The sequence below is a fragment of the Salmo salar genome, chromosome 10, assembly GCF_965601325.2.
Source record: "Salmo salar chromosome 10, fSalSal1, whole genome shotgun sequence".
In the NCBI taxonomy this organism is placed as follows: Eukaryota; Metazoa; Chordata; class Actinopteri; order Salmoniformes; family Salmonidae; genus Salmo; species Salmo salar.
Window position 1 is genome coordinate 34944428 of NC_138300.1, and position 133073 is coordinate 35077500.

The 133073-nt window shown below is 41.7% G+C and overlaps 4 protein-coding genes and 2 long non-coding RNA genes across 6 annotated transcripts; all 6 read right to left on the minus strand.

Annotated features, from left to right (window-relative positions):
• Positions 1 to 5302: 5302 nt before the first annotated feature.
• LOC106560357 (uncharacterized) lies at positions 5303 to 11904 on the minus strand. Its single transcript, XR_001318580.3, has 3 exons — positions 11661 to 11904; positions 9227 to 9436; positions 5303 to 7702 (listed from the first exon to the last, which is right to left on the minus strand). It is a non-coding gene; the product is annotated as an uncharacterized LOC106560357 (long non-coding RNA).
• Positions 11905 to 14497: 2593 nt separating this feature from the next.
• rgs16 (regulator of G-protein signaling 16) lies at positions 14498 to 16612 on the minus strand. The gene is made up of 4 exons (NM_001141431.1): positions 16507 to 16612; positions 16085 to 16230; positions 15510 to 15676; positions 14498 to 15353 (listed from the first exon to the last, which is right to left on the minus strand). The coding sequence occupies exons 1-4, from the start codon at positions 16548 to 16550 to the stop codon at positions 15153 to 15155; spliced, it is 558 nt and encodes a 185-aa protein (NP_001134903.1). The 5' UTR covers positions 16551 to 16612; the 3' UTR covers positions 14498 to 15152.
• Positions 16613 to 28677: 12065 nt separating this feature from the next.
• Positions 28678 to 54443, minus strand: rgs8 (regulator of G protein signaling 8). The gene is made up of 6 exons (XM_014123050.3): positions 54193 to 54443; positions 37811 to 37902; positions 36601 to 36705; positions 36303 to 36364; positions 33258 to 33424; positions 28678 to 30776 (listed from the first exon to the last, which is right to left on the minus strand). The coding sequence occupies exons 3-6, from the start codon at positions 36699 to 36701 to the stop codon at positions 30582 to 30584; spliced, it is 525 nt and encodes a 174-aa protein (XP_013978525.1). The 5' UTR covers positions 36702 to 36705; positions 37811 to 37902; positions 54193 to 54443; the 3' UTR covers positions 28678 to 30581.
• A 1219-nt stretch (positions 54444 to 55662) lies between these two features.
• On the minus strand, positions 55663 to 58428 carry LOC145858583 (uncharacterized). The gene is made up of 2 exons (XR_014379024.1): positions 57014 to 58428; positions 55663 to 56916 (listed from the first exon to the last, which is right to left on the minus strand). It is a non-coding gene; the product is annotated as an uncharacterized LOC145858583 (long non-coding RNA).
• Positions 58429 to 94514: 36086 nt separating this feature from the next.
• On the minus strand, positions 94515 to 102497 carry LOC106560225 (multifunctional protein ADE2-like). Its single transcript, XM_014122855.3, has 4 exons — positions 102449 to 102497; positions 95104 to 95282; positions 94689 to 94868; positions 94515 to 94583 (listed from the first exon to the last, which is right to left on the minus strand). Exons 1-4 carry the CDS (start codon positions 102495 to 102497, stop codon positions 94515 to 94517), a joined length of 477 nt encoding a protein of 158 aa, XP_013978330.2.
• On the minus strand, positions 101632 to 108730 carry LOC106560358 (thiamine transporter 2-like). The gene is made up of 5 exons (XM_014123198.3): positions 108535 to 108730; positions 107629 to 108388; positions 103380 to 103572; positions 103094 to 103235; positions 101632 to 102817 (listed from the first exon to the last, which is right to left on the minus strand). Exons 1-5 carry the CDS (start codon positions 108703 to 108705, stop codon positions 102689 to 102691), a joined length of 1395 nt encoding a protein of 464 aa, XP_013978673.2. The 5' UTR covers positions 108706 to 108730; the 3' UTR covers positions 101632 to 102688.
• Positions 108731 to 133073: the final 24343 nt, after the last annotated feature.

The window sequence follows — 133073 nt, forward strand, 5'->3', positions numbered from 1 at the left end:
AATAAATCATTCTCTCTGCTATTATTCTGACATTTCACATTCTTAAAATAAAGTGGTCATCCTAACTGACTTAAGACAGGGAATTTTTACTAGGATTAAATATCAGGAATGGTGAAAAAAATTGTTTAAATGTATTTGGCTAAGGTGTATGTGAACTTCCGACTTCAACTGTAATTACTGTATATTTGGTAGGCACTGATGCTGTTTATTGCAGTAGCAATCATGAGCAAGAACCAAAAACCAAGCATACAGGGTAAGAAACAGGAATCGCACCACCTGTATTAATTAAGGAACCTCAACTTATTTTCCATGTGTTGTTATCAAGGACAAAATGCACTAATGATAATCAGAAGACCTCCACTTCAGTGTCTGATGAACCCGATGTCTCTCCACATAATAATGAGGATGATTATGGCAAAACATTCAATCTGGGCCTGAAGTCTTCATGTGTTTGGTTTAGCAGAAGAAGCAGGCAGATCAGACTGCTTGCCCTTAAAGAGGCGAGTTAGAAAACAGCCAAACCAAACTAAAGTTATAATGGAAAATGGCTGCAGTCTGAGGTGACCACTTGTGTGATCTTGGAGATGGCGAGGGGAACGGAAGGCTGAGTTGTGCTTTTGTAACATCCCCTTTGTGGAATGTTAAATACCCTGTAGCCTACGGAGCTCACTGTAATCTATAGTGTTTGGCTGGCTGACAGGGAGAGAGAGGAGGGGGTTCACACAGAGGAACATATCTAACAGAGATTTGACTAAATTGACTGTGTGGGCCAGAACTGCATACTTTTTGGACTATGGTAGGTCAGATAAGATCTCAGGTATTGAGCAAACTCATATTTTCACAGGAGAGATTTCACCCTTCGTTTGGCCTGCAAGACTTGAACACACTTCATGTAGTCTCTCGTTATTCTCCCTATTATAGAGATGTACAGTACTATAGCTATCAAAGCTAGAAAGCCAGATTCTCCTCTCAATATATTGTCTTGATTACCAGGACCTCTTGTGTAGAAATATGTCAAGCATTCCCTGGTATCAGAATTTAGCAGATTAGGCCTGATCGTTCATTTTCTCAGTCCTATGTGAGTTAAATTCAAACATGGAGCAACATGCAAAGAACGCTGAGATTAATTTCGGAGAGCTAAACAACAACAAATAACCTGCTGCTTGTTTTGTGCAATCGCCCAGAAAGCATCAGTCTGTTTCTTACTTCATATTTATCACTATGTTCCTCATCAAGGGTGCCTCGATTCAGAGGGAACAGAATGTTCTCAGGGGAGCGCAGAATGGATTTCTCACGCAGGTACAGAGTGCAGAGGGGATTAAAAGCAGAGAACGTGAAAGTGGAGGCTCAATCAGAGTGTTAGTTGATCTTAGAGAGAGGCCAAGTCAAAGCTTTGCTGAGGTCACAGCAGTCCAGTCTCCTTCCACTCTTCATCTAACACTGAGCCCGTGGATTGAGATAAGGTTAGCCAACACGTTCAGGTTAACAAAAATTAAATACACATTTTCTTGAATAGACAATTTTTATAGAAGGTTTTTGCATTTCTGATGTTGTGAGTGGGCTTATATGGAACATATCTGTGATGAACAGGCACTCAGTAGGGAGTCATACATATTTGAGGATATTTGAGTATTTTCTTTGTCTTATGTTGAGTTGAATGAAATAACAGAGAAATGGCCTATGAGATGGACTCTCTGTGATCCACAGAGGATAGACCATCTAAACCCCATGGAGACCAAGGTCAGGGGATAGCACAGTTTTCCCTTTCCGTTAGGGACACGCAACAAAACATTTCCCACGCTTCGAGTGTAACATGCAGTTGCGTCTCTCTCTTTTTCTCTTGCTCCTTCTCTCACACCCTCTCTTGCTCTCCTTCCTAGTTGAGGTTAGATGTAACCAAATTGGATCTACATTTAACCTCAGAAGTATTTAAACTCAAGGGACATCAACGGACCCCCTCCAAAAATCCCTCCCTAGCAGTTATTGGAAAATATGGACCCCCTCTCTCTCCCTCCCCCTCTCTCTCCATCTCCCCCAACATCTCTTTCTCATAACTTATGATAACATACTGTGTCACCCTGCCAAAATATTATGGAAAGTACAGTATTTGTTGGGGGTTAGAGAGAGTGGTGGGAGGACGACAGCCTCAGAGCTTGGGATGTGAAAAGGCAGACGTTTCAAACATGACCACAGGTGGAAGAGGACAAAATCTGATTTTATTGGTCACATATACATATTTAGCAGATGCTATTGCGGGTGTAGCGAAATGCTCGTAAACAACTATAGCTTAGTCTGATAACAAGTTCCTAGCCCAGGTGTATTTATTTACTAGCCCTTAAGCTGAAGTATTGCTGGTTTTCCTTCATACCTGGTACTGTAGTTCTAAAGAAACCATATACTTAAGTAATTTTCTGCTGTGAAATAAATTGTCAGAGGTCCAGATCAGTTCGGTTTCTTCCTCTTCTCTCTGAAGTATACAATACTTCAACAGGTGTAGACTAACAGTGAAATACTTACATGTTTTCCAACAATGCAGGGTTAAAGATAATGCTAAAGCATTTAAATGCTGGCTGGAAAGCATTATTTTTTATACATTTTCCCCCCAGTCTATTAGGGGGGAGGAGAAGGGGAGGGGGGGGGGGGGGGGGGGGGGACAGAACAAGGCTCAATGCTTCTGTTTTATTTAGAAGCCTAGTACCCCCACTGGTGGTTCCCTCATAGAACTACCGCCTAAGTGGAGAAGGACTGCCCCCTATCATTGAAGCCATAGAAGTTCAAGACCAACCGCGTACTGCAGGCGTTGTTTTCAGAAAACAGGATTCCCCCCACTATAGTGAATGAAAAAATGGCAATCTTTGTGTAAATAAAAACATGTGTCCAAGACAATCATGGTACCAATAATTGCTTCTACTACACCAGATGTATGTCCTTGAACCGATTATCTAAAAATCACACTTGCCAATTGCCAATTGATAATTGACTTGCCAATGGCAGCCTGCAGTACCCCGGTTGGCCTTCAAATGGAGTTATTCAATAAGAGGAGCAGCACTGAGCTAGCCTGGAATGTCACTTCCTGGAGTAGCACAAACTGCATTTTATGTCTCCATGAGAAGCCATCTAAACCAACTTCCTTTGGCTTCAATGCACTAGTGAGTCTTCACATAGGAATGAATGGTGTCACGTGATTGATGGCGTTGCCCATTCATATATACAGACTACAAGTTATTTCTCCCTCACCCATTGAAATAAACATCAATTTATTTTACTAGTTTTACACCCATCTGCAGAAGAATGGTTGGCGTCTCCTGCTACCTGACCACTGTGAGTGACCAAAAATTAAGGAAAGCTTTGACTATGTACAGACTCTGCGAGCATAGCCTTGCTATTGAGAGAGGCCGCTGTAGGCAGACCTGGCTCTCAAGAGAAGACAGGCAATGTGCACACTGCCCACAAAATGAGGTGGAAACTGAGCTGCACTTCCTAACCTTCTGCCAAATGTATGACCATATTAGAGACACATATTTCCCCCAGATTACACAGACCCACAAAGAATCCGAAAACAAATACAATTTTGATAAACTACCATATCTATTGGGTCGGCTATTCCCAAACTGGGGAACGCGCAATGCCATCGGGGTACGCCAAATACAAATGTGATTCACATTTGAAAACTGTCCATTTAGATTTTCCAACAGGGCTATACATTTGGGTGATGTTTTTTTCTCACCTGAGTAGCCTCGTTTCACTGCCAAAAATAAAATTAAACCATCTAGTGTTCAGCGAAATAACAACACAATGTCAAATACAGGTAGCCTAGTCAAATAATTAATTAATAAGACATAGTGGAGTGGTACCGCATGTGCAAGCAGTTGCTCCTGATGCCAGTTGGGTACACTGCAGCATCCACCGAGAGGCTCTTGCTGCCAAGGGAATGCCTGACAGCTTGAAACACGTTTTGGACACTACAGTAAAAATGGTTAACTTTGTTAAAGCAAGGCCCCTGAACTCTCGTGTATTTTCTGCAATATACAATGATATGGGCAGCAACCATGTAACACTTTTACAACATACAAAAGTGCGCTGGTTATCAACGGGCAAAGTTTTGACTCGTATTTTTGAATTGAGAGACGAGCTTAAAGTTTTCTTTACTGACCAAAATGTTCACTTGTCTGACTGCTTGCATGATGACGAGTTTCTCACACGACTGGCTTATCTGGGTGATGTTTTTTCTCTCCTGAATGATCTGAATCTAGGATTACAGGGACTCTCTGCAACTATACTCACTGTGTGGGACAAAATTGAGGCTATGATTAAGAAGTTGGAGCTATTCTCTGTCTGCATTAACAAGGACAACACACAGGTCTTCCCATCATTGTATATATTTTGTGTGCAAATGAACTCAAGCTTACGGACAATGTCAAATGTGATATAGCGAAGCACCTGAGTGAGATGGGTGCGCAATTACGCAGGTACTTTCGAAATGGGCGACCCAAACAACTGGATTCGTTATCCCTTTAATGCCCTGCCTCTAGTCCACTTACCAATATCTGAACAAGAGAGCCTCATCTAAATTGCAACAAGCGGTTCTGTGAAAATTGAATTTAATCAGAAGCCGCTGCCAGATTTCTGGATAGGGCTGTGCTCAGAGTATCCTGCCTTGGCAAATTGTGCTGTTAAGACACTGATGCCCTTTGCAACCACTTACCTATGTGAAAGTGGATTCCCGGCCCTCACTAGCATGAAAACTAAATACAGGCATAGACTGTGTGTAGAACATCATTTAAAACTGAGACTCTCTCCAATAACACCCAACATTGCAGAGGTATGTGCATCCTTTCAAGCACACCCTTCTCATTAACCTGTGGTGAGTTATTCACAATTTTTGATGAAAAAATATTGTTTTATATGTAAGATGGTTAAATAAAGAGCAAAATGATGGATTACAATTATATTATTATTTGTGCCCTGGTCCTATAAGAGCTCTTTGTCACTTTCCACGAGCCAGGTTGTGACAAAAACTCACACTCATTCTTATGTTTAATACATGTATTGTATAGTGCGTGTGTGGCAGGCTTACAATGATGTCAAAAAACAACATTTGAGAGTGCTCTGAACCTGGTGCTAGAGGGTGTACGCAGCTGGAGGTTGAATGTTTGAAGGGGTACGGGACTATAAAATGTTTGGGAACCACTGTATTGGGTGAAATACTACAGTGTGCGATCACTGCAGCAAGATTTGTGATCTGTTGCCCCTAGAAAAGAGCAACTGGTGAAGAACAAACACCACTGTAAATACAACCCGTATTTATGTTTATTAATTTGCACATCGTTACAACACTGTACATAGCCATAATGACATTTTAAATGTCTCTTTTCTTTTGAAACTTGTGTGTAATGTTTACTGTTCCTTTTTGATTGTTTTATTACTGTAAGTCGCTCTGGATAAGAGCGTCTGCTAAATGACTAAAATGTAAATATGTTATTTCACTTTTGTTTATTATCTGTTTTACTTGCTTTGGCAATGTAAACACGTTTCCCATGCCAATAAAGCCCTTTGAATTGAATTGAAAGGATGTTGTGCTGTATCAGTTTATCCCCACATGGTGGCAGTACTCTCCTGTGAATGTTATCCCAGTGGTCGACCTCATGCAGGGGGCTCTTGGTTACATACACTACACAATCAAAAGTATGTGGACACCTGCTTGTCAGACATCTCATTCCAAATCATGGGCATTAATATGTAGTTGGTCACCCCCCTTTGCTGCTATAACAGCCTCCACTTTTCTGGGAAGGAATTCCACTAGATGTTGGAACATTGCTGCGGAGACTTGCTTCAATTCAGCCACGAGCATTAATGAGGTTGGGCATTGATGTTCGGCGATTAGGCCTGGCTCGCAGTCGGCGTTCAAATTCATCCCAAAGGTGTTTGATGGGGTTAAGGTCAGGGCTCTGTACAGACCCGTCAAGCAAGTTCTTTCACACCGATCTCGACAAACCATTTCTGTATGAACCTCACTTTGTACACAGGGGCATTACACGGGGCATTGTCATGCTGAAACAGGAAAGGGCCTTCCCCAAACTGTTGCCACCAAGTTGGGAGCACAGAATCGTCTAGAATGTCATTGTATACTGTAGCGTTAAGATTTCACTTCACTGGAACTAAGGGGCCTATCCCGAACCATGAAAAAAAGCCCTAGACCATTATTCCTCCTCCACCAAACTTTACAGTTGGCACTATACATTGGGGCAGGTAGCGTTCTCCTGGCATCCGCCAAACCCAGATTTGTCAGTCGAACTTCCAGATGGTGAAGCGTGATTCATCTCTCCAGAGTATGAGTATACTCTCCAGAGTATGCGTGTCCACTGCTCCAAAGTCCAATGGTGGCGAGCTTTACACCACTCCAGCCGACTATTGGCATTGCGCATGGTGATCTTAGGATGGTTTGCGGCCAATTGCAATTTTCCTAAGTTATTTTTTGTGGCACCTGACCACACGACAGTAGTCAACGTGCGACAAAACTAGGGCCTGTAGGACCTGCCGTGTTGATAGTGTTGTTAAGAAGGCAGAGCATAGCTTTATTATAGACAGACTTCTCCCCATTTTAGCTACTACTGCATCAATGTTTTGACCATGACAGTTTACAATCTAGTGTTACTCCAAGCAGTTTAGACATCTCAACTTGCTCAATTTCCACATTATTTATTACAAGATTTAGTTGAGGCTTAGGGTTTCGTGAGTGTTTTGTTCCAAATACAATGCTTTTAGTTTTAGAAATATTTAGGGCTAACTTATTCCTTGCCACCCACTCTGAAACTAACTGCAGCTCTTTGTTGAGTGTTGCAGTCATTTCAGTCGCTGTAGTAGCTGACGTGTATAGTGTTGTCATCCGCATACATAGAAAGTGAGTGTTGTAACCAAGGACAGACGATTTTTAGCACTCTACGGTCCTTTTCTGTGAGTTTGTGTGGCCTACCACTGAGCTCCTAGATGTTTCCACTTCATAACAGCACTTACAGTTGACCGGGGCAGATCTAGCAGTGCAGAAATTTGATGAGCAGACTTTTTGGAAAGGTGGCATCCTATGACAATGCCACATTGAAAGTCACTGAGCGCTTCAGTAAGGCCATTCTACTGCCAATGTTAGTCTATATAGATTGCATGGCTGTGTGCTCGGGTGTGCCTGCAATAGCCAAATCCACTAATTTGAAGGGGTGTCCACATACTTTTGTATATACAGTGTAGCTTAGCTTCTGACAAGCGTTAGCAATAAGAGGTTTGGCATTGAGAAATCATGTATAGAAGGTAGCCTATGATCTACATTGCCTTGAAGTATATTTATGCCATGACATTTCTTGATAACAATGAAGCTATAGAAGATTACAATGGTGAAAGGTAAAATGCATTTAAACCACACACTGCAACACGAACTCTTGATATCTGTAAATGTTATGTATTGTACCTTTATGTTTTTGTTTATACCATCTAGACTTTATAAAGACATCAGTGGATGAATTTCAGGGTAGTTTCTACAGGTTGTTTTGATGAAATTAATGGCTTCCTAGAAGGTCAGGCAGTTATGTCAGGAAGTTGATGACACATACTGAAGTCTGCATCACTCTCTCTCCACTATCATGCAGATGATTTAACAGACAGATGATGAAGTGGCCTTTGCGTAACAGTCCACCTCCTCCTCCACAGCTTACTGTAGGGGATGATAGACAGGGTGAGGTAATACAAAAGCGAAAGAAAAGCAATTTTTCAGGGTTGTTTGACGTGAGAAAAATATCATAATCATGTTGTATTCTCTCCAAACATAATAGCATTGCAAGGTATCTAAAACTATGTAATATGATTGGAAATGTTCATTACCAGACAAACAAAATCAGAGTCAACACATTTAGCCAATAAATATGTTTTCCCTTAAAATAAGCTAGAACCCAACCAACATTTCCATGTTGGGCCCATGAGGGAAACCCAACAGAGACCCAGAAAGTTTTGTCCTCAGTATCCACATGTGGTTGCCATGTTGGACTATGTGGGTTCATTTTGGGCTTCTTGAGGGCCTCCAGTGGACAAATGTGCTTTTACCCACAGGGGCCCCAAGTTAAGCCTACATGGGTTGAAGAAGGGTTTTAACATGTGGCCCCCAAATAGGATAACCACTTAGGACCCAAAAAGTTGTCCTCAGTATCCATGTTGGCCCCACATGTGGTTGCCATGAGCTTTATGTGGGTTAATGTTGAGCTTCATAAGTTGCCCAAGTGGTTTATCCAATGGGTTACTTTTTACTTAACTAGGCAAGTCAGTTAAAAACAAATTCTTATTCACAATGACAGCCAAACCCAGACAATGCTGGGCCAATTGTGTGCCGCCCTATGGGACTCCCAATCACGGCCGGTTGTGATACAGCCTGGAATTGAACCAGGGTCTGTAGTGACGGCTCTAGCACTGAGATGCAGTGCCTTAGACCACTGCGCCACTCGGGAGCCCCAATGGGTGTGTAGTGAGACCTACAGTATATGGGCAATAGGTAGGCTGTGAATGTGATTTTCAATTGGGCTGCCCACCTGGGACCAACCTGGGTTTGTTCTCAGTCTCCATGTAGGCCCCAGATGCTGCTACCCATGCAAGCTTTCTTAAGAGATGACTAAAGCAGTTCTTTGTAAAATACATCAATGTTTATTTATAGCACATGCTCAGATCAAATGCAATGCAGGAACTCTGAGTAAAGCGATAGTTCAATCAAAATTACAAAATGTACACATTGGTTTCCTCACCCTGTATACAATCCCAAAAATGTGCATGTCAGTATGTGAAGTTCTCAAGCTAGAGGACTTTTAGTACACCAGTGTTCCTCAATCCTGGTCCCAAGGGGTGCACATTTTAGTTTTTGCCCTTGCATTCACATGCCTTATTCAATTCAAAGGCTTGATGATGAGTTGCTTAGTGAAATGAAGTGTGTGAGTGTTAGGGCAAAAAACTAAAATGTACACCACTTTGGGTCCCTAGGACCAGGATTGGGAAACACTGCAGTACAAAGCAAGAAGTGTGATGATGCAAATCATATAGAACAATCATTTTGGTAATTTGCATAATCACACTTTTTGCACTGTACTTAAAGTACTCTATCGTGATTGCTAACATGCAACATTTTTGGTATTGTATTAACAGTGGACTAATAAAATATTACAATAGTTTTGTAAAACATCCCTTTCATAGCACCTACCACTCCATTCAGGAAAGCTGTCAAGTAACTTTTGCTCCATCGCCTCCACATTTATGATAGTATTCATAGGGAAATCAGCCCCTCGAGCAGTGCTGCTGTTGCTGTTTTACCACAGTTAGGTCCTGACTCTTCTTCATTTATGTCTGAGTGTCTGCAGATCAGAATTCTCCTCTGCCCTTTTAAGTTTTATCCAGGCCTGTTCATAGGTAGCTGTGAAAAGAAAACATGACCTACTTAAGGTTACTGATTTAGTGCAACATTTCAGTCTTTATCTAAGGGCTCTAAATGGTAATCTTAGCTGGTACTGTAGCTAGTTGGGTTAACGTTTTGGCCAGACATGGATAAACCCATGTGGGCTACATGAGCCCCTTTGGCTGCATTTACACAGGCAGCCCAATTCAGTTTCTTCTTTCCACTAATTGGTCTTTTGGCCAGTCAGATCGTCTCTTTGGCCAATCAATAATTGGGCAAAAGATCTGAATTGGGCTGCCTGTGTAAATGCAGCCAAAAGAACCCTTTACCACTTATTTGCTTATGATTATATAATTGTAATATTTTTGACCATTGAGATTTGAGAATCAATTCCAAAATCATATCTAATTTCAACTTTTCTGATCAGAGTTTAGCCAGCTCAATAATTTAACATGATATTTATTTTAGTTAGTGTTTCTAATTTCAGTTTTGTTTTGGGTTCCTTTATAAAACCTTTATAAAATAAAAAATCCACAAAAAAATACTTAACTCTTTAAATCGATTCCACAAAAAAAGGACTTGATTCCTTAAAAATAATAAATTCCCAGCACATTATTGCATGTGAACCGTGATCAATTCATCAGCATTCTGCAACCAAAATGGCAGCTGCCATTTAATACAGTCCTGTCAAATTGTATTTGCCTGGGTACAAACATGGCTTGGACCGAGTCGCCAACAGTAGATTAATACAGCGAGGGCCGTATAATTAGCTACTAAGAAATGTTCACTCACAAAGAACGACAAAATCAACTCAGAGTGGTTCAAACACGAGTTTTTCGTTTACTACTAATGCAAGCTTGTTCAGCAAGCAAACCATGTTAAAGTTAGGTCCAATGCAAAACAAGCTAGCTAACCAATGTTAACTGGATAATTCAACAAAGCCGGCTATAGCACAGATAGATGAGACAGATATTTCACTGGATGTACAAATGTGAGACATCCGGTTGGCGTTTCCTCTCACTACCAAATATGGAAGCCTGGTCAGTGGGAGAAGATTGAGCTAGATGGATTTTGGCAACACATTCTGCACATCTTCTCATAAATGAAACATTTGATCTACATACAGTTTTCTGTTTCCAAAAATAGAATCTATAAGAAACAGAGTGCACTAAGTTTGGTAGACTTGACTTACCTAATTGTTTATAGAGATTACTTTGTTAATAAGGACGAGTGCACTAGATAGTGGGCGTTTTCCTAATGAACGTCATGCATATTCAGTAAGGCACAAATGGTCTTCATCCTCTTGGCGGTAGCTAGCTAGCTAGCTTGTCCCAAGTAGATATCTGGCTAGCTAATTCACAATTATTATTTTTTTTAATACGTACATTTATTTGCAAGTTTTCCCACTAATAGTAAGTTACTCCTGTGAATCAGCTTTTTTTCACGATAGAAACATATCTCATCAACAAAAACATTGTTTACTGTAAAATGATAGGGTGTTACATCCCTTTTCCAGTTTCCAACAAACGTTGAAATGTATGTAATAGTAATAAACAATGAGAAGATGCATTTGGAGTAATTATTGCATGGTGAGTCACACGTCCTTGGCTGTGTAATCTGTAATGTGCTGTATCCATGACTACCCATCGAATCAATCGCCAAAGCAATGATCACTGATAGATAAAACATGCTAGCTACCAGTAATAAAACACATGTATAGCTGGGTTTAACACAACTAGCTTGAGGCAGCATGGCTAGCTAACGTTAGTTTACCAATGTGCCCAGCCATATTACTATGCTGTAATGAAACAGGGAGGAACCCATCTGACTGACTTCTGATAGACCAATAAACGCGACATTGAAAAACCCATCTCGACACTTGATCCCACCTACTCGGCTCATTTGCCTTCCATTGAAAACGACAGGATGTAGTCTATAGTTTGTGCGTGACTGACACGGCTATCTAGCTAACTCGACAACACAAGTCAATTCGCTCAACAACAAGGCTAACTAGCTAACTCAACAACAAGGTGACTCTTTGAGTGAAGTTGCTAGCTAGCCATTGTATTTCAGCCCGCTTTGAGTTAGCTAACGTTACCAAATAGCGTTAACTAGCAACCATGCCAAACATTAACTAGCTAATGTTAGCTATAACGAGTCTGCAGTCAGGCAGCAGCAGAAAATACAAAAAACGATTAGCTTACAACACAAGCAAATATTACATTTAGTCAGTTCCACTTACCGGTCGAATAACGCAAGATTTCCAGCTCCCGTTGTCTTGCCTGGACATCTCCAACGTTTAGCGCCTGAATGATACATTCTGTATTGTGCCCAATATTGAATGCGTATGCGCCCCAGGTGGTATACGCAACTGGGTTCCAGAGACAACCTCTGACCATATCCACGCCAGATAGCCCACTTATAACCCATTTACAAATGTTAAAGGACCATTTTGGGACCTATGTTGCCCACATGGGTTTGCCCGTGTGTGACCAAACTGGTTAACCCGACCAGGTTCCAATCATAATTCCTAAAAAAAATAACATCAGATGACTAAATTACAGCCCATTAAAAATATATTTTTGAGACCCATTTATGGCCCAAAATATTAACCCAACTGTGTACCAGCTAAGATCACCATTAAACCTTTTACTGCAGTGGGCTAAATCAGGGTCACACAGTGTTTATTTGTAGTCTTAAACAAATCTACTTTGAAACAAAAATATACACATCACACACATGGTTATGGGCTTAAAAAAAGAAGACACCTGCACCATGTCAGATTTAGAGCTCAGTTTTTATATTTGTTACTTTTACCTTCAAGGTCAAACAACCATTATCTCTGGTTTGGAATATTGCTTTACCAGTCAGAACATTGCCTGGTGCTCCACTAAAGGGAATTTACATCTGTGAGTCCATGCTGAAGAGGCTTCATCAAAATAGTCCCGAGTACCCCTCTTCAGCATTCCCAATGCATTGAACAGCTCTCAGCATTTGCCTACAAACTAGCTTTATTGATACTCCTCGGCTGGGACTGATTAACATTTTGTTCCAAATAAGATCAGATCTAACTTAAATAAAAATTCAGCAGCTCTGTGTTCCACCTGCACTAGGTCCACTCCTCACTGATGACATTTAAATAACCATGACTTGGACACTTGTCATTAAGACATTGGCTGATTAAAAGACATCTTCAGAATTACATTTTCTAAATCAGATAATTATTCTTATCACATTTGTAGTGGGTACTATGCAATATTGTGTAGTCTACCAACAAAGTCATTACTTGAATAGTTTCCATGTAGTTACATTGCCTATGTATTAGTGACAGTACTTGAAAAGTGTTACCTCAACATTATCTAAATGAAGTCATACAACTGGTTTTACATAATCTCAGCATGATTATGAACCATTGTGGATATATTAGATGGCTGATGTGGTTGTAGCAGCTGAGGAGTGTCAATAAAGCTAGTTCGGTAGGCATATGATATATGCTGAGAACTGTTCTGCCACAATACTAGTTTGATTTATATCATTGGTTGCAAATATAGATGACTTGATCAAACAATAATAACTAACAAGGCTTTATGACTCTATATTACGTAGATGCTCTCACACTATCTCTCTTTTATTTCCTGTTTCCAAGAACTAGCTTCCAGTTCATACCATATGAAACAAAAGCTCAGATAGTCTACACAATGCACATACAATGCACAGTTATTAGCTGGCAGGAACATTTGGTGTTCCTGGTGATTTGGAATACATCCCAAAACGGTTGCCTTGGTGACCCAATTAGTCTATAGTTAATATCACTGCTGATTGGGTTTAATGAAAATAATCACAGCCTCATAATAATCATAGTAATGATAGAGTATGAGTAAACATGTTCTATCATCATCCGGAGATGACCGTTGTATTGCATGTCTGATATCCTGTTACACTGAAATGGATGTTGTCTAGCTTCGTAAGGAGAGGCTCTGATCGGTATTATGAATAGTAAATATATAGAAAATGCATAGCTAAATTACATATTTTGTGCTACTTAGTTATTAACTACAGTATATAGTGAACATTTTATTAAATGGCACGTTGCCAGTGTTGTATTTCGCAGGCATAATCATTACATTTACATTTTACATTTTAGTCATTTAGCAGACGCTCTTATCCAGAGCGACTTACAGTAGTGAATGCATACATTTCATTTCATACATTTTAAAAAAAACAAAAAAAACGTATTATTATTATTATTTTTATTTAATTTTTCGTACTGGCCCCCCCATGGGAATCGAACCCACATGTACTGATCACCACGGTTGGGTAGGTTACTTTATAAATGTAATCCGTTATAGCTACTAATGTAGTTACCTGTCCAAAACTGTAATCAGTACCATAACTTTTGGATTAGCCAAATTTAGTAATGGAATCGGATTACTTTCAGTTCCTTTTGGATTACTTTCCGTCTAAGAAATATTAGAAGAAGACTAAAAGGATCCATCAAACACATTTGATGTGTCATCACAGTGGTCTGAATTGTGGTCAGACTCGCTGAGGTGGAGCAAACTTAAACTTGTGCCTTTGTAGGGTGGCAAGTAGCCTAGCGGTTAGAGCATTGGGCCAGTAACCAAAAAGTTGCTGGTTTGAATACCTGAGCCAACAATACTAAAAATCTGTTTATGTGCCCTTGAGCAAGGCACATAACCCTAATTTTCTCCAGGGGTGCAGTACAACTATGGCTGACCCTGTAAAACAACAACCTATGTGGTGTATGTGACAATAAAGCACAATTTATTTTCAATGCTGAATTGAATGTCATTGAGAAAACATAAAGTTGTTAATGTATTTTTTTCTGCATACGTTACCAGCAAAAGTATCTGTAATATGATTACCATAATTTTGCTGGTAACGTAACTGTAATACAGTTACAGTTTTTTTGTAATCAGATTACTCCCCAACCCTGCTGATCACAACCTACTATTCAGTTAGATCATCAATATAGTGAACTGACTCAAAAGTGATATTGGAAGTGATATTAGAATAAAATCTAAAAGAGAAATATGACAGAGACACTGTTTTAATATTGTGGTTTTGTTTTTTATTCAAATAACTTATGTTTTACAGTAAAAAACATCACAAATCAGATAACAGTAGAAATATATTGCACAGTTTTTCATCATTTGTTGGTCTTGTGAAACAGAATATTTAACACAGAGACAACAGACAGAGTAGAAACAAATCAATAGAATAAATACTCAGGTCCCATAAGCATTAAAAAGACATGTAGAAAACATGCCTAGTCATGAACACAGTGTTAGACATAGATGCAGTTGACTGGGACACTATAACAGTGTGTCTTTGATTGTAAATGTCCAACTTGTCAATGCAAATTGTCAATGCATCCTTTATCACCCTTCCTTCAGCCCACTCTGTGTCTCTGTACATTCACTGATGATAGTCAACATCATGTGGTGATATTGCCATCACAGTTCTTGTTCAAGTCTCAACTTCCGTCCTCATGGGGTATCACTTTTCTCTTTCTCTCCTTCAGAGCTTTATGGTGATTGACTCTCATCATCTTTCAGAGTAGCTGGCACCAGAACCTCTGGTTCATGACGAGACATTCGTCCATCTGTACAATTCCTGTCTTGAGGCTTCACGCACGGTCAATGCTCAAGGGCAATGCATTCCTTTTCTATTTCAAATTTTAGATGACCACAATAGGTCCCCTATTACTAATTCACGCCTTCTTGGAGATGGATGTGCACTTGGCACGGAGCTGGCTGATCAGGTCTTTGTAAGCCGGGGAACGAAGGAAGCGAGGGTAGCAGTCCTTAGCCATGAGAAGGTAGATCCTATGCTGGGCCATGTCGAAACAGGATGTAGATGGATCTTTCAGGTTGGCCCTGGTGATGTCACGAGTCTCGTGGTCAATGTTCACCTGGAGAGAGAGAATGGAGAGAGGGAGGTTAGTCATCTGCTGCAGTCTGAATTAAGGTTTTTTTATTTTTCACTTTTGAGTTATAATTAAGAACGTGGGATGCTATGAAAATTCCATAGGGGAGGGAGACTAAAGCAAGCTGTTGGCAATGCATACCTCCCGGGGTGCGTCGGTGCAGATGAACTCATCATAGATTCTTTGGGCTTTCGCCGACAGCTTGGCAGCAGACTTAGTGCTCCTGAAGTCCTCACAGGCAACGTAGAATGCAATGTTCTCCTCACTGAACTCTGACACCAGGAAAGCTGTAAAGGCCATCAGTCCATCTGATGAAGAGAGAGAGAGAGAGAGAGAGAGAGAGAGAGATTCATATTGGTACAGTGCAATAACAATGATGCTGTGCAGTGGGTTATCCTAGCATCTGTGTCCTTGCATTATCTGCTGTGTGTGTCTGTACACGTGTATGCATGTGTCTATATCTTGTGGTATAGCCACCAGCACAGTGCCAGCACGTGTGTTCTAATCTACAGTAGCGGCTGTGTGATGTGGTGAGGATCAAGTCTTCTCTTATCTTCGTAATTAGCGAGCTTCCAGTAATACTGGGGCTAAAATCTGGGACTAAAATTGGATAAAATGTCCCACTCTAATCTTAAAGGATTATTTATGTCGGAACTAGACTAATCGTGTATGTTTGCATGTGTTTTTGCAGTGTCTTCAGAGTAAGGTTTACTTACGTTTATTGGACAACAGCTTTTCGAAAGACTCTTTCCACCTCATGCATTGTTCCAGAGTAGGTCTAGTTTTGCCTATTTTGCAGCTTGCTAGACTCCAGTCGGGTTTTTGCAGAAAGCTGCCCAGCTTTGCTTTTAGTTCCTTGGCCCTAGAGAGAGAGAATAACACCATAGGTTAGATAAATACTCCACAAGTCCTTGAATTATGTCCTTGTTCAGCACAATATTTTGCTACAAACTAGTCACAAAAAAATCTAGACATGTCTCTGCGCTGCAAGGTCTAAATTTAGAATCTACCAAAACCGCCTTCACTTTCACATTACAGAAGCTACAACACCCAATAATTATCCCCTTTAATCCTCTAATCCAAATGCCAGAGACGGCAACAGTAAACCTGTGGATGGTAAAAAAATTGTTCTATATACCTTTCCAGGCAGGTGGTAGGTAGTAATGCTAGTCCTTTGCACATAGTTGCTGTGGATGGTAGAGAGCGATAGCAAGATAGGTAGATGTGTAGCAGCTGAACTGATATCAACAGAGTGTGTCTGCAGTGAGGGAGCAGAGAGCTTTTATCCTCCAGCCTGCGACTCATCATCAGCCTGCTCAGCCAATGACACGGCCTGAGGACTCTGCGTGTGTGTGTGTGTGTGAGAGAGAGAGACATAGGGAGAGAGAGATAGGGAAGGAGGAAAAGGAATAGGAAGGGAGGGAAGGTGGAAAGGAAGGAAGGAGAGAGAGAACGAGAGAGGGATAGAAAGGAGAGAGGGGGCGAGAGATGGAGGGAGGGTAAAGCTGGGATATGACTGTGTGACCTAATGATAAAAGCTTCTGATATTATTATTTTTTTTTTTTCTCGACATCCCTGAAATCACACGTCCTTCATGTTGTTTGTTTTCTTTCTGCTAGCTGAAAACATATTATTGTCTAATTGGACAAAATTAATCTCCCACTTACATGGGCCAGCGGGTATTTGTGTGTGTGTGTGTCCATTTCAGGGTGTGTGTGCATCCATTCACGTGTGTGCGTGCATGTGTTCAGTTCATGTGTGTATGTGTGGCAGTGCTTACTAACCATAAGGAAGAGGTGCCAACATGTGCACTGTTATATCCGCCACCTGTTGGATGTCAGCACAATTATTATGCTCTTCCTTTGTCTGCTGTATTTTTGTTAACCTTTATTTGACTAGGCAAAGTCTGGGGCTGCTGTTTTGTCTGCTGTTAATGATCACTGCTTGGACACAAACACACATGAGATAACAGGGGAGATAAGATGAGAATACAGTAATAATACTACATCTTACAACTGTAGGAATTACCCCTCAACAAAGATGATCTCATAGATATAAAAAGTCCAGGGCCTGTTTCAGGGAAGGAAATGTGGTTTGATTATTTTGTAAAGTTTAATTATCATTACAACATTTGATTGGATAAACAATACCAGTAAAAAGTTTGGACACACCTACTCATTCCAGGGTTTTCTTAATTTCCACTATTTTCTACATTGTAGAATAATAGTGAAGACATCTAAACTATGAAATAACACACATGGAATCATGTAGTGACCACAAAAGTGTTAAACAAATCAAAATATATTTTATATTTGAGATTCTTGAAAGTAGTCACCCTTTGCCTTGATGACAGCTTAGCACACTTTTGGAGTCAACATGGGCCAGCATCCCTGTGGAATGCTTTCAATACCTCATAGAGTCCATGCTCTGATGAATTGAGGCTGTTCTGAGGGCAAAAGGGAGTTCAACTCAATATTAGGAAGGTGCTCTTGATGTTTTGTAAACTGAGCGTACAGTATATACAAACAGTAATAATGCAAACACATACTACAATGAAACAGACATACCTTGTTTTGAGCCCTTTTTCAATCAACTCAGGTGAAAAGAGTCCAGAAACATTCAAACCAAACAACATCTCTACAAAGCATCTCTGCCTTCATAGTTGCTTGTATATACGCTTAGACAAAAAGGTGCTAAGTAGAACCATATAAGGTTCTTCTGTTTGTTCCCATAGTAGAAGCCTTTTTGGTGCTAGGTAGAACCCTTTCAGGAGGAATTTCAGGAGGGATTTCAGGAGGGGGTACATCACTAGGGCCAAGCTTCCTGCCATCCAGTATCTTTATATCAGGTGGTGTCAGAGGAAGGCCCTAAAAATTGTCAAAGACTCCAGCTACCCTAGTCATAGACTGTTCTCTCTGCTACCGCACGGCAAGCGGTACCGGAGCGCCAAGTCAAGGTCCAAAAAGCTTCTTAACAGCTTCTATCCCCAAGCCATAAGACTCCTGAACAGCTAATCAAAGGGCTACCCAGACCCCTCTTTTACGCTGCTGCTACTCTCTGTTTATAATCTATGCATAGTCACTTTAACTCTACTTACGTGTACTGTACATATTACCTCAATTACCTCAACTAACCGGTGCCCCAGCACATTGGCCCTGTACCGGTAACCCCTGTATATAGCCTCACTTGTTATTTTACTGCTGCTAATTATTTGTTGCTTTTATTTTCTATTTTCATTTTTTTTACTTAACACTTATTTTAAAAAAAAAATCTTCACTTCTTAAAGCATTGTTGGTTAAGGGCTTGTAAGTAAGCATTTCACTGTAAGGTCTACTATACCTGTTGTATTCGGTGCATGTGACAAATAAAATTTGATTTACAAACCTACAGCACTGGCATATACACAAGTAATTCAAGATTTATGCTAAGATGAGGGTTTCTTTATAGAGGTGAAGATCAGTTATTGGAAGGCAAACCATATAAGGGATGCTTTACCCCGGTCTAGTTGCAGTTCGTAGTAGCCTTTCAGTCTTTGGTTGGGATTCTGAAAATATACACAAGCAGCTGATACTCTGCCACAGTTAGATGCAAAATATAACACACTCACAAAGACCTGATTTGTGAGAAGATCCCCTGATAAGTGTCACGCCCTGACCTTTTAGATCCTTTTATGTCTCTATTTTGGTTGGTCAGGGCGTGAGTTGGGGTGGGCATACTATGTCCCTTTTTCTATGTTTGGTATTTCTTTGTTTCGGCCGGGTATGGCTCTCAATCAGGGACAGCTGTATATCGTTGTTGCTGATTGGGAGCCATACTTAGGCAGCCTGTTTTCCTTTGGGTTTTTGTGGGTGGTTATTTTCTGTTTAGTGTTTTGCACCTGACGGAACTGTTCGGTTGTTCTTTTTTTGTTTTGTCGCATTAGTGTTCAGTTTTAACATTAAAATGACGAACACCTACCACGCTGCATTTTGGTCTGATTTCTCTTCCCCTTCATCCGAGGACGACGAAGATCGTTACAGAACCACCCACCATAAGAAGACCAAGCAGCGTGGATTGGAGCATCGGGTTGACGGATGGACTTGGCAGAAGTAGCGAAGATTCTGGGAGGACAAGTTACGGGAGCTACGGGAGCCCGAGAGGCAGCCCCAAATATTTTTTTGGGGGGGCACTCGAGAAGTTGGCCTGAGTCAGGATGGAATACTGAGCCAACTTCCCGTGCTTACAGGAGGCATCTTAGTACTGGTCAGGCACCATGTTATGCGGTAGAGTGCACGGTGTCCCCAGTACACGTTGAGAGCCCGGTGCGCTACATCCCAGCTCCTAACATCTGCCGGGCGAGAGTGGGCATTGAGCCGGGGCGGAGTGTTCCAGCTCAGCGCATCTGGTCTCCGGTGCGCTGTCTCGGTCCAGGTTATCCTGCGCCGGCGCTGCGTACTGTGTCTCTGGAGCGCTGGGATGAATCAGTCCGTCCTGTGCCTGCGCTCCGCCTGCGCCGGGCTAGGTTGGGTATTCAGCCTGGAAGATGGGTAACAAGCCTACGCACCAGATCTCTAGTGCGACCCCCACAGTCCAGTACGCCCTGTTCCTGCTCCTCGCACTAGCCTTGAGGTGCGGGTCTCCAGTCTGGTACCTCCAGTACCAGCCCCACGCACCAGGCCTCCAGTGCGTCAGCCCAGTCCAGCTCGTCCTGCTCCTGCTCCTCGCACTAGCCCTGTGGTGCGTGTCCCTAGTCTGGCGCCTCCTAAGCCAGCCCCACGCATCAGGCCTTCAGTGCGCAGTCCCTGTCCAGAGCTTCTGGAAACAGTGCCCTTTCCAGAGTGTCCGGCAACAGTGCCCCGTCCAGAGTGTCCAGCAACAGTGCCCCGTCCAGAGTGTCCGGCAACAGTGCCCCGTCCAGAGTGTCCGGCGATAGTGCCCCGTCTAGAGATGGCCCACAGTCCGGAGCCAGCAGAGACGGCCCACAATCCGGAGCCAGCAGAGACGGCCCACAGTCCGGAGCCAGCAGAGACGGCCCACAGTCCGGAGCCAGCAGAGACCGCCCACAGTCCGGAACCGACAGAGACGGCCCACAGTCCGGAACCGACAGAGACGGCCCACAGTCTGGAACCGACAGAGACGGCCCACAGTCCGGAACCGACAGAGACGCCCTCCAGTCCGGAGCTCCCAGAGACGCCCTCCAGTCCAGAGCTCCCAGAGTCGCCCTCCAGTCCGGAGCTCCCAGAGTCGCCCTCCAGTCCGGAGCTCCCAGAGTCGCCCTCCAGTCCGGAGATCCCAGAGTCGCCCTCCAGTCCGGGGCCCGCTGCGAGGGTCCCCAGTCCGTGGTGGGCGGCAAGAGACCACGCTCTAGGGGAGCCATTAAAGTGGGGTGAGCCAGCGGTGGAGCGGGATCTGTGTCCTGCTCCTGAGCCGCCACCATGGGTAGATGCCCACCCGGACCCTCCCCTATACGTTTAGGTTTTGCGGCCGGAGTCCGCACCTTTGGGGAGGGGGGTACTGTCACGCCCTGACCTTGGAGATCCTTTTATGTCTCTATTTTGGTTGGTCAGGGCGTGAGTTGGGGTGGGCATTCTATGTCCCTTTTTCTATGTTTGGTATTTCTTTGTTTCGGCCGGGTATGGCTCTCAAATAGGGACAGCTGTATATTGTTGTTGCTGATTAGGAGCCATACTTAGGCAGCCTGTTTTCCTTTGGGTTTTTGTGGTTTGTTATTTTCTGTTTAGTGTTTTGCACCTGACGGAACTGTTCGGTTGTTCTTTTGTTTGCTTGTCGCATTAGTGTTCAGTTTTAACATTAAAATAACGAACACCGCAAAGCCGAACAACACTGCATAAAACCTGAATTGACATTTCAGTTCAGGGCGGAATACAGTATTACAAACGTTTTATCTGTGGTAATTATTCTTCTCTCCTTACAGTACCTCTCCGTACCTTCTTAGTCACATTTGGTCTCAGACCACCTGACTTCACCTCACTTAGGTGCTAGGTATCATCACTCTACATTATGCAGCCCATAGGTATTACAACATATTCTGCCTTACCTATCCCTGTGTATAATTACTCTACCTTATGTAGCCCTTAGGTATCATCAGTCTACCTTATGTAGCTCCTAGGTATCATTACTCTACATTATGTAGCCCAGTTGGGATAATCACTCTACCTTATGTAGCCACTAAGTATCATCACTCTGCCTTATGTAGCCTCTAGGTATCATCAGTCTACCTTATGTAGCCCCTTGGTATAATCTACCTCATGTAGCCCCTAGGTATCCTCACTCTACCTTATGTAGCCCCTTAGGTATCATCACTCTGCCTTATGTAGCCCCTAGGTATCGTCACTCTACCTTATGAAGCCCCAAGGTATAATCACTCTACCTTATGTAGCCTCTAGGTATTATACACCACATATTATTATTATTTTACACAGCCCCTACATAAAGTATCTCACTCTACCTTAACTAGCCCCTAGGTATAATAATTCTACCTTACCTAGCCCCTTGGTATCATAATTCACTCCAATGTAGCTCTTTGTATCTCATTCTATCATAGCCTTCCCCAGATCTCCCACTAAGCCTTATATGGCAGCTCCATTTGGATCCAGCTGGGAGGGATGCTTTAGTTATTAGGTATTGGTTGTTAGAGGCTCAGAGATTATGCATTCAGCTTTAAAGATGTCCTGCTTTCCACTGCTCTTTCAGGAAACAGGAGAGCAGTCTGGGACCAATTGGGCGGTCGAGACAAATTGTTTGGTCACTGCTAGCTCATTCTGGGTCGCAGCTGAAGACAAGGCTTGAACGTTAACCTGTTTGGGATAGGGGGCAGTATTTTCACGGCCGGATATAAAAACGTACCCGATTTAATCTGGTTACTACTCCTGCCCAGAAACTAGAATATGCATATAATTAGTAGATTTGGATAGAAAACACTCTAACGTTTCTAAAACTGTTTGAATGGTGTCTGTGAGTATAACAGAACTCATATGGCAGGCCAAAACCTAAGAAGATTCCATACAGGAAGTGCCCTGTCTGACAATTTATTGTCCTTCTGTAGCATCTCTATCGAAAATACAGCATCTGTGCTGTAACGTGACATTTTCTAATGATTCCATTGGCTCTCAGAAGGCGCCAGAAAGTGTAATGGGGTGTCTGCAGTCTCTGGGCGAAGAACAGCAGGATAATTTGTTAGTGGTCAGGCTGGGAACAGTGACACTGGAGATGCGCGTCCACGAGACTACTAAATTTTTTGCTTTCAGCCTTTGAATGAATACAACGTCGCCCGGTTGGAATATTATCGCTATTTTACGAGAAAAATAGCATAAAAATTGATTTTAAACAGCGTTTGACATGCTTCGAAGTATGATAATGGAATATTTTGAATTGTTTTGTCACGAAATGCGCTTGCGCGTCACCCTTCGGATAGTGACCTCAACGCACGAACAAAACGGCGGTATTTGGATATAACTATGGATCATTTGGAACCAAAACAACATTTGTTGTTGAAGTAGAAGTCCTGGGAGTGCATTCTGACGAAGAACAGCAAAGGTAATCCAATTTTTCTTATAGTAATTCTGAGTTTAGTGAGCACCAAACTTGGTGGGTGTCAAATTAGCTAGCCTGTGATGGCCGAGCTATCTACTCAGAATATTGCAAAATGTGCTTTCGCCGAAAAGCTATTTTAAAATCTGACACCGCGATTGCATAAAGGAGTTCTGTATCTATCATTCTTAAAATAATGTATGTTTTTTGTGAACGTTTATCATGAGTAATTTAGTAAATTCACTGGAAGTTTTCGGTGGGTATGCTAGTTCTGAACATCACATGCTAATGTAAAAAGCTGTTTTTTAATATAAATATGAACTTGATTGAACAAAACATGCATGTATTGTATAACATAATGTCCTAGGAGTGTCATCTGATGAAGATCATGAAAGGTTAGTGCTGCATTTAGCTGTGGTTTTGGTTTTTGTGACATATATGCTTGCTTTGAAAATGGCTGTGTGATTATTTTTGGCAGGGTACTCTCCTGACATAATCTAATGTTTTGCTTTCGCTGTAAAGCCTTTTTGAAACGGAAAATGTGGTTAGATTAACGAGAGTCTTGTCTTTAAAATGGTGTAAAATAGTCATATGTTTGAGAAATTGAAGTTATAGCATTTTAGAGGTATTTGTATTTCGCGCCACGCTCTACCATTGGATATTGGTGAGGCGTTCCGCTAGCGGAACGTCTGTCCCTATTTAAAGTCGAACCCCATTCAATATATATATTTTTCTTAAATTCAAAGTAAAGTTTTTGCTAGCAACATAGGAGAGTTTAGCACCCTCTCCCTTGGACAACATTTTTTTTCTATGTGGCTCCAAAGGGGCTTCCGCTACACAAACATCAATAATTGATTGCATTGATGTAACCAATCAGCATTGATCACAAAGAGTACTTTCTGTCTCTTCTCTATCAAGTGTACTTTCTGTCCTCGCATGGCCATTTAAAAAAAAAAACTGTTATTCACCTCAGCTAGCAACAGAAACAGTTCAGTGTTTCCATTTTAACACAAAATCCACAGGCATAATTTTATATAATAGTCTGTCTCTCTGTATCCTGCAAAACTATGGTTTCCCTAGCAACTTGTGTGAATTGCCCAGTGGTGTGGTGAGTGTTCTGAAGGCCAGCAGCAGGCACCATAATGCCTGTGAAATCCAGTAAATAAGAAGTGTGTGTGGGGATATGTGTGTGTGTGTCCTGGAATATGGTTCACTACAGTTCAATGCCACCGGAAAGGCCCACAATGGTTCCCGGCAGCACAGACAATTTTTTATGTTTGTTAGTTTTTGAGGCCTTCTAGTCAACAGCAAGCAAAGGGATGGCTTGGTTAATATCATTGATGCAGAATGATGATAGGAAAAAGACAAATTGCAATTCTCAAGGTAATTGATGAATGCAGCCAGTTGAAGGAATCATTGAGAACACAGAAGGCTGCTGAGGGAATGACGGCTCATAATAATGGTTGGAATGGAGTGAATGGAATGGTATCCAAAACATGGTAACCACGTGTTTGATTTGTTTGATACCATTCTATTTATCCTGTTCCTTACTATGAGGCTGTCCTCCCCAATTAAGGTGTGACCAGCCGCCAGGGCTTGAGACACATGGGAAGTTGCACCTCCATGAACCCAGAGTTGACGGAGTGTGTTCAGCTACTATTGCTATAGAAATCCCGGACATGCTCCATGGCTCTGGGGTCCATAATGTCAGTTCAAAACCTCTATAATTGCAACGTCCATGAGTAGACAAAGATTATCTATGCAGTTTTTTTAATGTAAACGTAATAAAGGCATCATTGGTATGCATATGCTTCTTGTATGCGACAAGTATTGGCGGCTCTAGTGTTAATAAAATCAAATATATGAATGCTGTGAAATCACATCAGACTGTAATTCCAAACTTCTACAGCTGCACCATTGAGAGGATCCTGACCGGTTGCATCACCACCTGGTATGGCAACTGCTCAGCATCTGACCGTAAAGCGCTACAGAGAGTAGTGCGTACGGCCCAGTACATCACTGGGTCCAAGCTTCCTGCCATCCAGGACCAACATACTAGAAGGTGTCAGAGGAAAGCCCAAAAAATTGTCAAAGACACCAGTCACCCAAGTTATAGACTGTTCTCTCTGCTACTCCAAGGCAAGAGGTACCGGAGCGTCAAGTCTAGGACCAAAAGGCTCCTTAACAGCTTCTACCCCCAAGCCATAAGACTGCTGAACAATTAATCAGATGGCCACCCAGACTATTTACATTGACCCCTATTTGTTTTTTACACTGCTGCTACTCGCTGTTTATTATCTATGCATAGTCACTTCACCCTACCTACATGTACAAATTACCTCAACTAACCTGTACCCCCGAACATTGACTCGGTACCGGTATCCCCTATACATAGCCTCGTTATTGTTATTTTATTGTGTTACTTTTTAAAATTATTTTTTACTTTAGTTTATTTGGTAAATATTTTCTTAACTCTTCCTTGAACTGCACTGTTGGTTAAAGGATAGGGGGCAGCATTCGGAATTTTGGATGAAAGCGTGCCCAAAGTAAACTGCCTGCTACTCAGGCCCAGAAGCTAGGATATGCATATAATTGGTAGATTTGGATAGAAACACTCTAAAGTTTCCAAAACTGTTAAAATAATGTCTGTGAGTACAACAGAACTGAAATGGCAGGTGAAAACCTGAGGGAAATCCATCCAGGAAGTGCTATTATTTTGAAATGGGTGTTTTTCCATTGAAAGCCTATCCACCATATAAATGGTTATGACCCAGATTGCATTCCCTATGGCTTTCACTAGCTGTGAACAGTCTTTAGACATTGTTTCAGGCCTTTATTCTGAAAAATGAGGGAGAATGAGCAGTTTCAATGAGAGGCCAGTGGAAAGTCCCCAACCTGTTTGGTGCGCAATCCCGAGAGCGTGCCTTTCGTTGTTTTCTTTTATATTGACGACGCTATTGTCCGGTTGAAATATTATCAATAATTTAGGCTAAAAACAACCTGAGGATTGATTATAAACATCGTTTGACATGTTTCTACGAACTTTACAGATAATATTTTGAATTTCCGTCTGCCTCTTGTGACCGCATTTGAGCCATTGGATTACTGAACAAAACGGGCCCAAAAAATTGAGGTTTTTGGATATAAAGAGGGACTTTATCGAACAAAACAAACATATATTGTGTAACTGGGAGTCTTGTGAGTGCAACCAAGGAAGATCATCAAAGATAAGTGATTCATTTTATTGCTATTTTTGACTTTCGTGACTAATCTACTTGGCTGCTGTTTGTAATGTTTTGTGTACTGAGCGCTGTCCTCAGATAATCGCATGGTCTGACACAGCGGCTGGATTAACAACAAGTTAAGCTTTATTTTGATGTATTGCACTTGTGATTTCATGAAAGTTAAATATTTATAGTAATTTAATTTGAATTTGGTGCTCTGCAATTTCACCGGAAGTCGTCGAGGTGGGACGTCCCACTGTTCCATAAGAAGTTAGTTAAGGGCTTGTAAGTAAGCATTTCACGGTAAGGTCTAAACCTGTTGTCGTCGGCGCATGTGACAAATAAAGTTTGAATTGATTTTGATTTGATTTGAAACTAGCTTTCAATCAAATGCCATGCGAATAGTATCGGTTGAAATTACAAGTTTTTAGTACCAGAATGTTCCCCTCCATCTGTGGTGGCAACATGGCTCCATGTTGTGAGTTTGGGAGCCTCAGGTTGCTCATCTGTCTGACAGTTACCGAAGTGAAGAGGGGAAGAGCGAAAGGGATGAGGTGGAGGAGGATTTAGCCCCGAGCTAACAGATGCTGCCCAGGCCTCGTTACACAATATTCACCGTACGACTCCACAGGGACAGGCAATCTAACCTCTCCCTATTGGCTCACCATGATTTGAGGGCCCGCTTCAATCAAACAGACTTTGTAGTGTACAGGAAGTGGCATGTGTAATACATGTTATGGGGTGCTGGTAAATCACCAGGTTGACACCCGTGTATGCTTCCGGTATTTAGAAGATGCATTGTGCGCAAAAAATGCATGTCCATATGAATGTATATAGACCTGCATTAAGCTGCATTCCCATCATACACACTGAAAAAGAACATATTTTATATGTTGACATCACATGAACACTACAGACTTTAATATTACAATCAATCAAAAACCACATGATTTCACATGTGGAAAGTCACATGATTTCACATGAAATTTCAGATGTAAAATCATGTGAAAACGTGTTTTTGGAATACTTCACACATTTTCAGATGTGTAGTTTCATGTTATCACATGTTGCTTTACATTTTGTCACAAGTGATCACATAAAGATAATGTGATCACATGAAAACATTTACTTTTGGAACACTTCCACGTGTTCACATGTGAAATTCATGTGTTTTTTCAATAAGGGAGTGGCCGTTAATTTTCCTCATGTTTTGCTTGTCTCCAACACCTCTTGTTGCTATGTACTTCCCTTGTGCTTGGCTGGTTCCTTCATAGCATATTGACTGGGCTGAGACAGTTGCTCAGTGACTGCATGTAATGTGATCACTGTTTTGTCTGTTTTATTGTCCTGTGATAAAACCATTTCACAGCTCCTCTGCCTCAGAGGAGGGATTGAGCGTGAATAATGTCCAGTTTATTGAACACTACACTAACAGAACCTTGAGCTGTTGACCACATGCTACCCATTGTTTGACTGGGTTTAACGACTGCATAGAGGTATCTCGCCTTTTGGCCATATGATCAACATAGACTGCTAACTGATTAACTCTAGCATGCAGAGATTTGGTGCTTATCTTTCACTACACAATGGAAGCCTGGGAAATAACATGTTGATCACAGGTGTCTTACTTCACTCACACCAATGTGCCATTTTAAGTGATTTTGGCAATAACAATCAATATGTAAAGTCACCATCTTTTGGATGGAGGCAGATGGGTTTCTACTCTCTGGGACTGTTGTTGTTGTTTCTCTGTAAATGTGATGAGTGAGGAGCAATCATAACAGCACCAGGCTCTGGGCAGGTGATTGCGTTTGCTATTGATTAGGAAGCTACAGAGAGAGGAGAGAGAGAGCGTGGCACGTTTGTTAGATTTCTCATTGGTGAAGTAGAACAAGTGTTGCCTTGCCAACAGTTTGCTTTGGAAATCTGTGCAGCTTGAGTGGGACATTTGTTTGTCTTTACTGCAAATAAATATAGAAAGATTTGTTATGTGGAAATAACATTCAAAAAAGGATCAGCCAAAAACATGATGTTGATGGCTTATTTTATGTAAGAAAGGAGTACCATTACTACTGCTATTAGCAACGTGCATGCCCATCATAATCATCACAATTACACAACCATCATCATCAACATCAATAATATCCAACATAGCTCAGTGGGTGTGTTGTTTGTCTATTGACCTACATCCGCCCATGTGCTGCCCGTGTGCTGCCCGTGTACTGCTCGTGTATCTATGAATGAGAACACTGGCCTACATTTCCCCTGGTCCTCTTCCCCACAGTGACTCAACAACTTACATATACACAGCAGGCGAAACTAAGTGGTGCAGTGGGCGAGACCACTGGGCACCTGGCCTACACATTCAAAGGGCACAGATCCCTTGTGGCTGGCATAGCAAACATACATTTTTGACACCTGCACCTGTTTTGAGTGTTTACTAAACCCCCTCCTGAATAACCAGATACTGTCCCTGTCTTCTTTATCTTTATCTTCCCTCTCGCTCTCGCCCTCTCTACGGAGGTGTTATGTGTTCATTGGTTTGGTCTGTATCTGTGTGCATTTTGTCTGTGTATGACAAAATCCAGCTTGACAACAGGTTATTTCATTTTTATAGAAAAAAAACTCAAGAGGACATTACATTCAAGGTATGCACCACTATGAACAAACCATTGCAAATATGTATATTTTATATTTTACTCACGCAGTTTCACTGATCCACAGTAAGTTTAAATCATATCTTTTAAAGTGTGTATATCGTAAGTAATTCAAATATACTCTTTATTCTATGTAATTTTTTAAGAATAATAATCGAAATATTCATAATCTGAAAAAATATTACAGTATATATAGAACATGACGTGCTGCAAAGTTGAGTAAAATTCCCAGAAACGTATCAACTTCAAAATAAGTATATAGTGAGAGGATAAATACACATGAACAAAAACAACACGCTGTCTAATAAGAGTAATACACGTATACACAGTACAAGGTCTTGTGGTATTTTGTTTTCTAAGTGCAAACTAGCTCGACACAGTTCTAAGATACAATATCACGATATGTCTAAATTCTATGAATCCCTTTGTTAGAATCCTAACTTGATACTTAAACTTAAACTTTTAGCTTAAACTTTCACATGATTCACTATGTCAATGGGAGACTGAAATTGAGTTACGCACATATATCTCAAGTTAGGACTTGAGGAATAATTGTTACTTGTGTTCTTCTAACTACTGAAGAAGTGGGTGTGTGTGTTTGTGTGTGTGCGTGTTTATACAACGGGTGGGTCTAATCCTGAATTCTGATTGGTTAAAACCGCATTCCAGCCGGTGTCTATTCCACAAGTTAGCTGGCTAAATCTATGAACTTAAAATGCCTATTTACTTTGTTCCATCTGACTGCGCAATCCACTGTCTCATCAGCCTAGCCAAGCAATTTATAAACTTGATCTCCACTATAAAAAGGATCTATACGTTATCTCACATTTATTTTAGACTAACATTTAGTTTTCAACAGAGGAGATTTGTATAAACCTTGCAGTATGTCTCTCCGACATTTACAACATTGTTTCAATATTCAATTTCGATCTCCAGCTGTACCATAGTAGTTGGGAGTAGGAACGAGACCGACAGGCAAGCAGCGTTTCTCAGCCAGTCGAAATCATGAATCAGCTGGCATAATTTTTATGGATATATACAAGAAATATCAATTGAAACAAGGTAAAACGAAATGAGGTACAGCTAGTTTGCAGTGTTTCCAGCTTCAGTTTGAAGTGATTGCGTTAGCTGTGTTGTTGGCTAGCTCCTCTCAACAACTGTATCCTGACGAGTGAGCAAATGTTATATGCCAGGCGAAATTGCGCCTCACTAGCTCATTGTTATGTCCAAATAAATGTCACTAGAAAACAGCTTAAACAAATGCAAATGCAGCTACTTGCTGTTATTCTGGCTTTTTGACGTGACTGTAAGTTAGTTTGCTAGCTAGCCGTAGTTTGCTAGCTAGCAAGCAAGGGATAAGAACGTTGCTAGCCAGTATGGCAATGTAATATTTAGAAAGAACGACTGTGTCGCGTCCATAGATGCAGAACAAAAAGTCTGAACGACTGAGTCGCGTCTCTAGCAACCGAACCGATAGAACGAACGACCAGCCAGCTTGGGTAGCAACCCTAGATTTGGGACAATATCTTGTGGAACGATGAAATAGTATGAATACATTTATCAAAATAATGTTTTTAATGAAAATAGGTCAATCATTATTTGAATATGTTGCTAACCCGTTGTATAAAAGTGATAATGCCCGAGAAGCTGGTGTTAGGGGATATATTGGCACGGTTTGCCGAGCCTCGACTTTGTCTCTGGCCTAGCAACACCCGTGCCAATATATCCTCCAAACACTGGCTTCACGGCATTATCACTTAAGTGTGCGTATATGTATCTGCGGCTGCACATGTGTGTGTTCTTCAGACAGAGTTCCGTTGGCAGTGTGTGTACTGCGTTTTGAGTAAGTCCTGGTAGATCTTGGAGCGGAGGAAGCGTGGGTAAGAGTCTTTCTCCATGAGGCTGTGGACCCTGGCCTGGACCTCGTTCAGACTGGAAGGAGTGGGCTCCTCAAGGCTCTGTCTCGTCACCTCCCGTGTACGGAAGTCTATGTTTACCTACAGGGACCAAGGGAGTGCAAAATAAACATTAGATATCTGAATCATCTAAGTGTGTCAATGTTCAATGAAAAACAGTATCAAATTTGAAGACAGTATCAAAATTACTTTTATTCCATATAATCAAAGTATGTGTAATATTGCAGAGTTGTGGATTGCATTTTTTATCTGACACGAAGTAACTCGAGATTAAAAACAAACACAACCCTTAGCTTTGATATTTAAATTAACTGTCGAGGGAAAACTATCTTTTAAAAGTTCATATTCTGTTAACTAAGACCCAAATGATGTTGATGACTCATCCTATACTCGTTTTTATGGCCAAAGCGTAAATTGGAGAGAAAAAAACTGTTTAAAACAATGCTTGCTATTTCCTGATAGAACATGATGTCATGTTGGCTCATTGGCTGAGCTGGCCAATCAGCGGTCTACTCGCATGAATATGTTAAATGACCGGTATAACCATTCTGTTGTTGGATTACATCTACACCGTTCCAACACAGAAAAGCTGCTTTATAACGTACTTTATGGTGACACGTTATTTGGATAGTCCCATATAGATGATTTACAGATAGTTTGTTGATAGTATGACTATGTGTTAATAAGCAATTGCCTGCTAAAGTTACAGTTAGGGTTATGTTTAGAATAAGGGATAGTTAGTTCAAATGTTGCTGACAGTTATTGAACATTTACATTTGAGTCATTTAGTAGATGCTCTTATCCTGTTGTGGTATAGGGGGCAGTATTTTCACGCCGGATAAAAAACGTACCCGATTTAATCTGGTTACTACTCCTGCCCAGAAACTAGAATATGCATATAATTAGTAGATTTGGATAGAAAACACTCTAAAGTTTCTAAAACTGTTTGAATGGTGTCTGTGAGTATAACAGAACTCAGATGGCAGGCCAAAATCTGAGAAGATTCCATGCAGGAAGTGCCCTGTCTGACAATTTGTTGTCCTTCTGTTGCATCTCTATCGACATTACAGCATCTGTGCTGTAACGTGACACTTTCCAAGGCTTCCATTGGCTCTCTAAAGCCGCCAGAAAGTGGAATGGGGTGTCTGCTGTCTCTGGGCAAAGTACAGCAGCAGAGTTTGTAAGTGGTCAGCCTGGGGACAGTGAGACTGGAGTTGCGCTTTCACGAGACTTCTCAATTTTTTTCTTTCAGTCTTTGAATGAATACAATGTTGCCCGGTTGGAATATTATCGCTATTTTACGAGAAAAGTAGCATAAAAATTGATTTTAAACAGTGTTTGACATGCTTCGAAGTACACTAATGGAATATTTTGAAATGTTTTGTCACGAAATGCGCTCGCGCGTTACCCTTCGGATAGTGACCTGAACGCACGAACAAAACGGAGGTATTTGGATATAACTATGAATTATTTTGAACCAAAACAACATTTGTTGTTGAAGTAGAAGTCCTGGGAGTGCATTCTGACGAAGAACAGCAAAGGTAATCCAATTTTTCTAATAGTAATTCTGAGTTTAGGTGACCCCGAAGTTGGCGGATGTCAAAATAGCTAGCCGTGATGGCCGAGCTATGTACTCAGAATATTGCAAAATGTGCTTTCGCCAAAAAACTATTTTAAAATCGGACATAGCGATTGCATAAAGGAGTTCTGTATCTATAATTCTTAAAATAATTGTTATGTATTTTGTCAACGTTTATCATGAGTAATTTAGTAAATTCACTGGAAGTTTTCGGTGGGTATGCTAGTTCTGAACATCACATGCTAATGTAAAAAGCTGGTTTTTTATATAAATATGAACTTGATTGAACAAAACATGCATGTATTGTATAACATAATGTCCTAGGAGTGTCATCTGATGAAGATCATCAAAGGTTAGTGCTGCATTTAGCTGTGGTTTTGGTTTATGTGACATATATGCTTGCTTGGAAAATGGCTGCGTGATTATTTGTGTCTATGTACTCTCCTAACATAATCTAATGTTTTGCTTTCGCTGTAAAGCCTTTTGGAAATCGGACAACGTGGTTCGTTTCAGGAGAAGTGTATCTATAAAATGGTCTAAAATAGTCCTATGTTTGAGAACTTTGAATTGTGACATTTTGTGTTTTTAAATTTGGCGCTCTGATTTTCACTGGCTGTTGAATAGTGTGGGATGATTTGGTCCCACCTCCCCTAGAGAGGTTATCCAGAGCAACTGCGTATATTTTCATCATGGGAATTGAACCCACAATCGTGGTGTTACAAGTGCCATGGTCTACCAACTGAGCCATCTACTGAACATCTACAACAGCTGAACATCTACAAATCATCTACAAGCCATCTACTTGGGACTATTCCAATAAAGTGTTATCTACTTTATTACCATGTTTTGGAAGGAAAACTATTTTACTGATATTGTAATTAATTATAGGTCATATTTCATAGAAATCTGGAAACACTCCACAGTCACATTAAAACAGACAAAATGCATATTTTGCATCATTAGCTGGTTGATCCAACACAAACCTCTCTGGGAGCCTTGACATCGATAAACTCATTGTAGATCTTGTTGGCTTTGGTCACCAGTTTAGCAGGAGTCTTGATTTTTTTATATTCCTCGCAGGCCATCCAGAACTCAATGTTCTCGTCGCTGAACTCCGTCTTGAGAAAAGCCCGAAATGCAGCCAGGCCATCTACGACGCAAAACATCCATCAGCCAGTTAGAGGAGCTAATGGACAGTGTGTGTGTGTCTGTGTGAGAGCGAGAGTGTGTGTGTCTTTACAAAGATCTATATCGTATCCCAGCACCTATTTCTGAACATGGGCCAGTTTTTTTTGGAACTGATGTGTTTTTTTCTACAGAGAGCACATGTAGTTCCCTTGATACATATAATAACAGGGTTGATTATCATGTGTTGATATTGTCTGAGATGAGGAGTGTGTTTTCATTCTCAGCACATTAAACAGCCCTGCGACTAGAACACAAAAATGTGTCCCACAACCTTCCAATGAACTTTTTGTATTCATCAATCAAAGATGAGAGCAATTTGTCTGACATCAATGATAACATGGAGGGAGGTCTTGTTTTACAGTCGGCCGTGTCATATTGACATGTTTTCTCCATCCTCCCTCCCTCACTCGCTATTTTCTCTTGTCTGTATTTGCTTAACATTTGCCCAGCAGGAGCAGCAGGAGAGTAGTCCATCAGGCCCAATCACCAACATTAGCCACACACTCTTACTAAACAATGGATTTAGGAAGATCACCAGAAGGACATTGTGACTGCATGTAGCATTGTCAACAAACATAGTTAAAAATAAAAATAGATCCCTGAGGCATTGAACCGTTCTTGGAGGAAGATTTTCTCTCGCTGCTTTATTTTTAATCAGCCTCTTTAGGAATAGTCTATGATGTGTTAATGAAGCCAAGGCCTTCTAATGTGTGAATGTAGGTCAGTGTAAATTTCGAACTCTGAAAGGATTTTCGATTTTCTTTAAATAATGCTTACATACACATAAATGTTATAATTTAATATTGAAAAACATATACATGAATGTTGAATGGAGACTTATTTAGTTCAGCATAAAATGGACTCCCATAGAAATGAGAAGCAGTCACAAACCACATCATCACAGATAGGTAGCCTAAGGTACCCAGCCAGAAGCAAAGGGCAACCAGATAAATAGGATTAGCTGTGATACAAATGGGCTGTGGTTATATGATCAGCCGGGTGAATGTGATAACTATGTTCTCCTGTTAGATCCAATAAGTGCTAAATCAGGAGGTGAGGACAGAGCCAATGTGGCCAAGGCATGGGAACAAATAGTACTGCTTCTGTTCCTCTTATGCGAATATAAAGCTGTGTGTGTGCGTGCGTCTTGATTCAGTGAAGCCCGATACTAAAGTCTGTCTCTTTGTCCCCTTGTGTCTGAAGATAATATTTGTCATTTGATGATAATATTTGCACATGTACACACTGTACACAGCCCATCTGTAAATAGCCCACCCAACTACCTCATCCCCATATTGTTATTTATTTTTTGCTCCTTTGCACCCCAGTATCTCTACTTGCACATTCATCTTCTGCACATCTATCACTCCAGTGTTTAATTGCTAAATTGTAATTATTTCGCCACTATGGCTTATTTATTGCCTTACCTCCCTAATCTTACTACATTTGCACACAGTGTATATAGACTTTTCTATTGTGTTATTGACAGTACATTTGTTTATCCCATGTGTAACTCTTTGTTGTTTGTGTCGCACTGCTTTGCTTTATCTTGGCCAGGTCACAGTTGTAAATGAGAACTTGTGCTCAACTGGCCTACCTGGTTAAATAAAGGTGAAATAAAATAAAAATATATATATTTTTAGGAACAAGTAGAACCAGAACCTAGAGTTTCACGCAGCTAGATTCATAAGAAGTTACTTTGTGGATGTGACTTCAAAACGTGATTCAAGTTCACACCAATTTGTCTATGTTATACAAACTACACCACCTGTTAAACAGTTGACAGTGGGGTCTACAGTATACTGTATACTATGCTTGATTAACTCATTACTGACAAATACTAACCTGAGACATGCACACATGCAATGTTTATGCAAATGTCCATTAACATTTAACAGTACAATATGACTTGATTGTGTGTACATGTTTCTATCTCTAGTTTGGACAACATATTATATAATTACTTTATTGACCTATTAGGCATCCTAACAAAGCAACAGCACAATAAGACAACAGAAAATGTAAGCCATTTAGTTTGCTTTTCAGGACCACTGGAGGAACAAAGCCTGATATAATGATTATGAAGCCAGAATCAGTCAGAGGTTTAGAGGTCAACTTTTTCTAGTGCAAAACCTGCCCTGTGCATTGCACAGCACAACATCCAGGTTCTGGTTTTGGCAGGAACAACTAGTAATATTCAAAAGCAGCTAGGCGGTGTTCATTGTTGCACTACAAAATCAAAACAAATATAATACAACTAAAGTCTTCTGTGCAATGTAATTTCCCACTCCCTGTGGAGAGCCTGAGTTATCACAGCTATTTCTGCGTGAACATGTGTGTGTGTGCACGTGAACATCTGCATGTGTTTGCATGTGTGTATTTGCACATGAACATGTGTTTGTATGTGTGTTATTGTGTAATCCACAGAGAAGGTCACAACCAAGAGTGTGTCTCATTGTGTGTTGTGGAGTCCTACACAACAATAACCAGACAGACAGGGGATGTTAAATAAGAAGGGTTTAGGGGGAGAGAAATGGGCTGATGTGGGAAGACATCCTCAGATAAGGAACAGATAAACAATCCTCTTGTCAAAGGAAATACATAGGCAAGCATGTTGTCAAAGGGACAAACAGAAAGAGTACAGAATGGGTCGGAGGAGAAAATGTAATCAGTAAAGTTGCCTGGTTTGCTTCGAACAGTTCGCTAACAATGACATGGACTCCCAGTTGTTTTTTGCGGGGTTGGTTGATAAAAGGTGAAATATTTATATCTAACTCTAAAGAGAAGGATTGACTGTTACTTTTTAATATAAAAGGGAGTATCATTTAAATTTTACTTACACTTGTGCAATAGAAGAACATCGAAGGAATCTGCCCATCGAATGACCTCGTCTTGTGTCAGCCTGAAGGAAAGACAGAGATATTGAGACACATGTTTTTAAATGTGTATGCAAATATGCAGTTGAAGGTTTTCAACACACAGATATTCACAGTTTCAAAGGTTTGTTTTAAAAGACCCTACACCATCTATTGTGTAGTAGTCCTATTACATATCCCTAGTTTTGGGAGAAATAATATCTAAATACTATATGAATGGGAGAGACTGGCACCATGCAATCGGATATAAAGGTCTACTTACTTTAGGCATCTAGTGGTCCTGTCCTGGGCAGGGGGCAGGAACTCAGTGAAGTCGGTGTAGGAGTCAGACTTATTGGACAGGCAGGCTAGTCTGGTCTTCATTGTTCTGCTCAAATGATGGGAAGAATAGAATACAAGCATGTAAGAAAGTACAGTAAATTTCTGAATATTGATCACATAACATCAAAACACATGATATCAGATTCAGATCACATTGATTGTCTTCTGATGTATACATTTCTCTTCACAGCTTCTTTCTACAGTAGCTAACTAAAGACTGGGCTATTTCCATGTACACCTACAGCTTGCAGCTCTGAGCATAGTCTTCTCAGAAAGTGCTCGGATCCAACTGAGCCACACGGTTGTCCTGTGTGGCTCAGTTGGTAGAGCATGGTGCTTGCAATGCCAGGGTTGTGGGTGCAATTCACATGGGGGACCAGTAGGAAAATATATGCGCTCACTGCAGTAAATAGCTCTGGAGAAAAGTGTCTGCTAATGGATTAAAAGGTAACAATGTTAACCTCCTGCCTATAGGCAGTATGGTAATGCATCAGTCATGAGCAAGGCCATGATCTTCAAGTAGTGTATTGACCCTTCGAATGACTGCATAACAAAATGGATTCAGATGTTGGAGGAGGTGGAGAGCAGGTTCAGGATGTGCCTGATGAAGTTTGCTAAACATCACTTCACATTTGTTTAGTCTGCACCGACCTGATGACGCATGGTCATTTGCTTTCAACATTTTTCTGCTTACTCTCTCACACTACAGTACATACATATCTGATCAATGTTTTGTCTATGGTGTTTCATGCACTCCAGTTGTAGATATAATCAAAAAGTGATGTTTAATATCATGACCTATTGGCCAGCTGCTGTAGGATTAGACAGATCAGACATACTGATGGGTCTGATAAGAGTCATTGCTCTAAATGCCCAGATAGACATTTACAGCAGGTGTAGCTCCATATGGAGCAGGCAACATACCCATCAGCTAGCCACCAGAGAACATCCAATCTGGATAGTGAGCCACGAGCTTCTCTACCATGCATCTAGTCCCCCTGATAACACACAGACCAAACACACTGCAAGTACTGCAGTGAGTGCCTAATATGCTGGAATGGAATGAGTGGAATGAGTACTCCCATCTGTAGTTAGTTACATAAGGGACACAATCTCCATCCCGCTGGTGGGTAGGCTGTTAGAGTACTCACTGTTGCTTTGCCTCTTGGTTTTGTTAGAATGGTCAGTCAAGCTTCAGTAATCCAAGGACTCCTCTAAGATCACTGGTGGTTGCTGGAGTTCTCTGTTGGAGAGAAATAAAGTCATGCATTTTTATAGTGAACAACAGCAAGGTAGTTAGTGTAATTATTACTCCCATTGGTGCTCATTGTCCTAATGCCAGATGCCACCTGAAGTCCCACAACAATATCAACAAACTGATTGGGTCCCTAAAGCTTATCTTATTCAATAAGCTTGATCCCTAAAGGCCACTTTTTTCCAGAACAATTTGTGGTTAAGATGGTTCAGTTGGATGGAGCATGGTGCTGCTAGCAACACTGGGGTTGTTGGTTTGATTCCTGCATGTGCCACACATACTGAATACATGATGTGTAAACTCTAGGTCAATTTGGATGAAAGTGTCTGCAAAAATGTACTATACTACTGTATTTTAGAATCTATCTGAACAAACACTTCCTCTAAAAACATTGATGGCTATTGAAGGAGGTGGTGGATTGCTTTGCCGTCTGCTGTATGGTGTATGGTGGATTGCTTTGCCGTCTGCTGTAATTGGGAACATTGCATGAAACGTACCACTCATGTTTCTAGAGAAAAGCACTTTACTGGAATTAATGGGCTTTCTTATCATGTACTCTTAAGATTCCACTCATAGATTCCATCTAGGCAGAGCGGATTTGTTATGATGCTCGGTGTGTGTTTATGTGTGTGGTGTGTTTGTCTGTGTGTCTGTTTGTCCTTGTGTTTGTGTGTGTGTGTGGTAACTTGACAAAATAGAAAAAGACTGGGTATACAGTACTTCCATGAGTCTCTTGAGAAAAATACTTATTTGCCATCAAAATCAACAACAGGGAGATGTGGAATTGATTTCTAAGCTTTTTAAACATTTCATTTTTTCATTTTTCTGAAGATGTTCTGATGACACTGATATATCTAGAATGTTTTGTTGTATTAGTCAGCCTAACACTGCAAATATTAATGTATGGGCATATATAGTTTTAGGCATCAGTGATAAGATTTCATTGAAGTATGGAGGTCACATGATGAAACTACAGTATATAAAACCAAATGATGTCACAAAGTGTGCATTTTGAACCCTTTTGAGACTAATGCCATTAATAGTTGCTAGTATTATGAGAAACGAATGATGTTACACCGATTACTGTGTCAGATTTGTGAAGATAACTGCATACTAATTACCACAGATCTATCACAAATATTAACGCATTTCAAGATGCATATCTTTTCCAGGTATCAATCTTTTTGGAATATACGTCTGCTGATTGCAGGTTTCAAACCAGTCTGCAGTCTCTCTGCAGTAGAAAGCAGATCTGTGTTTTCCTGTTCTCTCTCAACTCTGCTCTGCAGCGAGCGGAATCTTTTTTCGCTTACATGGGGTGGGTACACGTGCCTTCCTGCCTGCCTGCAGAGCTATTTATAAAGTTCCCTGACAAATCCATGCAGTCAGGGGGAAGCCACTTTGTGTTTTATTCAGCCATGCAGCAAGCACAGAATCCTTGAGGGGCAGCTATAAAAAGGAGTCTGAATTTTAATGTGTCAGAAAAAACGGGGATGTCATGTTGCATCATGAATTTTGAACATGCCAACATTACCAATTCCGCTTCAAAGATGCCTGGTTGCTTTAAAGGGACCCTGAAAGTACTGAGTCTTAAAATGCCCTTTAATGTCGTTTTGATGCATTGCGTTTTTTCGACTTTTCCTTTGCCCTGGTTTTCTTGTTCTTAGTGTGGAGAATGTAGTTAGAGAGCAGATCCTGGTATGTCCATCTGTCAAGCAAACATCACTCTCAGCAGCCATTTGGCAATGAACATGTATCACTTCAAATCAATCTATTACTTGTTGAAAAAAATAACCCTGCACAGTATAAAACTCTGCGTGAATAACAACACCCCTGAATTGATGCAAGCAGTGTCTCACCTTGTAGAGTTTCTCTCTGTCGCTACAGTACAGTATTATCTATCCTAAACGTTGCATTAGAAATGAAGAAAAGCATTTCTTGCAATAAATATCCCAGTGTGTTTATTAGTTAAAAAATGGGAACACTGAAGAACTCTGTGTCCTTTTTTGCACCCCAACTTTTTACCAGAAAATGATCATGATCCATTGGGTAAAGTGTAATTTAGAATTATTAGTGGTGTTTTCAGCTAGTCTGCATTAAAATAGATATGTTAATTTTTTATATAGTATAATTAAAAATTGTATTTTGCACCCCCGCCCCTGTCCTTCAAGATGAATGGTTTTGAACTCTGGAAAGTTTTGCTTCACACCCACACGCCACTGTTTTTTGGTTCAGTGCATTTAGAAAGCACTAGTTGCACCACTGGTGTTAAAAATGAAATGGCACCTGCAAAATCAAATTGTTTATCTATTTTGTTGTGCTGTTGCTACATTTGTATTGTTGTTTCATGTCCGATGGTGTTGGTCCAATGTGTTGGTCCAATTTGCCACGAGCAAATTCATTGTATCGTTTCACTTTGGCTATAAGAACCATGATGCATGACATTTCTGATTAGGCTACGCTGTAGTGCCGGCTCTTTATTTTTATTTTTTTATTTCACCTTTATTTAACCAGGTAGGCTAGTTGAGAACAAGTTCTCATTTACAACTGTGACCTGGCCAAGATAAAGCAAAGCAGTGCGACACAAACAACAACACAGAGTTACACATGGAAAACAAACATACAGTCAATAATACAATAGAAAAAGTCTATATACAGTGTGTGGAAATGAGGTAGGATAAGGGAGGTAAGGCAATGAATAGGCCATAGTGGCTAAATAATTACAATATAGCAATTAAACACTGGAGTCATAAATGTGCAGAAGATGAGTGTGCAAGTAGAGATACTGGGGTGCAAAGGAGCAAAATAAATAAAATAAATAACAGTATGGGGATGAGGTAGTTGGGTGGGCTATTTACAGATGGGCTATGTACAGGTGCAGTGAACTGTGAGTTGCTCTGACAGCTGATGCTTAAAGCTAGTGAGGGAGATATGAGTCTCCAGCTTCATTGATTTTTGCAGTTCGTTCCAGTCATTGGCAGCAGAGAACTGGAAGGAAAGGCGGCCGAAGGAGGAATTGGCTTTGGGGGTGACCAGTGAAATATACCTGCTGGAGTGCGTGCTATGGGTGGTGCTGCTATGGTGACCAGTGAGCTGAGATAAGGCGGGGCTTTACCTAGCAAAGAATTATAGATGACCTGGAGCCAGTGGGTTTGGCGACGAATATGAAGCGAGGGCCAGCCAACGAGAGCATACAGGTCACAGTGGTGGGTAGTATATGGGGCTTTGGTGACAAAACAGATGGTACTGTGATAGACTGCAACCAATTTTCTGAGTAGAGTGTTGGAGGCTATTTTGTAAATGACATGACCGAAGTCAAGGATCGATAGGATAGTCAGTTTTACGAGGGTATGTTTGGCAGCATGAGTGAAGGATGCTTTGGAAGCCGATTCTAGATTTCATTTTGGATTGGAGATGGTTAATGTGAGTCTGGAAGGAGAGTTTACAGTCTAACCAGACACCTAGGTATTTGTAGTTGTCCACATATTCTAAGTCAGAACTGTCCAGAGTAGTGATGCTGGACGGGCGGGCAGGTGTGGGCAGCGATCTGTTGAAGAGCATGCATTTAGTTTTACTTGCATTTAAGACCAGTTGGAGGCCACGGAAGGAGAGTTGTAGGCATTGAAGCTCGTGTGAAGGTTAGTTAACACAGTGTCCAAAGAAGGGCCAGAAGTATACAGAGTGGTGTTGTCTGCGTAGAGGTGGATCAGAGAATCACCAGCAGCAAGAGCGACATCATTGATGTATACAGAGAAAAGAAACAAATACAAATACCTCATAAATGCTATAACTTCAATTTCTCAAACATATGACTGATTTACACCATTTTAAAGACAAGACTCTCGTTAATCTAACCACATTGTCCGATTTCAAAAAGGCTTTACAGCGAAAACAAAACATTAGATTATGTTAGGAGAGTACCCTGCCAAAAATAATCACACAGCCATTTTCAAAGCAAGCATATATGTCACAAAAACCAAAACCACAGCTAAATGCAGCACTAACCTTTGATGATCTTAATCAGATGACACTCCTAGGACATTATATCATACAATACATGCATGTTTTGTTCAATCAAGTTCATATTTATATCAAACACCAGCTTTTTACATTAGCATGTGATGTTCAGAACTAGCATACCCACTGCAAACTTTCGGTGAATTTACTAAATTACTCACGATAAACGTTGACAAAAAACATAACAATTATTTTAAGAATTATAGATACAGAACTCCTTTATGCAATCGCGGTGTCAGATTTTAAAATAGCTTTTCGGCGAAAGCACATTTTGCAATATTCTCCTGCTGTTTTTCGCCCAGAGACAGGAGAGACGTCATTCCACTTTCTGGCGCCTTCTGAGAGCCAATGGAAGCCTTAGAAAATGTCACGTTACAGCACAGATGCTGTATTTTCGATAGAGATGCCACAGAAGGAGAACAAATTGTCAGACAGGGCACTTCCTGTATGGAATCTTCTCAGGTTTTGGTCTGCCATATGAGTTCTGTTATACTCACAGACACCATTCAAACAGTTTTAGAAACTTTAGAGTGTTTTCTATCCAAATCTACTATTATATGCATATTCTCGTTTCTGTGCAAGAGTGGTAACCAGTTTAAATTGGGTACGTTTTTTTATCCGGCCGAGCAAATACTGCCCCCTAGCCCCAACAGGTTATTAACAGAGCTACATTTTATTCTTTCTATTGCAGATTCAGGGCCTTAATTTATGGATATACAGTGCGTTTGGAAAGTATTTAGACCCCTTGACTTTCTCCACGTTTTGATAATTTATAACATTATTCTAAAAGTTTTTCCTCATCAATCTATACACAATACCCCATAATGAAAACTCGAAAAAACATACTTTTTTCTTTTTTGCAAATGTACAAAAGAATGTAACCAGAACAACCTGATTTACATAAGTATTCAGACCCTTTGCTATCAGACTCGAAATTGAGCTCAGGTGGATCCATTTTCCATTGATCATCCTTGAGATGTCTGACCAATCGGATTCCACGCTTCAAGATTGCTTCGATCATGTGGACTGGGATATGTTCTGCATAGCGTCGGACAATAACATTGATGAATACGCTGATTCGGTGAGTGAGTTAATTAGCAAGTGCATCGGTGATGTTGTACTCACAGCGTCGATTAAAACCTTCCCCAACCAGAAACTGTGGATTGATGGCAGCATTCGCGCAAAACTGAAAGCGCGAACCACTGCTTTTAATCAGGGCAAGGTGACCGGAAATATTTACGTCATTTAGCAAACGCTCTTATCCAGTGCGACTTACAAATTGGTGCATTCACCTTATGATATCCAGTGGAACAACCACTTTACAATAGTATATCTATATATTTTTTGGGGGGGGAAGGTAGGGGGGGTTTGAAGGATTACTTAATCCTATCCCAGGTACTCATTTTACATTTACATTTTACATTTTAGTCATTTAGCAGACGCTCTTATCCAGAGCGACTTACAGTAGTGAGATGACCAAGAACCTGATGGTCACTCTGACAGAGCTCCAGAGTTCCTCCGTGGAGATGGTAGAACCTTCCAGAAGAACAACCATGTCTACAGCACTCCACCAATCAGGCCATTATGGTAGAGTGGCCAGATTGAAACCACTCCTCAGTAAAAGGCACATGACAGCCCACTTGGAGTTTGCCAAAAGACACCTAAAGGACTCTAAGACGATGAAAAACAAGATTCTCTGGTTTGATGAAAGCAAGATTGAACTCTTTGGCCTGAATGCCAAGCGTCACATCTGGAGTAAGCCTGGCACCATCCCTACGGTGAAGCATGGTGGTGGCAGCATCATGCTGTGGGGATGTTTATCAGCGGCTCGGACTGGGAGACTAGTCAGGATAAAGGGAAAGATGAACAGAGCAAAGTACAGAGAGATCCTGGATGAAAATCTGATCCCGAGCACTCAGGACCTCGGACTTGGCCGAAGGTTCACCTACCAACAGGACAACAACCCTAAGCACACAACCAAGACAATGCGGGAGTGGGTTCGGGACAAATCTCTGAATGTCGTTGAGTGGCCCAGCCAGAGCCCGGACTTGAACCCGATTGAACATCTCTGGAGAGACCTGAAATTAGCTTTGAAGTGACTCTCCCCATCCATCCTGACAGAGCTTGAGAGCATCTGCAGAGAAGAATGGGAGAAACTCCATTAATACAGGTGTGCCAAGCTTGTAGCGTCATACCCAAGAAGACCCGAGGCTGTAAAAGCTGCCAAAGGTTTTTCAACAAAGTACTGAGTAAATTATTATTGCGGCCCTGGTGGCACAAAATCATCAAAGCTCTGACTTCACGGCGATGCTTGGGAATATGGTCAAAACGGGGTATATGTGTGGATGTTTCAGGCGAAGGGGGTATGTCTGATCTCCATCACCTAGTCTGATCTCCATCACCGTGACAAGGGTTAATCAAATCTCCTCAGTTTTGCAGGCCTTCTCATAAAGCTGAAACTCTATATGCATTTGTAAATCAAGACCTTTCTTGAGTTGGGCTCTGGGATGGTGCAACTGTTGAGATTCTGAGTCTATTGTTGTTTTTCAGGAAAGGGGTTGGGTGTGTATGTGTGTATGTGTGTATGTGTGTGTGTGTGTGTGTGTGTGTGTGTGTGTGTGTGTGTGTGTGTGTGTGTGTGTGTGTGTGTGTGTGTGTGTGTGTGTGTGTGTGTGTATCCCACAACTGTTGCGGGGTTGTATACTATGTTAGGGACAATATAGGATGAATCACAATAATTGTTTTCTAAAATAATAATTGCTTCCCATAATGTAATTTTGGTAATGGCAATACTGGTAAGAAGTAACAATCCTTTGCATAAACTGCCTACATTATTACAAATGTGAATTGCTAATTATGTAAATTAAGATAAACAGGATTTAAAAAAATAAAATAATAATATATATATATTAATAGCTATATATTGTATAATACAAATCGAGGTGAGCGCGATGGAAATGCTTTTGACGATTAATCTGCTTCTATTCTGTGGGTGGCATTGAGTGCTCTTTTCGAAGGATGGGTCCCGGTCTCTCAGCAAAACTATTTTGGTGGGAGATTATAATATGGTTTTAAATACCTCTATGGACCGGAAAGAAAATCACACTACAAACTATCACTCTCAGGCACTTAAGGAAATCATGAATGTCATGGATATATTGGAATTAGTGGATGTATGGAGGCTTAAATACCCTGACCTAGTGAGATATACACTACCGTTCAAAAGTTTGGGGTCACTTAGAAATGTCCTTGTTTTTGAAAGAAAAGCATTTTTTTTGTCCATTAAAAATAAGATGAAATTGATCAGAAATACAGTTTAAACTTTGTTAATGTTGTAAATTACTATTGTAGCTGGAAAAGGAAGATTTTTATGGAATATCTACATAGGCACACAGAGGCCCATTACCAGCAACTATCACTCCTATGTTCCAGAAGGCGAGCATCCCGGAGTAGACTCTTCAATGTTGGTGTTGAGACTTGTGTTTTGCGGGTACTATTTAATGAAGCTGCCAGTTGAGGACATGTGAGGTGTCTGTTTCTCAAACAAGACACTCTAATGTACTTGTCCTCTTGCTCAGTTGTGCACCTGGGCCTCCCACTCCTCTTTCTATTTTATTGCTTCTTTAATCAGCACAACAGTTTTCAGCCGTGCTAACCTAATTGCAAAAGGGTTTTCTAATGATCAATTAGCCTTTTAAAATGATAAACTTGGATTGGCTAACACAACGTGCCATTGGAACACAGGAGTGATAGTTGCTGGTAATGGACCTCTGTGCGCCTATGTAGATATTCCATAAAAAATCTGCCGTTTCCAACTACAATGGTCATTTACAACATTAACAATGTCTGCACTGTATTTCTGACTAATGCGATGTTATTTAAATGGACAAAATATGTGCTTTTCTTTCAAAAACAAGGACATTTCTAAGTGACCCCACATTTTTGAACGGTAGTGTATATGTGGGTATGTGTGTATGTACAGTATGTATGTACAGTGAGGGAAAAAAGTAGTTGATCCCCTGCTGATTTTGTATGTTTGCCCACTGACAAAGAAATGATCAGTCTATAATTTTAATGGTAGGTTTATTTGAACAGTGAGAGACAGAATAACAACAAAAAAATCCAGAAAAACGCATTGTCGCAGTGACATCATGAACATTCAACTGAAATGATTACTTGCATAGTGTCTTTTGTTTAGACATGTAGCAAGTTAGCGAAACAATGAACCATAGTCCCAACGCATAGCGTTTACCACACTGCATGAATCTGCAAGTAGCTAACCAACAAGGTTCAATGTTAGCTAGCTAACATTAGGCTATAACTAGAAATGCAAATGGCTCTGAGATACGAATAATATTACTACACAGATCATACATGTAACGTTAACTAGCTAGCATTTTAACTTGAAATGAAAACGTCTTTCTGACAAAATTAAAAACGTGTAATATCTGAAAATGTAGCTAACTAGACTATCTTACCCGTATACATGGATGGATGCTTCTCCCTCTCTGTCATGGATGCCATTGTTGCCCTTAGTTTGAAGATGTAATCTGGAGACAGATGTTTTATACAACAGCCTTCTGTGCGTTCTCTTTTTGACTCTGTCTGCATATTTGCAATCACACACCAGAATTATCTCAATCTCTTTAGCTATCATACTCGAATTCCACTGATTTCAAAACTCAGTCCTTCAGAAAGTGGAGAGGAAAACTTATGTAGTTCTACCAAGTGATATCTTTCAAAAAAGGCTTGTTAAAAAGGATTACCTACATGGCAGACCAATCCAAACTCCTCTCTCGGCATGTCCAGCCCACTCATTTTCTCAGCCATCATGACTAGCGGGAAGGTTGCTGACTTTTTCCGAGGCAAACATAACTACGGTTGTAATTTAACCTGTTAGGGCTAGGGGGCAGTATTGACACGGCTGGATAAAAAAACGTACCCGATTTAATCTGGTTACTACTCCTGCCCAGTAACTAGAATATGCATATAATTATTGGCTTTGGATAGAAAACACCCTAAAGTTTCTAAAACTGTTTGAATGGTGTCTGTGAGTATAACAGAACTCCTATGGCAGGCCAAAACCTGAGAAGATTTCAAGCAGGAAGTGGCCTGTCTGAGAAGTAGTGTTTCATCTTGGCTCTTTTTATTGAAGACTCAGGATCTGTGCAATAACGTGACACTTCCTACGTCTTCCATAGGGTCTCAGAGCCCGGGAAAAAGTTGAACGATATCGAGGCAGGCTCTGGCTGAAACACTTTATCGCTTTTGGCAAGTGGCCACTCAGAGTACTATGGGCTTAGGCGCGTGCCCGCTTCGACCGAATGCTTTCTTTTCCTTTGTCTGTTTATCTAAACGCAGATTCCCGGTCGGAATATTATCGCTTTTCTATGAGAAAAATGGCATAAAAATTGATTTTAAACAGCGGTTGACATGCTTCGAAGTACGGTAATGGAATATTTAGAATTCTTTTGTCACGAATTGCGCCATGCTCGTCACCCTTATTTACCCTTTAGGATAGTGTCTAGAACACACGAACAAAACGCCGCTGTTTGGATATAACGATGGATTATTTTGGACCAAACCAACATTTGTTATTGAAGTAGAAGTCCTGGGTGTGCATTCTGACGAAGACAACAAAGGTAATAACATTTTTCTTATAGTAAATCTGACTTTGATGAGTGCTAAACCTGCTGGGTGTCTAAATAGCTAGCCCTGTGATGCTGGGCTATCTACTGAGAATATTGCAAAATGTGCTTTCACCGAAAAGCTATTTTAAAATTGGACATATCGAGTGCATAGAGGAGTTCTGTATCTATAATTCTTAAAATAATTGCTATGCTTTTTGTGAACGTTTATCGTGAGTAATTTAGTAAATTCACCGGCAGTGTTCGGTGGGAATGCTAGTCACATGCTAGTCACATGCTAATGTAAAAAGCTGGTTTTTTATATAAATATGAACTTGATTGAACAAAACTTGCATGTATTGTATAACATAATGTCCTAGGGTTGTCATCTGATGAAAATCATCAAAGGTTAGTGCTACATTTAGCTGTGGTTTGGGTTTATGTGACATTATATGCTAGCTTGATAAATGGGTGTCTGATTATTTCTGGCTCGGTACTCTGCTGACATAATCTAATGTTTTGCTTTCGTTGTAAAGCCTTTTTGAAATCGGACAGTGTGGTTAGATTAACGAGAGTCTTATCTTTAAAATGGTGTAAAATAGTCATATTTTTGAAAAATTGAAGTAATATCATATCTAAGGTATTTGAATAATGCGCCACAGGATTCAACTGGCTGTTGTGTAGGTGGGACGCAAGCGTCCCACCTAGCCCATAGAGGTTAACAATTTTATTGGTATTTACAAATGGCATACTAGTTTGTTATTAAGGCACATGAAAGTTCACATGTTCCAGAAGGCATTTCTGCGTGGTGGCTCTCCTGTGAAGTAGTGAGCTGCGACATATGCATAGTTTCCTGAAAGGAGTCACAAATAGGGATTCCCTCAAGAATAGCAGGAAATACAAAAAACTAAAAATCCCCTGGACCCCCCCCCTTTTGCACCTCCACTTTCAGACAAATTCAGACGCCCATGTTTGTGTGTGTGTGTGCACTTGCACCTGCATGCATTTGGCTACCTTCTATGTCCCTGTCTGAAAGAAAAGTGCCTCCTGCGGAACCCGTGCTGCCCACAGACAGTGTGTCAGGCCATCTGATGTGTAGCCTCCGGCGGGAGGGCTGTTTGGGTTATTTCTGGTCTTACAGACCTATGCTGCTCTCCTTTCTCTGTTTCAGCCTGGGGACTGTCTGTCTGTCTGATGTCCACTGTGTCTCTGAGGGGAAAACTTGACTCCGCTTGAACTGATTCCATCGCTCTCTCTGTACCCCCTCTCCATCTCTCCCTCCATCACTCTCTTCATGAGTCTTTTCCTTTTTCTCCATCCTTTCCTCCCTGCCCCTCTCTATCTCTTCTTCCCTCCCTGTTTGTTTACATGTAGCCACTGCTCCAACATTGTTATGTGGACCTCCAGCTATCATGATTTTATTCACAGAGGCATTGACCTTACCCGCTCAGGTAAAAATAGCCCTGTTGTCTGTTCTGCAGCTAGCAGTCTCACTGATGTCCTTGCCTTGTTACGCCAGCTTAGCACTTAGCCTACACTTGTTATCTAAACACTCTCATAGAGTAGGCTTAATCCTGATGAACACATCAGCCCTGATTTATGGCTTATCTAGAGAGGCGTGGGGTAAAGCCAGGACAGAAGCCTCTCAGTCTCAGCTCATCAAACTAATACAGTCTATCTATTTTTACTCTTAGCTCTCTTCAGGTACATCGATGTACAGTCCTGTTAATGTCACTTTGTTCCCCAAAGTGGTAGTTTGCTTCTGCTTGATTCTAATAGTTACTGCTGCCCAGTAGGCTACAATAGACTCTAAGGCACTCTAAACCAGGACAAATAAGTATGAGTAAGACACACACGCATGCACACATGCATGTGCACCTGCACATGTCTTGCTAGCACGCACACACACACACACGGACACGCACACATGGAGGGGGAAGTTGAGGATTGAGGCATAAGACACAAGGTTTGTGATGACCCTGAGATTGGCCATACCAATCCAGCCCTGAGTGATGAGGAAATTACTATTTAAAGTAAATATATGCACAGAGTGGTCACGGTAATTGGACATTCTGCAGAGCATCAGATAATTACATGTTAAGCTTTTGTTTTTGTCTCTGTTTTACAATCATTGTATGTTTTGCAACGAAACTTGTTAAGCATTTTAGCACAACAAAAATATACTGCTCAAAAAAATAAAGGGAACACTTAAACAACACATCCTAGATCTGAATGAAAGAAATAATCTTATTAATTACTTTTTTCTTTACATAGTTGAATGTGCTGACAACAAAATCACACAAAAATAATCAATGGAAATCCAATTTATCAACACATGGAGGTCTGGATTTGGAGTCACACTCAAAATTAAAGTGGAAAACCACACTACAGGCTGATCCAACTTTGATGTAATGTCCTTAAAACAAGTCAAAATGAGGCTCAGTAGTGTGTGTGGCCTCCACGTGCCTGTATGACCTCCCTACAATGCCTGGGCATGCTGCTGATGAGGTGGCGGATGGTCTCCTGAGGGATCTCCTCCCAGACCTGGACTAAAGCATCCGCCAACTCCTGGACAGTCTGTGGTGCAATGTGGCGTTGGTGGATGGAGCGAGACATGATGTCCCAGATGTGCTCAATTGGATTCAGGTCTGGGGAACGGGCGGGCCAGTCCATAGCATCAATGCCTTCCTCTTGCAGGAACTGCTGACACACTCCAGCCACATGAGGTCTAGCATTGTCTTGCATTAGGAGGAACCCAGGGCCAACCGCACCAGCATATGGTCTCACAAGGGGTCTGAGCGTCTCATCTCGGTACCTAATGGCAGTCAGGCTACCTCTGGCGAGCACATGGAGGGCTGTGCGGCCCGCCAAAGAAATGCCACCCCACACCATGACTGACTCACCGCCAAACCGGTCATGCTGGAGGATGTTGCAGGCAGCAGAACGTTCTCCACGGCGTCTCCAGACTCTGTCACGTCTGTCACGTGCTCAGTGTGAACCTGCTTTCATCTGTGAAGAGCACAGGGCGCCAGTGGCGAATTTGCCAATCTTGGTGTTCTCTGGCAAATGCCAAACGTTCTGCACGGTGTTGGGCTGTAAGCACAACCCCCACCTGTGGACGTCGGGCCCTCATACCACCCTCATGGAGTCTGTTTCTGACCGTTTGAGCAGACACATGGACATTTGTGGCCTGCTGGAGGTCATTTTGCAGGGTTCTGGCAGTGCTCCTCCTGCTCCTCCTTGCACAAAGGCAGAGGTAGCGGTCCTGCTGCTGGGTTGTTGCCCTCCTACGGCCTCCTCCACGTCTCCTGATGTACTGGCCTGTCTCCTGGTAGCGCCTCCATGCTCTGGACACTACGCTGACAGACACAGCAAACCTTCTTGCCACAGCTCGCATTGATGTGCCATCCTGGATGAGCTGCACTAACTGAGCCACTTGTGTGGGTTGTGGACTCCGTCTCATGCTACCACTAGAGTGAAAGCACCGCCAGCATTCAAAAGTGACCAAAACATCAGCCAGGAAGCATAGGAACTGAGAAGGGGTCTGTGGTCACCACCTGCAGAACCACTCCTTTATTGGGGGTGTCTTGCTTATTGCCTATAATTTCCACCTGTTGTCTATTCCATTTGCACAACAGCATGTAAAATGTATTGTCAATCAGTGTTGCTTCCTAAGTGGACAGTTTGATTTCACAGAAGTGTGATTGACTTGGAGTTACATTGTGTTGTTTAAGTGTTCCCTTTATTTTTTTGAGCAGTGTATATACTGAACAAAAATATAAATGCAACATGCAACAATTTCAACGATTTTAATGAGTTACAGTTCATTTAAGGAAATCAGTCAATTGAAATAAATTAATTAGGCCCTAATCAATTGATTTCACATTACTGGCTCAACCACTAGGGAGCCAGGCCCACCCACTGGGGAGCCAGGCCCAGCCAATCAGAATGAGTTTTTCCCCACAAAAGGGCATTATTACAGACAAAAATACTCCTCAGTTTCACCAGCTGTCCGGGTAGCTGGTCTCAGAAGATCCCGCAGGTGAAGAAGCCTGATGTGGAGGTCCTGAGCTGGCGTGGTTACACTTGGTGTGCGGTTTTGAAGTCAGATGGACGTACTGACAAATTCTCTAAAATGACGTTGGAGGCGGCTTATGGTGGAGAAATTACATTAAATTCTCTGTCAACAGCTCGTGTGGACATTCCTGCAGTCAGGATGCTAATTGCATGCTCGCTTAACACTTGAGACATCCGTGGCATTGTGTTTTGTGACAAAACGGCACACTTTAGAATGGCTTTTTATTGTCCCCAGCACAAGCTGTACCTGTGTAATGATCATGCTTTTTAATCAGCTTCTTGATATGCCACACCTGTCAGGTGGATGGATTATCTTGGAAAATTAGAAATACTCACTAACAGGGATGTAAACTAAGTTGTGCACAACATTTGAGAGAAATCTGTTTTTTGTGCAAACTGAACATTTCTGAGATCTTTTATTTCAGCTCATGAAATATGGGACCAACACTTTACAAGTTGCTTTTATATCTTTGTTCAGTGTATGTTTGTGTTTTGGGGTCTGGATTCATGCTCTATGTGGTGATAATAACCACTAGTATAATGATTATCAAGTTTTTGACTACAAGTCAGACCATTGCTCTTCTGTTGGTATTTTGATATTTTGTCTGCAGAGTCAGGAATGATGCTCTTAATCCTGACTTTAGCTTTTTATGTAATCAATTTATTTGGATAATTAGGTTTGCAGACCACTCCGTCCAGAAAGTGTAACTTTGACAGCTCATTATGTTTAAAACTTTCACAGTTGCTAACCATCTGTAGGGTCAGTTGTTTTAAAAGTATTGTAGCTGTATCTATGTTTAGGCAGCTGTTTGCTCTTTTATACCCATCCTGTTCACAGTTTGAATGTAGACTTTCATATAGTGTTTCTGTGTTGAGAGTGGCCACACAGAATCTCTGTTGGATTAGGGGCAGGTGCTTGTGTGAGATATGCAGGAGAGGGAGGGAGGAGTACTGAGATAAGGGATGATGAAGGGGTAAGGGAAGAGGGAGGAATGGAGAGATAGAAGAGAGGGAGGGAAGAATAGAGGGAGCGATGTTGATTCTCTCTATACACAAGGATGAGACAGTTAGATCCATAATTATTGCCACCCTTGATAAAGTTGAGCAAAAAAGACTGTGTAAAATAAATAATACATATTGAGCTATATTATTGTATGCTCAAAAATGCGGAAATGTATATTATGTCATACTAATACAATTGCTCAGCGAAAGAGCTAATGTTTAACAAGTAATATAAATATTTTTTTAAAGATATGGGTACAAATTATTATCACCACTGTTTTTAATTCTATTGCGCCCTAAAACTCAACTCTGGACCTTGAAGCCAGTTCCACTGCATTTTTTTCCTTGTTCCCCTCTAATCAGGGACTGATTTATACCTGGGACACCAGGTGGGTGCCTTTTTCTGAAATATTTCAGGAAATTGGAGAACATGTTGGGTGGGATCATAGACCATTCCTCCATGCAGAATGTTTCCAGATATGGAAATGGGGTTCAAGTCCGGAGACTGAGATGGCCATTGAATAATTTCAGTTTTGTGGTCAACTAACCATTTCGATGTGGATTGTGCTTAGTGCGTGGAGTTATTCTCTTGCTGAAAGATCCACATAATTTTGACCCCAATCTTTTTAATATATTTTTTTAATGACTTAAACATTATCTCTTTCTCTGAGTAGTTGCATTAGTATATAAAGTAATATCAATTAGCATTTTGTTGCATGCAACATAGCTCAGAATCTGTAATATTACTTTCATGCAGTTATTTTTGCATCTTTATCAACATTGCCAAAAATTATTGACCTAACTGTAGATGCTTGTGTGAGAAACTGAAAGGAAGAGGGATACCTATTGATTGAGAGAGAAGGGAAGGGAGGAAGGAGAAGAAAAATAAATAGGAAGGAAGGTTTGCTTTGACTTTCTGAGTAGAGAGATGAAAAATCTGAGGGAGAGAGGGAGGGAGAGAGAAAGGGAGAGAGGGAGGGAGAGAGGGGGAGAGAAAAAGGGAGGAAGAGAGAGAGAGGGAGGGAGAGAGAGAGAGAGGGAGAGAGGGCGAGAGAGTGAGCAAGAGAGAGCGAGAGAGAGAGGTGTGAAACATGTAGGTGGGATGTGTGGGTGCTTCAAAGCCGCCCCTCTCCATCTGTGACTCCTTCACTGTTTGACATTTACACAGGCGCACATGCGCACAAACACACACACGCACGCATGCACGCACGCACACACACACACACACACACGTACGTTTCAAAACTTGTAAACAATGCACTGCTGTAGTAAATAATCAATAACCAATATTACCTAACTATATTTGGAGTAGCAAACACACTCTCCACTTATGTCTCTAACAGTGTGTCTTTTCCAGATGATGATAGTTGCCTGTCTTGTAAACAAACAGTCTCCATCTTTTATATTCTGATGCCAGTCAAGATCAGACAGACATATAGTACATTAAAACAGCAGATGTACATAACGGCAGCCTGCCTCCCATCCCTTATCCATAGTGGACTTACTTACGTAATGAAACTATCTACTAGCCAGATGAATATGGATGATGCTTTACCTTAGCCCTGTTGTGTATGAGATGAGCGCAGGTGGACACTCTCCCTCTACCTCCCCAGCGTACGTTTGAGAAGAATAAGCCGATGTTTATCCAACGTTGGTGTGTGTGTGACTGTGTGTGTGTGGATGTCTGCGATGGCACTCCTCTTGAGTGGCGATATCTCTGCTGTTACTGTTACAGTTGCAGTGATGAGTAGGAGGCTAGGAGCCACATAGCATGCTCATCGGTTTTAAAACGTTGGAGAAAGAGAAACAGAGACGGGCATAGGAGAAAGGGAGAAACAGAGGGAGGGAGAGGTAGAGAACGCTGTTAATGCTCAGAGAATTCTCTGAGGACAAGCCAAGCTTTAGCAGAGTAGTTGTTTAAACAATATATGGGCAAAAATACAGTGTATAGAAATATACAGTTGTACACAGGGGCTGGAGAGAGAATGTTGAGGCATTTTCGGGATAACCACTGAGGTGAGGTAGGACAGAAACATTATTCAGCTGATAAAAAAGAATAATGATGCTGGCAGATGGACTAAAGCCTTCCTTTCATCCACCACTCTCTTTGAGGAGGGAGAGGTGAGGAGGGAGAGGCGAGGAAGGAGAGGGAGAGGATAGGAGAGGAGAGATATTAATTTGATATCTTTCAGCAGAGGGAGATATACACAGCAAGGATGTGACCACTGTGCTGCTTCCACATCGAGAAAAGCTCCCCCTGAATATCTAATAACTAAGATATTACGCTGACACACATGCATACACACATTGGTTTGAAGCCGAAAAAGAAAGGACATTCACATGAGCACCAACACACAGCTTCAGACTATGTGTAGGCAGGTTTCTTAGGATTCTAACCTTCTCAAACAACCTAATACATACTAGAGGAGGTGCTTCCACAATAATGTGATTTGTATTGAATACAAGGTAAAGTATTGGATTTTTCACATACTACAGTAAGACATTATCCCATTAAGCTACATTTTCATTTAAAAAAAAAAATTAAAGCAAGGTTTGCTTTTATAATTACAAAACTACTAGGCAAGACTGAGCTGTTTAGTCTTGTAATAATGTGGTGTATGCATGTATTTCCTTAAACCTTTATTTTAGCAATACATGTCATAAAAAAAATCATAATGACATAATTTTTTGGTCAGTAGGTGCCCAACATAACACAGTAGCTCAGATAGATAAAGCCTGTCTACATTCCGGATTTCTGTAGCTGTTAGATTACCTGTGTAATATTGACATAAACTCAGAACCCCTTGTGTGTCAAATTGTCCTGTTTTATCAATTGCTGTGCTGATCAATTGACAAATCATTACCCCTGTCAAAATAATATGTTGCTTAAAGTTATGTTTGTACTTTAATTTATTTTTGCAATAAAGATGGTGATGCAACGTTAAAACACATTTACAATAGGCCTATATCTAAAAATACATACAGCCAAACGATATACAGTGCTTTCAGAAAGTATTCAGACCCCTTGACTTTTTCCACATTTTATGTTACAGACTTATACTGAAATGCAAAAAAAGGGTTTTATACATTTTTGCGAATGTATTACAAATAAAAACCTCACATTTACATAAGTATTCAGACCCTTTACTCAGTACTTTGTTGAAGCACCATTGGCATTACAGCCTCGTGTAATTACAGCCTCGTGTCCTGAAGCCACTCCTGCGTTGTCTTGGCTGTGTGCTTACTGTAGGGTTGTTGCCCTGTTGGAAGGTGAACCTTTGCCCCAGTCTGAGGTCTTGAGCGCTCTGGAGCAGGTTTTCATCAGGAATCTCTCTACTTTGCTCTGTTAATCTTTCCCTCCATCCTGACTAGTACCCCAGACCATACTACCGAAAAACATCCCCACATCATGATGCTGCCACCACCATGCTTCACCATAGGGATGGTGCCAGGTTACCTCCAGATGTGACTGAAGACATTCAGGCCAAAGAGTTCAATATTGGTTTCATCAGACCAGAGAATCTTGTTTCTAATGGTTTGAGAGTCCTTTAGGTGCCTTTTGGCAAACTCCAAGTGGGCTGTCATGTGCCTTTTACTTAGGAGTGGCTTCCATCTGGGCACTTCCATAAAGGTCTGATTGGCGGAGTGCTGCATAGATGATAAAAATCAGCATGTGAGAGCGATAAATTATAAATGTAATCAAAAATGTTGCCCCTACAAACTTATTCAGTCCGAATGGTGTCAAGCCTAATGGTCACTTTATTGACTCTGTAGTCTTGTTCTTATCCAACGGCAAGATAGAGCTAGTTCCTGGCAAAAGATTTTGCTAACGAACCTGTAAAAAAATTTGGTGTGGTTTTTAGGAAATGTACGTACGGCTCATGACGAATGGCGGGGAGTTTGTCATCGAGATTGGTGTCATATTGCCCTATATATATGATTGTAGCGACATTATAGTAAACAAATTGAAACTAAAATAATAACTACAAGTGGAAAAACTATTTAGTAGACTGAAATCAAATAAAAAATAAAAACATTTGAAAAAATAAAACTATACTGAAACTTGTCACGATTCTCTAAAGCTGAACCCAGAAGCTGACCAGGACAAGGTGAGTAAAATGAAGGTGAGTATTTATTTACAGTCTCGAGGTGAAAATAGAATAATCCAGGAGACGGAGCGGCAGCGGAGGTGAGTTGATGAGAGTGAATAGGCAGCTCCAATGATGTCACTGAAACCACCGACGGCCAGGCAAGGGAGTTGAATGTTCCGGGAGGATGACTGTAGACAGAGTAAACGGGGGTGAGTAACCGGCAAAAAGTACAGAACAACAAAACTAACTCTGGTAACATGAGGCTGATACACTGACACAACATACTGTTCATTGCTAACGATCCGGCAGGGAATGGATGTCAGGTCAGGGCTTATGAAGAGAAGAGGTGATGATCAGGACCAGGTGTGCAGATGGCTGATGAGATGCAGGTGCGGGTAATCAAGAGTTCTCCCGCCTAGCTTCGTCGCCTGGCAACCAGACAGGGTGCGTTCAGGAACCTCAGGAAACAGACTCCAAATCAAAAAACAGTCAGCTCAGGCAGAAAACAGACTCAGGAAGCGGGATTCCTGACAGAAACTATAATCTTTGACTGCAAAACGAACTAAATTCAAATCAAAACCATCATAAATTATGTTTAGTTTTAGTTTTTTTCCCTTCTAAACTTTGGGTTTTCAAGCTTTTTTTTCTAATGTGGTTTTCAAGGTTCTGAATCTGGTGAGTAAATTGCTGGAAAGTACAAAAGCAAATGCATTGTAGTGTCAGAAGATGGCAGCTTTAGTAGAACAGAGATAAAAGGGAAAAACCCAACCAACCTCAACTTTAATCTGAACAACACCCACAAAGAATTTCAGGATAAAGACCTAGGTAAGACAGCTATTATTTTATTTTGGGAATTTGGTAAGGATATAAACACACATAAGGCACACATTTTTGGGGAATAGCAGGGGGAAAAAATGGCTGCGTGGTTAGCTTGATGACATAATCAACTTTAAACTGCTAATTTGTCTCTCTGCCAACAAGAAAGGTGTGAACAGTTTGGGTTCCTATGGATTGCGAGGTGGGGGTTTGTTACTACGCCAATAAATCAAAATATCTTTCCGGGCCTTTGCCACCTAGGACATTTGTGTGACTGGACCATCTCAAATATTACTTGTCACGGTTGTCGTAGGAAGGAGCGGACCAAAGTGCAGCGTGATTATCGTCCCACATTTTATTGAACTGTGAAACTATGCAATACATAAAATAAACTGAATAACAAAACAACAAACCGTGACGCAGAGGTGAAACAAACACTAACTCAAAAACAATCTCCCACAAACCCAGGTGGAAAAACCACCTACTTAAGTATGATCTCCAATTAAAGACAACGAGGACCAACTGCCTCTAATTGGAGATCATCCCAAACAAAACCCAACATAGAAATACAAAACTAGAACATAACATAGAAAAACTAAACTAGAAAACCCCCCAGTCACGCCCTGACCTACTCTACCATAAAAAATAACAGCTTTCTATGGTCAGGACGTGACACCCTGCTATAGGCCTACAGCACATAAATGGCTCCTACCCTCCCAAGCACTAAAACTAAAACCGAAACTAAATCATATAAAAACAAAATAGAAATGTTTTTATCAAACTGAAACTGAACAAAAACAAAGAAATCAAACCTGAAAACTAAACTGAATTTCAAATACACACTACTTACTGATCAAAAGTTTGGGGTCACTTAGAAATGACCTTGTTTTTGAAAGAAAAGCAAATGTTTTGTACATTTAAATAACATCAAATTGATCAGAAATACAGTGTAGACATTGTTAATGTTGTAAATGACAATTGCAGCTAGAAACGGCACATTTTTTATAGAATATCTACATAGGCATGCAGAGGCCCATTATCAGCAACCATCACTCCTGTATTCCAATGGCACGTTGTGTTAGCTAATCCTAGTTATTCATTTAAAAAGGCTAATTGATCATTAGAAAACCCTTTTGCAAATATGTTAGCACAGCTGAAAACTGTTGTCCTGATTAAAGAAGCAAGAAAACTGTCCTTCTTCAGACTAGTTGAGTATCTGGAGCATCAGCATTTGTGGGTTTGATTCCAAGCTCAAAATGGCCAGAAACAAAGCACTTTCTTCTGAACCTCGTCACTCTATTCTTGTTCTGAGAAATGAAGGCTATTCCATGCGAGAAATTGCCAGGAACCTGAAGATCTCGTACAACGCTGTGTACTACTCCCTTCACAGAAAAGTGTAAACTGGCTCTAACCAGAATAGAAAGAGGAGTGGGAGGCCCTCGTGCACAGCTGAGCAAGAGGACAAGTACATTAGAGTGTCTAGTTTGAGAAACAGACGCCTCACAAGTCCTCAACTTGGCAGCTTCATTAAATTGTACCTGCAAAACACCAGTCTCAACGTCAACAGTGAAGAGGCGACTCCGGGATGCCTGCCTCCCACTCCTCTTTCTATTTTATTGTTCTTTAATCAGGACAACAGTTTTCAGCTGTGCTAACATAATTGTAAAAGTGTTTTCTATTGATCAATTAGCCTTTTAAAATGAACAACTTGGATTAGCTAACACAACGTGCCATTGTAGCACAGGAGTGATGGTTGCTGATAATGGGCCTCTGTATGCCTATGTAGATATTCCCCCCAAAAATCTGCCGATTCCAGCTGCAATAGTCATTTACAACATTCACAATGTCTACACTGTATTTCTGATCAATTTGATGTTATTTTATTGGTCAAAAAATGTGCTTTTCTTTCAAAAACAAGGTCATTTCTAAGTGACCCCAAACTTTTGAATGGTAGTGTAAATCTAAAAATGAGTAGAAATTAAAAATGAATAGAAAATCACAAAACTATAATAACCTTGCTCTGAACCCACCAATTTTTACGTGAATGTGCACACAGGCATAGACGGATGCACTTGCACACAAACACTACACACACATAACTCAGTCATACAGTGCTGCGATGCCACATGGGGAACAGGCGCACTTATCCACAGCAGGAAACAACATGGGGGCGGCTGTAGTGGAGTGAGGTCTCATGGTCAGGGTGTTGGGAGACAGCAGGGGGGCTGTAGTGGAGTGAAATCTTAGAGTCAGGGTGTTGGGAGGCAAACACAGCAGCAGCTCAGATACATGTTAGCAGTGTTCTTCTTAGACATTAGAGAAAGAAGAAAACAGCTTTCTAAGCATGGGAAATGTTTGGATGTGTTTCTTTTTATTTCACATGGTGGAGTAGAAATTCTTCCCGTTTTCCAGCAACGGCACAACCGAAGTGCAGAGAACCAGAGTTGTCTCTTTCTCTAGCGCTTTATTTCTTTCTCCCTTTGTCTCTCTTTCATTGTCCCTTCTCTCTCTCTCTCTCTCTCTCTCTCTCTCTCTCTCTCTCTCTTTATCTGTCTCTTGTTCAGGGGCATAATTGGCACGTGCACTTCACTACTGAACTACCCTTTCTAGTCTCCTGTCAAATCATTGGGGAGTGGGAAGAACATAGCTGCCAATTACTGAACAACAATGAACATGCCATCCCTTGATATCACCAATGACAATTGTGACAGTATGCACAAAGAGAAAAACCAGTGCTTTTCATAGCATATTCAATCAGATATATACATAGCTGTCAGAATGCTCACCCTGAAAAGCCCTGAGCCAAAGTCTTTTCCTTGAACCTCCCTCCACATCAGGCAACGTCAGACGGAAGCAAAGTTTGTTTGCCACAAGGAGAGAATCAGCCGCAAGCAAATCAAATGGAGCCCTTTTCAATACTGGGAAGAACCGTAACAAAGGGAAAGTGATGTGAGATGTCCGCCCACTTGGTACCAAGGACACACACCTTTCATATGGCTACTACAGTCAGAGCTAACTAATGCTGCTGGCATCGCTGATGTCATTCAAATCCCACAGACACTTCTTTCTCTCTCAATCGTTCTTTCTTTTTACCTCTGCTGTAGATGACTAATCGACATGGAGAACCTCCCCGGCAATTGTGTGAGAGTGTGTGTGTGTCGTGTGTGTGTCATGTGTGTGCACATGTCACCCCCCTTTCTCTTTCTTTAAACATTTAACTAAAGTGAATCCCTGTTATTATGGCTTCCTAACCATTGACCTTTCATCTCTTTGCCGTCTCTTTGTCTGTCTCACGTGGCCGCTGTCTGCTGGACCTGCACGTGTCCCGTCTCTCACATGCTGAGAAGCCTACATTCAGTACTGTAGCTCTGCTCTATCAGGCACACTGCTCCTCACAGCCTCACAGCAAGCAGATACTTCTACAGATGTCTGACTTCTGTACCCGTGACCACCTATGTTCACTCACATAAAGCACACACATTCACTTCACTTCCAGATTACTTTATTGGGGAAAGTTAGAAGGCATCATTGGACCAAAATAGCACAATTAAAGTATTTACTTATCATGCACATATTATACAAGTAGGCCAGTTTATAGTATTGTATATCTAGGATTCATATGTGGGATCCATTAAAAAAAAATACGTCAAATTTGCAGTTGAAAATAACTGTTTTCACATGTTGATCTTAAATTTCAAATCATATTTTCATGTGTATTCAATCTAGAGTTTACATGTTAACACCACCTATTCACTTGAGGAGGGGGGCTCGTCCTCAGGAGTGGGAGGTTGTCCAGATATGGGAGAGGTTCGACAGGGCCAACATAGATCTTACTCATTGCTGGAAAACACGCAGTGTCGTCTTTTTTTCTTGATAAGGGATCCGAATGCCCCATTGGGAACAGACGCTCTGTCACACCAGTGGCCTCAGATCCTCCTTTACGCGTTTTCACCAGTGGTTCTGATTCAGCCCACATTGGAGAGAGTGTACCGGAAGGGCTTATAATTCATTATTGTGGCTCCCCATTTGCCCAGGCAGCCTTGGTTTGCGAAGATCATTTGCCTCAACTCCCGTTGAGCAGGGACCTGTTGTCCCACGTGAAAGGACAGGTTTGGCACAAGATTCCAGAGATTTGGTTCCTATGGGCCTGGCCCCTGAGAAGGCCAATCTGCTGGCTAGGGGTTTACCTCTGAATGTTATTGCTACCATGTAGTATGCAAGGGCTCCCTCCATGAAAGGGCTGTATTTGTATAAGTGGCAAGCGCTTGAGCTCTGGTGCCAAAATAAAGACCTGTTCCTTTTCAGTGCTCTGTGAGGGACATCCTTGTGTTCCTAGAGGAGCTTTTTGAGCAAAAAGTGAACATGGCTGCTATCTTAGCCTGTCATGTGGGAATTGACGGAGCCTCATCTGGGGCTCACCCCCTGGTGGTGTGGTTCCTGAAAGGTGTACATTGTGTCAGACCAGTATCTAAATCTATTGCGCCCACATGGGACTTGACCCTGGATTTGGAGGCATTGCATGAGATCCCCTTTGAGCATCTGGAGTCAGTGGACATGAAGATACTCTCTTACAAAATCTCTCTGCTCATGGCTTTGGCCTTGGTTAAATGTGTTGGGGACCTCCACCCGTTGTCTTTACACCTTTCCGGTACTCAGTTCGCCCCAGGCACCTTAGTGAGTCACCTTAGTATGCATTGGGGTTGGCTTGGGGCCAGGATTATATTTCCCCATAATATGCACCGAAACTGACTGACTGAAAAGGAACGTAACGTTATGACATTTACATTTACATTTACATTTAAGTCATTTAGCAGACGCTCTTATCCAGAGCGACTTACAAATTGGTGCATTCACCTTATGATATCCAGTGGAACAACCACTTTACAATAGTGCATCTAAATCTTTTAAGGGGGGGGGGGGGGGGTTAGAAGGATTACTTTATCCTATCCTAGGTATTCCTTAAAGAGGTGGGGTTTCAGGTGTCTCCGGAAGGTGGTAGTTAACTACTGTTAACTACTGTTCCCTGATGGAAGGAAACGAGGTACAACTGATGTTTAGCCCCGCACTGACAATTCCTGGGCTCTGTGAAGAGAGGTGTTAAATTGAAGGAATGAATCCGAGCCATACGCTTATCACCTGTGGAATGCGGGGCTTCCAGCGAGGCGCAGATTTCATTGGCCTTGTCAAGCGTGATTGTAGATCCTTCAACCTAAGTCACCAGAGTGCGACTCCCCCATAATATGTTGTACCTCGTTTCGCTTCTTCAGGGAACAGTACTTAAAGTCATAACATTATGTTTCACATGTGAAATTTGCAGTTTCCGGTGCATCAAGTCTGACACCAAAAGGCTCCTGAACAGTCTCCAAAAGTATGTGGACACCCCTTCAAATTTGTGGATTCGGCTAGTTCAGCCACACCCATTGCTGACAGATATATAGAATCGAGCACACAGCCATGCAATCTCTATAGACAAACATTGGCAGTAGAATGGCCCATACTGAAGATCTCAGTGACTTCAATGTGGCACCGTTAAATGATTCCACCTTTCTAACATGTCAGGTAGTCAAATTTCTGCCCTGCTAGAGCTGCCCCGGTCAATTGTAAGTGCTGTTATTGTGAAGTGGAAACGTCTAGGAGCAACAACGGCTCAGCCTCGAAGTGGTAGGCCACACAAATTCACAGAATGGGACCACCGAGTGCTGAAGTGGGTAGTGTGTAAAAATCGTATGTCCTCGGTTGCAACACCTACTACCGAGTTCCAAACTGCCTCTGGAAGCAAAATTAGTACAATAACTGTTTGTCTGGAGCTTCATGAAATGGGTTTCCAAGGCCGAGCAGCCACACACAAACCTAAGATCACCATGCACAATGCCAAGTTTCGGCCTGTGTGGTGTAAAGCTTGCTGACATTGGACTCTGGAGCAGTGGAAACGTGTTCTCTGGAGTTATGAATCATGCTTCTCCATCTGGCAGTCCGAAGGACAAATCTGGTTTTGGCAGATGCCAGGACAATGCTACCTGCCCCAATGCATAGTACCAACTGTAAAGTTTGGTGGAGGAGGAATAATGGTCTGGGGCTATTTCTCATGGTTCGCGCTAGGCTCCTTAGTTCCAGCGAAAGGAAATCTTAACGCTACAGCATATAATGACATTCTAGACAATTCTGTATTTCCAACTTTGTGGCAACAGTTTGGGGAAGGCTATTTCCTGTTTCAGCATGAGAATTCCCCCATGCACAAAACGAGGTCCATACAGAAATGGTTTGTCGAGATCGGTGTGGAAGAACTTGATAAGCCTGCACAGAGCCCTGACCTCAACCCCAGTGAACACGTTGGGATGAATTGAAACGCCGACTGCGAGCCAGGCCTAATCGCCGAACATCAATGCCCAACCTCATTAATGCTCTTGTGGCTGAATGGAAAGCCTTCCCAGAAGAGCAAGTGTGCACATACTTTTGTAGTGTAGTTCTGCTATATGAAGGTCACTGCCTGTTAAAGGGGCATTCCTAAGTTACTACATCCATTTTTGGACTAATGATATACAGTATGTGGGGAAGGGTATAAAACCATTTATAAAGTTTTGAAAGTTTCCAAGAGCACAGTGGTCTCCATCATTGTGAAATAGAAAAAATACGGAACTCCCAGGCTCTGCCTAGAGTTGGCCATTCTACCAAACTGACCAACTGGGCAAGAAGGACCTTGATCAGGGAGGTGACCAAGAACCCAATGACCACTCTGACAGAACTACAGAGTTTATTGGTTGAGATGGGAGAACATGCCAGAAGGCAACAGTCTCTGCAGCATTTCACCAATCTGGGCTTTATGGCAGAGTGGCCAGACAGAACCCACTCCTGAGAAAAAGGAGCATGACAGCATGCCTGGTGTTTGCAAAAAGGCACGTGAAAGAGTCTGAAAGCATAAGGCAAAATATTCTGTGGTCTGATGAGACTCTTTGTCCTGAATGCAAAATGCTATGTCTGGAGAAAACCAAGCACAGCTCATCACCCATGTAACACCATCCCTACCATGAAGCATGGTGGTGCAGCATCATGCCATGGGTATGCTTTTCAGCGGCAGGGACTGGGAGACCCGCAAAACACCAGCCTCAACGTCAACAGTGAAGCGGCAATTCCTGGCATTCTAGGTAGAGTTTCTCTGTCCAGTGTCTGTGTTCTTTTGCCCATCTTAATCTTTTCTTTTTATTGGCCAGTCTGAGATATGGATTTTTCTTTGCATCTCTGCCTAGAAGGCCAGCATCCCGGAGTCGCCTCTTCACTGTTGACATTGAGACTGGTGTTTTGCAGGTACAATTTAATGAAGCTGCCAAGTTGAGGACTTGTGAGGCGTCTGTTTCTCAAACTAGACACTCTAATGTACTTGTCCTCTTGCTCAGTTGTGCACCGGGGCCTCCCACTCCTCTTTCTATTCTGGTTAGAGCCAGTTTGCGCTGTTCTGTGAAGGGAGTAGTACACAGCATTGTATGAGATCTTCAGTTTCCTGGCAATTTCTCACATGGAATAGCCTTCCTTTCTCAGAACAAGAATAGACTGTGAGTTTCATTAGAAAGTGCTTTGTTTCTGTCCATTTTGAGCCTATAATTGAACCCACAAATGCTTATGCTCCAGATACTCAACTAGTCTGAAGAAGGACAGTTTTCTTGCTTCTTTAATCAGAACAACAGTTTTCAGCTGTGCTAACATAATTGCAAAAGGGTTTTCTAATGATCAATTAGCCTTTTAAAATTATAAACTTGGATTAGCTAACACTGATAATGGGCCTCTGTATGCCTATGTAGATATTCCATAAAAAATCACCCGTTTCCAGCTACAATATTCATTTACAACATTAGCAATGTCTACACTGTATTTCTGATCAATTTATTTTAATGGACAAAACATTTGCTTTTCTTTCGAAAACAAGGACATTTCTAAGTGACCCCAAACTTTTGAACGGTAGTGAAAACATAATTTTATGATAACACTATTAAATAAAACGCCTCCCTCTTCTTGCATGTTTCCCTATCTTTCGTTATGTTACCCTGGCCTTTGTTTTCACTGCGGAAAACATAACGTGATTTGTTGACACACGTGTGTTCACACGTGATTTTTCATGTGTTCTTTTTGTAAGAGTTTGCATTCTGACATACAGACTAGACTGTAGGCTACAGACTAAATGCCATACACTATAAGCTAAGCATTTGATTTATGACCACAGCATTACTCAAATAATACAGGATGAACCAGGTTCTCTCAATCCAAAGATATTTTACATGGGCTGGCAAGTGCACTGTCCCTTTTTATAATTTCATGGGTCTATTTATGAACGTCACAAGCCTCTATCGTTCATAATAAAGTCAGGACTACCGCGTTCTTTGCATGTCCTCCCGAGTGGCGCAGCGGTCTAAAGCACTGCATCTCATTGCTAGAGGCATCACTACAGACCCTGGTTTGATCCTGGGCTGTATCGCAACCGGCCGTGATTGGGAGGCCCATAGGGCGGCGCACAATTGGCCCACCATTGTCCAGGTTAGGAGAGGGTTTGGCCGGGGTAGGCTGTCATTGTAAAATAAGAATTTGTTCATAACTGACTTGCCAAGTTAAATAAAATAAATATATTTTTGCTTCATCTTTTTTTTATATGCAGAGTTCGTTAACTGTTACATAACAAAAATATGTGGGTCAATGGGATGTTTCTCTGAAACACACTTAGACCACAGTGTGTTGATTGTTCCTTTTTCCTTTTACCTGCAGTGACTAAACTAGAGTTCAGTCCTCTTATTCTCAGCCATCATCACCTTTAGGGTACATTGACACACTAACTGCAAAGACTACTGCAGTCATAACATAACACTTACGCAACATCGTGGCCTAATACTTTCAGAAATAGAAACATTAATGTACACTGCTCAAAAAATAAAGGGAACACTTAAACAACACATCCTAGATCTGAATGAAAGAAATAATCTTATTAAATACTTTTTTCTTTACATAGTTGAATGTGCTGACAACAAAATCACACAAAAATAATCAATGGAAATCCAATTTATCAACCCATGGAGGTCTGGATTTGGAGTCACACTCAAAATTAAAGTGGAAAACCACACTACAGGCTGATCCAACTTTGATGTAATGTCCTTAAAACAAGTCAAAATGAGGCTCAGTAGTGTGTGTGGCCTCCACGTGCCTGTATGACCTCCCTACAACACCTGGGCAAGCTCCAGATGAGATGGCAGATGGTCTCCTGAGGGAGACCATCTGGACTAAGACCCAGACCTGGACTAAAGCATCCGTCAACTCCTGGACAGTCTGTGGTGCAACGTGGCGTTGGTGGATGGAACGAGACATAATGTCCCAGATGTGCTCAATTGGATTCAGGTCTGGGGAACGGGCGGTCCATAGCATCAATGCCTTCCTCTTGCAGGAACTGCTGACACACTCCAGTCACATGAGGTCTAGCATTGTCTTGCATTAGGAGCAACCCAGGGCCAACCGCACCAGCATATGGGCTCACAAGGGGTCTGAGGATCTCATCTCGGTACCTAATGGCAGTCAGGCTACCTCTGGCGAGCACATGGAGGGCTGTGCGGCCCCCACAAAAAATGCCATCCCACACCATGACTGACCCACCACCAAACCGGTCATGCTGGAGGATGTTGCAGGCAGCAGAACGTTCTCCACGTCATCTCCAGACTCTGTCACGTCTGTCACATGTGCTCAGTGTGAACCTGCTTTCATCTGTGAAGAGCACAGGGCGCCAGTGGCGAATTTGCCAATCTTGGTGTTCTCTGGCAAATGCCAAACGTCCTGCACGGTGTTGGGCTCTAAGCGCAACCCCCACCTGTGGACGTCGGGCCCTCATACCACCCTCATGGAGTCTGTTTCTGACCGTTTGAGCAGACACATGCACATTTGTGGCCTGCTGGAGGTCATTTTGCAGGGCTCTGGCAGTGCTCCTCCTGCTCCTCCTTGCAGAAAGGCGGAGGTAGCGGTCCTGCTGCTGGGTTGTTGCCCTCCTACGGCCTCCTCCATGTCTCCTGATGTACTGGCCTGTCTCCTGGTAGCGCCTCCATGCTCTGGACACTACGCTGACAGACACAGCAAACCTTCTTGCCACTGCTCGCATTGATGTACCATCCTGGATGAGCTGCACTACCTGAGCCACTTGTGTGGGTTGTAGACTCCGTCTCATGCTACCACTAGAGTGAAAGCACTGCCAGCATTCAAAAGTGACCAAAACATCAGCCAGGAAGCATAGGAACTGAGAAGTGGTCTGTGGTCTCCACCTGCAGAACCACTCCTTTATTGGGGGTGTCTTGCTTATTGCCTATAATTTCTACCTGTTGTCTATTCCATTTGCACAACAGCATGTGAAATTTATTGTCAATCAGTGTTGCTTCCTAAGTGGACAGTTTGATTTCACAGAAGTGTGATTGACTTGGAGTTACATTGTGTTGTTTAAGTGTTCCCTTTATTTTTTTGAGCAGTATATTAATAGCAGGGTTGGGAAGTAACGGAAAAAAAACTGAAACTGTAATCCGTTCCGTTATCAGCAAAAATATCGTAATCATATTACAGATACTTTTGAAAAACTAGATGTTTACTTCGAGGATTACTTTTAAATTCAGAAACAATATTTGACATTTCTCTGTTTTCTCAATGACATTCAAATCAGCATTGAAAAAAGGCACAAATTTAAGTTTGTTCCACCTGAGCAAGTCTGACCACAAGTCAGCGACCACTATGATGACACACCAAATGTGTTTGATCAATCGAAGGAAAAGAGCAAGAATAGGCTTTTGTAGACTACAGTCCAAGCTATGTCTTCCAATAGTGCGACTGCTGTCAGCATCCAAAGAATATTCAACTTGAATAAACACTTGGAGGTAAGGATGACAGCAGTGGTGTTGTCTACAGTGATACAGATATCACTTATTATTGATATCTACATAGCGCATTGATGTGAATCACACTGTTGCTCTCTCATTTAGCTATTTGTGCCGTACGGATTGTGGTTGTTGAGGATGGCTGTTCACATATCTAAATGTGTATTTGAACCCAATAATGGTTGAATTCAAGAAGCTGCCTATCAATCACTGTTTTGAAACCAGTGGACAGCCAGTGAAAAATGTGCTCTTGCATCAGTTGCATAGTGTGGATCCCAGTCTATGGAATAAAAGTGGGGCTTTTATTACTCAGTGTAATTCATGCTGATAAAATAAATAAATCCATAGGCCTAATGTATACGGGCACAAGGCGAGACCCAGATGCAGACAGGGGAGGCAGATGGTTTGAGTCTTTGATATTTATTACATCCAAAAGGGGTAGCCAAGAGAATGGTTGTGGACAGGCAAAAGGTCCAAACCAGTTCAGAGTCCACAGTGTGGCAGGCAGACTCGAGGTCAGGGCAGGCAGATTGGTCAGGCAGGCGGGTACAGAGTCCAGAAAACAGGCAAGAGTCAAAACCAGGAGGATTAGTAAAAGAGAATAGTAAAAAGGCAGGTGCACGGGAAAACCACGCTGGTTGACTTGGAACATACAAGACGAACTGGCACAGAGAGACAGGAAACACAGGGATATATACCAGGAATAACAAGCGAAACCTGGAGGGGGAGGAGACAATAACTAGGACAGGTCAAACTGATCAGGGTGTGACATAATGGACACATGCTCAAACTCGCACACTTTTGATAGACTTAAAGGGGTATTCTGTAGTTGCTACATACATTTTTGGACTTATACTATATATATATATATATATATATATATATATATATATATATATATATATATATATATATATATCCATTGCTTCTTGAAGAATATAACTTACAAATGCCTCATGAGCTTAGTTCAACTGTCACACTCCATGAGAACCCAAAATATAAGCTTGTTTTTCTACAATGTTTGTTTGTAAATGTAAACATTGTAAATGTAAACAAACACTGTATAGCCTCATAACATGGTTAAAACAATAATTTTGATATCATTGATGGTCAGTCCATGCATCCATAGCTCTGTCTATTAATCTGAGAGTGGTTACATTTCTCCAGGCCCATCCCTCACTTTTACCAAAACAGAGGAGGGGTATCCATTTTGTTATTGTTTCATCTGTGGATTTGCCCTTTAATAAACAGCTGCATATTATCAAGATATCAGTGTCACCATCAAAAAGTTAAACAACTGGCATATAGAAAATGCAGCATATGGCATACATTTTTCACATGTAAATAGCACTTTTCAATAGTGCTCAAAGCATGCCATTCCTTGAGCGCAGCATTTATTTTTAAACTAGAATCAATGAGCCCAATCAGTCCCTCCTGACAACAAAATTATAAACAACAGAGTAGGGCTGGCTAATAAGTCCTTAGTTTTGGGGTTATGCTCAGGTAAAACTATTTGGTTAATCTATACTTCTATATTTCAAAGTCCTATTCTTGAAGATCAATGGGTATAAGATTTATTGGAATGACTGGAATAGACTGACTGTGGTTTTTAATGTAAATATATAATTTAATCGTATTATTATATGTAGTAGAAAGCGATGGGTTAGAAGAAGCCTACATAACCAACCCATTAAGTAAAATTGAACATCCATATATGGCCAGCTATGTAAACTTTAACATTGATTTACCCTGCAATAGATGTCGTTCAATTGGTAACATACTTTTTTGTCTTCTTCCAATGCCTCTTAAGAGGAAAGTAATCTAAAAGTAACTAAATGTAATCACATTACCTGACACCCAAAAGTACTTGTTACATTTTGAATGCTTAGCAGGACAGGAAAATGGTCCAATTCATGCATTTATCAAGAGAACATCCTTGGTCATACCTACTGCATCTGATCTGGCGGACACAATAAACACAAATGCTTCATTTGTAAATTATGTCTGAATGTTGGAGTGTGTTTCTGGCTATTTGTAAATCAAATTTTTATTTATTTATTATTTATACTTGTACTTTTGATACTTAAGTATATTTTATCAATTACATGTACTTTTGTTTAAAATGAAATACTCTTAGACTTTTACTCAAGTGGTATTTTACTCTCTGACTTTCACTTGAGTAATTTTCTATGAAGGTATCTTTACTCTTACTCAAGTATGACAATTGTGTACTGTTTCGACCCCTGCTGGTGAGTCCTAAAATAGCCCAGGGGATGAAGGTGACTGAGACACTAATCAGGTTTCCATCCAACCTTTTTATGCGAGTAAAGTACATGTTGGATAAAAAATTTAATGACAGGCCTGATGGAAACAGAAACACTTTCGGTAAACTTTCCAAATGTCGATAAAACAAAATACGCAAGACTAGGTAGAATCTTTTTGTGTTGGTAAAGTGAATTATGCCAGAAATGTCGGTGGAAATGCTTTTATTCGCGAAAATGTGATGACATGTTGTGTGGTCCTCCCACTACGAATCCTGGGAAGGCATGTAGTTTGTTACGCTACAGATTAAATAAATGATGATGAACTTCACAGGGTGGTGAAAGTGCATGGTGATGAGCTTGATGCTCCTTTCCAATACATTTTGAGGGTCTTATTCTGGTGACACAATCATCTTGGCTGCCGTTTGACCACTAAAAATAATCGTTCTCTTTTGTCCATAATAATCTCATAATGTAGGCTATACGTGGCTCTAGACAACAGCACAAGGGCTGCGCTGTCGGCTAGAGTGCACGTGTCAATACCAGAGTGGGCACAGTCGCTACATAACACTTTATTTTGTGTGTGAAAACCATCAATAGAGTTTAAAATGCGATTGAAACCCATTTAACTTGTATTTTTTGTTCAGTACATGGGTATTTTTATGTGCGCTATGTCATCACTCGCAGCCTTTTATCTGCAACAAGTCAATTTGATAGAAACACATCTCTGGTGGGAAAATGCACATATTGTTTTATGCAGATTTGAGGATATTCACATGAAATTCTGTCGCCAATTAGATGGAAACCTGGCTGCTTTCTAACTTTGGAGCACGTTTTATTATCTATTAGGCAGGCACTGTACCACTACCTCTACTTCTAATCAGTTTAGTGTCAGCTAGATTGGCTCTCTAGGCTTTCAACCACACTACCAGGCTTTCATCCACACTACCAGGCTTTCAACCACATTACCAGGCTTTCAACCACACTACCAGGCTTTCATCCACACTACCAGGGTTTCAACCACATTACCAGGCTTTCAACCACACAACCAGGGTTTCATCCACATTACCAGGCTTTCATCCACATTACCAGGGTTTCATCCACACTACCAGGCTTTCATCCACACTACCAGGCTTTCATCCACATTACCAGGCTTTCAACCACATTACCAGGCTTTCATCCACATTACCAGGGTTTCATCCACATTACCAGGCTTTCAACCACATTACCAGGCTTCCAACCACATCACCAGGCTTTCAACCACACTACCAGGGTGTCATCACTAGACCCTTATGGTATGATACAGTGAACTTTTTTGATACTAAGAATTTCAGAATACAATTCTATTGATATATTTATTATATGCATAGTATATATTACGGTTTAATCTTCTTTCTTAGAATATGTACTAGTGGTACATATAAATCAGATGATCACTACAGTATATGAGAGAAAACATACTGGGGGATTTACATTTCTTTTAGGACAAAGTCAGCTCTATGTTGTATGCTTCCCCACATTGTAAGCAGTTTACATTAAGTTTCCCCTATTACTATGTAACTACACAGTAATAACTATAGTACCAACATAGGAGTTAACTAGACGCTACTATGTAATTACATAGTAATACGGTTGTAGTGCAATCAGTTATTATACAATTGGGACAAGGACTGTGTAATTACACATCCACTTGCTGAAAGTTATTCCAGATGTATAAGTAACAATGTTACTGCACATTTTATTGTTCCACAATGTAACTGTTTTGTAAATCACCTGTTAATTACCATGTTAATAATTCAAACAAAAATCGGACCTTGTTACATGTAACTGCAAGGTGCCACTACCTTTGAATCCACATGTAATACCAGGGTTGATAAATAGGCTAGGACCTGGCAATGACAATTGTAACAAGGCACACCCTGTCATTAACTACCAGTCATTTTCTATTTGTTTATTTCTATGTTGTGACCTAGCTCAAAGGCTATACCGAATCAGATGTAATGTAAGAACAATGTAGTTACATAGGATATACTTGTAATTATCATTAACCAACCCAGGAACAAGCAACAATGTAAACGCAGTAGGGTATAACCTTTATAATTACTAGGTAGTTACAATGTAACAACCTTTGCAGACTATTGGCAAACCAGAAGAAATTTAACAACCAACTCTGTAATTACATTGTTGTTACAAGGGAAATGCACAGAGGTCAAGCTTCGGGGTTGACCTCATTATGCACAAATGTGTAATGGGTTAGAGTTAAAGTTACATAATATGGAGTATAATGGGTTATTATGATGATCTGATGAAGTAACAATATGAAAATGGTATATTCTGAATCAGGGGAGGATAGAGAAAAATCCACTCTTTTTTAATCTGATTCAGAGAAGGAGACAGGAGAACATTTTTCAATTTGATATTATTTTATGGATTTGACAAAGATTCGTATTCAAACCATTCAAATGCAATTCCCCATTGCAGACACAGCAATAATTTTGGAAAAAGTACTAACTAGTAGAACATACCAACACATGGTGGTAAAGCTAGTGTAACTAGAAAATGTGTAATAACATCAGTAATTACACATGCGGAATAACCTTCTGTAAGGGGATTCCTTGTTTCAATTGTGCAATAACTGAGAGCGCTACAACCGTATTACCATGTAATTACATAGTAAGACCTATAATTACTATGTTGTTACTACAGTTATTACTGTGTAGTTGATAGTAATAGGGGCAACATAATATAAAGCGTTACCGCCTTGTCAGATATCATTGACACTATGTTGTGGAAATTCTTACATGGGAACACTCAAAGTCAATCTTAATTGAATCATTGTTTATTGTAAACGCGCCGGAGAGGTTCCAACCAACTCAATAATATGTTACCATTATACATTTGTGTTACATCACAAATTCCTCTTTTAGACTAGTGTTCTATTCATACAGGGGTTTAGATATTTACTCTAGTTCTATTTAACAGCATATTCGGAAATAGTTCTCTTTTCTTTCATATCTCCATACTTAATAATGTTACACCATCAAACTACACTGATGAGACATGTTATCCTCATGTAATCTAAAGTCATGTTAACCTCAGACATGTTATCCTTGTTACTAATTAAGACATTACTAACGAGACATGTTATCCTCTGAGAAATGTTACAGTTGGTTAGGACATCTACTGTGTGCATGACACAAGGTATTTTTCCAACAATTGTTTACAGACAGATTATTTCACTTATAATTCATTGAATCACAATTCCAGTGGGTCAGAAGTATACATACACGAAGTTGACTGTGCCTTTAAACAGCTTGGAAAATTCCAGAAAGTTATGCCCTGGCTTTAGAAGCTTCTGAAAGGCTAATTGACATAATTTGAGACAATTGGATGTGTACCTGTGGATGTATTTCAAGGCCTACCTTCAAACTCTGTGCCACTTTGCTTGACATCATGGGAAAAGCAAAAGAAATCAGCCAAGACCTCAGAAAAAATGGTAAACCTCCACAAGTCTGGTTCATCCTTGCGAGCAATTTCCAAACGCCTGAAGGAACCACGTTCATCTGTATAAACAATAGTACGCAAGTATAAACACCATGGGACCACTCAGCCGTCATACCGCTCAGGAAGGAGACGCGTTCTGTCTCCTAGAGATTAATGTACTTTGGTGTGAAAAGTGCAAATCAATCCCAGAACAACAGCAAAGGACCTTGTGAAGATGCTGGAGGAAAGAGGTACAAAATTATGTATAACCACAGTAAAACCAGTCCTATATCGACATTACCTGAAAGGCCGCTCAGCAAGGAAGAAGCCACTGCTTCAAAACCGCCATAAAAAAAGCCAGACTACGGTTTGCAACTGCACATGGGGACAAAGATCGTACTTTTTGTAGAAATGTCCTCTGGTCTGATGAAACAAAAATAGAACTGTTTGGCAATAATGACCATCGTTATGTTAGCACGAAAAAGGGAGATGCTAAACTTCCGACTGCAACTGTACGTATGAGATTTCTGAGACATGTTATCCTGTACCTGTAGATCCAACTGTGGTGTTGGACAGAAGCCTAGATAATGGTACAGATAAAAAAAAAACTCAGCTCACAGAACTGGTTGCGTCATTCATTCACCTCTTTCACTCATTAGCTAGTCCCCTGACAGCTCTCATTCACTCAGTAATTTATAGCTCAATTTCAATCCACTTATTATCCACATTTTAATCAGCTTATTATCCATATTTCAATCTTAATAGTAATAATTTCAATCCCTTTATTATCCAAATTTCAATCTTTCTCAACCCATATCTCACAATCAAACAACTTTCACATCCACATTCACTTAGTACTATTCCCAAACACACTCGATATTCTCTTCGTTACCCCATGTGCATCGTCAACGATTCTCTCTTGTCATTACTTGCTATACATATAAATAACACCCCGTATTCAAAAATACCACATGTTATTTTTTAGTGATTGCAGACCACATAGACATTTCTTCTAAATGCCTACAGACAGCTGTCAGCGGGACTTTCCATGGTACCATTACGCCCTCGCTCTAGTCTTCTCATAAAACTAGTGAATATTCTTCTCTCTATTAAACTATGGGTACCATTTTATGAGTTACTAGCCTTGATTTTCTTTTTTATAATTGTTTTTCTTTTTATACAGATTAATTTAAATTGACTTACTGAAATCAGTTGCCATCCCTCAATTGTTCGCGGATGATGTGTCTCCTCCAGGGCAGCTCACAGTAAGGGTCTTTTCTGGGATGGTCTTGTCATCTTTTGGTGAGATGGGAATTTCTGTCATGCTTCATAAAATGTGCCACCGGTTTTCCTCGCAGACCCCACTGGAAAGCTCCGCAGGCAGAATCAATCATGCTGGAGAGGTTCCAACCAACTCAATGCATCATAGTACACATGTCAATCAGGAGCTCTGTTTGTTTAGTCCCAGTAGTTGTCTTATATACGGCTATACACAGACAAGTTATATTCGCATAATTAATTATTCATTACCGTTTGGTATCCTTCATGTGACCGACCAATGCTGGTCCATAACATTTGACAGACCAATACCTCACGAGGCTTCTTCTCTCTAAGCTGATACCTTGAAACTGAGATATCTTTCCTTCTTTCCTTCTCAAAACAAGGTCTGGGTGTACTGCCATATTGCAGCTACTGATAGTGAGGTTTCGTTACAACAGTCACTTGCATGAACACTGAAATTGGTTTATAGAACAGCACATGAATAGAACACAGAAATTAGTTATAAGAAAAGCACAGACATGAAAATTCCCATTACATTCCATCCTCTTATCACTTGTGCGATAATAATCATTACATTGTAATGTAAGCATTTAGATTTTAGCCTCTATATCAAAATATTCTATACACAGAACCAGTTCTGTGTGAGCTGATCTGTAACGTTATCTAGGGGTCTATTCAATACTGCCGTTGGATCTACAGGTAGAGGATAACATCTCAGAAATCTCATACGTAACATGTCTCAGAGGATAACGAGGATAGTATGTTTAGATTACATGTCTCATTAATAACAAGGATGACATGTCTTTGAGGTTAACATGACTTTAGATTACATGAGGATAACATGTCTCATCAGTGTAGTTTGATGGTATAACGTTATTATGTATGGAGATATGAAAGAAGAGAGAACTATTTCAGAATATGCTGTTAAATAGAACTAGTGTAAATGTCTAAACCCCTGTATGAATATAACACTAGTCTAAAGGAGGAATTTGTGATGTAGCACAAATTTATAGTGGATTAGAGTTAAAGTAACATAATTTTGAGTGTAATGGGTTATTATGACGATCTGATGAAGTAACAATAGAAAAATAATAATAATATACAACATGCACACCCATATGTAGACTTACGTAAAGTGGTATAAAAGATAATGTTCAGAGTGGTTCCTTTATGGATAATATGAGGTATGATAAGGTTAAAGCATTGTACATGACTTGACTTTCCCCTAACCATTAGAACTAATGAATGCTTAGAAGATTTCCTCTACCCTGGCATTTTGAAATGAACCCCACACCCTGTTAAATAGAACCAATGAATGTTGAACATAGTTTTCGTTGATATCCCAAATGATGACATTCTAAACCAATTTGTGAGTAGGCAAATTGGAGACTGTATCTGTTTCCCTGCTGTCTCAGGTGCCAGACTTATTATGGATGGAGAGTGACATCTACTAGAGACTGAGACAGTGCCAACCCAGTTAATACATATTGATCCCTCCAAAGCATTACATGTGAATCTTAAAATAATAGACATTTAATAAATATTGAAGCAGAAAGTGAATATCCAACAGATATTGGCATTACAAATATAGAGTAACCTTTTGAAGGTATACTGAAATGAAAACAATGCCTTCCAATATGGAAAACGATATCATGTTTGTTATGTTTTGTTTTAAACCTTGCGTTAGGGGGAAAAGCAGAATGTTGTTTGAGAGTGATCCGTGTGTATAAGTAGTAGATTAAGGTCTTCCTATTGGGGAGAAGGGAGTCCTAGTTGAATGAAAGAGATTATGGAGACTAGTGAAAGTAACAAAGTGAATGGTAATTGGCTTTCAGATAGCAATCTAATAATACAATATTTTAGTAATTTGATGAAGATTGAGCATTGGGACTGATAATAAATTAGAGGCTGCTCACTCTTCAAGGCCTGGTCCACTACTCTCGTGTTTAAGTAATCTGTTGTTTGTGATTTAAAGTGAGCTTCCTATGGAACACTACATGGCCGCCAGTACACACTGACCTCAAACAGGCTGTGAGAGACCAACGCAGTCTCACAATCAATTCGTGCATATATGCACATAATGCATTTCAGCAAATTTCGTGTGTTTTTGTGCGTTTTGGTGTTGCTTAATTCGTGTGAAAAGACACAAATTCTGAACAGAATTTTTGAGAAAAGACGCACATTTACGTGCGACTTCATTCGTGGGAAAATTTGTTTTATTAATGCCAATGCTGTTTTCTGTGCATTTTCCCACGAATTAAGTCGCACGTAAATGTGCGTCTTTTCTCAAAAATTCTGTTCAGCAAGTCTAAAACAGTACATATAGGCATACAACGACACATTTTAAAACAGGGTTAAACAAAGACAACATTTCTGTGTATTCATAACGTTGAATTAGCCATTAAGAAGAACAAAAATGAAATATAAACTATCGCATCTATATGGCTGTTGCAAAGGCTTGTGTGTAGCCTACTGGTTAAATTTGTGTCTTTTCGCATGAATTAAGAAGGAGCATAGAATTTGTGTTTTTTCTCACTAATTAACCGAAGTATAATTCTGTATACGCATGGGTTTATTAAGACTTCCTGCCTAACATGCAGTAAACTCGATTAATGATTAAGAATATTTAGGACTGAATAAAATGTAGCATAGTGAAAACTAAATACAAGTTTATTTTCTTTCTTCTAGGACTGATAAAATGTCTGCTACCAAGTTTTTTTTAATGTTTATCAATGATTCTGCATCTCTCCCTTTGAAAGGCTTCCTGAGGCAGGTGCCTTGGGAGAGCAGTTAAAAGTACCTGGATCCAGCTGTTAAGGGTCCTCCCAAATTAAGCAAGACCTGGCCATTTTGTTTGTGTTTACCCTACGATTTTTTGCTACACACACGCCGGCACCCACGCACAACCCACCTGTTAATTAATATTTATTAGTGGTTAATAGTCTGTTTAATTTAAAGGTGTTGGGTCTTTTAAATTGGTTTTAGTGGGTTTTTCATGGGTTCGAAATTATGCTGTTCATAAATGAATGTTTTTATTGTCAGAGTTGCACACATGTAAATTCTCTTGATTAGAAGAAATTAACTGGAAAACCCAACGTAAACCTGATACTCAAAATGTTTGAAATGTTCTTTAAATATCTTTAAATAATGTCTGAGGTACAGGAAAAAAACACTCACTTAATAGGGCTGACTGACCTCTGACCTCTTCTGATTTCCTGGTGAGGCCTAATCACCCTCACTAGAAAGACAGGAGACATTGTTTTTTTAATGGGCTATGCAAACACAAATAATTAAGAAGAAGTTTATAATTTATCAATAGTCCTATGTGTGATTCGGACCACGAGAAGGACAGAGAGAGAGCGCTTACGGGATACAATTATTTATAGAGATTTATTGTAATCTGTTTATTTTTTATTTAACAGGCAGTGTTGTTGGTTACAACTGTATGTTGTTATTCTTTTTGATATTTGTTTTAGAAGTCTGGATTTCCTGAATCAGGTAGTAATAATAATTTGTCATGGAGTAAATTAGAAATACCCTAAACTACTATTGTTCTGGTCTATCCTCTCTCGAGGCTATGGCAAAGGTGACCACAGATGGTATCTGGAAGATCATTTGGCCAAAAAGTGTGTGAACCTCAACATCCCCTTTAACTGGATGAAATAATGGCAAAAATGGGAGTCAATAGGGTCCTTCACCACTTCTATCATGAGACCTGAGTCCGAGACAGCAACCTGTACACAGCATCCAGTCGAAGTTATCAACTGCTTTTTCTCTCATGCTTCTTCTCTCAGGAGTGCGACATGGGTCCATGTGGAGTGAGCATGGAGAGTGATCCCATCCACATTTCTCTCATGCTGTTGGTGTACTGGTAGGAGAAATGGACAAAGACATAATGGACTGTAAAGGACATTGGTGGCTCAGGTGAGAGACATTATCAAGGGCCATCCAATTTGAAAGTGCCATTAAAAAGGACGAACTGAAACACTATCTGAAGAAGAACATGAAGAAACGCCAGGAAGGATGAGTGCCGGGGATGGAGGGGGGTGGTCAGCCATGCCCGTAATTTATTAAGGCTTTATCCAAAATTGTTTATTTGGGGTATCAGATTGATTGTGGAGGTCTGCACACCTCAAAATGTACTGTAATTTAGACAAGAATTATTGAGGTACAATCTGTGAATACCACAAATGGGGGCCATGATGAGAAAAGATAATGCTAGAAAAATATGTTAAATGTAAATGAACATTCTGCCAGTATCAATGTGTGCTAAGTTGAGGGTCTTAAATTAAAGTGATAGAACCAACGTGAAGCACTAAGGTCTGTCATTCTAAATTTGGGTTGGATAATTTATCAATAGTTATAATTATGATTTGGAAAGGCTAGGCTTATAGAGACAGAGCTGTGCCCTGAAAGGTGAGGAGAGCCACTAGATTGTAGCTTGGGCTAACCTTGCCCCAATCTCATTCTTAGCAAGGTTGGTGTGACACTCTTATAACATGTGTTCTCTCTCTCATCCCTGTGAAATGTTATTAACATAATGTAAGGAGATCTGTGCCTCTCTGGCTGATAAGATTTCAGTAGCAATCATGTTTTCTGCTCCTCCAGAGGATGGTGAAACTAATGAGCTGCCAACTCTGGATGAGCCCCCATTTTCCCCTGTAGATACGGACGATGAGTAATGATTGAATGTTTTTCTTTTAACAAGTTGAGGGAAAGGTCATCTAAACCCTTAACCTGTTTCTATTATGTGGAACACTGAGCTGATGAGCAAACACCAACCTTTTGAAGGTCTTGGCAGAATTGTTAAACAACTGGGTTTTATATTTTCACTAAGTTGATGTCCCAGGGACCAAACCCCCGATTTTTGTAAGAGATATTGAAAACAATGTGTCATACTGGTGGGTGTAGCTGGTGTACGCAGTCAGGAGAATTGGGAGCAACGTAACTTTACTCAGAATAATGAATGGTGCAAGGTAAAACACTACACTTGTCCAAACACAAACAGACGAACATCAACTTTTACGCACGGGCAAAAAACAGCACCCGTCGAAATAACCAGTCACCAACATTACCGATCATGACATAAAACAATCCCGCACAACACCATGGGGGAAACAGAGGGTTAAATACATGAACAATAATTAGGCGAATGAAAAACAGGTGTGTAGAAACAAAGACAAAACAAATGGAAAATGAAAAGTGGCTAGTAGACCGGCGACGCCGATCGCCGAGCGCCACCCGAACAAGGAGAGGAACCGACTTCGTCTGAAGTCGTGACAGTATCCTCTCCTTGATGCGCGGCTCCAGCAGCGCACCGATGCAGGCCTCGGGGACGACCCGGAGGACGAGGTGCAGGGCGATCCGGATGGAGACGGTGGAACTCCCGCAGCATCGAAGGGTCCAACACGTCCTCCACCGGCACCCAGCATCTCTCCTCTGGACCGTACCCCTCCCACTCCACGAGGTACTGATGGTCCCTCGCCCAACGCCTCGAGTCCAGTATGGACCGAACTGCATACGCTAGATCCCCCTCGATGTCCAGAGGGGGCAGAGGAACCTCCCGCACCTCAGATTCCTGGAGCGGACCAGCCACCACCTGCCTGAGGAGAGACACATGAAACAAGTGGTTAATACGGTAATCGGGGGGAAGCTGTGGCCTGTAACACACCTTGTTTATTCTCCTCAGGACTTTGAATGGCCCCACAAACTGCGGACCCAGCTTCCGGCAGGACAGGCGGAGGGGTAGGTTTCGGGTCGAGAGCCAGACCCTGTCCCCCGGTGCAAACACCCGCTGAAGGTGCACATGAGCGGCGTCCCAGGTCTCTTCTGAGCGCCTAAACCAGTCATCCACCGCAGGAGCCTCGATCTGGCTCTGATGCCACGGCGCCAGAACCGGCTGGTACCCCAGTACGCACTGGAAGGGGGAGAGGTTGAGGAGTGGCGGAGCGAGTTTTGGGCCATCTCTGCCCAGGGTATGAATGCCGCCCACTCCCCCGGCCAGTCCTGGCAATAGGACCTCAGAAACCTACCCACATCCTGGTTCTATGGGCAAATTCCCAGCTGCGCCTGAATCTACGAGCGCCTTATGCTGGGAATGCGGGGAAAAAATCAGGAAGATTAATAAACAAAAACATGTGAGCAACGGGGGGCTCTGGGTGAGCCTGGTGCCGACTCACCTGGGGTGACACGAGAGTGCCATGCCTGCTGCCTCGACTCCCAGAGGAACCTCCCCAGCACCGACCGGCAGTGTGCCCTCTGCGGCCACAGATGGTGCATGGAACGGCCCCTCCTCCGATCGCCCTAAGTGCAGCACCTCCCAGCTCCATGGACGATGCAGCGGTGGTGCTGGGGGATGGAACCAACAGACCCCGATCTGGACGTCCGCGGGTAGCCAGCAGGTTATCCAACCGGATGGACATGTCCACCAGCTGGTCAAAGGTGAGGGTGATGTCCCTGCAGGCCAACTCCCTACGGACGTCCTCACGCAAACTACAACGGTAATGATCGATCAGGGCCCTGTCGTTCCATCCCGCGCTGGCGGCCAGGGTCCGAAAGTCCAATGCAAACTCCTGTGCACTCCTCGTCTCCTGCCTAAGGTGAAAAAGCCATTCACACACCACTCTACCCTCAGGTGGGTGGTCAAAAACTACCCGGAAGCGGCGGCTGAACTCCTCGAATTGGTCCAACACCGCTTCTCCTTCCCCTCATACGGTGTTGGCTCACTCCAGGGCTTTCCCTGAGAGGCAGGAGACAAGGGCGGACACGCTCTCACGGCCCGAGGGAGCCGGGTGAATGGTTACCAGGTAAAGCTCCAGCTGGAGTAGGAACCCCTGACATCCTGAAGCCGTCCCATCATACTCCTCTCGGAAGAGTGAGCCAAATCCCACCGGGACCAGGTGAAGGAGGCGTGGGTAGTGGTGCCATTGGTGGTGTAGGCGGAGGCGCTGGAGGTACTCCTCTTCTCTCCCAGCGATCCATTGTCTGCAGGACGCGATCCATGGCGGTGCCGAGATGTTGCAGCATGGCCGCATGCTGCTGGACGTGCTCCTCGACCCCTAATATGGGGTTGTCTGCTCCTGCTGTCTTCATATCCTCAGTGGTGCGAGAAATGAAAAGTGGATCGGCGATGGCTAGTAGACTGACAACGCCGAGTGCCGCCCGAACAAGGAGAGGAACCGACTTCGGCTGAAGTCGTGACAAAATGGTTAACATTGAGAGATTTATTCAACTCTGAATCTACAGATCCCTTGTATATGTGTGTGTATTTTTGATACTCACTCCTATTAAAATAAATAGAACCTTTATTATGATTATAGTATTACCATACTAATTGGAAGGGTTTGAAATGATCAAGTGTCTGTTTTTTTTCTGCGTTGATTTAGGGCTCCTGAGTGGCGCAGCGGTCTAAGGCATTGCATCTCAGTGCTAGAGGCATCACTACATACCCTGGTTTGATTCCAGGCTGTATCACAACCGACCATGATTGGGAGTCCCATAGGGCGGTGCACACTTGGCTCAGCGTGGACAGGGTTTGGCCGGGGTAGGCATTCATTGTAAATAAGAATTTGTTCTTAACTGACTTGCCTAGTTAAATAAAGGTTAATGTTACACAATACATGTGTGTAAAAACACCTGCACGGCATCAGCCTCAGGCAAACCAGCATTAGCTGTTAAAACACTGCCTCTCAGTGTCATTCAAACTTACTTTTTGTTATGTTTTATTTTGACTTTATTTTTTATACTTTATCTTTGACCATCATTCTATCTCCCGCCCAGCAACTCCACTCCCACTTATCTCCAATTCCACATCCCAACCCTCAGCTTCCCTTAGCCCATCCCACCTATCTCTGCTGGCCACCCTCTTCGGATTTCTACACAACATATATCTTTCAACTATGCTGTGATGTTTAACGTACAATTTCAATCTATCTAATCGAATCCACAGATTGCGAGTTGAAGATAAATACTTTTACAAAGAGTATTAGTATATTAGTAATTGACTGGCCTGGTCTCTCCAGATCTCCCAACAGTACTATTTCTAGTATTTCTAAATTTAGATCCATGTTATGCATTTTCAGCCATTCCTGAACCTGAGACCAGAAACAGGCTACCTGAGGGCAATACCAACATAAATGGTCTATTGATTCTGTATCCTCAGCACGAAGTCTTGAATCTTGCGTCATTTTAAATATCAACTCATACCATCAAAAATCTCTTCCCAACTATTTTGCAATCTGTATGGCACAGTTGTCAACATACTGGTCCTCAAATTAAACTGGTATACTTTCCTATTTATGCTATTTTTATTCCTCTGACAGTTTTTATCCTTTATATTGGGCAGACAGACCAGTTCCCTACCTCTTCCCGCTGCCACCTGCCTCCTCTATTTTTGGGGTAATGCTGTAATCAATTGTTTGTACTCTTGGATTGAGCAGACTTTCCTGTACAATTCTGATAACTCCATGAAATACATAACTCTACCATTCCAATTTACAATATAATTTAAGAACAAAATACCCTTTTCAAACATCTTTCCCATAAATACAGGTAATTTATCAACCAGCACATTTGAGTTCAGCCATAACATTTGTTGTAATATTTGTTCTACCTTTTCAGGGGGATGAAATGGAAATTGTAGCCGGCTCTCCAATGCTTGGAGGGCCCACACCTGGATATTTTGCACAGATTCTGTTAGACCTGGTGTTCCAAAAAAGGTCCATTTGCCAGGACCACTAACACAAATTCCACCTAGATACCGTTGCCCTAGAGCACACAAAAACTGTATATAACTTGGCCTAAACATCAGCACCGTAGGTACACTACCGTTCAAAAGTTTGGGGTCCTTGTTTTTGAAAGAAAAGCAAATTTGCTGTCCATTAAAATAACATCGAATTGATCAGAAATACAGTGTAGACATTGCTAATGTTGTAAATGACTAATGTAGCTGGAAATGGCAGATTTTTTTAATGGAATATGTGTACAGAGGCCCATTATCAGCAACCAGCACTCCTGTGTTCCTATTGCACGTAGTGTTAGCTAATCCAAGTTTATAATTTTAAAAGGCTAATTGATCCTTAGAAAAACATTTTGCAATTATGTTAGCACAGCTGAAAACTGTTGTTCTGAATAACTTCTCTAGGGTAGGGGGCAGTATTTTGACGACCGGATGAAAGGCGTGCCCAAAATAAACTGCCTGCTACTGAGGCTCAGAAGGTAGGATATGCATATTATTAGTATTTGGATAGAAAACAATCTGAAGTTTCTAAAACTGTCAGAATGATGTCTGTGAGTATAACAGAACTCATATGGCAGGCAAAAACTTGAGAAAAATCCAACCAGGAAGTGGGAAATCTGAGGGTTGTAGTTTTTTCAAGTGATTGCCTATACAGTGACTTAGGGTTCATTTTGCACTTCCTAAGGCTTCCACTAGATGTCAACAGTCTTTAGAATGTTGTTTCATGCTTCTACTGTGAATTTGAAGCGAACAAGAGGGCCAGGAAGTTGATGAGTGAGGAAATGACATGAGCTCAGAGGTGTGCGCTCACGTGAGTGTGAGCTGTGTTCCTTTTCTTTTCTGAAGACATTGGAATTGTCCGGTTGGAATATTACTGAAGATTTATGTTAAAAACATCCTAAAGATTGATGCTATACATCATTTTACATATTTCTCCGAACGTAAATCAAACTTTTTTGGACTTTTCGTCGTGACATTTTTGCGAGCTTCCTGCATTTGGAGTAGTGGACTGAACACGCGAACAAAAAGGAGGTATTTGGACATAAATGATGGACTTTATCGAACAAAACAAACATTTATTGTGGACCTGGAATTCCTGGAAGTGCATTCTGATGAAGATCATCAATGGTAAGTGAATATTTAGAATATTATTTCTGAGTTATATTGACTCCACAAAATGGCGGGTTTGGTTTCGTGTCTGAACGCTGTATTCAGATTATTGCAAAGTGTGCTTTCGCTGTGAAATCTGACACAGCGGTTGCATTAAGGAGAGGTGTATCTATAATTCTTTGAATAGCAGTTTAATATTTTTTCAACATTTATGATGAGTATTTCTGTAAATTGATGTGCTCATTCACCAGAAGTTTTGGGAGGCAAAACATTTCTGAACATTACACGCCAATGTAAAATGGGGTTTTTGGATATAAATATGAGCTTTATCGAGCAAAACATACATGTATTGTGTAACATGAAGTCCTATGAGTGCCATCTGATGAAGATCATCAAAGGTTAGTGATTCATTTTAGCTGTAATTCTGGTTTTTGTGACGCCTCTCCTTGCTTGGAAAATGGCTGTGTGGTTTTTCTTGTCAAGGTGATGTTCTAACATAATCTAATGCTATGCTTTCGCCGTAAAGCTTTTTTGAAATCGGACAATGTGGTTGGATTAAAGTGAAGTGTATCTTTAAAATGGGATATAATAGTTGTATGTTTGAGAATTTTGAATTATGAGATTTGTGTTGTTTTGAATTTTGCGCCCTGCTATTTCACTGGCTGTTGAATAGTGTGTCCCGCAGGTGGGACGGTCACGTCCCACATACCCAAGAGAGGTTAAAGAAGCAATAAAACTGGCCTTCTTTAGACTAGTTGAGTATATGGAGCATCAGCATTTGTGGGTTCGATTCGAGTCTCAAAATGGCCAGAAACAAAGCACTTTCTAATGAAACTCGTCAGTTTATTCTTGTTCTGAGAAATGAAGGCTATTCCATGAAATTGCCAAGAAACTGAAGATCTCATACAACGCTGTGTACTACTCCCTTCACAGAACAGCGCAAACTGGCTCTAACCAGAATGGAAAGAGGAGTGGGAGGCCCCTGAGCAAGAGGACAAGTACATTAGAGTGTCTAGTTTTAGAAACAGACGCCTCACAAGTCCTCAACTGGCAGCTTTAATAAATAGTACCCGTAAAACACCAGTCTCAATGTCAACAGTGAAGAGGCGACTCCGGGATGCTGGCCTTCTAGGCAGAGTTGCAAAGAAACAGCCATATCTCAGACTGGCCAATAAAAATAAAATATTATGGGCAAAAGAACACAGACACTGGACAGAGGAACTCTTTCTAGAAGGCCAGCATCCCGGAGTCACCTCTTCACTGTTGATGTTGAGACTGGTGTTTTAACTAGTTGCACATCGTTACAACACTGTACATAGCCATAATATCACTTTTGAAATGCCTTTTTTCCTTTGAAACTTTTGTGACTGTAATGTTTGCTGTTCATTTTTGTTTATTTCACTTTTGTTTATTGTATATTTCACTTGCTTTGGAAATGTAAACATATGTTTCCCATTCCAAAAAATCTCTTTGAACATAATTTTATTGAAGTGAGCAAGAGAGAAAGAGAGCGAGATGAAGAGAGGTTGCATCTGCACTGTAGTAGGACAAACAACAGCATAGAGAACACTAGTCTCTACACTGTAAGGGTTTTTCCAATGAGACTTACCCCCACACCATTGGGTCGCCAGTGTTTTAGCTCTAGTCTAGTTGTGTTTCCATCAGGAGTGTGACACAATGGACTTGGGACGAGTAGAATCAACAACTTCTGCATCATGAAAGGCAGCAGGGGCGGAAATCCGACCCCCCCATTCTGGGAAAAATATGATTTGTCACCCCCCAATATATCACTGAAACATAACTATGTAATTTAAATAATATTAATAATACGCAATGAAAGCAATTGTGCTGATTATAGACACTTAATAGCGCGTTTTTAAGTTTCAAAAGATTGCGACCCCCCCACCCTTTGCCTCACAATGGTTTGATCCACTGCCAGTTCCTTAGTTGGCAAGGTAACAGAGGGGTCGTGTCTACTGTCTGAAAGGCACTCAATGAACGTAACTGACGTGAGGTTCATCCAGTCAATCGCGCACACACACTAGCTGAGTATGCAGAGCTAGCGCGCAAATATTAACTATTAAGCTAGCTAGTACCTATTCCGTCGTCAAAGATGGAATCTTTGCTATCGTCAATTTATTCCAAGATCAGCATGCAGATGATGTAAGTTAGTGCTTCAAAGTCCCTGTGATAAGGTTAGCGATAAACTGAAGTCCAAACTGAACAGAACTACACTCTCTTCTACCATTGTCTTAAATATATTTAATGGTCTCGTTGCAAAAGCTAAATTGTCGCAAGGGAACTTTTATTTATTTATTTTATTTCACCTTTATGTAACCCGGGTAGCAAAGATTATAGCAAACACCACTGAAACTGAATTGGTGCTCGCTAGCTTTGCAAATTCAGCTATTGTTGGAAGCCAGCCAATATGAAACAAACTATTAAAATTACAAAAGGTTGCTGTCACGTCCTGGCCAGTATAAGGGTTAATTGTCATTGTAGTTTGGTCAGGACGTGGCAGAGGGTATTTGGTTTATGTGGTTCGGGGTGGTATGTTTGTTGTAGGGGATTTGATTTATGTATTCCGGGGTTTTTGGGCACTGTTCCTTGTTTATGTATTTCTATGTTGATCTAGCTGGTTGTATGTCTATGTTTGGTTAATTGGGGTTGGGACTCTCAATTGAAGGCAGGTGTTGTCTATTTGCCTTTGATTGAGAGTCCCATATAGTAGGGTGTGTTTGTCTTTTGTGGGAGATTGTTTGTGAGCACTGCTTGTTGAGCCTGCCACACTGTTGTTAGTTGTGAGTATCATTTATTGTTTTGTTTTTTCTGTGGATGCCTTACTCTTTTTTTGTGAATTAAAAGAATGAGTATCCATATACCCGCTGCATTTTGGTCTTCTCTGCAACACCACGACATAATTCGTGACAGTTGCAGCATATGTTGTGTAAATGGTGAACTCATACAGCTGTCAACTCTTGTCATTTTAATCCGTTTCACATTTGCTAGCTACCTTTTAGATCGAAGCCCAAATAGAAAGATTGAAGATGATAGAAGCCCATCTCCTACTGTAAATAACCTACACACTGTGTGTGTGTGTAGCCAGCCAGCCAGCCAGGTAGAAAAATGGCAGAAAAATAAAAGACGGACATCAGAGTATTTTTCAATACACCAAAACTCATAGTAAGAACCCTAGTAGCCTAATATCTCAAAGACTAGTTGATAAAATGTTCATAAGAAAGAAATTAAATTCTAATGGAAATGTTTCACAATGATGTCATTAGGCAGAGCAGGCAACAGATTGCACACAGACAGCAGAGTTGGGGACAGATATGCAGGGACAGACTGGCAGAGACAGGGAGTCTCAGGTAAGTTTGTTGAGTCTTTGTTTGGCAACATTATGAAAGGTTCTCAATTTTTTTGACTTGTAAAATAGGAACATAATTGGAAAATGCCATGGATACCCCCACTCTCAACTTAAACTGGTGACTGAACTAAGATTTGTTAAAGGCAATGGTATTGCTGTTGTGATTAGTTGTGTAGTTTTGGGTACCGGTAGTTAGGAGTACGGCAAACACCTTATTTCTTTGGTTCCTCAATATACATTTACCATATTACAATGTAGGCTATGTGTTACAGCACTACTTTTGGTGTCCCCCTCAGGAATTGCTCTTGAGAAGATTTCATGTAATTGTCCCCTCCAAAGTTGATATCAGATTTTCGCCCCTGAAAGGCAGGTGCTTTGTGAGGTGTTCAAGTTCAAAGTTAGCCATTGTTATGTCAATACAAGCTGAAGGGGTCCCAGGGCCTGGGCTTTGCCCCAAGTCAGGGCACGTCAAATGTAACCATGCGCCAGTGAGACATGGGTGCCGTTCTGCGTAGATGAAAAAATAAAGGTATTTTGGGTTAAACACCAGGGTAAATTGTCAATGGAAAATTGCCATGTAGCTACTTTAGTTAAATTCTGTATGACAGATCTTGTTCTTTACCTCCCGTCACGGCTCTCCTCCCTCTGGTCTTAATCTGATCACAGGTCGTGACTGATATACACGGCTTCCTCTTTCTTCCCAATTACGTGCCCAGTGACATTTCAGACTCTGCTCCCTGGCATTAAATGGTAGCACTGATGGGAACAATATATCTTGGGGTGAAGCGAGGCATGGGTGTAATATCTCTGGTGGTTGGATCGATGCTAGTCAGTGGCAGGCTGTGGCTTCCTCTGGGAGTAATGTCACATATTTATGCGGAGAGGCAAAGGAAGACCCTGTATGCGTCAGAGTGATGTACTGGGGCTGGGCAAGTGGTGGGTGGGTGGGTGTTTTCAGAGAAGAAACAGATAATAAATCATTGTTTTGTTCTCTTTCATGTAATGTTGTACATAAACGCTTAGATGACATTCTTTGTTTGTGACAGTTGAGACATGGGAACACACTAAACTATACTATGTCCTGACTTATTTTTTTACTGTTATGAGGTATTTTAAATAAGTGACAGAGCAAAAGACAAAGAAAGTGGGAGTAGAGAAGGAAATCAGACACTCAGATACATCATCTTTGTGACATGCACATTTAAGGTTGTCATTTCCTGTCCAGAGGAAGCAGTATGGTATGATGATGATAGAGAGACTATGCAGTAGAATAGGATGTGTACATAGTCTGTTTGCACAGTACCCCACCCCGCCCTCTAGTCTCTGTGAACACCTGTTGCAGACGAAGGGGAACATAAAGGTAGACTTAGCAATATGTCAACATAAAACAACAGGGTAAATTCCTTGAAATTGACATCAACTGCCAACAACAAGTACAAATATCATATTATAATATATTATCTGCAAAATAGACATTCAAATTTAACCGGACACTAGAATAACATCTCCCAAATATGGACATACCAATCACCCACCAATCATCTCATCCTATCATAAACAACCTGAATAAATTTGATTGATTGATCAGAACAGGAAAACAAGACTCTTCATCTAAAATATTAGCTCCAGGAAATCCTAGGATGTTATTTATAATGAACAGAGAATCAGAGAATGGACAGAGAATGGACAGAGAACCAGAGAATGTACAGAAAATGTAGAAAATGGACAGAGAATAAAAAATAAAAAAATTGTTTTAAGTGAAAATATCATTGATCTGAAACTGAACAAAAAAAGTTAAATAAAGGTAAACAATAATATTAAATGGCAACAGAAATAATGTAGTTCTTAGTATTTATTTAATATTGACATATGATCTTCCAGAGGGAAGCAAAAAAAAAAGAAACTCATTTAAGCCAACTTTCTTGATCTCTCAAGACACACGATCAAGCTCCTGGAGAATACACAAATAATAAACATGTAACCATTAACTATTTACATGAAAATGTACCTTGTAGTTTACTGAAGAAAAGCCTAGAATGACATTACCTGTAAACAAAAGTGAATTATCACTAAATATATCATTTACAACCAAATGTACGTTCATCAGATATACTCAACATTGTAAATACAATTCATGTATGGTCACAATTGATTTTGACAAGCTACAGGTTTATACAGGCTTTTTTGTTCAAGCCCAGTTCTATCACACCTGATTCTACTATTCATGGCCTTGATGAACAGCTGAGGTCTTGATGAACAGCTGAGTAGTAGAATCAGGTGTGGTAGCACTGGGCTTGAACAGAAAAGCCTGCACAACGCTATGGATCGTCAAGAGCAATTTTGATAACTCCTGATATAAACACTGCAACAAATGACAAACTGCTGAGAAACAAGTTCAAAACACTTAAGAAAAATATAGTCATATTTACAAATATGAAAATGGATAGGTGCTCTAAAAACTTCAGCTACAAATGTCCTAAGTAATGATGTACTGTACACACCTGTCCATCTTAGTAAAAGAGCACACATGTCCTCATTTGTAAATGGCAGTATAAATAAGAAAACAGGTGAGAGTATTCACAGACTTGGCTTAGAACATACATTTTAAGTATTTATAATGTGCGATGTACCATGTGTACTGCATGCTTTTGAATTGGCAAAAGTTGTTTGTCATTTCCACATGGGCCAGCTTGCAGGAGCATGCCCACAATCTGCCATAAGTGTCCCTGGTCAGTACTGTATGGCGTGCATCTCATGGATGAGGGCAACGACCTCTTTTTTCCTTGATAATCTGAGAGCTGGTCTCTCCTCCGTTCTAGCAAGACGCACGCAGTAGTACACACCACCACTCTCACTTGCCTGCAACTCCACGAACCCAAAGGCTCTTTTAAGAGCCACCTAATAAATGCAATTAAGCATTCTGTGTCAAAACTATACACTAAAGAGAATGGTCAAAATGTATCCTCTGAGAGGCAATCCCAGGACCTTCAGTTTCAAAGGCGGTGACTGTAACCGTTAGACTACAAACCTTATTATAAACATGTCAACTTGATTATAAACATGTTAACTCTATTTAACTGGACAGTCTGTTGATGACAGGACACCTTCGCTGCACAATGTTTTGGTTGTTCATTCTCTCATTTTATTTTTATTTACCTAGACAAGATCAGTTAAGAACAAATTCTTATTTACAATGACAACCTACCCCCCCAAACCCTAACGGCACTGGGCCAATTGTGCACCACCCTACGGGACTCCCATTACGGCCGTTTGTGATACAGCCTGGAATCAAAACAGGGTCTGTAGTGATGCCTCTAGCACTGAGCTGCAGTGACTTAGACTGCTGCGCCACTCGAGAGCCCAATGAACATTAATTTGTCTTGCTTGGTTAAAAATAAACTGTCTAAAAACAGTTGATGTGTTGAAAACAGTCTCATTTAACAGTTAGGTCATTTATAGTGTTAGCTCTAACCAACTTTTTAGGGATCCCTTACGGCTAAAATCCCATTACCGGGATCGATTTCAAAAATACTAAATTCGTAATATTAAACATTCATGAAGATACAAGTGTCTTACATCATTTAAAAGCTTAACTTCTTCTTAATCCAGCTGCTTTGTCAGATTTCATAAATGCTTTACGGCGAAAGCATACCATGCGATTATCTGAGGACAGCGCCCCGCATACAAAAGCATTAAAAACATTTTCCAACCAAGCAGATGCATCACGAAAGTCAGAAATAGCGATAAAATAAATCTGAAGATCTTCATCTTTTTGCAATCCCAAAGGTCCCAGTTACACAATGAATGGTCGTTTGGTTTGATAAAGTCCTTTATATCCCAAAAATGTCAGTTTATTTGGCACGTTTGATTCAGAAATACACCTGTTCCAACTCGCCCAACATGCCTACAAAGGACCTAATAAGTTACTTGTAAACTTGGTCTAAACATTTCAAACAATGTTTCTAATCCAACCTCAGGTACCCTAATATGTAAATAATCGATACAATGTAAGAATAAACTGTTTTCAATACCGGAGAAAAACAATGAGGAGCGCGCTCTCATTCACGCCCACCAAAACACTAGAGTCCTTCTGAGTGACACTTAGAAAGAATACAAATACTTCTTCATTTAAAAAAAAAAAACATTGAACAATTTCTAAAGACTGTTGACTAGTGGAAGCCATAGGAACTGCAATCTGGGTCCTAATAATTAGGCTTTCCTGTAGAAAAGCACTGGAAAGTCCAATGACCTAAAAATATAAATCCTGGATGGATAGTCCTCGGGGCTTCGCCTGCCAAATCAGTTCTGTTATACTCACAGACATTATTTTAACAGTTTTAGAAACTTTAGAGTGTTTTCTATCCAATACTACCATGCATTTGCATATCCTAGCTTCTGGGCCTGAGTAACAGGCAGTTTATTTTGGGCACCTCAGTCATCTAAACTTCCGAATACTGCCCCCTAGCCTTAAGAAGTTTTAACAAGCATGGCGTTTTCTTCACGTGTGCACTCACACAAAGTGCTACTTATGTGGATGTCCATTTTTTATTTTTGGGAACACACTGAAAAGTAACTTGACACTGTATTGATGGGTTCTGACTTATAAACGTGAAAATATGAAATATACTTATTCATGTCTGTCACGTCCTGACCATAGAAAGATGTTATTTTCTATGGTAGAGTAGGTAATTGGAGATCATACTTAGGTAGGTTTTTTTTCCACCTGGGTTTGTGGGAGATTGTTTTTGAGTATGTGTATGTTAACTCTGTGTCACGGCTTGTTGTTTTTGTTATTCAGTTTATTTATATGTATTGCATAGTTTCACAGTGTAAATAAAATACGGAACGACACACACGCTGCACTTTGGTCCGCTCCTACTTTCGGCAACTGTGACAGAATCTCCCACCACCAAAGGACCAAGCAGTGTGCCCAGGAGAAACAGGAATGGACTTGGGAGGAAATTCTGGACGGGAAAGGACCCTGGAGTCAGGCTGGGGAGTATCGCCATCCGAAAGAGGAAATTGAGGCAGCTAAAGCGGAGCGGTGATATTACGAGGCACTATACCAGCCACGAGTCAAGTGCGAGAGGCAGCCCCCCAAAAAATGTTTTGGGGGGGCACACGGTGAGATTGGCAGAGTCAGGTTGGAGACCTGAGCCAACTCCCTGTGATTACCGTGGGGAGCGAGTGACGAAGCAAGCACCGTGTTATGCGGTTATGCGCGCTGTGTCGCCAGTGCGCATTCACAGGCCGCTGCAATCTGTGCCCGTGCCCCGCATATGTCGAGCTAGGTTGAGCATCCAGCCAGGATGGGTTGTGCCAGCTCTACGCTCAAGATCTCCAGTGTGCCTCCACGGCCCAGTATATCCTGTGCCTGCCCCACGTACCCGGCCGGTCTATTCAGCCTGGTACACCCTGTGCCTGCTCCTCGCACTTTCCCTGAGGTGCGTGTTACCAGTCTGGCGCCACCTGTGCCAGCCACACGCATCAGGCCTCCAGTGCGCCTGCCCAGTCCGGGGTGTCCTGTTTCTGCTCCCCGCACTCGCCCTGAGGTGCGTGTTACTAGTCTGGCGCCACCTGTGCCAGCCCCACGCATCAGGTCTCCAGTGCGCATTCCCAGTCCAGAGCGTCCGGCGACAGTTCCCAGTCCAGAGCTTCCGGCGACAGTTCCCAGTCCAGAGCTTCCGGCGACGTTTTACAGTCCGGAACCTCCTGAGGCGGCCCACAGTCCAGAACCTCCGGCGGCGGTCCGCAGTCCAGAACCTCCGGCGGCGGTCCGCAGTCCAGAACCTCCGGCGGCGGTTTGCAGTATAGAGCCTCAGGCGATGATCTACAGTCCGGTGATCTACAGTCAGGAATCATTGTCAATCACGTCAGCAAGCACAATCTCTTTGGTGCGCACATTCACACCAAACTCAATCTGTCAAACAGTCAGAGAAATGCATGTTAACGGGAACTAAGAGCAAAACAATGGTCCACTTCATTACCTCCCATGCCCATCTGAGGGTGGTGCTGAGCCACATACCTTCATGTCCACCAGTGTGCAGTTCTGGGTGGCCCAGGCCCTCTCCAGAACCTCAAACATGGCAACAGTGCTGCGGTTCATGATGTCCACCTCACAGCGGCCGACGTTGAGCCCAGCCAGAGAGAACTTAGTCTCCAGCAGCTGCTCCTCCGACCACTGAGGGTCATTGTTGGCATCATCCTAAGACAAACAAATAGTGACCAAGATTTCAGATAATGATGTAAACTGTAGAACACGCCAATATTTGTATGAAGGTGGATGAGTTGATGATGGATGAAGCACCTAACTTGAAATGTTTTCACTTGAGTGGAAAATTAATGTGTGCAAATTAAGTAGGAATATTGGATTATCAGAGAGACTCTCTGATAATTTCTATGCTGGACATGATTGGACAAATACAAATATACACAAACACCTTGAAGAACATCTCCAATTTCAGAGGGGAGAACCTGTAGCCCTCCTTGACCCCTGGGTTCCTCTTCAGGAAGGATCCAGTAGCCACCCTCTGACAGACCCACTCGATGGGGATCATCTCACAGTGGGCCGCCACGAACGCAGTCTCTGACTGCTGCCTTACAAAGGCTGTCTTGATGCCTGAGGTATAAAAAGAACACCACGAGGACTTACTCAGCCATTGGTGATTAAACAGCACCACAACTACAGCTGTGAAGGAAGCCAATTATCTGTCACAGTATCTAACGAAGGTGGCGCCCCTCCTCGGTCGGGCGGCGCTAGGCCGGTCGTCGTCGCCGGCCTATTAGCTGCCACCGATCGTTGTTTCTGTGTCTTTTGGTTTTGTCTGTCTATCCCGCACCTGTTTTGTGTTTGTCATTAGTGGGGGGTTATTTAGGGTGTATTTTCAGTTGGGGTTCTCGTGCGGGATTGTTTATTGTCCACTCAGGACAGTTGCGAGTGTAAGCTGTTCTTTCGCTGTTATTGTCCATTATATTGCCGGGCTGCGCCCCGTGCGCTTTTTTTCAGTGCGCTTATTTTGGGAATGTGTTTTTCCCCTGGCGGACTTCGCCACGCGCCCTGTGCCCTACGGCTATTGCGTTTGCAATTATTATTATTAAAACACAGTTGCTCCGGCCCTCTGTCTCCTGCTCCTGATTCCACATCTCCACTGGTCCTAGACAGCCGTGACATTATCAGTCTATCAGGGAAGCCATTGTTTTAGATTTTTTTTACATTTTAGTCATTTTAGCATTTTATCCAGAGCGGGGATATTCATGTTATTCAGTTTATTTATATGTATTGCATAGTTTCACAGTGTAAATAAAATGTGGAACGACACACACGCTGCACTTTGGTCCGCTCCTCCTTTCGACAACCGTGACAATGTCACTAAGGGAGAGAGGGGAATGTATAACTTTTACATTCTGTCAGGATATGTTATTGTTAACCATCAGGGATCCTATGGGAGGAGTAGAGATACAAGTCTGGTCCAAGTCAACATGACAGCCGTGAGTTGGGGAGGAGTGAGGAATTTAGGCAGAGGTCAGGTTAGATGAAGTGAGGAAGAACATATATCACTAATCTTCTGGATAGCAACAGAGGTGTATTGGCTGCTCAGATGTGCAAGGAGGGGCTCAATATAGGAGAAAGGGTTAAATACAAGTGCCTTTGTTAATATGTTCTTTGTCTTATGCAACTGTATGACCCAGTGGGTGAATAAACTTGGTTTGAGCTTGATTAAGCATCCGTGAGTTATTTACTCTGTTTATTTAGAACCTATCAGTATTGATCAGTCAGTGCAAATTTATATTATAATGACAAGAAGACATTTGCATGGAGAGAGGGGGAATGTACTGAATTAATACATAAGGTAAGGTCTGTAATGTTAGCTAACGTTAAATTGCTTTGCTCTGGATTGTCGAAAAGGAAAGTGTCTGTCTGGTGTGCTAGCTAGCTAACTTTTTCTTAGAAAGGCAATTTTATCAGCTACAGTTTGTGTTTGAGGTGCATGGCTAATCTTGGCCAAGGCTAGCTAGCTAGCAGCTGTTATCTTTTGAGCTGAAATCTGATTGCACACATAACATTAGCAAGCAAGCCAAATTGACTGTATGGAGTAGCTAACGTTAGATGAGCAATGCCCATTGCATGATGTATAATAAAATATCAGCTCTCATTAATGATTGGAGAAGTGTTTAACATAACCAGTTTATGTCCATTAAAATAACATCAAATTGATCAGAAATACAGTGTAGACATTGTGAATGTTGTAAATGACTATTGTAACTGGACACGGCTGATCTTTAAATGAATATCTACATAGGCGTACAGAGGCCCATTATCAGCAACCATCACTCCTGTGTTCCAATGGCACGTTGTGTTAGCTAATCCAAGTTTATCATTTTAAAAGGCTAATTGATCATTAGAAAACCCTTTTCAAATTATGTTAGCACAGCTGAAACCTGTGTTCTGATTAAATAAGCAATAAAACTATCCTTCTTTAGACTAGTTGAGTATCTGGAGCATCAGCATTTGTGGGGTCGATTACAGGCTCAAATGGCCAGAAACAAAATACTTTCTTCTGAAACTCTTCAGTCTATTATTGTTCTGAGAAATGAAGGCTATTCCATGCAAGAAATTGCCAAGAAACTGAAGATCTCGTACAACGATGTGTACTACTCCCTTCACAGAACAGCGCAAACTTGCTCTAACCAGAATACTAAGAGGAGTGGGAGGCTCCAGTGCACATCTGAGCAAGAGGACAAGTACATTAGTTTGAGAAACAGATGCCTTATAAGTCCTGAACTGGCAGCTTAAAGTCCTCAACTGGCAGCTTAAACAGTACCCGAAAAACACCAGTCTCAACATCAACAGTGAAGAGGCGACTCTGAGGTGCTGGCCTTCTAGGCAGAGTTGCAAAGAAACATCCATATCTCAGACTGGCCAATAAATTAAAAGATTACGATGGGCAAAAGAACACAGACACTGGACAGAGGAACTCTGCCTGGAAGGCCAGCATTCCGGAGTCTTCTCTTCACTGTTGACGTTGAGACTGGTGTTTTGGGGTACTATTTAATGAAGCTGCCAGTTGAGGACTTGTGAGGCATCTGTTTCTGAAACTAGACACTCTAATGTACTTGTCCTCTTGCTCAGTTGTGCCCCGGGGCCTCCCACTCCTCTTTCTATTTTGGTTAGAGCCAGTTTGCGCTGTTCGGTGAAGGGAGTAGTACACAGCATTGTACGAGATCTTCAGTTTCTTGGCAATTTCTCACAATTTCTTCATTTCTCAGAACTAGAATAGACTGACGAGTTTCAGAATAAAGGTTTCTGGCCATTTTGAGCCAGTAATCAACCAACAAATGCTGATGCTCCAGATGCTGAAACTTGGATTAGCTAACACAATGTGCCATTAGAACACAGGAATGTTGGTTGCTGATAATGGGCCTCTGTATGCCTATGTAGATATTCCATAAAAAATATCAGCCGTTTATAGCTACCATACTAATTTACAACATTAACAATGTCTACACTCTATTTCTGATCATTTTGATGTTATTTTAATGGTGTCACGTTCTTCAAAAAGATCGGACCAAGGCGCAGCGTGATTTGAGTTCCACATCTATTATTACTGTGAAACCAATAAACAAACTACTACAAACGTGAAAGCTGTAGTGCACAAAACACTAACACAAACAATATCCCAGAAACAAAGGTGTGAAAAATGGATACCTAAATATGATCCCCAATTAGAGGCAATGATTTCCAGCTGCCTCTAATTGGGAACCATACAAAAGACCAACATAGAAATATTGAACTACAACACCCCCAAGTCACGCCCTGACCTACTACACCATAGAGAACCAAGGACTCTCTATGGTCAGGGCGTGACAGTACCCCCCCCAAAGGTGCAGACTCCGCCGCAAAACCTGAAACCAACTGGGGGGGGGGGGGGTTGGGGGGGGTGACTAGTGTCGGTGGCGGCTCCGGTGCAGGTTGTAGTCCCCGCCCAGACCCCGGATCCGGCCATGGAGCTGGACTGGGCGCCGTGCCTGGACTGGGCATCACCGCAGAAGAAGACTCCTGCCCTGGAGCGGGACTGGACACCGTGCCTGGACTGGGCATCGGCGCAAAGGAAGGCTCCGGCCTTGGATCTGGACTGGTGACACGCACTTCAGGGCGAGTGCGGGGAGCTGGCACAGGATGCACCGGACTGGGAATGCGCACTGGAGGCCTGATGCGTGGAGCCGGCACAGGTTGCACTGGATTGGTGACACGCTCTTCAGGGCGAGTGCGGGGAGCAGGCACAGGACGTACCAGACTGGGGAGGTGCACTGAAGGCCTGGTGTGTGGATCCGGCACAGGTGTCACCGGACTAGTGACACGCTCTTCCGGGAGGATGCGGGGAGCTGGCCCATGACGCATCAGACTGCTGACAGGATCTTCAGGTCGAATGTTGTGCAGAACACACCTGACCAACATCTCTCATCTCTCTCTCTCCCAACTTCTCCATTGCCTCCCTGATGGTCTCTGGCTTTTCAGGACGAGTGTGGGGATCTGGCACACGACTTCCCGAACTGGGGAGGCTCACTGGAGGCCTGGTGCGTGGAGCCGGCACAGGTTTCACCGGACTGATGACACACTCTTCCAAACGTCGCATACTCCTAGCTAACCCCTCTCTCCGATATCCTTCCTCACACTGTTCCGTCGACTCCCAGGTGGGCTCTGGCACTCCCCACTGCTCAGTCGACCACCCCTCGTGCCCCCCCCCCAAAGAAATCTTGGGGTTTCTGTGGCCGCGGTCCCCGGCGTCGTCGCTGTCCTTCCTGCGTCCTCTGCGACTCCCGCCAAGGAAGGGTCTCGTGTCTTCCCCTGATCTCCTCCCATGTCCAAAACTCCTTTACCTCATGAACACGCTGCTTGGTCCTTGTGTGGTGGGATATTCTGTCACGTTCTTCAAAAAGGTCGGAACAAGGCACAGCGTGATTTGAGTTCCACATCTTTTATTACTGTGAAACTTAACTTCTCTAGGGCCAGTGGGACGATTTCGTCCCACCTACGTAACAGCCAGTGGAATCCCGTGGCGCGTTATTCAAATACCTTAGAAATGCTATTACTTCAATTTCTCAAACATATGACTATTTTACACCATTTTAAAGACAAGACTCTCGTTAATCTAACCACACTGTCCGATTTCAAAAAGGCTTTAAAACGAAAGCAAAACATTAGATTATGTCAGCAGAGTACCCAGCCAGAAATAATCAGACAACCATTTTTCAAGCTAGCATATAATGTCACATAAACCAAAATCACAGCTAAATGCAGCACTAACCTTTGATGATCTTCATCAGATGACACACCTAGGACATTATGTTATACAATACATGCATGTTTTGTTCAATCAAGTTCATATTTATATCAAAAAACAGCTTTTTACATTAGCATGTGACGTTCAGAACTAGCATACCTTCCCCCCCGCAAACTTCCGGTGAATTTACTAAAATACTCACGATAAACGTTCACAAAAAACATAACAATTATTTTAAGAATTATAGATACAGAACTCCTCTATGCACTCGCTATGTCCGATTTTAAAATAGCTTTTCAGTGAAAGCACATTTTGCAATATTCTCAGTAGATAGCCCGGCATCACAGGGCTAGCTATTTAGACACCCTCCAAGTTTAGCACTCACCAAAATCAGATTTACTATAAGAAAAATGTTTTTACCTTTGCTGTCTTCGTCAGAATGCACTCCCAGGACTTCTACTTCAATAACAAATGTTGGTTTGGTTCAAAATAATCCATAGTTATATCCAAATATCCTCTGTTTTGTTTGTGCGTTCAAGACACTATCCGAATTTCTAAATATTCCATTACTGTACTTCGAAGCATGTCAACCGCTGTTTAAAATCAGTTTTTATGCCATTTTTCTCGTAAAAAAGCGATAATATTCCGACCGGGAATCTGTGTTTTAGTACAAAGAGAGAGAAAATAAAAACATGGTGTCGCCCCGTGCACTCGCCTCAGCTCATTGTCCTCTGATAGACCACTTAACCAAAGGCGCTAAAGTTTTTCAGCCAGCGGCTGGAATTACATCATTCAGCTTTTTCCCGGGTTCTGAGAGCCTATGGGAGCCGTAGGAAGTGTCACGTTACAGCAAAGATCCTACATTTTCAATAACCAGAGCCAAGAAGCCCAAGGAATGGTCAGAGAGGGTACTTCCTGTACAGAATCTTCTCAGGTTTTTGCCTCCCATATGAGTTCTGTTATACTCACAGACACCATTCAAACAGTTTTAGAAACTTTAGGGTGTTTCTATCCAAAGCCAAAAATTATATGCATATTCTAGTTTCTGGGCAGTATTAATAACCAGATTAAATCGGGTACGTTTTTTATCCGGCCGTGTAAATACTGCCCCCTAGCCCTAACAGGTTAAACAAAACAATACACAAACTACAACAAATGTGAAAGCCGTAGTGCACAAAACACTATCACAAACAATATCCCACAAACACAGGTGGGAAAAATGGCTACCTAAATATGATCCCCAATCAGAGGCAACGATTACCAGCTGCCTCTTTTTGGGAACCATACAAAACACCAACATAGAAATATTGAACTAGAACACCCCCTAGTCCCGCCCTGACCTACTACACCATAGAGAACCAAGGGCTCTCTATGGTCAGGGCGTGACAAATGGACAAAGAAAATGTGCTTTTCTTTCAAAACAAGGACATTTCTAAGTGACCCCAAACTTTTTAATGGTAATGTATTTCTATATATAGATTCATAAGCTCAGCGTGACCACAAGAGACAGGTTGGAATGTCTGACAGAAATACGGGGACAAATCTACCTTTTTTTTCAAAATTAGTGGTGTTTGAAATTGTTGATAAAATGCTGAACATGATTATTTGGTTGCGGGAGTAGGGACAAAGGGCCAGAATGCGTTACTGTCCTAGAAAATCTGGAACATGTGGTTACCTTAATCAACATGATTGTGGACGAATTTAATGGCAAATATGGTTTGGCACATACATTTCAAGGGTACTGTAGATATATTCAAAATACTATTTTCCAGTGATGTTATAAAAAGATAGCCTGGTCCCAGATGAGATTTTACTTGTGCCTACCCCATTGTCATTGTAATTTAACTTGACATTAAATTACAATTCCAGTAGGAGTTGGCAAGATTGCAGAAACCATATAATTAAGAATTAGAATACTAGAATGGACATGAACCTTCTTATGATGGTATAAAGGTCAGTGCCAGTGCTGGTATAAGATATTCTGTAAAAAAATAATTTGAAGAATTTATCTGCACTGTATCTTTGTTAGCTAGCTAGCCATACAGTTTCAGAGGAGTTATTACATTTTTTTAATTAACTGCCAATATGCCAACATTCAATTCAAACAATGCAGTCCATCTACAGCCAAACACTGGCTGAAATCAGTTGATGATTGGACTTAGACAAGTTGTAAATGCAACAAGTTCTGATATTGTATCATATAATAGCACTCGCAGCATTCCAAGAAATACATGTAAAAACTGTATTTATAATTATATGACAATATTTTATGTTTATAATAATTCTATTACACAATTTCTGATAAATCACATGCCTTACTTTTATTTTCCTGCATAAGTAAACTCAGGATTATGCTTCTACTGACATTAATTGTAATTAGACTGGTTTGGATTTTTCCCTGAACAATATGGCTGACCTTTTCACTTCATTCTGGAACATTAATGGTTTATGACATAGTCCCTCTAGTAATTGAATAGAATCTCTATGGCAGAAACAGACTTGCACTCAGGCTCGTAAAGAGTCAGCTGGAAACTTGAAACAATATTGGCCATGTTCATAAGGTTACAGTGCTGTCTTGTGGCTAAATACAGATATTGCACTCCTTGGACATAAATAATTGTAATACAGGTGGTTGTGTATCCTTTGCATCGGTTTGTTCTCCATTTTGGCTAGGTGTGGTGGCAGTGCTGTATGTTTTTTCCCTTTGTTTGAGTGTCATGCCAGAGGTGAGACTTTTGGCAGGTCATGTTCTTCTCTCTGATAGGCCCTCAGCTGGGATGAGCTCCATCAATCGGCTCTGGAGAAGAGTATACACTCCTCTGATAAGGAACAACACGACCATGGCAGCAAAGTAACTGGCATAGACCAAGAACTGCATGGGGGAAGGAAATGAGAGGAACACTCTTATTAGGCTACATTACAAAATTATTATAACACAGTAACTACCAGTGTAACTAACAACATGTTGCTGTTATTACTATGTTATAAGCTAAAAAGTACAAGTAGTTACACAATACCTACCACTTTTTCTGATGTTTTGGTATTTTCTTGCAAACTGTAACTGTCAGTAATTGCTTGTAAGATTATTCCATTTCAGTGAGGTGAGTATATGTGTGTGTGGTAGTCAGTGTAATTCTCTTTGCTGTACCTGTGAGGTGATTGTGAGTTGCAGGCTCTTGGTGTTGACTACAATGGCTGTGAGAAGACTCTGCAGGGCCATGCCCACAAAGCTGTTTACACCAAACACCAGGGCATAGCGCTCCCTGCTCAAGCCTTGGGCTATCTGGAACCTGACAGAGACACACAAAGGGAATCATTAGACATAGAGTCACCTCTGTCAGGATTCTACTTTGTACAGTAAAATAATGATTGATTGATTGCTTGACTGCCCAGTCCCTAAACTTGATATTTCCTATGGTTGAAATATCTCTTACGTGCAGATGGTGATGAGCGCCATGTAGATGGTTTTGAAGAGTCCGTAGCAGCCGTAGCAGATCCAGATGCTGTTGGTCAGGTCCATCAGGTAAAGAACTCCAGCAGTCAGAGCAGTAAACACACCCAGGACCAGCTCCCCCCACACTGACCAGTCCAGAGCCACATGGCCCACAGCTATGGAGGCTGCCGCCCCTGGAACACAGGTAGATACAATCTCACTAATCTGGTAGAACTGAGGTGAATGCAGTAAAAAAGTCCTTAACCAAATACACCACTGATCATGTTTCTTTTGGGCTATAGAGTAGTCCATACATAAACTCTAAGTCAGAATTGTAACAATGAAAGAGACATGACCACTGTGATGCTAACGCGATATAGGCTACTATAGCTAGTTTGGGCTTGTTGTAATCCTACATAACGCCTATATTCATTGGCCCATCCCGCCTTGGCAGATCAATAATAACTGGTTTATAAGCACTGCTGACCGCTCTCTGTATTAGAGATGTATTTAATCAGTTTCTGGGCCTGAGGAGAGTACAGTTTCACCTGAAGGAATTAATCTTATTCTGAAGAAGGAGAGGAGGAGGGGAGGAAGAGAGGAAAAGGAGAGGAGGATAAAGAGGGGGAGGAGAAGGAGAGGCCTTCCATCTGAAGAGGGTTATGAGATAGACCTGCTAATAGCTTAGCGTTGTCTTTAATCCCTCCATGAGAGTCAGATAATTACATACATTGAAAGGAATAAGCAGGGACACATTCCTGGTAATTTGTATTACAGAGCATTCCTTTGATCCTGGCAGGAGGTTTTAGAGACAAGATGGATGGAGAGGACATTGGAGTTATAACCACCAGTTTTATCAGCATAAACTCATCCACTCCAAACAGCACACAGTTCATAGAAAGGTCAAAGGGTTTGACCTTTCTATGAACTGTGTGCTGTTTGGAGTGGATGAGTTTATGCTGATAACACTGGTGGTTATAACTCCAACGTTTGTAGAACTCATATGTGAAGAGGATAAGGGTTTTTGATAGCAGGAATATATTACATGTTCATGCAAAACAAACGTGGTTCATGCTTTTCACCAATCTGTTTCCAATAACATTCCTATTGCCAAGTTCATTGTCATATAGCTGTTATTGACGGAGAAGTTTGGAACTCTCTTTCTTTTTGGAGTATTAACTAATTTACTGCATGGTGATGTCACCATGGAAGGCCAAAACTCCATCCCACCAAAATTTCAGGCAGTCTTTTCAAACAGCTTTTACACTAAAAGGGCATTATCACCATTTTCACAATTTAACAGTATTATTCCAACCCCATAGTGTGGAAATATTAAAAAAAACACAGGAAAATCTCATTTTTGACTGCACTGGGCATCAAACATTGGCAAATGTGAATTTACTTAGTCAAACACATAGAAACTGTGATAAAAATGTCAACCGGAAGAATGTATAAAGTGGAGACATGAAGCAGGATGTAATTTAAACACAGTAATTGCCTGTGGTTTCCAGGGATATATGGGAACGTTTCAGAGCTAAAAAGCTAAAGGAAAGCCGGTCTGTGACGAGTTCCAGCTGGTCTGAGCCATCTGGAGACAATAGACAGTACAGGTAATTAGCCAGTGTAATTAATGGTGTGCATTGGGTAAATTCTGCCTAAAAGGCCAGAATCCCGGAGTCGCCTCTTCACTGTTGACGTTGAGACTGGTGCTTTGCGGGTACTATTTATTGAAGCTGCCAGTTGAGGACTTATAAGGCGTCTGTTTCTTGAACTAGACGCTCTAATGTGCTCGTCCTCTTGATCAGATGTGCACCGAGGCCACCCACTCCTCTTTCTATTCTGGTTAGAGCCCGTTTGCGCTGTTCAGTGAAGGGAGTAGCACACTGCGTTGTACGAGATCTTCAGTTTCTTGGCAATTTCTCGCATGGGATAGCCTTCATTTCTCAGAACAAGAAGAGACTAACGAGTTTCAGAGGAAAGTTATTTGTTTCTGGCCAGTATCTGATGCTCCAGATACTCAACTAGTCTAAAGACGGCCAGTTTTATTGCTTCTTTAATCAGAACAACAGTTTTCAGCTGTGCTAACATAATTGCAATATGGTTTTCTAATGATCAATTACACTTTTAAAATGATAAATGTGGATTAGCTAACACAACGTACCATTGGAACACAGGAGTGATGGTTGCTGATAATGGAATATGTAGATATTCCATAAAAAATCTGCCGTTTCCAGCTACAATAGTCGTTTACAACATTAACACTGTCTATGCTGTATTTCAGATTAATTTTGTTATTTTAATAGACAAAACATTTGCTTTTCTTTAAAAAACAAGGACATTTCTGAGTGACCCCAAACTTTTGAACGATAGTGTATGTGTAGTCCTGGATCTCCTTAAAAGGGGTATAAAGTGTAATAGTTGATGATACACAGTCCTCTTGAAGTTCAATGTTAAACAACATTTGTTAGGAGAGTGAAAGTGGAGATAATATGTGGTTTAACCTGTTAGAGCTAGGGGGCAGTATTGACACGGCCGGATAAAAAACGTACCCGATTTAATCTGGTTACTACTCCTGCCCAGTAATTAGAATATGCATATAATTATTGGCTTTGGATAGAAAACACCCTAAAGTTTCTAAAACGGTTTGAATGGTGTCTGTGAGTATAACAGAACTCATATGGCAGGCCAAAACCTGAGAAGATTCCATGCAGGAAGTGGCCTGTCTGACAAGTTGTTGTTCATCTTGGCTCTTTTTATTGAAGACTGAGGATCTTTGCTATAACGTGACACTTCCTACGGCTCCCAAAGGCTCTCAGAGCCCGGGAAAAAGCGGAATGATATCGAGGCAGCCTCTGGCTGAAACACATTATCGCGTTTGGCAAGTGGCCGATCAGAGTACTATGGGTTTAGGCGCGTGCCCGAGTTGACCCCATGCTTTATTTTCTTTCGTCTGTTTACCTAAACGCAGATTCCCGGTCGGAATATTATCGCTTTTTTACGAGAAAAATGGCATAAAAATTGATTTTAAATAGCGGTTGACATGCTTCGAAGTACGGTAATGGAATATTTAGAATTTTTTTGTCACGAAATGCGCCATGCTCGTCACCCTTATTTACCCTTTCGGATAGTGTCTTGAACGCACGAACAAAACGCCGCTATTTGGATATAACAATGGATTTTTTGGGACCAAACCAACATTTGTTATTGAAGTAGAAGTCCTGGGAGTGCATTCTGACGAAGAACACCAAAGGTAATAACATTTTTCTTATAGTAAATCTGACTTTGGTGAGTGCTAAACTTGCTGGGTGTCTAAATAGCTAGCCCTGTGATGCCGGGCTATCTACTGAGAATATTGCAAAATGTGCTTTCACCGAAAAGCTATTTTAAAATCGGACATATCGAGTGCATAGAGGAGTTCTGTATCTATAATTCTTAAAATAATTGTTATGTTTTTTGTGAACGTTTATCGTTATTACCTTTGGTGTTCTTCGTCAGAATGCACTCCCAGGACTTCTACTTCAATAACAAATAGCGGCGTTTTGTTTGTGCGTTCAAGACATTATCCGAAAGGGTAAATAAGGGTTACGCGCACGACGCATTTCGTGACAAAAAAATTCTAAATATTCCATTACCGTACTTCGAAGCATGTCAACCGCTGTTTAAAATCTATTTTTATGCCATTTTTCTCGTAAAAAAGCGATAATATTCCGACCGGGAATCTGTGTTTAGGTTCAGAGACGATAGAAAATAAAAACATGGGGTCGACTCGTGCACGCGCCTAAGCCCATTGTCCTCTGATAGAGCACTTGCCAAAAGCGCTAATGTGTTTAAGCCTGGGGCTGAAATTACATCATTCAGGTTTTTCCCGCCTTCTGAGAGCCTATGGGAGCCGTAGGAAGTGTCACGTTACAGCAAAGATCCTCAGTCTTCAATAAACAGAGTCAAGAAGCTCAAGGAATGGTCAGACAGGCCACTTCCTGTAAGGAATCTTCTCAGGTTTTTGCCTGCCATATGAGTTCTGTTATACTCACAGACACCATTCAAACAGTTTTAGAAACTTTCGGGTGTTTTCTATCCAAAGCCAATAATTATATGCATATTCTAGTTACTGGGCAGGAGTAGTAACCAGATTAAATCGGGTACGTTTTTTATCCGGCCGTGCAAATACTGCCCCCTATCCCCAACAGGTTAACTCCAGCGTGTTACCAAGAGTCATGTGACGAGTGTGTTATAGTGAATCGTTATGTTACCTGAGAGTGTGGCGACAGCCTCCACCCCTCCGTTGTATTCTGTGAAGTTGTATTGGGGCTGTTTGGATGCCCAGAGTAGCTGCACGTAGCCTGTGATCTGGTGGTAGCCGCACTTCCCCATGGCTGACCACACACAGAAGAACAGCACGGCCATAGAGGAGTAACACTCTTTACAATCCACCACCAACCTCTTCAGAGCTCTCATTTCCCCCCTGCCGGTCCTTATCCCCTTCCTCAGCCACCACACAACCCAGGATCCACATGAACTGGACACAACCTCCTCGAATGGGCCGTTATCATTCTGAGTCCCCCCCAGGACCAGGCTTCTCTGGGGCATGGGTAGGAGGAGGGCAGCCAACAGCGCCACACAGAGGGATCCCAGGGTAATGACATTGAGCCAGTAGATGGAAACCCCTCCCAGGGACACCAAGAGTTGACCCAACATGGCTCCCGCTGCGTAGCCCAGTAGCACAGCCCCTCTGGCATAGCTAGTCACTCTCTGGTAATACTGGGGGTGGACAACACTGTAGATATAGGAATAGTAAGCCACATCTGCCGCGGTGCCCATACTGTAAATGAAGAGGGCGCACTGAGTCAACACCACACCAGAGCTGAAGATGAACAGCAGAAATGCCAAGATGTAGTTGAGTGCCTGGAGGACGATGACAGGCTTGTACCTCAGGATATCTGTCACCAAGAAGACTGGGATGAGTAAGAAGAGGTTGGAATACACACATATTGGGAGCACTTGCCTTGTAACCTGTGGAAAGATAAGGAAAATGGCAGGATATGTCATACAACAATAAATTAACATAAAAGCATTTGCCGTTATTATAAAATATAATTTGTGATATGAATTCTCTAGCTAAATCAAGGTTAAATGAATAAACGGTTAATGTGTCATACCTGTTTGGTGGTGAGATTCTTGTATGGCCCGGTGAGGTAGTCCGTGAGGAAAGGCTCAGAGGGCCTCATCATTGAGCAGAAGCCGTAGATACAGAGCAGCACTGTGGGGCCCACCCAGCCTCTGCCGTGAGGCCCACACTCCCTGCTCCAGTCCCAACAGAACCCCATCATCTCTTTGTTGTTCCACAGGGATGTCTCTCCACGGCTGGGCTGAGCTCAGTCTAATTCAGCCTGTTTAATCTGCAGTGATATGGGGGTGGAGATAAGCCCAAAGTGAGATTGACTGTAAAGTCACCTGGCTGCTCCCATTGTTGTTGTTCCCCCTGAGGTTTGAAGAGGGAGAGCTACCCAGACAGGGAACATTAAGATGAAAAATACGGGGGTGAAGTCCAAGTGTTGGTGTTGTCATAAATATATCACCCTCCACCTCCTTCATACTTTATAGCTCAGAATTGAATATGGAAATATTGCTGCAAGCAGCATTGGCAGGGTTCAAGCCCTATTGCCCCTAGCAGGAGAAATTGGATTCAGTGCCCTTAGATGAGATACTTTTCTACTCCTTAACATGCCAAACAGGGGTACTAAGGAAGGTACATTAATAAAGAAACCAGCTAATCAAACGTTATGCTTATAAAGACGACTCTCCTTTGTGTGTGCATGTCTGTCTTTCAGTCTGTCCGTCCAGCCTGGTCTCATAGACTAGACGTATCAAAGTAAACGTACATCCAGGACACTCAAATTAGTATGATACAGCAGCGGCCCGCCCATCATACTAAATGGAGGGAGACAGAATTACTTTTACTACAGTAGTTGCTCAACTAAAAGTTTTGTGATTATGCTGCGGGATTTAGAGGTAATTTTTGGTTTTGTATGGTACCCTGTGTCACTACTTCATTGCTCCAGACCAGCGAAAGGGGGAGTTAGAGCACTGATTATGCTTTTGAGTCCCAAGGCACTACTGTGTCTCTAACTGACAATGAATGGTTGACATAAACCAAATAGAAACTGATAATTGTGCCCGACTTCAACATTTAATTTCAATGAACTGAATAATGACAATGAAGAAGGTGATTGAATTTAGAACAAAAGTGTAAGAATTGCTATTCCTCTGTCCTGCACGCACACACCTGGAAAAATACGCTCATGTTTTTGTTACTACTCATCAGTATCACTTACTAAAACTGTTGTTACACTAAGGTTTTATTCTATGAGAAACTTAGACTACAATTAGGGTGTGGAAATGTTTGGATTCTTTTGCTGTTACTGTAGTCCTGTAGCCTACTCCCGATGACAGACATTGTCCAGTGTCCGTGTGGTGCAGCGGTCTAAGACAGCGCAAACTGCTTTGCTACAGACGCCAGTTCAATACCCATGCCAGCCATGATCGGGAGACCCATGAGGTGATGGTAGGCTTTTGGTTTCTCTCGCTCTAAAAACAGAAATAAATCATTCTAAATAACAAACTGGCTTTATTTACAAATTAGTAACAATGTCTCACCCAATGTTCAAGAATGGCCTTTTTCTCGCTCACTTTAGAATATCTGAAAACGAAATAATCTCCAAAATATTGTTATTTTTTAAACAAGCCATAGAAAGTTGGTTGCAATTGTCTTGGATCAGTCCGGAACTTTCATTACACACACCTGTCCGCTGTTCCCACTGATTAGCACTTGTATAAGTGTGCTCTTTGGTTTCCATTGGGCTGTCCATTATTGTTACATTGTCCGTTGGTGCGTGTGAGTACCTGTGCTGTGTGTTTTGGGCTTTCGTGCCCTTGTGGATTGCGCAGATAATTACGGGTCTCGTCCCGTGTGTTAATCATTGTGCGCGTGTGTTATTTATTCGAGGTACTCCTCGCTCGGGGTTCCCCTGTGTTCTTGTTACTTGTTTGTTTGGCCTTCGTCCCCGTGCCTTTACACAGCACGCCGTAATTTGGGCTCAATAAAAAAAACTATTACGCATTCCTGCGCCTGTCTCCCCAATCTCTTCGTACCAACGTGACAGCAATTTCAGTTTAATCCATCCGAAAAGACATAACAAATAATGCAACAAATATTGTGGTTAAACTCAAATATACTAATTGATTAAAAAAACGTCATCAATTGGAACCTATAACATGTGGAATGGGGAAAAAGCGTAGCAGGCTGTGAATTCTGCAAACCATGTTTCTAGGATGGGCTATTAACAGGACAATATATATTGGTCATATTAATCATGGCTCCCTAGTGGTGCAGTGGTCTAAAGCACTGCATCTCAGTGCAAGAGGCATCACTACAGTCCCTGATTCAATCCAGACTGTATCACGTCTGTCATGACCTAAACTGGGACGTGCTTAACACCCCGGCCGTTCCTATAATCTAAGCTAGATGCCCTCAATCTCACACAAATTATCAAGGAACCTACCAGGTACAACCCTAAATCCGTGAGCATGGGCACCCTCTTAGATATCATCCTGACCAACTTGCCCTCTAAATACACCTCTGCTGTCTTCAACTAGGATCTCAGCGATCACTGCCTCATTGCCTGCGAGCGTAATGGGTCCACGGTCAAACGACCACCCCTCATCACTGTGAAACGCTCCCTCAAACACTTCTGCAAGCAGGCCTTTCTAATCGACCTGGCCCGGGTATCCTGGAAGGATATTGACCTCCTCCCATCAGTAGAGAATGCCTGGTTGCTCTTCAAAAGTGCGTTCCTCTCCATCTTAACTATTTTGACGTCCGGATGAGAGGCTTGCCCTACTCAGGCTCAGAAGGTAGGATATGCATATTATTAGTAGATTTGGATAGAAAACATTCCGAAGTTTCTAAAACTGTTTGAATAATGTCTGTGAGTATAACAGAACTCATATGGCAGGCAAAAACTTGAGAAAAACCCAACCAGGAAGTGGGAAATCTGAGGGTTGTAGTTTTTTCAAGTGATTGCCTATTGCCTACACAGTGACTTAGGGTTCATTTTGCACTTCCTAAGGCTTCCACTAGATGTCAACAGTCTTTAGAACGTTGTGTCATGCTTCTACTGTGAATATGGAGCGAACAAGAGGGCCTGGAGTCAGATGAGTGAGGAAATGACATGAGCTCAGAGGTGCGTGCTCATGTGAGTGTGAGCTGTGTTCCTTTTCTTTTCTGAAGACATTGGAATTGTCCGGTTGGAATATTACTGAAGATTTATGTTAAAAACATCCTAAAGATTGATGCTATACATCATTTGACATATTTCTACGAACGTAAATCGAACTTTTGGGGATTTTTCGTCGTGACATTTTTGCGCGCTTCCTGCATTTGGAGTAGTGGACTGAACGCGCGAACAAAAAGGAGGTATTTGGACATAAATGATGGACTTTATCGAACAAAACAAACATTTATTGTGGACCTGGGATTCCTGAGAGTGCATTCTGATGAAGATCATCAAAGGTAAGTGAATATTTATTATATTATTTCTGAGTTAAATTGACTCCACAAAATGGCAGGTTTGGTTTTGTGTCTGAACACTGTACTCAGATTATTGCAAAGTGTGCTTTCGCTGTGAAATCTGACACAGCGGTTGCATTAAGGAGAGGTGTATTTATAATTCTTTGAAAAACAGTTTAATATTTTATCAACATTTATGATGAGTATTTCTGTAAATTGATGTGCTCATTCACCGGAAGTTTTGGGAGGCAAAACATTTCTGAACATTACACGCCAATGTAAAATGGGGTTTTTGGATATAAATATGAGCTTTATTGAGCAAAACGTACATGTATTGTGTAACATGAAGTCATATGAGTGCCATCTGATGAAGATCATCAAAGGTTAGTGATTCATTTTAGCTGTATTTCTGTTTTTTGTGACGCCTGTCCTTGCTTGGAAAATGGCTGTGTGGTTTTTCTTGTCAAGGTGATGTCCTAACATAATCTAATGCTATGCTTTCACCGTAAAGCCTTTTTGAAAGAGACACTCTAGACCCAAACTGTTATAGACCTATGTCCATCCTGCCCTGCCTTTTAAAAATCTTTGAAAGCCAAGTTAATAAACAGATCATCGACCATTTCGAATCCCACCGTACCTTCTCCACTATGAAATCTGGTTTCCGAGCTGGTCATGGGTGCACCTAAGCCACGCTCAAGGTCCTAAACGATATCATAACCGCCATCTATAAAATAACAGTACTGTGCAGCCGTCTTCATTGACCTGGCGAAGGCTTTCGACTCTGTCAATCACCACATTCTCACTGGGAGACTCAATAGCCTTGGCTTCTCAAATGACTGCCTCGCCTGTTTCACCAACTACTTCTCAGATAGAGTTCAGTGTGCCAAATCAGAGGGCCTGTTGTCCGGACCTCTGGCAGTCTCTATGGGGGTGCCACAGGGTTCAATTCTTGGGCTGACAATTTTCTCTGTATATATCAATGATGTCGCTCTTGCTGCTGGTGATTCTCTGATCCACCTCTACGCAGATGACACCACTCTGTATACATCTGGCCCTTATTTGGACACTGTGCTAACAAACCTCCAAACGAGCTTCAACGCCGTACAACACCCCTTCTGTGGCCTCCAACTGCTTTTAAATGCTAGTAAAACTAAGTGCATGCTCTTCAACCGATTGCTCCCCGCACCCTCCCGTCCGACTAGCATCACCACTCTGGACGGTTCTGACCTAGAATATGTGGACAACTACAAATACCTAGGTGTCTGGTTAGACTGTAAACTCTCCTTCCAGACTCACATTAAGCATCTCCAATCCAAAATGAAATCTAGAATCGGCTTCCTATTTCACAACAAATGCTCATGCTGCCAAACATACCCTTGTAAAACTGACAATCCTACCAATCCTTGACTTCGGCGATGTGATCTACAAAATAGCCTCCAACACTCTACTCAGCAAACTGGATGTAGTCTATCCCAGTGCCATCCGTTTTGTCACCGAAGCCCCATATACTACCCACCATTGCGACCTGTATGCTCTTGTTGGCTGACCCTCACAACATATCCGTCGCCAAACCCACTGGCTCCAGGTCATCTATGAGTCTTTGCTAGGTAAAGCCCCGCCGTATCTCAGCTCACTGGTTACCATAGCAACACCCACCCGTAGCACGTGCTCCAGCAGGTATATTGCACTGGTCATCCCCAAAGCCAACACTTCCTTTGGCCTCCTTTCCTTCCAGTTCTCTGCTGTCAATGACTGGAACGAATTGCAAAAATCTCTGAAGCTGGAGTCTTATATCTCCCTCTCTAAGTTTAAGCATCAGCTGTCAGAGCAGCTTACAGATCACTGTACCTGTACATAGCCAATCTGTAAATAGCACACCCAACTACCTCATCCCCATATTATTACTTACCCTCTTGCTCTTTTTCACCCCAGTATCTCTACTTGCACATCATCATCTGCACATCTATCACTCCAGTATTAATGCTAAATTGTCATTATTTCGCCTCTATGGCCTATTTATTGCCTACCTCCCTACTCTTCTACATTTGCACACACTGTACATAGATTTTTCTATTTTTCTTTTCTATTGTGTTATTGACTGTACGTTTGTTTATATGTAACCCTGTGTTGTTGTTTTTGTCGCACTGCCTTGCTGATCTTGGCCAGGTCTCGGTTGTAAATGAGAACTTGTTCTCAACTGGCCTACCTGGTTAATTAAAGGTGAAATAAAAATAAATACAATTAAATAAAATAAAAAATAGTGGTAGCATGTGCAGCCGTGGTCATTCGTCTTTTGACATGCAAAAGTGAAATTGCTGAAATGCACAGATCTTTATACAATAAATATACAAAACTTTCATAACACCTGCTCTTTCCATGACATAGACTGACCAGGTGAATCAAGGTGAAAGTTATGATCCCTTATTGATGTCACTTGTTAAATCCACTTGAATCAGTTTAGATGAAGGGGAGGAGACAGGTTAAAGAATTATTTTTAAGCCTTCAGACAATTGACATATAAATGATGTATGCGTGCCATTCAGATGGTGAATGGGCAAGACAAAACATTTAAGTGCCTATGAATGGGGTGTGGTACTAGGTGCCAGGAGCACCGGTTTGTGTCAAGAACTGCAATGCTGCTGGGTTTTTCATGCTCAACAGTTTCCCATGTGTATCAACAATGGTCCACCACCCAAAGGACATCCAGCCATAACTGTCGGCCAGCATCCCTGTGGAATGCTTTCAACACCTTGCAGAGTCCATGAATCGACGAATTGAGGCTGTTCTGAGGGAAAAAGTATGGTATGCTATGTTTGGTATGGTTACAAAAGATAAAGGTTGCTGGGGCTAGGCGTCCCGCTAGCGGGACAACTTCCGGTGAAACTGGAAGATATTAAACATTTAGGTACATATAAGTGTCTTAAATCGGTTGAAAGCTTAAATGCTTGTTAATTTAACTGCACTGTCCGATTTACAGTCGCTAATACAGCGAAAACATGACATGCAATTGTTTGAGGACTGCGCCCCACATCAAAATATTTTTCCACTGGCATAGGTTTCATAAATTCACAAATAGCGATTAAATATTCACTTACTTTTTGAAAATATTCCTCTGATTTGTCATCCAAAGGGTCCCAGCTATAACATGTAGTGTCGTTTTGTTAGATAAAATACTTCTTTATATCCCAAAACGTCTGTTTAGTTGGCGCCATCGATTTGAGTAATCCACTCGTTCAACATGCAGAGAAAGGAATACAAAAATCAAAATACGTTTCTATTTACTCCTCAGATACCTTAAAATGTAATCAAACTATAATATTTCTTACGGAAAGAAGTATGTTCAATAGGAAACCGATTTTAGCAGGTGTGTCCTGTCTTCATAGCGCGCCCGAACATGAATTTCCAAGACTGTGTCCCTGTACTAAAACTAATATTTCTTATTTGTTTTTGAAGTTACAAGCCTGAAACCTTGAACATAGACTGATAACACCCTGTGGAAGCCATAGGAATTGCATTCAGGGAGCTAATTTTCAGTATGACCTTATACTTGCCATTCTAAGAGGGTGGTCTCTCTCAAAAAACAAATTCTGGTTGGTTTTTCTTTGGGTTTTCTCCTACCATATCTATTGTTTTATATTCTCCTACATTATTTTAACCCCTGTGCGGCCTCCGTCCCATATGCGGGACGGTCATCCAGCGAAAAATCATATCGCCATTTGCATAACAAAATGTAATAAAAAAAATAAAAAATAAAAAAATTCTCTTTTTTTGTCCTTTTTATAGATACACCTCTCCTGAATCGAACCACGTTGTCCGATTTCAAAAAGGCTTTACAGCAAAAGCAAAACATTAGATTATGTTAGAGGAGTATATCGTAAAAGTAGCCACATAGCCATTTTCCGACCAACCACATGCATCACAAATAACCAAAAAACAGCTAAATGCAGCACTAACCTTTGACAATCTTCATCAGATGACACACCTAGGACATCATGTTACACAATACATGCATTCTTTTGTTCGATAAAGTTCATATTTATATATAAAAACAGCATTTTACATCGGTGCGTAACGTTGACTAACTATTTTCCCTCAAATGCATCCGATGAAACAGAGCTACAATTTACTAAATTACTATTCGAAAACATTTTTAAAATGTAATATTGTCATTCTAAGATTTATAGATGAATATCTCTTGAAAGCACCTGTAATGGCAGATTTAAAATTAACTTTACTGGGTAATCATACTTTGCGATGAAAGGGGATGCGATACTCTGAAAAATAGCCTAATGTTACAGGTCAGCGCCATCTTGGAACAATCGCATATCACATCTAGTCTTGTATACTATTGTCAATAATCCCTTACCTTTGGTTGTCTTCATCAGAAAGCACTTCCTGGAATCCCAGGTCCACAACAAATGTATTTTCGTTCGAAAAAATTACTCCTTTATGTTCCAAGAGCTTATTCTTGTTAGCGCGTCTGAAGGCTGATCCAAATGCTCCGTCGGCCAAAGGACAGCCATTTCGAGAAAATGCATTTTTTTCCCATTTAGGTTCGTTCAAACATGTCAAACGTTATATAACATAAATCTTCAGGGCGTTTTTCAACAAGAGAGCCAATAAGATTCGAGGGAGACGATTGCATTGTGTTTCAAAACGTTTCGAAAGGGGAGGGTAACCAGGGGCGTCGGCGTCATAATGGTGATGGCCCTCTCCGTGTGACCACGTTCCACAGCGTCTCATTCATTCAGTTTTAACAGTAGGAGACTCAAACCACTTTGTAAAGACTGGGGACGTCTAGTGGAAGCAATAGGAAGTGCTCAATGAACCATAGCTCACGGTGTGATTAATAGGCAACGTGATGAAGTTGAGTTCGCAATTCAGAATTCCACTTCCTGTTTCGATCTGTCTCGGGGTTTTGACTGCCATATGAGTTCTGTTATACTCACAGACACTATTCAAACAGTTTTAGAAACTTTAGGGTGTTTTCTATCCACAAGTATTAATTATATGCATATCCTAGCTTCTGAGTTTGAGTAGTAGGCCGTTTAAAATGGGCACACAATTTTTTTTCAAAATGCGCTGTGGCGCCCCCTATCCTAGGCGACCTTCAAGAGGTTAACAGTTCTACAAACTTAAAAATGTTTTCTTTCCAATGGTACCAATTATATGCATATCCTGGCTTCAGGGCCTGAGCAACCTGCAGTTTACTTTGGGCATGTCATTCAGGCGGAAATTGAGAAAAAAGGGGGATAGCCCTAAGAAACTTGTTCAGGATTGGTGGGTCCCCTGCGGGACGGTTGAGCTAACGTAGGCTAATGCAATAAGCAGCTAATTTAGGCTAATTCGATTAACTTGTTATGGATAGGGGGCAGTATTTTCACGGCCGGATAAAAAACGTACCCGATTTAATCTGATTATTACTCCTGCCCAGAAGCTAGAATATGCATATAATTATTAGCTTTGGATAGAAAACACTCCAAAGTTTCTAAAACTGTTTGAATGGTGTCTGTGAGTATAACAGAACTCATTTGGCAGGCCAAAACCTGAGAAGATTCCAATCAGGAAGCGCCCTCTCTGACTATTTCTTGGCCTTCTTGATCATCTCTATCCAAAACAGGGGATCTCTGCTGTAACGTGACATTTTCTAACGCTCCCATAGGCTCTCAGAAGGTGCCATAACGTTGAATGATGACTTTGCAGGCCATGGCTGAAAAACAGTAGCGCATTTGGATAGTGGTCGATCTGAGAACAATGAGACTGGGGGCGCGTGCACGAGACTTGTCTTTGAACGAAAACAGGGTTTCCCGGTCGGAATATTATCGCTTTTTTACGAGAAAAATCGCATAGAAATTGATTTTAAACAGCGTTTGACATGCTTCAAAGTACGGTAACGGAATATTTTGAATTTTTTTGTCACGAAACGCGCCGGGCGCCTTCTTTACCCTTCGGATAGTGTCTTGAACGCACGAACAAAACGCCGCTATTTGGATATAACTATGGATTATTTGGAACCAAACCAACATTTGTTATTGAAGTAGAAGTTCTGGGAGTGCATTCTGACGAAGAACAGCAAAGGTAATCCAATTTTTCTTATAGTAAATCTGAGTTTGGTGAGTACCAAACCTGGTGGGTGTCAAAATAGCTAGCCATGATGGCCAGGCTATCTACTCAGAATATTGCAAAATGTGCTTTCACCGAAAAGGTATTTTAAAATCGGACATAGCGATTGCATAAAGGAGTTCTGTATCTATAATTCTTAAAATAATTGTTATGTTTTTTGTGAACATTTATCGTGAGTAATTTAGTAAATTCACCGGAAGTGTTCGGTGGGAATGCTAGTTCTGAACGTCACATGCTAATGTAAAAAGCTGTTTTTTGATATAAATATGAACTTGATTGAACAAAACATGCATGTGTTGTATAACATAATGTCCTAGGAGTGTCATCTGATGAAGATCATCAAAGGTTAGTGCTGCATTTAGCTGAGGTTTTGGTTTTTGTGACATTATATGCTAGCTTGAAAAATGGGTGTCTGATTATTTCTGGCTGGGTACTCTGCTGACATAATCTAATGTTTTGCTTTCGCTGTAAAGCCTTTTTGAAATCGGACAGTGTGGTTAGATAAAGGAGAGTCTTGTCTTTAAAATGGAGTAAAATAGTCATATGTTTGAAAAATTGAAGTTTTTGTATTTTTGAGGAATTTGTAATTCGCGCCACGCCTATCATTGGATATTGGAGCAGGTGGAACGTCTAGATGTAAGAGGTTTTAACATGAGGTTGTAAGTAACAAGAACATTTCCCATGACATAGACATATCTGATCTTGGCAGAAAGCTTACATTCTTGTTAATCTAACGGCACTGTCCAATTTACCGTCGCTATTACAGTGAAACAATACCATGCTATTGTTTGAGGAGATTGCATTGTTTTGAACGTGAAAAGTTATTAATTAACAAATTAGGCACATTTGGGCAGTCTTGCTACAAAATTTTGAACAGAAATGCAATGGTTCATTGCATCAGTCTAAAACTTTTCACATACACTGCTGCCATCTAGTGGTCAAAATCTAAATTGCACCTGGGCTGGAATAATACATTGTCCTTTCTCTTGCATTTCAAAGATGAAGGTACAAAAAATACAAAAAATAGCTTTTTTCTATCTATTTTCTTTTAGCAGATCTAATGTGTTATATTCTACTACATTCCTTTCACATTTCCATAAACATCAAAGTGTTTTCTTTCAAATGGTACCAATAATATGCATATCCTTGCTTCAGGGCCTGAGCTACAGGCAGTTAGATTTGAGTATATCATTTTAGGTGAAAATTGAAAAAAAGGGGCGGATCCTTAAAAGGTTTTTAATATGATATGTATTAACGTTTCATATGATATGAATTAATTTTTGTATGTCCATCATCGAATTTGTATGATATGTTACGAATTACAATTTGTATGATATGTTGTGAAATGCAATTCGTACAATATTTTACGAATTTGCGTACATACAGTATGTTATGTTACGAATTCTAATTTGTTGTGGTTAATGTTAGCTATGTGGGTAGGGGGGTTCTAGTAAGCTATATGAAATTGTATCAAGAAGGTCATACCAAGGATCGTTTACCTTTTTGATTTTGATTTTTAAGACCCCTTGAAGTATAAAAAAATATCAAAAAAATATTTTATGAAAAATAATATTTGGCCTTACTGCTATTCGCCCATACAAGCACATTGAATATCAGATTCACAACATGGAGCAACAGATAGTCCCAAAAAAACATAAAAAGGAAGTTTATTCAATATTTGGGAGATATGAGAAAGATCAGGAAACATTTGTGTATTTAACTCCTTATTTTGGCACTAAACTGTCTCCGTAACTGGTACCGGGTACATTCAGACGAGTCCTGTGAGGCCTCTGAGCATCCTAGAGCAAAACAACCGACATGTACATGTTCGTGAGAGTCTCACCTTTCCATCGAGGGGTCATATTAGTGTATAGCCTAAAACCGACGGCTGTACCGACTTCAGACGAGTCCCTAGATGCTTGTGGGGGTCATAGTGAAAAACGGAGAATACCATAGTGTTCGTGAGAGTCTCATCTTTCCATAATAGTTTGTAGGCAAAACCGTTCTGATGCTACAGACAATTTTGTGAGAGGACCAATTTTCGGGATGTCTCATGGTCTTACAAACACCGCTCTAGCTCTGTCACCTTTCACCGCAGATACAGAAGAGTGAAATTGGTGGATGTGGTGGATTGAGACGCATCCAATGCAAAATCTCTAGCGTAAACTGACAGATTTTTATGAGGATTTTTTTGTATTATGCTAGTTAGACTTCCGTGGTGCATCGACTCTTGGGTTTTTGAAAGGGTTAAGGTTAGGATTAGTGTAAGGGTTAGCTTACATGCTAAGTAGTTGCAAAGCAGCTAAAAGTACTAAGTCGTTGCTAATTAGCTAAAATGCTAAACTTGTCCGTAATGAAATTCAAACATGCAGCCTTTGGGTTGCTAGACGTTTGCGGAATATGGTCACCCATCCACCCCGACCAACAACCCTCCTTTAGTTTTTGCCTTTTAAGTTTAGGTTGGTCTCTCTGTCTGTGTCTGTGTCTGTGTGTGTGTGTGTGTGTGTGTGTGTGTGTGTGTGTGTGTGTGTGTGTGTGTGTGTGTGTGTGTGTGTGTGTGTGTGTGTGTGTGTGTGTGTGTGTGTGTGTGTGTGTGTGTGTGTGTGTGTGTGTGTGTGTCCTCTTTATTTAATTCACAGCCAGTTTTATGGAAGAGCACAATAGCCAGCTACAGGTGGGGCTGAGTCTGTGAAAAAGGAGGTGAGAATCAGACCCCCACAGTGGGAGCAGGACCCAGACCATAGGAGGCAGATAGAGGTAAACACTATGGTCTGGTCGATCTGATTCACATACTGTACGATACATGACAGAGATAGCATAGAACTGTTCAGCCCTTCCTACCTGCCCCCCTGCTATCTCAATTCCTCTTTTCATAGGGCCCTGCTGCCAGAGCAAATGAGGCTGACTTTGAAACAAGCGACGGGTGAAATAGTTGTGTTTGTGAAGTCCAGATAAGTATGTGTGGGTTTGCGTGTGTGTAAAGGAATGTTTGAACAGTAGATGCCTGGCTTCGCTGCATAATAGCACTTTGACTGAGGCTGACTGATAAGACGTGTAAACTAAAAGCTCTGATGAAGGCATTGAGGCCGATACGTACAGCTTACAAAGAGCAGTGATACTAGCAAGAACAGTGTGCGGGTTTCTTCTTTTTTTTTCATGTTATTCAACTGTTACCATTCACCTGCAAAAAAGATAGCTCAGATTGAATTTTGAAAGATGTATAAACTAAAATATGTTTTCTTTACTTTTACAACCCTTGCTTTTGAATTTATAATGCTATAGTTGGACTACTCCTAAAAGCTACAGTATGTGTCTGTTTTCATTATAAATACCAGCAGTGGTTGGAAGATAATCATAATAGTATGATATCTTGTATAACCTTAAAATGGTAAACAAGCTATCATTAATTAAGAGCTTGTGCTTTATTCAATCCGTATCGCAGAAGTTCAGTGTTACAGCGGGATTGAAACTTAAAGGCAATGGAAATGATCTTTTCATTTCTATTGCACAATCTGTAACACTTTAGATAGATTGAATAGAGCCCCTTGTTTACTAGCTGCCAATTCCATTCTTGTTCTGATCCCTCTCCTAATTCTGGTCAACCAGGGCCAGCTAAACATTATCAGTTGTGAAGCATCAGCTCAGGCCGTCAGTAACACAGCCCATACAGGTGTTATCGGGTGCTTAGCATTGGGAAGATTGAGACTTCAGTGTAGAAAAAACATAACCATCCATCTTGACGAGAGCTTTATTGATCCCCTGACAGAGAACGCTGGATCTCAGAGGCTTAGCGAGACTGGCCAGCAGTCTCTCTCTCTCTCTCCTTCTCTCTCCCTCTCGCTCCGTCAGTCTCTCTCTCTCTTTCTTTAATGTTGTGAGAGAAGTAATCCACAAGGTGGCGGTGGCAGCTAATAGTAGCACATCAGAAGGTGTAGAACCATCTCCACGGCTATGTATCGGTCTGTGATGTGAGATGGACTTGACAGATTTGTTATGGCTATGAGAAACTAAGCACCCAGCTTGTAAAAGCTGATAAAATAGAAAATAATAAAAAGATAGGAGAGAGCGACAGACAGCATCCGGTCCACAGCCAGCTGTCCACACTCTGAAGCCATCTGCCTCAGCTAATTAATTGTACAATGACCATTGCAATTAAGTCTTCTTTTCTTAGATGTAAACTGTTTTACCACACACTTTTATTTACTCTGGCCCATATGTTTTTGATTAATATATTTATCAGTTTATCCCAATTGTTTGATATTATTACATTTTCGTTGATTCAGTTTCTCATTAGCTTGAGATTGACTGAGTGATATTTCATATCAGGATGGAAAAACTAAAATGAATCAACCTCTTTAGATGATCAGAGGCATGTCGTGTCGACTTGTCTGCAGAGCTGTATGTGACAATAACAACCATGATAAGCTCTTTTGACATTTTGTTTGATGTACCACAGGGTCAGTCAACATTGGCAGTGAAGGACATGTATGGCAGAGCTCCTGGATTTCACTTGCTTTGTTTTACTCAAGGTATTTATCTGACTGGCAAGTTGTGGAATCTAGCAGCTCTGATGAGGCTGTGGAGGAAGGATGTTGCTGTTCTGAAAACACACATGCACGCACGCACAAACACACATACAGTTGAAGTCGGAAGTTTACATACACTTAGGTTGGAGTCATTAAAACTCGTTTTTCAACAACTCCACAAATGTCTTGTTAACAAACTATAGTTTTGGCAAGTCGGTTAGGAAATCTACTTTGTTCATGACACAAATAATTTTTCCAACAATTGTTTACAGACAGATTATTTCACTAATAATTCACTGTATCAAAATTCCAGTGGGTCAGAAGTTTACATACACTAAGTTGACTGTGCCTTTAAAAAGCCATGGCTTTAGAAGCTTCTGATAGGCCAACTGACATCATTTGAGTCAATTGGAGGTGTACCTGTGGATGTATTTCAAGTCCTACCTTCAAACTCTGTGCCTCTTTGCTTGACATCATGGGAAAATCAAAATAAATCAGCCAAGACCTCAGAAAAAAATGGTAGACCTCCACAAGTCTGGTTCATCCTTGGGAGCATCCCTGTCTCCTAGAGATGAACATACTCTGCTGCGAAAAGTGCAAATCAATCCCAGAACAACAGCAAAGGACCTTGTGAAGATGCTGGTGGAAACAGGTACAAAAGTATCTATATCCACAGTAAAACGAGTCCTATATTGACATAACCTGAAAAGCCGCACAGCAAGGAAGAAGCCACTACTCCAAACCTCCGTAAAAAAGCCAGACTACGGTTTGCAACGGCGCATGGGGACAAAGATCGTACTTTTTGGAGAAATGTCCTCTGGTCTGATGAAACAAAAATAGAACTGTTTGGCCATAATGACCATCGTTATGTTTGGAGGAAAAATGGGGATGCTTGCAAGCCGAAGAACACCATCCCAAATGTGAAGCATGGGGGTGGCAGCATCATGTTGTGGAAGTGCTTTTCTGCAGGAGGGACTGGTGCACTTCACAAAATAGAGGGATTCATGAGGATAGAAAATTATGTGGATATATTGAAGCAACATCTCAAGACATCAGTCAGGAAGTTAAAGCTTCTTCATAAATGGGTCTTCCAAATGGTCAATGACCCCAAGCATACTTCCAAAGTTGTGGCAAAATGGCTTAAGGACAACAAAGTCAAGGTATTGGAGTGACCATCACAAAGCCCTGACCTCAATCCTATGGAAAATTTGTGGGCAGAACTGAAAAAGCGTGTGCGAGCAAGAAGGCCTACAAACCTGACTCAGTTACACCAGCTCTGTCAGGAGGAATGGGACAAAATTCACCCAACTTATTGTGGGAAGCTTGTGGAAGGCTACCCAAAATGTTTGACCCAAGTTAAACAGTTTAACCTGTTATGGCTAGGGGGCAGTATTTTCACGGCTGGATAAAAAACGTACCCGATTTAATCTGATTATTAGTCCTGCCCAGAAACTAGAATATGCATATAATTATTAGCTTTGGATAGAAAACACTCCAAAGTTTCTAAAACTGTTTGAATGGTGTCTATGAGTATAACAGAACTCATTTGGCAGGCCAAAACGTGAGAAGATTCTGTACAGGAAGTACCCTGTCTGACCATTTCTTGAACTTCTTTGCCATCTCTATCCATTACAAAGGATCTCTGCTCTAATGTGACACTTCCTACGGCTCACATGGTCTCTCAGAGCCCGGGAAAAAGCTGAATGACGTAATTCAAAGCCCTGGCTGAAACACACGAGCGCTTTTGCTAAGTGGTCTATCAGAGGACAAAGGGCTTAGGCTCGTGCACTGGCCGCCCCCATCTTTCTGTTTTTCCCTTTATTTGCCGAAACACAGATTGCCGGTCGGAATATTATCGCTTTTTTACGAGAAAAATTGCATTTTTTTTTATTTTAAACAGCGGTTGACATGCTTCCTAGTACGGTAATGAAATATTTAGAAATCTTTTGTCACGAAATGCGCCATGCGCACGACCCTTATTTACCATTCGGATAGTGTCTAGAACGCACGAACAAAACGCCGCTATTTGGATATAACGATGGATTATTTTGGACCAAACCAACATTTGTTATTGAAGTAGAAGTCCTGGGAGTGCATTCTGACGAAGAACAGGAAAGGTAATCAAACTTTTCTAATAGTAAATCTGATATTGGTGAGTGCTAAACTTGGTGGGTGTCTAAATAGCTAGCCCTGTGATGCCGGGCTATCTACTGAGAATATTGTAAAATGTGCTTTCACCGAAAAGCTATTTTAAAATCGGACATATCGAGTGCACAGAGGAGTTCTGTATCTATAATTCTTAAAATAATTGTTATGTTTTTTGTGAACGTTTATCGTGAGTAATTTAGTAAATTCACCGGAGGTTTGCTAGTTCTGAACGTCACATGCTAATGTAAAAAAGCTGTTTTTTGATATAAATATGAACTTGATTGAACAAAACATGCATGCATTGTATAACATAATGTCCTAGGGTTGTCATCAGATGAAGATCATCAAAGGTTAGTGCTGCATTTAGCTGTGGTTTTGTTTTTTGTGACATTATATGCTAGCTTGAAAAATGGGTAGTCTGATTATTTCTGGCTGGGTACTCTGCTGACATAATCTAATGTTTTGCTTTCGCTGTAAAGCCTTTTTGAAATCAGACAGTGTGGTTAGATTAACGAGAGTCTTGTCTTTAAAATGCTGTAAAATAGTCATATGTTTGAAAAATTGAAGTTTTCGGATTTTAGAGGAATTTGTATTTCGCGCCACGCCCATCATTGGATATTGGAGCAGGTGTTCCGCTAGCGGAACATCTAGATGTAAGAGGTTAAAGGCAACGCTACCAAATACTAATTGAGTATGTACATTTCTGATCATAGAATGTTAAAGAAAGAAATAAAAGCTGAAATAAATCATTCTCTCTACTATTATTCTGCAATTTCACATTCTTAAAATAAAGTGGTGATCCTAACTGACCTAAGACAGGGAATTTTTACTAGGATTAAATGTCAGGAATTGTGAAAAACTGAGTTTAAATGTATTTGGCTCCCCTATCCCTAACAGGCTAAGGTGTATGTAAACTTCCGACTTCAACTGTGCACACACTGCTGTGCGTGAAGTGTGAAGCCGGAAGGGGTTGTGTATGATTACAGTGTTGTTTTTTGCTTCGGTACTGTTTTCACAAGTATGTGGTGAATTTTTTTAAACTCTTATTACAAAACTCCAAACTGGTAACACTTGTAACACCAGTCTTACATTCAAAACCTTTAATTGTGCATTCATTTTGTTTGTAGGCATCTTTCACCACACAACCATTGATGCAAAAGTAAAAATGTGCTTAACAAGTAACATAATAGGTTGTATGGACTAACTCTGTGTGCAATAGTACTGTTTAACATGATTTTTAAATTACTACTTCATCTCTGTACCCCACACATACAATTATCTTTAAGGTCCCTCAGTCGAGCAGTGAATTTCAAACATATTCCACCACAATGCCCAGGGAGGTTTACCAATGGCTCGCAAAGAAGGGCACCTATTGGCAGATGAGTAAAAATAAAAAAGCACAAATTAAATATCCTTTAGCGCATGGTGAAGTTATTAATTACACTTTGGATGGTGTATCAATAAACCCAGGCGGATCGCCTCACTGCGGTGGCGATCTGTCTGCTACTTCTGGATACCGACAGCCCACTGGAGCCTCACATGAGCATCACTCCAAACCTCCTCTGCGCGCCGGAAGCATTCGTCCACCACAGGGGCCTTGGTCTGGCTCAGAGTCCACGGAGCCAGGGCCGGCTGATAACCCCGGACACACTGAAAGGGAGTAAGCCCGGTGGAGGAGTGACCTAATGAATGCTGGACGTTTTCCGCCCAGGGATGGAATCTGGCCCACTCCCCCTGCCGGTCCTGGCAGTAACTCCTCAGGGACCTCCCCAGCTCCTGGTTCATCCTCTGAGGCCGGTACCCTCTGAGGGCGGCCCCCAATTCCCGTGACGTGAATTTGGGGCCACGGTCAGAAGACCTGCTGGAACAGTGCCTCAGCGACCTGGAGAGAGGTAGGGAGACCAGAGAGAGGAATAAACCGGCATGATTTAATATTGAAAATCTGTCCACAACCACCTGAATGGTGGTGAAACTGTCAGAGGGGAGATGAGACCAGGGACACTGAGGCACGGGAAGGGGAAGGAGTTTTCCTGCTGGAACGTGGCGGGGAGATTTAGTTTGGGCACACAGAGAACAAGAGTTGACGTAGCGAGTAACGTCCTGCGCCAAGGTTGGCCACCAATCATTTTCTGAGAGTGATTGTATAGTACGGGTGATCCCAGGATGTCCAGCAACGACAGCTGTGTGTGCCCAGGTCAACAGTCGCTCCCTTATCCCAGTGGGAATGTAGATGCACTCAGGAGGACAGGTAGTGGGAGTGGGTTCCCTCTCCAGAGCTTGGCGAATGTCCACATCTACTTCCCAGACCACAGGGGCTGCGACACGAGAGGGAACAGGAAAACTGGTCCTCTTGCGTTCGGATGACCAGTCTGTGATTCTCATCCTCAACCATGAGATGGTGGGGTTATGGCGTTGGAGCCATGGGAGGCAGAGGATGATCTTGTGAGCTGGTGCAGTCGGGATGAAGAAAGGGATGCTTTCCTGATGAATGGACTCCACGGTGAGGGTGAGTGGCAAACATTTAGCAAACATTTCTATATATAATTATTAGTTTACATGTAAAATCTATAGGTTTCCCAAATATTTAAGTGATCATCAATTAAGAGCAATCGGATTAAGTAATAATAACATGTATTTTAACAAAAGAGAAGAGAATCATATCAAAAGTCATGTGAGCATTGCATTGTGAAAAGCATCTACTTTATATGTACATGTATTGCAATATGAAACATGTACAGTGCCTTCGGAAAGTATTCAGACCTCTTCCTAGAACTGGCTGCCCGGCCAAACTGAGGAATCGGGGTAGAAGAGCTTTGGTCAGGGAGGTGACCAAGAACCCGATGGTCACTCTAACAGAGCTCTAGAGTTTCTTCTGTGGAGATGGGGGAACCTTCCAGAAGGACAAACATCTCTGCAGCAATCCACCAATCAGGCCTTTATGGTAGAGTGGCTAGACGGAAGCCACTCCTCAGTAAAAGGCACAAGACAGCCCGTCTGGAGTTTGCCAAAAGGCGCCTAAAGTCTCTCAGACGACGAGAAACAAGATTCTCTGGTCTGATGAAACCAAGATTGAAATCTTTGGCCTGAATGCCAAGAGTCATGCCTGGAGGAAATCTGGCACCATACCTACAGTGAAGCATGGCAGCATCATGCTGTGGGGATGTTTTTCAGCAGCAGGGACTGGGAGACTAGTCAGGATTGAGGGAAAGATGAACGGAGCAAAGTACAGGAGATTCTTGATGGAAATGTGCTCCAGAGTGCTCAGGACCTCAGACTGGGTGCGAAGGTTCACCTTCCAACAGGACAACCACTCTAAGCACACAGCCAAGACAATGCAGGAGTAGCTTTGAGACACGTCTCTGAATGTACTTGAGTGGCCCAGCCAGAGCCTGGACTTGAACCCGATCGAACATCTCTGGAGAGACCTGAAAATAGCTTTGCAGCAACGCTCCCCATCCAACCTGACACAGCTTCAGAGGATCTGCAGAGAAGAATGGGAGAAACTCCCCAAATACAGGTGTGCTAAGCTTGTAGCGTCATACCCAAAAAGACTCGATGCTGTAATTGCTGCCAAATGTGCTTCAACAAAGTACTGAGTAAAGGTTCTGAATACTGATATTTCAGTTTTCTATACTAGCAAACATTTCTAAAAACTTGTTTTTGTTTTGTCATTATGGGGTATTGTGGATAGATTGATTAAGGGAAAAAACAATTGAATTAATTTTAGAATATGGCGAGCATCTGTGGAAAAAGTTAAGGGGTCTGAATACTTTCCCAAGGCACTGTATTTCTAGATGAAACGCTGATTAAGTTTGGTGGAAAAGTGTGTCCTACTTAGTCAATTGAAAATGTGCTTAGAGTTTTGAAACAACTGCCTTTTTGATGATACGTTTTGAGTTTTCTTTACTAAGAGTGTACAACATACTTGTAAAAATTGTACCAAAGCTATTACAAAAAACGGTAATGACCCACTAACTGCTCTGAGGAAATCACTGAGATCCAGTCTCTCTCTCAACTAGTCATTCAGCTGAAGCAGGAAGTCAACAAAACACAACTAGAACATTTTGTCTCCTCACCCAGACAGAGATGTGTTAAAACACTTGTCTTGACAGTCTAAAGACCCAGGGAACATCTTGTGTGGGACAAAGCAATCTTACACAGAGAGACAGACAGAGTAATGACAGTGGTTGAGTTAATTCATTCCTGTGCAATTGTATTTCTATCACCTGCTAGGAAAAGGGCAAAGGTGACCGAGAGCGGGAAGGAATAGTAGCACTGAAATCCAAATGTCATCAAACATTGACATTTTCAAGCCATTATATAGTTACCCTGTACCACAACAGTGCACTAATATTTGACACTCAACATAATGCTAGCCTGAGGCAGGTATGCTAATGCTGCACACACAGCAGACTGGACAGTTGTCAACATTGTTCGCTCCCTTGGCATTTAGATTCTTACTCATAGCTAAATGAATCGGAAAACGGATTTGATATGGCGATGTTCATACCAACTAGGACATATCTATTAGAAGTCATGCGTTAAAACTCATTAGAGCTTGTTAGGGTGGCACGGAACGCCTCTGCTCCAATCAGATGGCATAGAATATCTCTGCTCCAATCCATCAAAGTCACTGACGTGCTGTTATGATGTCATAGCTGAAGGGCTCTTTGGAGTAATGGGTGTTGTCGGGCGGTTGCCACGGCGCCCTGTGCAGATGGCTAATGTCCTGCTGCAGCCCGTCTTCCATAAGAGATGAGTTATCAGAATGAGCAATGAGGAGTGATAGAGGGGTGGAGTGGAAAGGTGTCAGCAGCACACACTTCACATGCTGTAGGTAGGAGAGTCATTCTGCTCTGATATTCTCTGCTCCAGTCCGGTTCAATATCCTGGTCTGTGTGAGAGCATTGAGCATGGTTGCTAGATTCTCTTTCATTATCTCTTTAAACCAGCGACAATTGGTTCAGGTTCTTTCAATCACATTCATCTCTCTACTCTGGGTGTCTGCCTCTCTCTCTCTCTTTCCTCAGCTTTCTTTAGCAAACATTGCAACATTGTATTGACTGGTTCCAGCCTGCTAGTGAACTTGTAACATGATCAACTGGGACCTCACAGTTTCCAGTGCCCATCTTTCAGCCCCTTTTCTTTTGTCAGCAAGACGCATCAGTTAATTCATGTACAAGAGTGTAGGCCTAATGACAATCGTCGAATGTCATTACACTTTTTGGTGTTTTGTAACAATATTTCTTTCTGTTCATCAAATGGGAGGTGCTGTTTGGATGCTGGAAATATTTTGGAGTGGATGAATATGCGCAGGTAGCCTACTTTATGAATTGATTTGTTTGACAGTCAGATGAAAAAATGATATGATATGTTGTGTTCACACACGTGCATGCACAAATAGAAAGTCCTGTGACCCCCCGGATCTCACAGTATAATTCACACCCTGACGGTGTAGCATCAATTAAGTTTTTCAATTCACAACTTGTATGTACAGTACAAAGTAGTTTGGATGTGTGGGAGACTTTTATTCTAATTTTGATGGAAATTCTGAAAAAAGTAATTTCTTGATTTGCACTGTGTGCCATGTGGTGCCATTGTAATTCAGTCACAACATTACTTTTCTTGCTGACCTTGTTACGATTGTCGTAAGGAGTGGACCAAAATGCAGCGGGAAAATGTATACTCATCTTCTTTTTTTATTTGAAGAAGGAAAAAACAAAATAAACACGTATACAAAACAAACGACTCCAAATAGTCCCGTCAGGTGCAACAAACACTAAACAGCAAACAACTACCCACAAACCCCCATAGAACAAACACCGCTATAAATAGGACCTTCAATCAGAGGCAACGAGAAGCAGCTGCCTCCAATTGACGGTCAACCCAAATACACCACATTGAAATAGACCAACTAGAAATAACATAGAAATACACTAACATAGAACATAACCCAAACAACCCCGAAACACCCTAAACAAACACCCCTGCCATGCCCTGACCAAACTACAATAACAAACAGACCCTTTACTGGTCAGGACATGACAGTACCCCCCCCCCCACCCCCCCCCCCAAAGGTGCAGACCCCAGATGCACATTAAACAACAATAAAAAGAAATAAAAAAATAAACCCCAACACAAAAATAATCCCATAACTAAAGGGAGGGAAGGGAGGGTTGATGCATGTCGCTGTAGACCTCGGGCTGGAGGGTGACTCTGGGAGCTCCGGACTGGAGTGCGACTCTGGGAGCTCCGGACTGGAGGGCGACTCTGGGAGCTCCGGACTGGAGGGCGACTCTGGGAGCTCCGGACTGGAGGGCGTCTCTGGGAGCTCCGGACTGTGGGCCGTCTCTGCTGGCTCCGGACTGTGGGCCGTCTCTGCTGGCTCCGGACTGTGGGCCGTCTCTGCTGGCTCCGGACTGTGGGCCGTCTCTGCAGGCTCAGAACTGTGGGCCATCTCTAGACAAGGCACTGTCGCCGGAAGCTCTGGACGGGGCACTGTCGCCGGAGGCTCTGGACGGGGAACTGTCACCGGAAGCTCTGGATGGGCACTGCGCACTGAAGGCCTGATGCGTGAGGCTGGCTTTGAAGGCGCCAGACTAGGGACACGCACCACAGGGCTAGTGCGAGGAGCAGGAGCAGGACCTACTGGACTGGGCTGACGCACTGGAGGCCTGGTGCGTGGGGCTGGTACTGGAGGCGCCAGACTGGAGACACGCACCCCAAGGCTAGTGTGAGGAGCGGGAACAGGACATACTGGACTGGGCTGACGCACTGGAGGCCTGGTGCGTGGTGCTGGCTTTGGAGGCGCCAGACTGGAAACACGCACCTCAAGGCTAGTGCGAGGAGCAGGAACTGGATACACTGGGTCATGAGTAGGCACCGGCGGTCTGGAGCGCACCGCCTGCACAACCCGTCCTGGCTGGATGGTAACAGTAGCCCTGCATGAGCGGAGTGCCGGCACAGGGCGAACTGGGCTGTGCAGAGGCCTGATGGCTGCCGTGCGTAGAGCAGGCGTAGGGTAGCCTGGGCCTAGGAGGCGCACTGGTGGCCAGATGTGCTGTGCAGGCATACTCCTACCCGGCTAGATGCCCACTCTAGCACGGCACTTGCGAGGGGCTGGGATCACTCGCACCGGACTGTGCGCGTGCATGGGCGAGATCGTGCGCACTTCCGCATACACCGGTGCTCTCATGATCCGTTGCTCCCCATAATAAGCAAGGGGAGTTGGCTTAGGTCTATTACCTGACCTAGCCACTCTCCCCGTGTGCCCCCCCCCAAAAAAATTATTGGGGCTGCCTCTTGCACTTGCCAATCGGCGCGTATAACGCCTCGTAATGGCGCCTTTGCGCCTTGGCTGCCCCCAGCTCCTCCTTAGGGCGCTGGTACTACCCAGCCTGGTGCCATGGTCCTGCCCCGTCCAGGATCTCCTCCCATGTCCATGAAACCTTATATTCCTCCTGCTGCTCCTTCCTCCGCTGCTTGGTTCGTTTGTGGTGGGTAGTTCTGTCACGATTGTCGTAAGGAGTGGACCAAAACGCAGCGGGAAAATGTATACTCATCTTCTTTTTTTTTTTGAAAAAGGAAAAAACAAAATAACACGTATACAAAACAAACGACTCCAAACAGTCCTGTCAGGTGCAACAAACACTAAACAGGAAACAACTACCCACAAACCCCCATAGAACAAACACCCCTATAAATAGGACCTTCAATCAGAGGCAACGAGAAGCAGCTGCCTCCAAGTGAAGGTCAACCCAAAAACACCACATAGAAATAGACCAACTAGAAATAACATAGAAATAAACTAACAGAACATAACCCAAACAACCCCGAAACACCCTAAACAAACACCCCTTGCCACGCCCTGACCAAACTACAATAACAAACAGCCCCTTTACTGGTCAGGACGTGACAGACCTGCTCTCAAGAGTCAACAGAATGCTAATAACCCATTGACCTTCTGGTTATAACGGTACTTATATTATATCATAAACATCTTCAAAAACACACACTGACAAAAATTAAGTGCTGTTTTTGTTCCTTACTTCAGTGCAGTTTGTGGCAAAGCTAATTCCCCACTAAGTCCTGTTAATACAGTGATGGGCAATAATTTTGTCTTGAGGGCCACATCGGGATTTTATTGTTCAGCAGAGGGCTCAGATTTTGTTCTGGGCTGATTTGTTTGTCAAAAGCAATTTGCGCCCCAAAAAACGGCACTTATCTGAAAATATATCGGTCCATTATTATTTCTACATACTTTCTATCTAGTTTCGATATTCAAAAGAGGCCTGGAGTGTTATTTTTTAACCCAAAATGATATATATTTTTT

Bases quoted from the DNA above. Each gene is read 5' to 3' on its own strand.
- rgs16 (NM_001141431.1), bottom strand. From the start codon at position 16,550: ATGTGCAAAGGACTAGCATTACTACCTACCACCTGCCTGGAAAG. The intron at 15,677-16,084 runs GTAAGTAAACCT...TCTCTTCATCAG, and splicing joins AAAGCTGTTGTCCAATAAAC to ATGGACTGATGGCCTTTACA. The intron at 15,354-15,509 runs GTATGCATTGCC...CTCTCTCTCCAG, and splicing joins GCACCGACGCACCCCGGGAG to GTGAACATTGACCACGAGAC.
- rgs8 (XM_014123050.3), bottom strand. From the start codon at position 36,701: ATGAAGACCAGACTAGCCTGCCTGTCCAATAAGTCTGACTCCTACACC. The intron at 33,425-36,302 runs GTAAGTAAAATT...TTTGCGTCGTAG, and splicing joins TGTTCTTCTATTGCACAAGT to ATGGCCTGGCTGCATTTCGG. The intron at 30,777-33,257 runs GTTTGTGTTGGA...TGGTCCCTGTAG, and splicing joins ATGTCAAGGCTCCCAGAGAG to GTAAACATAGACTTCCGTAC.
- LOC106560225 (XM_014122855.3), bottom strand. From the start codon at position 102,497: ATGGCCAATATTGTTTCAAGTTTCCAGCTGACTCTTTACGAGCCTGAG. The intron at 95,283-102,448 runs GCAAGTCTGTTT...TTTATACCTCAG, and splicing joins GACTCTTTACGAGCCTGAGT to GCATCAAGACAGCCTTTGTA. The intron at 94,584-94,688 runs GTATGTGGCTCA...ACTGTTTGACAG, and splicing joins GCACACTGGTGGACATGAAG to ATTGAGTTTGGTGTGAATGT.
- LOC106560358 (XM_014123198.3), bottom strand. From the start codon at position 108,705: ATGATGGGGTTCTGTTGGGACTGGAGCAGGGAGTGTGGGCCTCACGGC. The intron at 103,236-103,379 runs GTAAGAGATATT...TGTCTCTGTCAG, and splicing joins GCGCTCATCACCATCTGCAC to GTTCCAGATAGCCCAAGGCT. The intron at 102,818-103,093 runs GTACAGCAAAGA...TCCCCCATGCAG, and splicing joins AACTCACAATCACCTCACAG to TTCTTGGTCTATGCCAGTTA.